General features: G+C 48.3%; 2 protein-coding genes and 1 long non-coding RNA gene across 10 annotated transcripts; 2 read left to right on the top strand and 1 right to left on the bottom strand.

Annotated features, from left to right (window-relative positions):
- The first annotated feature begins 15,054 nt into the window (after positions 1-15,054).
- NSMCE1 (NSE1 homolog, SMC5-SMC6 complex component) lies at positions 15,055-50,197 on the top strand. Of its 6 annotated transcripts, XM_027967144.2 has the most exons (9): positions 15,055-15,101; positions 21,901-22,047; positions 40,864-40,985; positions 42,002-42,079; positions 43,289-43,435; positions 48,183-48,299; positions 49,417-49,537; positions 49,722-49,797; positions 49,982-50,197. In XM_027967144.2, coding segments are annotated over exons 2-9 (798 nt in total). In that variant the 5' UTR covers positions 15,055-15,101; positions 21,901-21,911; the 3' UTR covers positions 49,983-50,197. The 6 variants fall into 6 exon arrangements, with proteins under 6 accessions (XP_027822945.1, XP_027822942.1, XP_060262195.1 ...); XM_027967141.2 differs by lacking the exon at positions 49,722-49,797; XM_060406212.1 differs by having other exon boundaries at positions 49,722-50,197.
- Positions 50,198-53,718: 3,521 nt separating this feature from the next.
- On the bottom strand, positions 53,719-75,174 carry KDM8 (lysine demethylase 8). Of its 3 annotated transcripts, none has more exons than XM_060406210.1 (9): positions 73,180-75,174; positions 71,943-73,095; positions 63,580-64,075; positions 62,219-62,385; positions 61,047-61,179; positions 59,066-59,110; positions 55,656-55,805; positions 54,771-54,863; positions 53,719-54,695 (listed from the first exon to the last, which is right to left on the bottom strand). In XM_060406210.1, the coding sequence occupies exons 3-9, from the start codon at positions 64,045-64,047 to the stop codon at positions 54,531-54,533; spliced, it is 1,221 nt and encodes a 406-aa protein (XP_060262193.1). In that variant the 5' UTR covers positions 64,048-64,075; positions 71,943-73,095; positions 73,180-75,174; the 3' UTR covers positions 53,719-54,530. The 3 variants fall into 3 exon arrangements, with proteins under 3 accessions (XP_060262193.1, XP_042095909.1, XP_004020903.1); XM_042239975.2 differs by having other exon boundaries at positions 75,068-75,174; XM_004020854.6 differs by lacking the exon at positions 71,943-73,095 and having other exon boundaries at positions 75,068-75,174.
- Positions 75,175-111,992: 36,818 nt separating this feature from the next.
- Positions 111,993-121,967, top strand: LOC132658555 (uncharacterized). Its single transcript, XR_009598365.1, has 2 exons — positions 111,993-113,240; positions 115,319-121,967. It is a non-coding gene; the product is annotated as an uncharacterized LOC132658555 (long non-coding RNA).
- Positions 121,968-136,602: the final 14,635 nt, after the last annotated feature.

Raw genomic sequence — 136,602 nt, 5'->3', positions numbered from 1 at the left:
TGGCTGAGTTCCTTTGCTGTCCATCAGAAACTACCACAACATTGTTAATTGGCTATACTCTAATACAAAATAAAAAGTTTTTTAAAAAAGGTAAAACCCCGATGTCTTCTTCACCAGAGTCATCACCTGACTTCAATGCCATTTGCCCAATGCTCAGTCACTTTCAGTTTTCACTTTCATGCATTGGAGAAGGAAATGGCAACCCACTCCAGTGTTCTTGCCTGGAGAATCCCAGGGACCGGGGAGCCTCGCGGGCTGCCATCTATGGGGTCGCACAGAGTCGGACACGACTGAAGCGACTTAGCAGCAGCAGCAGCAGCAGAATGTTGACAGTTCTGAGGAGGAGCAATGTCTTTAATACCTCTTTGACTTTGCCTAGATCTTTTTCCTCTCTTGTTCCTTGCTCAATCGTGTATGACTCTTTGTGACCCCATGGACTGTAGCCTACCAGGCTCCCCTGTCCATGGAATTTTCCAGGCGAGAGTACTAGAGTGGGTTGCCATTTCCTTCTCCAGAGGATCTTCCCACCCAGAGATCGAATCTGGGTCTCCTGCATTGCAGGCAGATGCTTTACCATCTGAGCCACCAGGGAAGCCCCTCTGTCCGCACCTAATGTTCGTCCTTCAGTACCCTGCTTCACCTGTGCTTCATCTGTGGAGATGTTCCTGGATCCCTTCTCCCATGGCAGAGACAGAGATTCCTTTTTTAACATTTCCATCTATCTGTGCATGTAGTTGTAAAGTCAGGCTGGCTCTCTCTTTGGAGGTACGACACAACACAGGAATTTGTTGTTCCACAATAAAATTAAGTCTGGTGCTAAGAGCTCATTCCCCAGAGCATAGTAAATCACTCTAAGCAGTTGCTGTAGACTCTTTCAACCTCCAGGCTGAGACAGAGGGTGGAGGCATGTTTGCAGTGCAGACAATTATGCAGAGCCCTCTGGGTACCACCGAAAGGCTGTTGTCCAATCCTGCCAGACCCTGGAAGGTGGGTATCCTTCCGGGTCCCTCCCAGCAGTGGGGCATGAGTGTCTGGCAGTGGCTGAGTGAAGCGTCCCCTCATAGCATCACATCGTTATGCCATCTGGGATCCTGTCACCTCCCTGGGTACCTTGAGTCTGCACAGCATTGTCAGATGATCCCCAAATGCCCTCATTTCCCTTTTTCCAGTTGGAGAACTGGCTGCTTCTGCTCATCTCCTCTAAGCTCTTCTTTCTCATCCTTTCCTCCCTGGGAGCTTTCACTGGAAACACAGGGTGGTCTTGCTTGCCTAGGGGAGGGGGCAAGGGATGCTGAGGCGAGACGGTTTCTTACTAACTCACACCCTATTATGCATCTATCAGCACCTACCTCACCACATTGCAATGATTTACTTTCTGGCTTGGATCGTCCTCTGAATTGTGTCTTCTGAGATCAAGAAACGTTTCACTGACCTTGGTCTCCAAAACCCCGAGAAGGGGCTTTCTAATGGTGAAGCCAAGGCAAATTTTTGAAACCTCTCCTAGCCTCTCTAAAATGAGACTGGTCTCATAGTAGTTTGGTTGGGATGAACCAAGGTAAAATATATTAATTCCTTAGAAGAGTGCCTGTCTCATACCAGAAACTTAATTAATATTCGTTACTATTACTTGTTTGTCTCATTATTGTTATTTGTTGTGGATGTTTGGCTGCCTACCCAACAGTCATTCTCAGCTCCTTTTTTTTTTCTGCTCTAGAAACTGAAAATGCAAAGTACTCACTTTCCCAGCCTTGCTTGCAGCCGGGATATGAAAATGTACCCCAATTTTGAACAACAGGACTTGAATAAAAGTATGCAAGTGGCTTCTGGGAAAGATTTTCCTCTCTGATAAAAAGACAGAAAGGTAGAGACCGTGGACACTATTAAAGAGAGAGAGGTGATGCTTGGAGCTGTGGCAGCCATGCTGTGACAATGAGGGCAGAGATAAAATCAAAAGTCAACATGCTGAAATTGTCAGAGCAGAAAGATGCAAGGGTCAGGGAGCTTTATGACACTGTTGAATAGCTGCCCCAATCTAGAAACTCCCTGTCTTAGAACACTGTTAAGGTAGATTTGAGATGTCCCTTTTATGAGGGTTACTTTGAGTTGAGGGTTCTGGTATTAGCAGCTGAAAGTATTCCGTTGAATGCGTGCATGCTAAGTTGTTTCAGTCGTATCCAACTCTTTGCAACCCTATGGACTGTAGTCTGCAAGGCTCCTCTGTCCATGGGGTTCTCCAGGTGAGAATACTGGAGGGGATTGCCGTGCTCTCCTCCAAGGGGATCTTCCCAATCCAGGGATTGAGCCTACATCTCTTGTGCCTCCTGCATTGGCAGGCGGGTTTTTTACCCCTAGTGCCACCTGGAAAGCCATTCCATTGAATCCGTTATTATAGAAATTTATGCTCAGTTACTGTTGAAAGAAAGTGGCAGTATCAGGCTGGAAATCTTGGGCTCCTGGGGCCCTGGTCAGGGCTTTCACTGAGCATCACTCTCCAGCCCCCACTCCCTCGGCCAGACTCATATTAACACAAGAGCTGGCTGCCAATGGAGGTCATAGATAGGTAATGTTTCTTGTTCCACGAATACACGTGTTGGCCTCATAGGCAGTTCTGCAGTGTACCCATCAGAGAACAGGTGAATGCACGGCCAGAGAAAACACACAAGGCAGGGAGGAATCCCGTATGAGTGAACAATCCAACCCCCTCGGGCTTAGTTTGCCCTCCATCTGATCACACAGCCCTGTTTGTTTAATCCGAGGCGTTCCGTAATCGGAATGGCAACACGGGGGTCAGCCTGCCGGGGGCTGGCAAAGAAACCCATGCCTATCCTCACCTTGTTTCGGTGGTATTTCTAACTTAGTTTTGCCATGCTATTCATTCTCTTGTATCAGAGACTCTGTCTTTCTGTTGCTGAGAAAAGGGGGAGGGGGAGCCAGGGGTTATGCTTCTTTTGTTTCTGGTTAATTTTGTGGCTAGAAAAAATTTCGTGGGAAAGACAAATGCACAACGTACCTTTACCACAACAACTACCGGTCCCATGGTGTTGCAGGATGTTACAGGAATAACTGGTGGGCGCCTGGTACAGGCTCGCCGAGCACTTACACTGGGTGCGGGGGGCCCCACGGGTCAAAAACTAGCGACAATGGGAAGAGGGATGGGATAATGCATTTTAAGAGTGTGATTGATCTCCTGTTGCTAAGAAATATCGTTTCTTTCCCCCTAGCACTTTCTTGAGCTGCTGTGTTCTTGCCTTATGTTACCACATTTCTATGTGACCGTATTTCATCTCCACACTTGTAGAACTTTCTAGAGTCAACAGCGGTAGCTTCAACACAAAGGCCTTTCCCACCCCAGGCCCTACCCAGTCTCCTTCACCTCTGCAACCTCCCATTCTTCCTCAAATGTTCTCCTGCATGGATTTACAAGATTCCACACTATTGGTGTTTACTCGCTAAGTCATGTCGGACTCTTTGTGACCCCTGCTGACTGCAGCCCCGCCAGGCTCCTCTGTCCAGGGGATTTCCTAGGCAAGAATACTGGAGTGGGGGTTGCCATTTCCTCCTCCAGGAGATCTTCCCAAGCCAGGGATTGAACCTAGGTCTCTAGCATTGGAAGCCCACAAGATTCCATACAGAGACTCTGACCATCTTTTCCTCTTTTCATCCTGCCCTCAAAATGGGATCATTCACCACATCCTCTTCTTTTCCTTCCAGCACTCTCCTTGTTGTTCAGCTCGTTTACAAACTTACATTTCCCTTATTGGACAGATGTCTGTTATCAAAACTTCGAGGACACAAAAGGATGTAAAGTCAGTTAATGTTTTTTCCTTGGATCTACTCCCCTGCACTCCATCCGCCCAATCCCTCTTACCAGAAGACACCTCTATGAGTGCTCAGATGTGCCTTCTTTTGGAGTTTGTACAGACATAATTTGATAGTGTGGTTTTGACTATAATTGCAGTCTCTACATCTAGCCCTGCCTGTCCTCCCAAGTTGTAATGTTTCACGACCTACTCTTTGTATACATTTCCCCCTCATTGTCTCTTAAACTCCAATTGCCGAAGGCCAAGCTCATCATCTTTCTCAAACTCGACTTCTCCTTCTGTATTCTCAGCCTCAGTTCATGGTGTCACCATTCAATGAAGCAAGCTGGAAACCATGTCGCCATCTTTGACTTCCGCCTGTCTGTCTCTCTCTTTCCCCTGCTCTCTCATGAAAGACAGCCATGAGCCACCACGGTCTGCCCACTCCACTCCTCGATTCGTTTTCACAGTTGCCCTACTTCCTTCTCCCTGCTGCTTCTGCCCTAGTCCAAGCCCTAGCTCCCTGTCAGCAGAACTAAAGCAACACACTGCTTTCTGCTGCTGCTGGCAGCTCCTGTATTTAGCCTCCCCACCACCGTTGGATGCTTGCTCCCCTCCCACTTCATTTAGGCTGCGATGGCTCATACCCAGAGAGTGAATCATGGTTCACTGAAGCCAGAAACAGCAGTTCTAATCCTCTTGGACAGATTTCACTATCTTAGGCTCCTTTGCACCAAGAGGGTAGTGATGTGATTCAGTTTTGGTGAATAAAACATACAGGGGAGATCTGGAAAGAGGCTCATGAAAAGGAAAACCTCTCTTCCCTCATCCCCACCAGTACTATCATTTTCATTTATATTTTATTATTTTATTTATTGATTAATTTTTGGCCCTACCACATAGCTTGTGGGATCTTAGTTCCTCGATCAGTGACTGAACCCAGACACACACCAGTGAAAGCGTGGAGTCCTAACCACTGGACCACCAGGGAATTCCCTCATTTATATTTTAGAAGTTTAAACTCTGGGGACTTCCCTGCAGGTCCAGTGGTTAAGATGCCGCACTTCCACTGCAGGGGGCCCAGGTTTGACCCCTGGTTGGGGAACTAAGATCTTGCAGGCTGCTTGATCAAAAAATAGGGGGAAAAAAGGAAAAACAAGTGTCAAATCTTTTGGCTGACATTTGGTGCCTAGACAACCTAGCTCTCTAATTACCTTTCTTGCAACATTACCCACTTCTCACTTCTCACCACATACCTCCTACTGGAGGCTGGGAGTAAGAAGCCCAAGAGTAAGTATATCCTCCATGGTACCTGGTTTCCAAAGATGGCCCCCAGTGGAGCCCATCTCCCATGATCCACAAGCCACAGTCTTGTGCAGCTCCTTCCCACTCTGAATCTGCACAGGTCTTGTCAAAAACTTTAGCTCTTCGATTGCAGAGGGCCTGATGCTGTCACTCTGGGTCAGGACGATGCACCAGATTCCACTTAGGGCCTCCTCAGGAGCCCTAAGCCATCAGATAAGCCATCTAACCACCAGGAGACCACCACACGCAAGGAAGTGTAAGTGAACCCCAGGAGAGGCCACAAGGAGAAATGAGAATCTTGGCCAGGACAGAAGACCAAGGCCCCCAACTCGTGATGGAGGTTGAGCCATTACCACCAGCCTCCACTCCCTTGTGTCCCCTGAGCTGATACCCAGTGGAGCAAAGACAAACTGGGAGTGCTGGGGTGAAAAGATGCCTGAAAACCATTTCTTCTGGTCAAACTCAACTAGTCTCCTCTTTCTTACAGGTGGTGTTCTTCCTCTGCATCACACACTTTGCCTAGATTAGGCTTCCTCCTCATCACACTTATCCCATCCTCGTGGCTCAGCTTGAATGTCACCTCTTCTATAAATTCTCAATAATGTCAATCCTGAACACTTGGGTATTTGGATCAGCTCTGGAGCAGGTGTGTGTTTTTGCCCACCTGCCTTCACCCTCCCTTTCCATTGTAACAGCGGACCGATTTTGTTTGGATGGATGATTTCTCCTTCTTTTGGGTGGAACTGTCAATCACGTCGTCCACTTACCTCTGTCTTGGGTGGGACATAAAACCTGACTGGGCCAATCAGCTGCTCTCTCCTTCCGGTACAAATCCTGAGATGGGTGACAAGCAACTGCAAAGGAATGGCAGCTTGACCGCATCCTCACTGCTCCTGCCAGCAGGGTCCCCCAAGCTGCTGTCATGCCCGTTCAGCGCAAGACGTGATTCTTCAGCTCTTTCTCTGAGTCTCTGAACCCACCTGTAGCAGAGACAGGGAGATCACCAGTGATTCCATTTTCCCCTTTCAATTTCCAGTCCCCTGCAGTTAGGGCAGACCATGTGACTAGTTCTTACCGATGACAATGGAGTAGAAATGACACGTGTCACTTTCAGGCTGAGGCAGTGAAAAAACCCCTGTGCAAATCTCCAGTCTCTAGAGATCCTGGCTTGGTCACCAAGGGGGCTACACGTTTCCGGTGATGTGGCTATAAATGATTGTGGAGCCTCCGTTCTTCTGGGTCCCCAGTCGGTGAAAAGCAGAATTTCTGCTGACCCACAAGGACTGTAGCATGACCTAGAAATTATGATTAGGGGGATGTTTGTTACAGCACCATAGCTTATCCTATCCTGAATAATATACACCCAATATCCTTTCAATAATTTTTTTGCTTAAATTCCCAGAGTCAGTTTATTACACCTAAAATATCTTAACTGATAAACTCTACAGTACTTGGCAGTTTCTTCTCTGATTACCCTTATTAATGTGCATCTGGGCTTCCCAGGTGGCTTAACAGTAAAGATTCCTCCTGCCACTGCAGGAGCTTCAGGGGTCAAGGGTTCGATGCCTGGATTGGGAAGATCCCCTGCAGGAGGAAATGGCAACCCACTCCAGTATTCTTGCCTGGAAAATTCCATGGACAGAAGAGCCTGGTGAGATGCAGTCTATGAGGTCAGAAAGAGTCAGACATGACTCAGCACACATGCATGAATGTGGATCTATCTTGTCTTTTTAATCAGCTATCTTTATATATAAGCAGCTGGGCTAAGGACTACTAAGATTTAATTTTTGCATCCTACCACATTGCTGTACATTTATAAGACTCTCAATAATTATTTGTTAGGATGAAGTCAAAAGTTGAATGAAAATGAAAAGTTTGATGAGTCAACTAGATATGTTCTTTTCAATCTTGGTTTCCATATCTATTTTCACATGAGTTTTAATTAAGAGATTTAAAAATATGATTATATCTCTATTTTTATAATAATAGTGGCAATATACACAGATGTATTTTTCAATCATATTATGATTGTCATAATTTCAAAACATTTGTTAAATGCCAAAGAATAAAATACTTTTGAAATACCAGAACAAAATTTATATTCACTAAGCTCTTAATTCATGACAGATACTATATGTTGATTACTTTGCTTTTCATCTTCCCACCCCACCTCACCCCAACTCTGATGTTTAATATTATTTTGTAGACCAAGAGAGAAGCAGCAATTTGGAGCTCCGTGTCTATCGTTCCCAAAGGAATTGATAATTTTCAAATCAGAGGGGAAAAAAGTGCCCTCGGAAGCTGCCCAACTCAAGAATAAGAAACATGGAGAAGGAATTCTCCACTTTTCTTTATTTTAAAAGAAATACATGTAAGTGAAAATGATTTACAGCCTGCTCGCAATGAGAAAGAGAAAGGATAGAGAGAGAAACTTCTTTTATTTGAATAAGCTTTAAGAGCATGGGCCGTGGGATACATGAATAAATTTAAGCTGTGTTGTTTTAACTCAGTCCTGCTGAAACTTGACCTGCTTGTGATTCACTTGGGGATCCTGTTAATATGCAGATTCTGCTCCAATAGTTCAGGGGAGGGCCTCAGACGCATCCTGAGATGTCCCACAATCTCCCAAGTGATACTGATGCTGCTAGTCCGTGGATCACCCTTGGGAGAGTGAATGCAGAATGCTTCTGATGCGATGAGAGCAGTCATTGAAATTCAAGAGCTCTTAAAAGGCCAGCTTGAGATCACACTGAATTTGGAGTTTTCGTCAGCTTGCCCCGAATTCAAACTTTAATCAGTTTTCTTGTTAAGTCAGTTAGGAAATCACTATGACCTTGCATCTTATCTGAAATTCGCTCTTCTGGTAATTTCACTCTTTAGAAAAGAGGCGCACAGAGGCAGGTGAAACAGAGGTCTGAGAAGTGAAAGTAGCCGTAGCAAATTCTAAATGTGGCTGCTGCTGCTGCTGCTAAGTCGCTTCAGTTGTGTCCGACTCTGTGCGACCCCATAGACGGCAGCCCACCAGGCTCCCCCATCCCTGGGATTCTCCAGGCAAGAACGCTGGAGTGGGTTGCCATTTCCTTCTCCAATGCATGAAAGTAAAAAGTGAAAGTGAAGTTGCTCAGTCATGCCCGACTTCGTGACTCCATTGCAGCCTACCAGGCTCCTCCATCCATGGGATTTTCCAGGCAAGAGTACTGGAGTGGGATGCCATTGCCTTCTCCACTAAATGTGGCTACTTTACTAATATTTAGCTTTATTATTACTTTTTTTTGCCATTTTTCCAACAAAACTGACCATTGATTTTCTCAGATGAGGAGACATGAAACAAGGCAATTACAAGAAGAAACTAGGACTGCTGGTAGCTTGACAGAGGGAAGAAGATAGAAATACTATAAAAAGGTGATGCTACAATTAAAAACTTGGGATATTTTATGCAAAAGCAAAAAGGCCTAGAAGTAGTAATTGTCCTCGAAGCCTTCCCTGTACTCATCAAGAAAAATCATTGTTAGATTAAGACAGCAGATAAGTATTTTAGAATTATTGATATGGAATACAGAATAGAGAAATTAATTAATATTAATACAAAATATAGAAAAACCTTAAAAAATATCTGTGCTTAAAGGGATAATCCAGTTATATTGAAAATTCCCTTCTATGCAACAATTCTCGGATGACGCTGGATAAACATGGCTGTAACTATATCCCGATTTTTATAGTGTCTGTTCCATTATATCCAAAATCTTTATGATCACATAGAATCAATTTATTTTCAAAAATAATATTCTTCATGAATAGGAAACAAGATAGGCTTTTGGAAAAAAGTTGGAAAATATAATAAAGTGACAAGAAAAAGTTTATCTATAATCCCTCTATGCTTAGTTGCTCAGTTGTATCTGACTCTTTGTGACCCCATGGACTGTGGCCTGCCAGGTTCCTCTGTCCATGGGGATTCTCCAGATAAGAATCCTGGAGTGGGTTGCCATGCCCTCCTCATAATCCCTCTAATGGGGGATATCCATTGATAATATTTTAGTATATCTTGTTTTCCAGCTTTCTCTCTCTTACTCTCTTAAAATAATCTTCTTTATGGTTTTTCTCCTACCTCAAGTATTCTTTGAAAGCATGATTTTTAGGCTGTAAATAAATGTTCTGCAGAATTTTAATTGATGCCAGTCATTCTCCTTTTGAACTTTATGGAGACATTTAACTTGTTGCCATTTTCCTCTGATGGAATTAAGGCTATGATACACTTTGTACATTAACTTTTGTGTGTGTCTCTGATTGTGTTCTCAGATAGATTTCCAGAAGTGGACTTATGAGGTCAAAGAGCATGGTATGTCTAGACTGGTGATGAGTACAGCCAAGATGCCCTTTACAAAGACTGAACAGCCTACTCTGCCTCCAGCAGTGCGCAGCGTTCCCAATCCATTGTCGGAGTCCTCCTCAGACTCTAAACAGGGATTGTTTTAAAAGTTGACCCGTGGGGGGGGAAAAAGGGAATTCCCTGGTGATCTGGCGCTTTGGAAGGACTCTGGGCTTCCACTGCAGGGGGCAAGGGTTCAATCCCTGGTCGGGGAACTAAGATCCCGCTTGCTGTAGTACGGGCAAAAGTAAAATATAATAAAAGTTGACTTTGGGGCCTATCTCCATCCTTATAAGATAAGGTATGAGTAGAGAGGGGACTTTGCCTTTTTGCCCCACCAACTCATACCCATGACCTCCACTGCATCAAACTTCAAATGTAATGAATTCCCAAATTATGTGAATAACAGATGCTAAGGAGGACTGTCACGAAAAAATGAAAAGGCTTTGAAAAGAGTTTCTAGTCTCCATTGATTGCTATATATTTTTAAAAATAAAAATATGGTTTTTGTTCTTTTTCTTATTTTCACTCTTCCTATGAGAAATTCAAAGAAAGTACAGAAAAATGAAAGAGAAAAAAACTGACAGTCATCCATTTTCCCACAATCCAGCTTTAACCACTGTTAATGTTTTGGCATATTTATCTTCTTTTTTAAAGTTAATGTTTGGAATATTGTACAAACAATACATGCATATATGGTTTTATCATTTTAAGGTTAGCATATTATAGATCTACTTTAAGATTTCTTTATTTTCTACCCCATCCTAAACCCCCTTCCACCTTCCTAAAGGCCCTCTAGGTTCAGGTTTGTGAGAATATTTCCAATCCTTCAAAAGAAAATATTTTTGCATGCGCAAATGTATCTCTTGGAAATATAAACTATTCCCATCATGCGTTTTGCCAATTTTGCACCAATGGTAATTCTGCTGCATTATTTTTGTATCTTGCTTTTTTTTTTAAACCCCACTCCATTCTATGCTTCTGAGATTCATCCACGGAAATACTTGTGAGTTAACCCATCCCTTTTAATGTTACACGATTGCCTATTGTACCTGAATATTTTGCATTTTCATTTCCCTATTAAAGATATTTTCATTTTTTTCCTCTGTTGCTAACACTGTGGCAGCAACCCTCTTCAAGAGCACAAGGGAGTTTTTCTCCACTTAATTTCCTGGAAGTGGAGTTGCTAGATGAGCTTTTTCAATTTCAGTAACACCAAATTGCTCTCCAGAGCAGCTGTAATGTTTACAACCTCACCATATACATACTGGAATGTCAGTCTCCTCACACCCTTGGCAACATTTTGTCATTCTTATGGGGGGAAATCGGTATCTCTTTGCTTTTATTTCCAAGTAATGGTAAGGTTGAATATCTTTCTACACACTCTGCAGCCATTTGAATTTCCTCTTTGGGAAGATACACTGCAAGACTGTTTGCATCCATATTCGTAATATACATGGAACTGACATTTTCTTTAATTCTGCTGTTCTCATTTTGGTATCAAGATTAGACTAGCCTCATGGAATGTGTTGGATGGACTACTGTTCACATTCCCCTGTAGTTTGCATTGTACAGCTCTGTTTTGTTTTTTGCTTTTCACAATTTTTTGTGTGTGTATGTGTCATTCCGGTAAAATTACCTCGATCTAGGCATTTTGGCAGTTGGAGTCAATCTTCTATCTTACTTTTTCAGTTGCATGGATGATTGTCGGTTTACTTTTATTCTTTTTGGACCAAGTTTTGTAATTTGTATTTTTGTCAAAAATTACCCCTTTTATCTAGGTTTTCAAATTGACATAAAGCTGTTCATTGTATACTCTAATGTTTTCTAACATTTTCACTCTATCTGGTGCATCCCCTTTGCCATTTATAATACTGCCTACATGTGTGATTTCTTGATCAGTTTTACAAGGAGATTGTCTTTTGTCTTTAACAGAACACAAGTTTTTGGTTTCTATAGTCAATTTCATTTCCTTTTTTCATTTTACTCTTCTTTCTTTGCTTTTTAAAAATTTCTTTCCTTTTATTGCCTCTTCAGGTTTTATTTTTCTACCTCTTAAATGGAACACTTAAATTTTGTTTTCTTGCTTTGTAATAAGTACCCTTAAGACTATAAATACCCCTCTAATTGTTCTAGGTAGATCTCACAAGTTTTATGTCAGGCTTTTATTGTCATTTATTTCTAAATACTTTTAAATTTCTGTATTGGTTTTCTTTTCATGTGTATTTTTCTGTTTCCAAATGTATGTTTTTTTTCTTTTAAAGATGTCTTATAAAATCTTACAGTAAAAATGATATATAATAAGAAATGAAACAAACAAGCTTAAGAAATAAAACTCAAATGTACGCTGATGATTTTCAATTTTATTTTATGTGAGTAATAGATGCACATGATAAAAACCAAATCATTTTGTCTTCCTGGCTCCCTCCTCAGAAGTAACTGCAGTTACTATTTAAGGTATATTCTGTGAATCAAATGGGTTTCTTTTTGGCTCTCTTTTTGTTGTTGATTTTTAATTTTACTTCATTGTGGTTTGTGAATACAGTCTGTAGATTCTTTGGAATTTACTGAGGCTTCCTTTGCGGCCACTGTGTTTGAAAAGGACAGATGTGCAACGTTCTTTGTCTAAAATACAAACCTGACCTCATCACTTCCTCTCTGATAGCTTCTATGGTCCTCAGGTTAAAGACCTACTGCCCCAGCCTATGATTTTGCCCCCAGCTTCCTCGTTAGCCAAACCTTGAGTCATGTTCTTTTGGTCCAACACATTTACGGACATGGGACTCATAACCTCTGAAGCTCATCTTTCAAAAAGATGCTTGTCTTGTAGCAGACAGTCCAAAGTCTGGCACTGCAAAGGCTTATTGAGCCAACTAGAAAATGGACTGTCTTCTGAGGGTGGAGTCACACTTAGACAGGAAGGTCACCCAGTGAGAGGTGGTCACTCCCTATCAACTCTAATCCTTACTCTCTGCTTGCTTCTCCTGAACCAGCCTGCCTCATGAGACCTCTGGTTATGGCACTCTCCATGTCAATTTCTCAGCCCTTTCCCTCTTCCCTGCCTCTGCCTGCCCACCACCGTGGATCACTTCACAGGCCCTCCCACCAATGCCCTCCAGTTCCTTTGCCTTCTACAGTCAGTTGCGTAGGCCCAACCAAGATCCACCCCAGGATGAATCCATGCCGAGCTTCTGTTCTGAGGCTCCTGACATGGGGATGGGAGATTGCGGGAAGGACCAGTCCTCTCCACACATTTATCGTTTCAACCTTAGCTGAAACCTCACTTCTGCATTCTCTTCAGCAAACCATTTGACTCCATTTAAGTCCCCTCGCATTTCCCCAGCTTCTTTACTCAGCAGAATGACAGTTTGCTAATTTTTGGAGAAAATAGAAAACATCAGGGGTGAGCCTTTGTCAAGTCATTTCACCTCCTTTCTTCCTGTTTCAGAGTGTCTCTCTTCCTGTCTAGGGTAAAAGTAATCCTTTCTGTGTCCTTGACCCCATCCTCTCCTGTCTCCCCTGTTTTTGTTCTATTTTATTCCCTCTGCTCCTGCATCTCCTCTTCCTAAACCATCTTTCCTAAAAGTAGTCAGCAACCCCCACTTCAGCTTCCATGCATCCACTTCTCTTGGAGGCCAACAAGCTTCCTCCCCTCTCTATGGGCTCTTATTGGCCCTCTGACTTTAAATTAGTGTCACGTCTTTCCTGATCTCTCCAGAATGCTGATGATACTGACTATGCCCTACTTCTCAAAACTCTCTCCTACCTATTTGCCCCGCCACCATTGTCTTTTTCTTCTCTTTCTACCTCCTTTCTTGGCCCTTTGATCTTGAAACATCCCCAGCGTTTTCTACTCCTGGTCCTCAGTTTTTATTTCTCCACACACCAGGAAGCACACGCTTCATTACAAACGGGTGTAGTCTCTACCAAGCTCTGCACAAACACTGCCGTGGGAAAGTGCAGGCTGATTGTCATCACATTGCCCCACTTTTCAAGAGCTGTCAGATACCTCAGAGTTTTAACTGAAATGCTTCTACTTTAAATATGGATGATGAGCTGAAACTTTGCCAAAAACTTTGCAGAGTAAATAAAGCTTAGATGTTCTCATGAGGGTTGTTCTTTTCTTATTCGACTGCCCCTAAGGCAATTTATAAGGTATGCTTTATTAGTAATGAAAATTCACATTTACTGAGGGTTTACTCTGTGCCAGACACTCTTGTAAGTGGTTTGCATTATTAACTCATTCAGTCTTCACAACAACCCTATCAACAAAGTGCTATTATTATCCTGCTTTATAGAAGGAGCAAACTGAGGTGGAGAGCAAAGTACCCAGGTACTTTGCCCTGGGTCTCAAGAGGTTTTAAGCAGGTTTCAAATCCAGATGGCCCAGCTCTGGAGCTCAAGCTTTTAACCACTATACTTTACTGCTTTCCTCCCCTTGTAGATGAGGGAACTGAAGTCCAGAGAAACTGAGAAGTTGTCCAAGATCACAGGAGTGGAAACCCCTCAAGAAGTGACTTGAAGCTATCATCACAGGGATAGACACTTGTACTTTCTACTGGTCTGTCATTAGTTACCTGTTGCCCCTACTAGACTGCACGGCTAGCACTGAGACCAGGGACAGGAATACAAATATTTGTAAATATGAGTGTCCAGGAGATGCAAAACAGTCCTTTCACCTCTGTTAATAACGTCATTTACTTCTCACAACAATCCCCAGGTAAGACAGTAGTTAACATTTAATCACTTCCGTGCGTCATTATCGGAGAAGGCAATGGCACCCCACTCCAGTACTCTTGCCTGGGAAATCCCATGGGCGGAGGAGCCTGGTAGGCTGCAGTCCATGGGGTCGCGAAGAGTCGGACACGACTGAGCGACTTCACTTTCACTTTCATGCACTGGAGAGGGAAATGGCAACCCACTCCAGTGTTCCTGCCTGGAGAATTCCAGGGACTGGGGTGCCTGGTGGGCTGCCGTCTATGGGGTCGCACAGAGTCGGACACGACTGAAGTGACTTAGGAGTAGCAGTGCGCCATTATCGCTTTTAAACCTCACAAACACAGTTTCATTGGTACTATTATTATCCCCATTTGACAGAATAAGAAACTGAGGCTCAGTGCAGCTCAGTGACTTGCACAAGATTCGGCAACCAGTACGTGGCAAAGCCAGGATTCTAGTTTAGGCTATTTGACAACAGAGGCCTCGTTCTTGACCATGGGGCAAACACTATCTGTTCTAAAGATGGGAAACTGCCCCAGGACAGAGCATTAAGCTGTGCCCGTGGAATCGAACCTACTACGTAGGGCACACAGCACTCTTTTCCTTCCTCTTCTTGGGCCGCGGGGTGCCACTGTGAGGTGGAAGGCGGAGGACGAGAAGAGGAAGCCCTTTCCCATAAGGTACAGAGAGTCGCTTGGGATGCTCTAACTCCGGACCTAATTGACAGATCCCGCGGCACCATGGCAACAGCGCGGGCTGCAGAACGGAAGTGCGTCACCCTATGGGAGGGCTAGATCTGCGATGGCAACCAATGGGAGCTCCACATCCGCGTTCGCCCCGCCTAGAAGGAGGGGCCGAACCCTCCTTTCTGCCTTCGTCGTCGTCTGTGTGGACTGCGCTTGGGCGCTGTGGTGGGTAATCTGGGCGTCCCGGCGGGAGGCTGAAGGGAAAAGAAAACGGCCGCCTCGAAAGGCGAGGGGCGGGCAGCAGGTGCGGTCAGGCCCCGGGGTCGGTCCCGTGGTGTGGCACAGTGTGTCGCCGGGGTCCGGGGGCCTGGGGCTTCTCAGTTCCTGGTGGGGAAACTGAGGCCCCGAGAGGGGCAGGCTGGAAGCTAGGCCCTTACACGGAGACAGACGTTTTAAAGTCGTAATATTAGGTGAGGAAATACTTTAAATCAGAATATTAGTTGTAAAAGCGAAATACAAAATTGACTAATCTGAATAAGTACGGCCTTCCACTGACCATGCTTTCGGTGTTGACAGCCTCTGCTTCCCTACTATTTTGGGTACAGAACTTATTACCTTGTACAAGTGCGCAGCTCCTTATTTCAGAGCCCTGAGGCTACATGTGTTCAGAATGCCGAATTTCTCGAGTTTTCCAAAGGTAATGTACATGCATTGTAGGTCCTGTCATATCTTCAGCAGGGTCTTGAGCAGTGTCTTGTAATCAGATACTTTTTTCACAGCTAAATATATGCGTATGTACACATATATATAGGGGGTAAGCAACAACCCTAAATAACCTCACCTTAGGTTAGATCAGGTTTTCAAACTTAAAAGAGTTGGTTTTGAGAGTGTGTTCGATTTGAGAATTGCAGAGAAGGGACCTGGATGATAATTTTATTGTTCACTCATATTTCTTGAATATTTGAACCGAGGGTGTCAGAATTCCTAACTGCTTTTGTATGGTCACTCCCTGTCTCCATTACTAATTCTGTTGCCTTCTACCCTCTCAGCCTCAGGTTCCTCATCTGTAAAATAGGATCATGCTTTCTTCATAAGATTCTGACAAGGATGAAATGAGACTGCACGTGAAGCGTTTATACTGTGTCTGGCACTTGGCACAGATGGTTATGTTTGAGATTTTCTTATTCCACAAACTTTTCTATTTATAAATTACTTGGGTAGGTAATACATATCCATGGTTAACCCCTGCCCCCTTCATAGAGGCAACTGACTTCAATGCACAAACAAGCCTTTTTTTTTATTAAGATAGTAACACACAACTATAAGTTTGAAGAACAAAAGTACAATGACCATCCACCACCTAGTTAAGAAATAGAACATTATCATTTTCTCAAAGCCTACATTGAATTCTTTTCTTCCCTCCCGGAAGATAACCACTGCCCTGAATATTGTGTTATCATTCCCTTGTTCTTCTTTGTAGTTTTTAGTATTATCTCATTAATGCAATGCACGGATTTGCTAGTTTTTAGATTCTATATAAATGGGATCCAGATATATATTTTGTGAGTTGATTCTTACACATAATGTTACGTCTAAGAGATGCATCCATATTGCCATGAGTAGCTCTACTTCATTGCTGCTTTGAATTCCATGGTATGTTTATAAATGCCTTTATGTAGATATTCTTGAGTTGAAACTGTTGCCAGATTTTTGCTATTACAGCATGCTACTTTTACTTTAGGAAGTTTATAAACGTACTTCCTGAGGTAAATGTGAAAATTTCTGTAAGGCATATACCTAAGAGTGGTTTTGTGGGGATATCAGATTTGCTAATGTTATCAAATAAACATCTGAAGTAATTAGAAGGGCTTATACTCTACCAGCAGTTGATGCAAGTTTCAGCCTCAACCATTTTTAAGAATGTATGCCTGTCTGGTGATGGATAAGACATTAGTCACTGTGGTTTAACACTTATTTGCCTGGTGCGAGATTGAACGTTTCTTATCTTAATTTATTAATCACTTGTGCATTGTCTTCATAAAATTCTCCATGTTCGTTCTTCCAGTTGTCTTCCTCTTACTGGTTTGTAGGAGTTTTTTTTTTTTTTTTAATCTCATTATGGATCTTTTGTGGTTTAAATGTGTTTCAAGTATCTTCTAGTTTGAGCTTGTCTTCTGTTTCTGACTCCCGTGCTTTCTGTTTTTGGTGAGCAAAGTTCTTAATTTTAACAAAGTCGATTTATCAGTGTATTGTATGGTTTGTTTTTTTCATATCTTTTAAAGAAGTCCTTTCCTACCTTTGGGTCCTAAAGACAAACTCCTGTGTTGTCTAAAACTTTTATAATGTTCCTTTCTTATGATCTTAACCCTCAAGAATTGATTTTTGTGGATACTGTGAAATAAGTGTCTAATTTTATTTTTATTTTGTTCATGTATGTATAATGGGCTGTCCTGGCACCTTTCATTGAAAAGTGCTTTTCCCTGAAGTTCCATTTCTGCAGCATGCCAAGTATCCATATATATACCCTTTTCTATTCCTTAGTTGTCTGTTCTATTCCATTGGCCTTGTTTGTCCATTTCTGTACTATTACCACAACTTTATTATTATTATCACACTGTATTCATTACTCTAGCTGTATATTAAGTCTTGGGACCTGGTATGACAAGTCCTCCAGGAATGTCTTTGCTGTTTTGTGTTTACATTTTCCATATACATTTTAGAATCATCTTGTCAAATCACACACAATCATGCCCACCAAGCCTGTTAGGATTTTGATTGGAATTGTTTTGATTCAGTTACATTGGATCACTTTGAATTTTAAAGTAACTGCTTTTAACTTTTCATCCTTAAGTGTTCTGTGTGCTGTGGTTTTTGTAGATGTCATTTAGTAAAGGAAGTTTCCTTTTATGCCAAGTCTGTTAAAAGAGTTTCTATATGAATGAATGTTGAATTTTATCAGCTATTATTTTCTGCATCTATTAGGATGATTGTGTGCTTTTTCTTCTTTATTCTACTAATATGATTGTTGATATTGTTCAGTTGCTAGGTCATGTCCAGCTCTTTTGCGACCCCATGAACTGCCAGGCTCCTCTCTCTATGGGATTTCCCAGGCAGGCGTACTGGAGTGGGTTGCCATTTCCTTTTCTGGGGGATCTTCCTAATCCAGGTCGCTCACATTGATTTTGTCCCCTGACCCCTCCAGCTTTATTGAGATATTATTGACAGATGCCATTTGATTGACTTTCAGTGTTAAACCCTTGCTTGATCACAACCTATCATTCTTTTTGCGTTGCTGGATTCGGTTTGTTAATTTTTTTGTTTAGGCCTACTGCATCTGTGCTCATGAAAAATATTGAACTTTTCATGTTACTTTCTTTTGACGTCTTTGGTAGGTTTCCGTGCCCAACTTATGTTGGCCTTATCAGATGCTTTGGGGACAGCTTGCTCTTTTTCCGGCTCTGTGATAGTTTGTGTAACATTTGAAATTATTTGTTTCTAGAATACTTGGTAGAACTTCTTGATAAATCCATTGGGACCTGAAGTTTTCTTTGTGGGAAGATAAATTTCCCATAAAATGTCTATAATGGTTATAAAATTGTTTATGTTTTAAAATAATCTTTAGTTTTGAATGAGTTCCTATGACTGTATACACATTTAAAATTCAGGTTATTTTAATTTGTCTATAATATCTTTTTAAAACGTTTGTGTCTGCATTTGGTTTCCCTTTTTCATTCCAAATGTTATTTATTTATAAATTTTATCTCTCTTCTTGAAAAATCTTGTCAGAGATTTGTCACTTAATTATTTTTTTCAAAGAATTAATTTTAGTTCTGTTGACCTTTTCAGATATGTACTTATTTTCTATTTCATTAATTTCTGGTCTTTGGTTTTTTCGTTCTTTAACTTTCTTTGTATTTAATTTGCTGTTATTATTTTTATAGCTTCTTGATATGGGTGTCTAACTCACTAATTTTCATGCCCTCCCTCCTCAAGTATATATAAAAATTTAAGGCTATTAATTTCTTTCTTCTGTTTTAGTTTCCTTCTGCTGGTTTCTGTGTGTAATGTTTTGTTATTTTCAGTTCAAAATATTTTCTAATTTCCATTAATAATTCCTCTTTAATAATGGCTTATTTAGGAGTATGTTTCTTAAATTCTAAACAACTTTTCTAGTTTTCGTTTCTGGTTTCCACCTGTATTGCACTGCTGTCAGAGAACATACTCTGAATGAGACCAGTCCTTTACAGTTTGCTGAGACTTGCTTTCTGGCCCATATGTGGCAGTTTGCAAAATTATTCTGAGTATGCTTAAAGATTCTGTATTCTGTTGCTGTTGGGTGCAGTGTTTTATGCATGTCCATTGGATTAAGCTTTTTGCTGCATTTTACAAGTCTTTTCTATAAACTTACAGATTCTTTTTATTCATTTTATCAGTGATTGAGAGGGCTATGTTAAAATCTTCCACTATAGTTATGGATTTACGTGTTTATTTTTGTAGGTCTGATTATTTCTGCCTTAACTGTTTGGAGGCTCTGTTACTAGGTGCTTAAACATTTAAAATTGTTAGAGCTTCTTTGGAACTGAACCTTTGTATCATTTTACGGGGACCATCTTTATCTCTAGTAATAATTTCTGCCCTAAAGTCTATTTTGTGTCGTATTAATATTGGTTAGTTGGCAGAGTGTGTATTTTCCTATCCTTTTACTGTAAATTTTTTGGCATTCTTATGTTTTAGAAGTAACTTGTATGTCATATAGCTAGGTTTTATTCATTATTCAATTTGGCAAGTTTTTGATCTAACAGCCTGGCTGCATCATCTATTTAAAGACCCTTAATTTGGAGAACCTGAGTTTCCATAGTCTCTAGGATAAAAGTCCACAGAATATTCTGTTCTTGTCCCTGGAACAACCACTGACAATTAAGGGTGTACTCAGTACTAAAACGGACTTCCCAGGTGGCTCAGTGGTAAAGAATCCACCTGTCAGTGCAGGAGACGTGAGTTCGATCCCTGGTTGGAAAGATCCCCTGGAGTAGGAAATGGTAACCCACTCTAGTATTTTGCCTGGGAGATCTCGTGGACAGAGGAGCCTGACGTGCTACTGTCCATGGGGTTGCAAAGAGTCAGACATGGCTGAGCAACTGAGCATGCACACACAGTACCTAAAAATAGAATGAATGAATGAGATATCCTATCCTAGTGATAGGAAATACACTTGGCTGGACTTGAGCACTGGCTGGAGCTGAGTCAACCCCAGAGAAGAGAAGGGTCAGAGTCTGAAGATCAGGTCTGTGGTGTCTGAATATCTGCTTGGACTGTAACACCCGAACCAGTGATTCTGGAAGGAGGAGGACTGCAGGGAGGAAAAGGGTTGAGGAAGGAAAAGGTGGGTCCAGTTTAGGATTGGTTGAGATTGAGATGCTGGTGAGATATACTCGAGGGTAGCTAGCAGGCAGGCAGAGGGGCTGGTTGTGAGATAGTGTGTCTTCCTAGTTCTGAGGCTCAGCCAATGATGCCTTTAGAAAGAATAGTAACCTTTTTGCATATCTCCTGGTGCTAGTTCTTGACAAACCCTTGGTAGTCATATTTCATTTAAACTTCATCGTATGTGTTAAAGATAGTATTATCCCCATTTTATAGATGAAAAGACTGAGGTTAAGCATATTAGCTAAACCTGTGTTTATTCTGTGTTATATTTCTCTAAGGTAATAGTGACTTTCTGATGAGATCATGGCATCATGGGAAGTGGATGTTAAAACCTCAGGATTCCAAGCCCCTGTGCAGTCAGAACTTCCAGAAAAGACCTGGAGATCTGCATTTGTAATACACGAGTTGGGTGATTCTTAAGATCACGCGAGTCTGGCACGCACTGGTCTCGGAGCCCTTTGTCTAGTTCTAAACCCCAGGTCTTACCCCTGCACCGCACCACCTCTCTGTGGCAGGAGCAGGCCTTTAGATCAGACTTGTGCTTTTTTTAAAATCAAGGCTCCTTTTATCAGCTCTGATCTTTGTGGTTTGTGGAAAGATAGCGTTTTAGTAGAGAGCAAGGAGATTTTCAAAACACCCTGCAGTCCTAGCACAACAGTTGTTTTATCAGTGGTGTGGGAGAGGAGAGGGAAACCAGCTCTTATTGTTTCCTCTCATCTCTCTAAGCAGTGAATGTTATTCTAATTTTATAGTGAGAAAAGGGACCTCAGCTAAATTTATCCCAAACCATAGACCTGGTGGGAGGTTGAGCCAACTTTCAGACTCAGAATTGTCTACTAGTAAAAATAGCTAACTTTTTTTTTTTTTTTAAACAAGCATTTAGACTGTTACCCCCAGGCTCCTATATGTATTTTTTTTAATTGAGGTATAGTTGTTACACAATATTTTAAGTTTCAGGGGTACAACAGAGTGATTCACAATTTTTAAAGGTTATACTCCATTTATAGTTGTCACAGGCTGTTATGTTCTTTGTTCGTTTTTCCTCATAGTAATTCTAAGGAGGATGTTTTTGTCCTTTTCACTTAACAGATCAGAAACTGAAGCGCGTAGAGGGTCCATTTCCCTATTTCACGCACCCGTGTGGTGGAGCAACCTGTGAAACCTGGCGTTCTGGCTGCTTCCAGAGTCTGTTATTTTCACCAGTTGTTGTTTAGTTGCTAAGTTGTGTCCGACTCTTTTGTGACCCTATAGACGGTAGCCTGTGAGGCTCCTCTGTCCATGGGATTTCCCAGGCAAAAACACTGGAGGTGGGTTCCATTTCCTCCTCCAGGGGATCTTCCCAATCCAGGGATTGAACCCACGTCTCCTGCATTGGCAGGCAGGTTCTTTACCACTGAGTCACCAGGGAAGCTCAAGCTTCTTACCTCTGCACAGTGCTGATGTGCCTTGTCCCTGACTTGTGTCCTTTTCATTTTTGTACTAATCAGCATGATGAACTTGATTCTAGAAACTGTCACAAACTTGTAGACTGGAACACAGCATGGAGCATCGCTTCTGGTGTGCTCGGACGTGACTGGATTTCCTTTGCTTCCTTTTTTAGTTCCTCCATCCATGCAGGGCAACACGAGGAGAACGGGCATCATGACGGATGTCCACCGGCGATTTCTGCAGCTGCTGATGACTCACGGTGTGCTGGAAGAGTGCGACGTCAAGCGCTTGCAGAAGCACTGCTATAAGGTCCATGACTGTGAGTACCCTGCCCTGCCCCCAGGCTGCTCTGCGGCCGTACGATCGGGGGCTAGTGATGCTGGGCTGATGCCGCGCACCCAGTCCACCGATGCTTCCGACCTGGGCATTCAGGTCTGTCACTGTCTCACACCAGCCCATCTTGCTTATCTTCAACTCTTGATTTTTTTTAAAAAGTAAATGTGACGCTTAGCCCAGTGGCTAAGAATCTGGACTCTGATGGCTGGATAGTTATGGTTCACACTAAAGCTCTAGCGCCTTCTCTAGTCCGAGTTTCTTCACTTCTAAAATGAGGATTTTTATTTGTACTTGGCACCTGGGGTGGCTCAAAGGCTTAAGAGACATGATACGAGCTAAACACCTGGCATGGAAGGTGCTCCCTTGGCTATTGACGTAAGAGGGCAGCTTCGCACAGCAGTGAAGGGCACAGCCTTAGACTTGGCCCAGCTGGTAAAGCTCATCCCTGCCTTGTGCCAGCTGTGGGCATTGGGAGCGTCGTCTTAGTGGGTTATTGGGAGAAGCGAAGATAACACACGTGGAGCACTTAGAGACAGGACCTGGTTTCAGTAACTGGAGGGCTCAGGAGAAGCAAGAGGATCCATTTGGACAGATCAGTGAAATCCACATCCGTAGATCTTACTCAGCGGAATGTCAGTGTGGGTAGATCTCATTGAGTGAAAAAGTTGGTAAATTATACTTATTGTACAATGTCATTGTGCTAAATATTTTGTAAAACGTAACAATCTTTACTGTTCATGAATACATACGTCTGCGTGTAGAAATCTAAAAGTGGACTCAAAGGATGTGGGGTACGCTGTGCGGTGCTTGTCTTTGGGGAGAGGAGGAGGGGGATCATTTTGTCATTAGAAATCAATGGACACCTCATTGTCTATTTTGTTCTTTGAAAAAGAAAAAGACTTGAAGTAAATGTGACATTATTAGGATAGTGTAGTCGTTGTCTTGATTAACAGGAATAAGTGTTTCTTTATTGTATGTTTTTGTCTTTCTGTAGTTTTGTGAGTTTTTTTGGCTGTATCAGACCTTAGTTGCGGCATGAAGGCGCTTCCTTGTGTCATGCAGGATCTTTCATTGCGATGCGCGGACTCTAGTTATGGTGTGTGAACTCAGTAGTTGCAACATTCAGGCATAGTTGCAACATTCAGGCGTAGTTGCTTTGCGGCTTGTGGGATCTTAGTTCTGTGAACACGGATTGAACCCATGCCCCCTCCTCCATTCCTGCATTGCAAGGCAGATTCTTAACCACTGGACCACGAGGGAAGGCCCTCTTTTGGTATTTTTAATTTTCAAAAGAAGTAGTGAGCTAAGCCAAGAGGGCTGGGGTAAGGTATGAGTGGGGCACTGGGGACACTGGTCAAGGGACCTGAGACCAGCTGCCTCATTAGAGAACTGGAGTCTGTGATGTGACGGAGGCAGAAGCCAGGTCCCCAGGAGCTGAGCGGGGAAGAGCAGTAAGGGGAGACGGCAAGTACAGAGCAGTGTCCTTCCTGATGTGCAGGAGGAGGCGGACAGAAGAGGGTGGCGTTTAGAGAGGAGGCAGGTTTGAAGTGGCTGGCCCGCTGATGTGTTCATGGGAAATTCTGAGAGCTGGATGGTGCATGGCAACAAGTCAAAAGCTTGGCGGGGCCCTCAATAAGGAATCCCTTTAAACTCCCCTCGATCCTTTGTGTCCAGACTTAATTGACATATGAACCTTGGGAAACTTTGGACAAGAACATATGCTCTGTGGGAAGAGAACGTGTTCTTGTGGTGTGTAGGTTTACAGGTTATGAAGAGCCCATAATTGTACTCCATAGTCATGGGCTGGCTTGTTTGTTTGTTTTTGTTTTTTAACTCTGTGGACATTGCAGACCTTCTGGAAGGATTTGAAGCAAGACAGTGACATAGTTATTGCTGTGCTTGAGACTTTCCTCCTGGTGAAAATATATCTGCTCTGATTGCCTGTACTGTGGTGGGTCGGGGTCTTTGGTGAGAGCCTCAACCCTCTCCAATATTCTTGCCTGGAAAATCCCATGGGCAGGGGAGCCTGGCCAGCTGCAGTCCACGGGGTTGCAAAGAGATGACTGAGTGACTCATACTTTCACTTTTCGCTTTTCCTTTATAGAAATGGAATATTACACCTGTCAAGCTGCCTTCTCTTGCTCTTTAAAAAATACAGCAGGACTTTAACCCTGGCCATCAGTGTCCTCCAGCGATAGGCAGAGTCATGTTTTTCTTAATCTTACTTACATGACAGTTCCTTCTCTCTTTTAGTTTCTTACCTAAGCTCTGGCCTTGAGCTTTATTGTTGATGGGGAAGTTTCAGAGCTGACTGTAAGGAGCTGTATGATGCCTCAGTACTAAGAATGAAAGTGTTTTTGCCTTTATCTGACCTTTAAAGTTGTCATGACCTAATTTAGGAAAGTCCTGTAAAATGTGTCTAGGAATTGATTTATTCCTCACATCTCATGTACCGTTTCTGTTCATCAAGATCTGGTTATGGCTAGGATAGTCAGGATAGAACTATAGATGTTTTCTCCCATCCTTCATTAAAAAAAAGGAGAGTGAGAGAGAAAAGCTTGTTTTTAAGTGTCAGTGTTATTTGAGAGATTAATATCCCCAAGGGATGATAAAAAGAAATCATCTAAAATTAAGTAAAAGCTTAGAAGACTAAGATTATTAATCTCCTATCGTTTGAAGAGATTCCTAGGAAATTCCCCATTTGCCAATGAGAAAAGTGCTCAGGGCCTCAGAGAAGATGAAGCAACGAAGCTGTTGAAACTGCAAGTTCTTCTCCTTGCTGTTGCCCGCAGCGTTCGTCCCTTTTATCAAAATGCTTCCTAATTTGGGCTCCCCTGTTACTGTCATTGCGGGAAGACCAATTCCCCACATCTCTTGGCTAGGAAAGAATTTTTTTTTTTGACATCCTGGTATGAAGCCTTGGCCTTTCTTCCTGGCACTGGAGCACCTTCGATTTTGGCCCAGGGCTTGTGTGCAAGCATGTGGCCATCCGGCAGCACTTCCTGAGACTCCCTGGTGGGCCGGGCCTCTGGGCAAGGGCTGATGACACAGAGATAAACTTTACTCTGGGTTTTGTGAGTCATGTACACACAATCAGACAAGTCCAGTGTAAGCCCCCTTGATTGGCGTGGGTACAGGAGGCCTGTGGAGTGCGGGTGAAGACGTGTGCTGGAGGATTTCCCCTTTTGACCAGGTTAGAGCAACAGGGACTCTTTACTTTCCTGACTGAAACAATTGAAAAATGGACAAAATCTTGCAACCCTGAACTTTAGTCAGTGAAGGACAGTGATCTCTTGAGAGGTGAGCAATGAGGGTTTTTTCCATCTTGACACCAAATATTCATTGTTGTTCCGCCCCCCCCCCCCCAACACTACCTTCCCAGTTCTCTACATACCACCCAGGTGTCCAAGAACTCACTTCAGTTCTGACACTATGTATCTGGAGTTAGGTGTCAGATCCCACCAGTGAGGGAGGGGCTTAGTCCTGTGAGATTGCACCTACTTCCTGTGCCAGTTGCAAGTCCTGGGCCACCCATTCTTCTGACTGACTGACTGTCAATCAAGGGTTCCTATGACACCCTCCTCAGGTTCAATACCTTGGTGGAATGGGTTAAAACTTAAAAAAACACGTTACTTGCCTTTGCTGGTTTATTATTTGTCTGACTGTTTGTATCCCCAGGAACTGTAGCCCACTAGGCTCCTCTGTCCATGGGATTCTGCAGACAAGAATACTGGAGTGGGTTGCCATTTCCTTCTCCAGGGGATCTTCCCAGTCTAGAGATTGAACCCACATCTCCTGTGTCTCCTGCGCTGCAGGTGGATTCTTTACCCACTGCACCATTGGGGAAGCTTTCTAAGTTTATTGTAAAGGATACAACTCAAGAATAGTTGTGCAGATAAGACGCAAAGCCAGGCTCTGGCAGGCGGGGGTGGTTTAGAACCTCCACGCCCTCTCTGGGTGCTCCACCCTCCTAGGGCCTTGATGTGTTCATCTCAGAGAAGCTCTCCAGATCTCAACATTTAGGGATTTTTTAGTGCAGTTTTAATCACATAGGTGTGATTGATCAAATCATTGGCTGATGGTGATTAGCTCAATTTCTGCTCCCCAGATTTGTGGGATGAGGCTGAAAGTTCCAAGCATCAAATCAAGGCTTATTCTTTCTGCAAGCGGCCCTCATCCTGAAGTTAGTTAGGGACCTGCCAAGAGTCATCTCATCAGAACAGAAGACCTGCCTGTCACCTTGTCACTCGGGAAATTCCAAGTGTTTTAGGAACTGTGTACCAGGAACCAGGGACAGTGACCAAGGATCTTCTTACACCACAGGGAAGAGGGGGGTGAGCACGACAGTTGCCTCCACTCACTGCCGTGAGAGCGTCTTCAGGCCATGGCGCGGGGGGAGCCAGGCAGAGCCAGACAGACTCTCTGAGCTGAGGAGATGGAGCTGAGAGTTCAGGAGACGAAAGCAGCTAGGGTTTGCAGGACAGGGTCCTGGAGAAGAGAGGTGCACAGAGAGAAGAGCAGAAATCTGTAGAGTACCTCTCCACTCCTGTCAAGGGTTGAGCTGGGAACTGATCAGCAAGGGAACTCCCTGAAGCTAAGAAACACTTGAGAAAAAGCATTAGGGAAGCAGTGTGGGATTTTCACATGGGGCTGGGAATAGTGCCTGTTCCAGGCCCAGATGGCTTCCCTGGTAAATTCTATCAGACATTCAGGGAAGAAGTAATACCAGTTCTACCTTAGCTCCTCCAGAAACTTGAAGAGAACACTTCCCAAGTCATTCTATAAGAGTTGCATTATTCTAATACTAAAACCAGACAGATACTGCAAGGAGAGAAAACTAAAGACCAAGATCCCTCCTGAATGTAGATGCTAAAATTCTTTTTATCTATTAATTTTTGGCCATACTGGGTCTTTGTTGCTGTATGTGGGCTTTTGCTACTTGTGGTCCATGGGTTTCTCGTTGCCATGGCTTCTCTTGTTGTGGAGCATGGGCACGTGGGCTTCAGTAGTTGTGGTGCGTGGGCTCAGTAGTTGTGGCTTAGTTGCCCTGAGGCTTGTGGGATCTTAGTTCCCAGACCAGGGATCGAACCCATGTCCCCTGACTTGGCAGGCGGATTCTTAACTAGACCACCAGGGAAATCCCTGTAGGTGTTAAAATTCTAAACACAATTTTTGCCAGTTTCATTCAGCAATATATAAAAAGGATGATATAAAATGACCAAGTAGGGTTTACCCCAAGAATGCAAGGGGTAAGCATTTGGAAATCAGTCAGTGTAGTAATTCACCATATTAGCAAACTATAAAAGCAAAACCGTAAGATCATCTCAGTAGGTGCAGAAGAAGCATTTGACAAAATCCAGTTATCTACCCTGGCATGATGAAGAGGAGTCTCTTACAGAAAACCAATGAGATCCTCCTGAGCAGGGTGTAAGCAAGATAAACAGGATCTCAGGGCTTAGAGCAGGAGAGAGGAATCAACAACTATCTGCACAGAGTTGAAAAATCTCAAGTCTATTCTGATTTAAAAAAAAAACCCTCAACAAATAAATAGGAAAGGAAGGGAACTTCCTTAACCCAATAAAGGGGATCTGTGTAAAACTACAGCTAATATACTTAATTGTAAGAGACTGAATACTTTCCCCTTGATTTCAGGAGCAAGACAGGAATGTCTGTTCTCATCATTTCTGTTCATCATTGTACTAGAGGTTCTAGCCAGTGCACTCAGGCAAGGAAAAATAAAATAAAGGCATCCACATTGGAAAGGAAGAAGTAAAATTGTCTATTCACAGACGTGCTCATCTGTGTATTACAAAATCAGATGGAGTCTTTGAAAAAGCTACCAGAACTGATAAGTGGCTCTACTAAAGTTGCAGGTTGCAAGATCAGTATACAAAAAATCATTTGCATTTTTTCTGTGTTAGCAGTGAATCATCAGAAACTGAAAAAAATTTTAAAAGCACCACATTTATATAGCATCAAACTATGAAATACTTAGGAATAAATCTGACAAAAGTTTGTAAGGAGCCCTGTAAACTGGAAATCCCAGAATACTGCTGAGAAAAATTTAAAAAGAGCTAAATAAATGGAGAGACACACCATGTTCATGGGCTGGAAAACTCAGTATTGCTAAGATACCAGTTTTCCTCAAAATGACATGTGTTAATAAATTCAACTCAATATCACTCAGATTGAAATGATTTGGTGGCATTTCAGGGGGCTTCAGGGAACTCTGATCCTTGATGTCGCAGCACAGAAAGAATCCAGTGAGAGGCAAAGTGATAGGTAAGAAGTGATTTATGAGAATAGGATGCTTGTGAGGCTTACAGATGGGCCAGCAAGAGGGTGGCATGTGCCAAGAACTTAGTGGGCTACAGTTTTATAATCACAGGAGAAGTGGGAAGGAGTTGAAAGACCACCTTCTTCCTCATTCTTGAGTAGATATCATGCTTCCCTTATCAGCTCCTCCAGGTTGGGCAGGGGAGTTTTTCTTGTTGCTACATGGTCAAGCTGGGACTTGTCATGGCACAGTGGAGATGAGCAAAAAGGTAGTAACATATGCTAAAATTGTAAGTCATTTCAGGTTTTAGTATACTGTCACTTTTTTCTTAGACTTTTATTTTTGGTGCAAGCAGAAGGGTGCTTAGGAGTCATTAGCTCACTGGGCAGGATGCGGGTCTCGCGCCCCCACTGTTGTAGTCTCATTGCTGTAGGGTGTGTCTCATTGCTCCTGCTCCATGGTTTTGTTGCTAAGCAAGCCTTCTTGGTTTTGTGGTTAAGCAAACCTGCTTTCTTGAGTGATCGTTAACTTTCGGGGGTCTCCCATACTCTTTGCTTTACTTACAGTCCCCTGAAAAGTGAAAGTCACTCAGTCATGTCCGAATCTAGCCTGGTAGACTGTAGCCTACCAGGCTCCTCTGTCCATCAAATTCTCGAGGCAGTAATACTGGAGTGGGTGGTAGCTGTTCCCTTCTCCAGGAGATCTTACCTGGATGGAACCCAGGTCTCCCACATTGCAGGCGGACTCTTTACTGTCTGAGCCACCAGGGAAGCCCTACAGTCCCTGAGCGGGATTAACTGTTTAATTACCTACTTTCCCCTTCACTCTGTCCCTATCAGAATTCCAGCAGGGTCTTTTTTGTTGTTGTTTTGTAGAAATTGAAAAGCTGATTCCAAAGTTCACATGGAAATCCAAAGAACCAGAAAGAGCAAAAACTGTTTTGAAGAAGACAGTCAAACTTAGAGGATTAATGCTGATTAATTATCTGGTTAATTAGGTTAATTAGGTCAATTAAGATGACCTGATTTTAAGACATTATATAACTAGACAGTGTGGTATTGGCATAAAGAAAGATCTACAGGTCAGTGGAATAGAAAAGAGCTGATTTTTGACAGACATGCAAAGGCAACTCAGGGAAAATAGTCTTTTCAAAAAACAATGCTGAAATAATTAGATATCCGTATTAAAAAAATACCTGAGCCAACTTTGCACCATATATAAATGTTAAGATGAATCACATACCTAAACATAAAACCTAAAACTATCACACTTCTAGAAGAAAATAAAGGAAGAAACCTTCATGACCTTGGATTAGGCAAAGATTTCTTGGATATGATCCATAAGAGAACGAATTGTTGATTGCACTTCAAAATTTTAAAATTCTGCTCTTTGAAATATACTTACTGCTTAGAGAATGAAAAGACAAGCCAAATACCGAGAGAAAATATTTGTATATCACATATCTGATAAAAGGTTTGTATCCAGAATATATAGAGGACTCTCAAAACTCAACAATTAGAAAACATACAACCCAGTTAAAAAAGGGACAAAAGACTTGAACAGACACTTCACCAAAGAAGTTCTGTGGATGGCAGACGAGCACATGAAAAGATGCTTATCCTTTCATTAGACCTTAGGGAAATGCAAACTAAGACCACAGTGAGGGACCACCAAATGCCTATCAGAATATATGTGGTTTACAAGACTGTGTATCGCGTGCTGGCAAGACAGCGGAAGAGCTGGAGCACTCACTTCCTCTTGGGTATCAGATGCTATAGCCATCTTGAAAAAGAGTGCGGCAGTTTCATGACAGCTATTTCTCTCTCATGTATTTGTTTTTAGGCTCGAGAAATGAAGATATGTGTCCACACAAAGGCTCATGCCTAAGTCTTCAGCGTAGGTTTACTTGTAATGGCCCCAAAATGAAAAAAACTAATTGTCCCATCGACAGGTGAACTGGTAGATGGACTGTGGTATTATCCATCTGATGGTGGGTGCTACTTAGCATTTAAAAGGGACCAACCATTGCTATGTGCTACATTATGAATGAATCTCAACATGGTCATGCCCAGTGGGGAAGCCAAGCAAAGGAGAGTATATATTGTATGAATCCATATAGACACAGTTCTGGACAGCGCATGCTTAGCCGTAGTGAGAGAAAGGAGTTCAGCGGTCTCCTGGGGATATGGCACAGGGGAGGGTAGTGAGCAGTGGGAGAGGGACTGCACACAGACACGAGGAGACTTTTCAGTGGTGATGGGTATGCTTAGTATCTTGATCGTCGTGGTTTCAAGGGTGTAACGTATCATAACTTACTAAATTGTGCCCTTTAAAATTGCAGGTGAATTATATCTGAACAAAGCTGTTTAAAAAAAATTCTGCATTTAAACCAGCTTTGCTCCTTGGTGGCTGTGGAACCTTGATGACGTCACTCAACCCCAGAGCTGTATGAGTGGAACGTATGGCATGTGATCTGTGGCCTGTCAGTGCCGTGTAGGGAAGTCAGCAGGTTTCCACAATGCAGCTCGTTCTCTCGGTCTCATAAGGCCCTGTGTCATCAGTGTGGGACTCAATGAAAATAGATGCAGCATTCAGGAGAAGTATTCTTTCTACTTACCTGGAGAGGCCCCCTCCTCAAAATGACTCCCAAGACAGTTGGTGTTCAGTTTCTGAAAAAGAAAACAGGCATGGAAACCTGAATTTTGAAGCCTTTGTAAGAGGCCCAGGAGCCCTTGGGAAGTAGGTATTTCTTCCTGATGATGTTATCAGGGAATGGTGTTGCCCCCCTTGGGGGATTGAGGGGGACCTGAACCTGAATCTGACTCTTGGATGGAATGTGTGTCATTGATCATGTGGCTTTAAGGGCAGAAGCAAAATGTTGCCAGGTCTGCAGTTTCATGGTAACAAGTCTCTCAAAGTTACTTGCCTTGTTAAACTCTGGGGGCTGGTCTTTCTGGTTTTGTGTGGTTGAACGTGTTGGGTTTTAGGGAATCATTGGGTGCAGCCTCCTTGTCTTACAGAGCAGGAAGTAGAAACCCCTGGAGTGTGAATTGCTGTGCGGCCTCTTCTCACACAGTGGCTCTGGGCTTCCCCCTCCACTGCCCCATGCTGCCTTCCACATTAGTGCCAGATTCACAGAGGGCCTGCCTTGCTTGAAGCTCCTAGCCTTGCTTTTTAAATTCGTTTTTTATTTTGAAGTAGTTCCAAACTCACAGGAGAGTTGTAAGAACTTCCCCTACCCTGAATCATCTGAGAGTAGGTTACCAGTTTGAAATTCTGTTGCCCCTACATTCTTTAGCGTGTGTTTCCTTCTAGCAAAGACATTCTACATAACCACAGGACGACCATTAAAACCCAAACATTAACATTGATCATCACTATCATCTGGTCCGTAGATCCCATTGGAGTTTCTCGAGTTGTCCCAACATTGTCTTTTTTAGCAAAGGAGCCACCCCAGTGTCACATGTTACATTTAGTTGTCATATACAGTTTGTCGAAAGGACAAATTAGGTAGAATGTCTAAAATCTTAGATTAAAAAATTGACACATTATTTCAGTGAGTAGAATAAGCAATAGGATGCTCAGGCAAAAAACTAGTGAACTGAAATGCATGTACCAAAAAACAGGTTAGGGCACACTGTCAGAGGAACCTTGGGAGTGGAGGGTATTTTCTGTGTTTGTCAAGCCTCTCCTCCTAGCTTTGTTTTCTCATGTGGGTTTACATGGCCATTTCTGCACTCAGGGCTCCGGCTCGTGGTGCGTGGCCTGTATTAGTGGCGAGGCAGTGATGCTGCCCACCTTTCCGCTGAGTGTTCCCTCCTGTGTCCGCAGTCACATTTAAACGCACCTTCTCTTTCCACGGAGGACTCAGCGATGATCAGATGCTGGCTCCAAATAAGTTTTCCTCCTGCTTTTAATGATCTCATTGCACATTCTCCTCCTTTTGCTGTGATAATAACCTTACTGATGTCAGCCGGCTTGCCATTCCAGTTAATCAGGGGGGATTACGCGTGTGCCCATAACTGAAAAGTGGCATAAAATTAGCATGAAAAGTAACATCTCCGACGGGACTTGATGAATTTTTGAACATATGGAATTTCACAGCAGGCAGCTGTGATGTGTGCTCAGGCTGGAGTGTCTGGGTTCTGGAAGTTCTGCAGCCAGGAGGGAATGAATGCTGTGGCTTTCACATCTCTGGCTCTTGAAAGACTGACCTTGTCCAAGTCTGTGGGGTGAGGTGGGGGCAGGGTGGGCACGGTCCCTCCCAGGCCAGCGTGGATCTGCTGAGCTGGGACCTCTGTGTGCTCCACGCTCTCCTAAGCGTGGGCCTCATTAGGTTCGGAATGTGTTTTGCGTTGCATCCCCCCCATGAAGGGCGGACTTGTGGGTGTGTGGGAGGACGGAGAGTCAGTTCTTCAGCAGGATCACCACACACGCCACTGGCAGGAACAAGGAAGCCTTTTCTTGAAGACGCAAGTTCAAATCGGGGACTCAGAAAAGTTTTTTGGTTTTTTGTTTTTTTCACTTTCTGTCTTTGCTTTCTGTTTTGTAAAGGAAATCTGATTTACTTCATGGAAAAGTTGTGAGGGTCACACAGGGAGCTTAGGCGATGTGCCTGGCTCAGAGTACTTCCTGCTCCTTGCGGCCCCTTCCTTCCTGTACGTCCCTCCCCATAGCGTCCACTCTCAGATCCTGGGGCTGGGGGTGGGGAAGTGAGCCCCAGAAGGTCCGTGATGTTGGTCCTTAGTGCGATGGAATTGCAATAGGAATTCGTAAGCTCAGTTTCTTTCTTTTTTTTCCTAAAATTATTTATTTTTGGCTGCGCTGGGTCCTCACTGCTGCATGGGCTTTCGCTAGTTGTGGCGGGTGGGGCTGCTCTTGGTTGCCGTGCACAGGCCTCTCACTGCGTTAGTCTCTCTTGTTGCAGAGCATGGACTCTAGGGCACGTGGCCTTCAGTGGTGGTGACACGTGGGCTCAGTAGTTCTCGGTTCCTGGGCGGTAGAGCGCAGGCTCAGTAGTTGCGGTGCATGGGCTTGGTTAGTCTGTGGCATGTGGGATCTCCCTGGACTAGGGATGGAACTCGTGTCTCCTGCATTGGCAGGCAGATTGTTTACCACTGAGCCACCAGGGAAGCCCTCTATAAGCTTATTTTCTGATACAGGGGTTTTCTTAGAAAATCCAGACAGTGTGGTCATCATTTCCTCGTAGAAGGAGATGACGAGTGCAGGTGCCGAGGGGGGTGTGAATGCCAGGGGAAGGCTAGCACAGCCGAGTGGAGAGCGAGCAGGCACACGGGAGTGTGGCTGGGAGTGGTGGGAGTCACGGGTGGCTTCCAGGTGGGTGGTTGTAGTGCCGGGATCTGGTCGCACCCTAGCTGCACGTGGAGGACGGGGCTAGGCAGTGGGGACTCAGAGGAGGGCTACAGTGAGCAGGATGGAAGTGGTCAGTCCTCTTCTGACAGCACCGCAGGCTTGCACGCCTTTCAGCCCCTTCCTAAGCCCTGCTGGGAACGGGCCGCTGAGCCAATTCCCACGTGTATGAGGTGTGGGCATAAGCAAAGACCACCCAGGTGAGAACAGGCGACGGCTGTTTACTCAGAGCTTGCTCTCTCAAGGCACTTGTGTTTTGGAGATCTGATGGCAGGCAGAGGGGTGGGGAAGCTCCATGGTGGGGGAGAGGAAAGGCCTCAGCGGGCCCAATTGGAGGCTGCGGCTCGGGAAGCTGGAGGCGGGCTAACTAGAGGCAGGACAGCCTGTGATGGGTTCGGGGGAACATTCCTGACTTTCTCTGGTTGGGCCCAAAGCAGAAATCAGGGAAGCTGTCAGTTATTAATCAAGACTTGGTCATTCTACAGAGGTTACTGGTGGCTTCCTGTGGGTGATAGGTTGGTTTCCTGGGCTGGTTGGTGCCAGTTGTGGATCAGTGCCCTGTTTTTATACGTGGTTATTGTCCGTTGTACGTTCAGTCTATCAGATGAATGTGTGTGACACAGTCAATTCCTCTGAGTTGTTTCCCCTGAGAAACCACAGTTGCTTCTCTGGTGGACCTGGGACACCGTGGCCTCTGCAGTCTCCCTCTGTCTTTATGGCAGGGTTCCAGCCCAAACCACATTTTGAAAACTGGTGCTGTCATTGGGATCTAGTTTGCAAGTGTAGTTTTTACCCTATAGTAATTCTAATTTTTAAAAACTGTTTTTTTAAAAACTTTTCTCACATGAGAAAAAACAATTTTTCTAATAAAAATCTAAAAATTGGGCACATGCCTGGAGCAGAAGAGCCCTGCCTCTCTCAACGGGACACTCGCTGTCCACTTCACCCTCTGTGCCCACTGCTAGCTTCCCGCCTGGTCTCCGTGGACATCTGGCTTGTCAGTCTCCACAGCTCTGCTCAGATGAGCTTGAGGGAGAAGCTCGGGGACGCAGCTGAGCTGCTCGGTCCAGCCGGGGTGGCAGCCCAGCCCTGCAGAGCCTTCATCAGCTCCTTGACTGCTTGGATGGTTGCGGGTGGGGGCTGCCACACATCTCAGTGATGGGTGGACTGCTTGTTTTCAGAGGGCGAGATGAAAATGAGATGCACATGAAGAGCATCCGCAGTGAAGTTCTGCTGAAAGTGGTTGGGTTTCCTGGGATGACTCACCGTGTAATCTGGACTCTGCCCCATCTCAGCACCATCATGATGGGAGTCCTGTTGCTTTGTTGCCAGAAGTGCTGAACAGTAGGCCTCGGCCAGGGGAATGGCTGATGAGTAGGCTTCCTGCACTCATATGGACAGTGGGCGTCTGTCCCTGTCGCCACTCCAGCAATGTTCTCATGGGTTTTATGGCACTTAATGCCTGTGGCCGAGATGCTGGAACTGTGCTGAGGGCTATCAGGTAAGGTTTATGCCCTGTCGTTTAGGTCCAAGAGTAGACTTCCTAACTGAAATGACCTCTTGATTTTGGGGAAAGAAAAAAAAAAAATGATGTCTATACCTGGAGACAAATCTCTCACCAATAGATTTTTTTAAAAGAGCCCATTATTAAAAGCCTGTTCCCTCTGCACCATCAGAGCCCTGAGCTAATCTCTGTTGTCACAGGACACTGTCATTTTTCCCTTGTTTCAGACTCCGGAGGGTTAATGGCACCAGGGTGTATTGTTGAGCATTGAAATATTTTTTAAACCTTTTATTATGGAAAAAGAGAGATAAGGAGAGAGAATAATACAGTGCAGCCTCATGTACTCATCACCCAGTTAAAACAATTCATGACTAATCTTATTTTATCTGTCCTCCTAATTGCTCACCCCCGTATCATTTTGACGTAGTTCTCAGACCTCATTGCATATTTGAGTAAGAATTTTTTCCTTTTTTTAAAAAATGAATGCTCAAGTCCTTTGGTCGCTGTGCCAGGCTGAAGGCCACATGTTTCTGGTCCAGACTTTGTCACCTGCCCTGTGATCTTGGTTAAGTCCTTAACCTCTCTGACCCTTGGTATTCTCTTGGCAGTCGTTTGTGGGGGCCTTTTATGAGATCCTGAGGGAATGAAACTGTCGCAGGTGCTTTACGGATGGAGAGAACTCTTGTCTAGTCTCTCTGCCCCATGAAAGGCTGTCCACCTTTCATGCCAGCTCTTCCCAGCCCTGTTCACTAGTTGCTCCACGGAAGTGACATTGTCAGCTCTCGTCTTCCCACTCACCCATCGCACTGTTGGTCAAGAGGACCATCTTCCCCAGGCAGTTAATACGAAAGCCCCAGGCCGGGACATGACCCCTCGCACATCTCTGCGGCCCAGTGTGCCTGCCTGCTGGCCCCACCCAGCCCCGGGGTCTGCTCCCCAGCCCGCTGTGCCCCAGCGCCCATGTCTGGCCCGGGCCTGGGCGGCCCTGTCCTCAGTGCGGCACTCAGGAGGACCACCCAGCTCGCCCCACCAGATGAGAGGGTTCCCATGGGGCAAGTTGGCCCATGCGTGGTTCAGTCCCCTGGGGTCTTATTTTTTGCTGTTATTTCCTTTGCCTAAAATAGTATTTCCTCTGCCTAAAAATGTCCTATCCGTGGCGTCTAGTTTGGAACAAAACTATTTGTTGCTCAGAAGTTAGGGCAGCAGACTTCCTGCTGCCCAAGCATGCAGTGAACCCTGGGCTCCCGTAGGCTTCTGGGAGCAGAGACTGATGAATAAGAAGTCTGTTGGGTAAATTAAAATTTGTTTTTAAAGAAAAAGAGATAATGTATGCAGTGATGGCCAGAAAAAAGTCTCTCAAAAGGAACTGAACCAGCCCCTACTCCTCAGAGAAGCGTCCCGTTAGTTCTCTGCTGCCCCAGCCTGTCCATTGCCCTGAGTCCCATTTTTTAATTGCCCCTACGGGGAGGCACTTCCTGCTACAGAAGGAGCAGTTCTGTTCTGTTCTGAGTCCTCTAGTTCAGTTCCTCCCGTAGTTGTGACCTGGCCGAAGGGTCTGGACCTCCTCTCTTGGCAGATGGATGAGGTGTTGGCCGGCCCGCCTCAGCGTGTATCCTTTGGGCATGGCCCTCTGGCGTCCTTCCCAGGGCCTGCCTGCACACTCACTGTCTCTCTGTATTGGCTGCGTCTCTCTTTGTGACTCTAAGGGCAAGTTCTAGAGGAATTAGATGTGACTTTGGTGGGGTCTGGGGTAAGGAATGTTCCCAGGGGACGCTTGCTCTGCTCCCCAGAGGCCCCGAGGGCTCTTCTTCGAGCCCATGCTTGACTTGGGCTTCATTTCCACTTGGAGGAGCTCGGGGCAAGTGCTTTAACTCTGGTATGTAAAGCTGATGATAGCAACTCACCTTACGGACTTAGTGTTCTTGCAGTGATGAAATGAGCCCTGCATTTACAGGCCTGTTGTTCCCAACCCAACAGGAGGACTTCACCACAGCCCACAAGGTGTGGGCACACACGCTGTGCATACAGGGAGAGAGCACAGGGCCGCCGGGGAGCTACAGACCCTTGCTTGGTCCAGCCATGCTGCCGAGCATGGGCATCCCACCTTGCTGACTGCCGGTCATTAGTGTGGAGGGACCCAGCCTCTGAGCCAGGGCTACCCACAGAAACCTGATACACTGATGCCTAAAGCCTGTCGTTTTTCCTTAGTTGATTCGGAATCTGAAGGGAAGAGTCATGTTATTTGTTAGTTTGCTAAAATCCCTGGAAGTGGTAGAACCAAGACTAGAAATAGTTGCTTCAGAATCACGTGATATGCTCGGTGTCTCATGCCCGGTATCATGACCTTGGACTCACGGGATACTGGGGCCAAATGGATCATTAGACACTCATGTATCCCAGACTTGCCAGCTGTAGCTTCTCTACTGTGGGCTCCAGGGAGAGGGGCCAGAGCAGTGAAAAGTAGCTGCTGTGAAGGCTTGATTTTGGGAAGCGCCGATCTGTGTTACCTTGATCGTTAATGGGCACGTCAGGGATCTTGGTAGCAAGCAAGAGTTCCCAATTCTGGCTACCTTAGAAAGAAACGTGTGGGAGGCTGTTGGGAAGGGAGCATGCAGGACTGGTAGAGGGCTCGTGGCCAGGCTGGGGAACGGGCACAGGGAGCCCACGGTTACCAGGCATGGGAAGCACAGCAGCACCTCACGGTCACAGCCTCTCTCGCTCAGACTGAGAGGGTGTTTGATAGGCTGCACATGGGTCCTGGGTCCACTGCTGGCTAACCTGGGACCTGACCGCCCCCTCCCCCCAGCTTCCTGCCCTCCGGTTCTCTGGTTGTGGGGTCTCTTCTCCCCGCAAAAGTCACACATATGACAGAAAAACTCCAGGAGTAGGGCAGCCAGCTCTGGTGCCTGGAACAAAGTATGAGAGGGGAGGATGTGCTTGAGGACTCTGGGAGGACAAGGCAGAGCCCAGGACCCTTGTCTAGTGGGCAGGGCAGCAAGGGGCGGTTCTGGGACGCCTGAGAGGCGGAGCAGGGGTGGTGGAGGAGAGAGGGTGAAGGGAAGGCTGGCTCTGAGGCCACCATGTGGCTTTCAGGGATCAGAGGAAGGGAGAGGTGGGCCTTGGGGGCCCCAGAGGGGCAGGGCGGGCCTGGGCTGGCCCTCCAGCTGCCTTGGTTGCCCCCAAGAAGTCCAGTTGGGGAGGGGGTGCTGCTGAACAGGAGGAAAGCTTATTCCCAGGTAATGACATGGTACAGCTTGTCTGTGGGAACCGCGTGCAGGTCAGCCGAGGTGAGGACTGTGGCTGAGCCCTGACGGACGCTCACACTCACGGAGGGCGGGGTGAGTGGAGCGCACAGGAGCCCCTGAGCAGGGGGTGGGCTGCTGCAAGAAGGACAGTGATAGGAAGTGGGTTTTTTTTTCCCCTTAGATGAAAATATTTTGAAAACATTCATGTTTCTGAAAAGTGAGGCTGGACAACGAACCAGAGGCGGTGGGCGAAGGGAAGCGCAGGGCAGCTATTAGCTCATCTTTGCAGACAGGCTTTCTGGAAAGTCCGAGGCAGCAGAAGGCTTTTGATCCGCCCCCAGAGTACATTTTTCTGAATGGCACCCAGGAGAGGCCTTTTCAGTGGAAAAAGTGAATTCTCACTTTCAGAGGAGGTGGGACTTGCCGCTGTGTCACTTGGGGTAGATGGGGTAGCTCCTGTCCATCAGCGGAAGGTGGGTCTTGGTGCCTGGGCCTCCTCTCCCCACAGCCGAGTTTTTCTGGGTGGAGGAGTCCACGGTGGAGGTGCTCTGCGTGGTGTGGGAGAGGAGGAGAGCACCAGAGCAGCTTTTGGAAAAAAGTGTCCTGTGAGTTGGCTTTCGTAACTAGTGAGAAGGAGGGCTCTTGCTCAGAGGCACAGAGGCAGGAAATGTGAGCGTGTCTCACTCCTCTGATCACAGTTTTACAGCATCTGTGGCCACATCATCACACTACTGTTACAATTTTGCCACGTCCATGTACCATGTTTATTAATATGATTTTTTTCTTCAGTTATTTTTTTTTAACTTAAGCAACTTAAACCAAGGAAGGTTAGACCCCGCTGTGATGTGCATCTTGGTATTTCTGTCCGGGCCTCCCGGGCCTCCTCAGCTGTGCCTGTGACACAGCTGCTGCCCTTACATTGGCCATGACCTCCACTGCCACCAGAGTGACCTTTTGTTTTTCTAGACTTTCGTAGTATTTAGCAATTCAAAGAGCTTACACATACCTCTCTCTGTAAGAAGCCAGATATCAAGTGCCCTGGGATGACCCCCGGCTCACCTTAGTTCCCTTCCTAGCGGTGGCCTTGGTCATCAGTGTGGTAGATAACCTTCCTGCCCTTTTTGCCTGCAGCATTTTGTTTTGTTTGTTTTATTATTGCTTTATTCATAAATGTTACATTGTCTGTTTCACTGCTTTTTTTTCCCCCTTAGAGTAATTATTTTTCTAAGGCACAAATTTTTTGAAATTTGTTATTGCAGTAAGTGAAAACAGTAATACATGCTCTGAGTTTAAAAGTCTCACAGGGACTTCCCTGGTGGTCCAGTGACTAAAACCCTGCGCTTCTGTTGCCAAGGGCACAGGTTTGATCCCTGGTTAGGGAACTGAGATCCCGCATGCAGTGAGATGAGACCAAAAAAAAAACAAAAACAAAAGAAATGTCTCTCAGTTCAGCAGGGTGATTCCAGGACACAAGGCTGACCATGTCCCTCCTGTGCTCCCAGATCTGAAAGGCTCCCATGGCCCCCAGGAGGATGGGCACACACCTCTGTACCCTCCGGCCCACGGGGCCCTGGGCCATCTGGCTCCCACTTTCCACTGCAGCCTCCGCAGCCCTCCCGGCCGTCCGTCCTTCCCCCGCCAGTCTGCTGTCCATCCTCCCCGCCCCTGCAGTGCTCCACGGGCTCTGTCCCAGGCTGGTGGACTGATGACCCTGGAGAAGGGTGCTGGCTTCCTTGTACATCTCTGGGCAGCACCTCCTGCCATCAGGGGCAGCAGGAGGCGGCTGGCACTCAGGTCAAGGGCTCCCAGTGAACCCTGGGCAAGTCTGCCCCCCTCTGCAGGCAGGATGGGTTCATAACTGTGTGAAAAGTGCTCAAATCAGGGCCTTCCCCGGGATGGGTGCTCGATGTGAGCAGCTGTTCCTGCCATGGGGTTGTTCTTCACTGTTGCAGCCCTGGGCCATTATACAGGGCCTGTGTGTCAGTGTTCAGTCCGGGCTTACGTGTTGACTGAAAGGAGGAGGGATAGAGGTGGACGTGATCCCTGCGTGAGGCGGGACAGAGGCTCTGTGGAGGAGTTGGGTTGTGATGCCCACTGCACCGTGGTGCTGGGTGGGGACGGTGACCAGGCAGCGGGGAACTAGGGGTGGGGTTGGGGGGGTGAGGAGGCCGGGGCTGCCACCCAAGACAGGAAGACCTCGGCGGGCTTTCCGCCTCACAGCGCCGTCTGTTTGAATGCTCCGGGAAGGAAGAAGCCGCAGGCATCGGCACTCACCCGGCAGGGCCGGGGCCTTCGCCCAGTTGTGGCTTTGCTGCTTCGTGTTCGGGTTGATGGCAGATTGAAACAAGCTACACTTTTGATGCAGCACCCTCCGCCTTTCTTCTTTCTCCTCTTTTTTTCCAGGTAATGCTACCATAGAGAAGCTGGAGGACTTCATCAACAACATTAACAGTGTCTTGGAATCCTTGTACATAGAGATAAAGAAAGGTGTCACTGAGGATGACGGGAGACCCATTTACGCGCTGGTGAGAGCAGACAGAGCCCCCTGGTGGGTGTCTGGGGAACTGCAGTGGAGACAGCCTCTGCCCTCCTTCCTGGGGTGTGGATGAAGGCGCACCCACCTCACCAGGGGCTTGGAGGGCGAAAGACACCAGGCCTGGCCACCTCTCTGACCCAGTCCCGTCTCTCCATGCTCGCTGCCAGCCCCCTGGTCTGTAGTGTCCTCTGCAGCCATCAGGGTTGGGGGTAATAGAACCTGGGCCTGGCTCTCAACACAGCACTTGCTTTGTTGCCCCACATGGAATGCCCCTTCCACCCTGAGACTGGGCAGCATGCCTTAGGTTTTATTTTGGTTGTTGCCAGGCATCTGCAAGTCACCCTAGATGAATGGAATATTAGGGATAAAGGGATAAAAATGCCTTTTCATTTAGAACAAGACATAGAAGCTTTGGAAAGAAAGAAACATGTGAGGTCACTAAGGATTGAGACCTTGTTGGGCCCTCCTGCTGTGTTCAGATTTTTTTTTTCCCTCCTGGCTAGGGAAGGATGTGAAATACAAGGCCCCATCTTTGGGTAGGGAATTGCTTTAGGCCTTCAGAGACCAGGCTCCTACCGCCAGGCCCACACAGAATGGGGCTCTAGCCCAGGGTTTCCCAAACCCTGTTGCTTGGAAGAAAGGGTTGTGGAAATCTTGGGTTAAGTCGGTAAATCAGTATTATTTACTGCCAGAGTTCTGAATGCCTTGTGCATTTGAAGCCCTGCTAGCATGCAGACAAGTTTCCCGAATTCTTCTGAGTTTGGAAGCTATCGCACAACCTTGGGAGTTCTGAAATCTCTGAAAATTAGACATATTGACTGAGCTAAAGATTTAAGCTTGTAAGACTGGTTCTAAATTTATCCCCATGGCCCACAGTGCCTGGACACAAAGTACTCCAGGACTGGTGAGGTGGGGAGGGAGAGGGGAGGAAGGAAGAGCCTGCAGGTGAATTAACTGTGACAAGTGAAGGGCACAGCCTGATTCTCACGCTAACTTATTTTTTAGGTGAATCTTGCAACGACTTCAATTTCCAAAATGGCATCAGATTTTGCCGAGAATGAGCTGGATCTCTTTAGAAAGGCTGTAAGTACAGCAACTCCCATTGCCCATCAGCCAGGCTTCTTACAGAAAACTTCCGTATTTCATCAGAAATGGAAACTTCAACCTTACTGGGTCCCCCTGCTGCCTGAGAAAGCCCTGGCAGGGGCATGTCACCGAGTGCCCCTCTCAGAATTCATAGCTGCCAGGTAATTGCTGGGGAGGTTGCCACGGCCGCCTGGGAAAGAAGAGCTGGTCTGGGTTTGACTCCAACTGGTTGAATAACAGTGGACCTCCTGGGTGTGGGATGCAGGTGAGCGGGTGTTGCTGCTCGAGTCCCAGGGTGCAACAGCATCCCCAGGGACCTTGCCAGAAAGGCTGAACCCTAGTCTCCACCCAGACTGCTGAATCTGAGCCTGAATTCTGAGAAGGTGCCCAGTGATCCGCCTACCCAATCATTTGAGGGGTGCTGCTCTGCCTGCCCGGCTTCAGAGCCGTTCACTCAGCCACCTTGCCACTCACCTGGGTGAGCACCTGGTTAGGACACTGGTTCTCAGCCCTGGGTGCCCCGCAGTAACTGAGGAGGTAAAAGTAATGCAGACATTCTGGCCTCCCTCCAGGTCTGTCGAGTCCAGGTCTCTGAGGTCTGAGTCCTAGAATCATTCCTTCCTAAGCCGCCTCTGGGGCTGATTAGCAGCCAGGATTGAGAATCAGATTCTAAGACAGTAAATACACGGCTCTGTGTGTGTGTGTGTGTGTGCATGTGTGTGCACACAAGCAGCCCATCTTCTTGGTTCCTCTGCTCTGCTGTGGGCAGAAGTTTTAAGGCAGCCTCCAGCAAGCTTCTCCCAGCCCCAGTCCACAGCAGCCCTGTGGCTCCCAGGTGTGTTCTCTCGCTGGGCCACCCTGGTGCCTTCCCTTCCCGGTTCCAGCCTGCCCATCTCTGCGTAGAAGAGGCGCTGCCCCATTTCCTTATTCATTCATTCCTCATCTTCTCCATCTTCAGGGAGGTGAAGTGATCCTTCCCGATTCAGGGGGCATTAAGGTCCTTCATTTGGAATGGTGTTACAGGAGCGACTTGGGTCAAAACATATCTGTGGCTTTTGGTGCATATTGTTAAGCTGTTTTCCTGGAGAGCCCCTCAGCTCTGCCTGCGATACGAGCAGTCTCGCCGCACCCCGCCAGAATCGGCATCACGGCCTGAGAGCTGCTCTCCCCAGTCTAATGGATGGGCGTGGCTCCCGTCTCTTCCAGTTGGAGCTGATTATCGACTCAGACACTGGCTTTGCGTCTTCCACAAATATTTTGAACCTGGTTGATCAGCTTAAAGGCAAGAAGATGAGGAAGAAGGAAGCTGAGCACGTGCTGCAGAAGTTCGTACAAAGCAAGTGGCTGATTGAGGTATTTCTCGCTGCAGGTCCAGCCTGGCTCACATTTTACCGCGAGTCTCACTGTGTCCTCCAGAATCGTATTGCATTTAATGGGTCTCTGTTGAGCTGAGCCTGTTCAGGTTCCTTTATCTCAGCACTTCCCGACCTCTTTGGCACCAGGGACTGATTTTGTGGAAGTCAGTTTTTCCACAGACTGAGGAGGGGGGATGGTTTGGGGATGATTCAAGCGCATTGCATTGCATTACATTCCCTTCTCCAGGGGATCGTCCCCACCCAGGGATCGAACCCGGGTCTCCTGCACTGCAGGTGGATTCTTTACCATCTAAGCCCTGGGGAAGGCCATTGCGCATTCTTTTGGTATTATTATTACGTCAGCTCCACATTCAGATTGTCAGGCTTTAGATCCTGGAGGTCAGGAGCCCCTGCTGTCTGCGTTGAGGCCCGCAGTGACCCTGCAAGGAGAACCCTGTTTACTCCAGTGACCTGGGTGGGAGCCCCAACTGTGCGGGCCCCGGACTCTGGTCCCCAGGCAGGTGGTGTAGTGCGGTCAGCAGGAGCATGGGGCTGCTGCCAGATTCCGCCGCAGGTGCCCCCCACGTTCCTCGTCTGTGAGAGGAGGAATAGCTCCACCTCCAGGTGAGTGAGGAGCAGGATGAGGGGTGGGAGTCAGGCCCCGGTGCTGGGCGCCCACAGGAGTCACTGTCCCCATCGTGATTATCACTGTCATGTACTCCAACGCCAGTGCTGTTGGGATTCTTTCACTTAGGTGGTGGCCCTCAAAGAGCAAAGAGCTTGTGTTGACAAGCTTTTGGAGAGGAGCTGTAGCAATCTGTGAAAGGTTTGAGTTTCTTGATGCCTTGTGTCTATTTCTGTTGGCTGGAACAGTCAGACGTTTCAGTTCTTTTTCCACAAATGCACCACTGTTTCCAAGAAACCCGAGCCAGACAGGCTCCGTGCCGCCTTGCGCGTCCTGCTCCTGCCCCTCTGGGCTGTGTCTGGGCAGGACTGCTCAGAGGGGCCCTCAACTTCCTCACTTGGTGGTCAGACCTGTGGCTGGAGGCCGCTGCTGTGGTGACATGATGCTCACTTCCTTTTTGGGGAGAGCTCAGCTCTGGAGTTGTGGCAGCCGTGCTCTGAGTTGTTGATCTTGGGGTGGGCTGCCCTGGCAGTCTGACCAGAAACATCCAGTTCCTGCGGTGCTTTCTGGGTGGGAGGAATTGTCTGGAGAGGCCACAGTGGTGAGGGCAGGAGTAGTGGGAGCCGCTAGTGGGGTCAGCGCCTCTGGGCAGCTCTGCACATCGTGTACTCGGGTGCTCAGCCCCTACGACCGCGGGGAGCCCTTCACTCTTTTCTGTAGCTGAACCCACTGCAGCTCCCTGATCTGGATGAAGTCCCCCACCCGGCAAGTGGCTGAGCCGTGTCCAGGCTCCAGCGAGCGTGACTGCAGGCCCCTATCAATTGCTTCGTCATAGTTTTTCTTCCTCTCTTGGGTGGATTTGGCAATACGGAATGTTCTCGGACACCTCAGGGGTCATAACTGGCTGCACTCTGTCCTCGGGCCAAGCTTTCTAAGGGCAGGGACTGTGACCTCATCTTTGTACCTCATCACTCCTGGAGGCGCTGCTTACTGAACTGCGGCTGGGCAGGTAGTTGAAGTTCCAGAGGAACAGAGTGTACCTCACACTCACCCCCCAGATGATACAAGAACTCCTCGTAGATTAGAAGGTACCAGCACTCATACAGTCCACGTTGGCATGAACACCTGTCATCTCCCCGGGGCTCACCCTCTGCCGCCCTGGCACAGCCTCTGTGCCCAGCTTTGGGCCCATGGGTGGCCGTGCGGGTCCAGCGTACTTAGATGCTGTCACAACACGATGCAGGGCTGGGTGCCCGACTTGATCAGGACTGGCGCTTTGCTGCCCGGAGCGGGGACGACTGGAGCAAAGAACGCCTCTGGGGGTCTGCTGGACTTGGCTTGGGCCCCAGCTCCCGTCCTCTCTGTTTCCTCCTCGGGGAACTGGAGGTGCTGGTGCTGCCTTCCTGAGGCCTGGCTCCAAAGCCCCGTGAGTCTTGAGGGAGCCCTCCTTGCTGACTGATCCCTTGGCCCTCATGTAGATGAAGGAACAGACCAGGGAGGGGCAGGGCGTGGTGGTGAGACACCTCAGGGTCCTCCTCTGGCCTGGCCGCTCCCTCTGGAGGTGGCTTCTCGCCTCTGAGCCCGGTTCCCACCTGGAAGACGAGGACCATGCTGGTTGGCCGGTGTTGGTTCTGCGGGAGGAGTGCTCCCCAGGCTGGTCAGCACGGCCGTGGCCGTGTGTTCTGAGTCACTCTGAAGGACCAGCTGAGGGGCCACGGGGTGAGTGCTGGCCGGTGCTCTGACCAGCCTTCCTGGAGCAGCACCTTGACCGGAGGGACCGTGTCTGAGTCTCCCCCTTGGCCTCTCAGAAATGGGGCTTTCCTCAGAAGCACTGTATTCATTATGATGGGACCCCCTTTCCCCCCAGCCAAGTACTGGGAGAGCCCTGCCCTGTGCAAGGCTCTGCCTTGGCACAGAGCTGCTGAGGCAGCTGTGCAGCCCCTCGGGGGCCCTGGGGTGGGGGTGGTCGGGATCAGTGGGTGAGGCTTTGAGACAGAGGCTGCCTCAGAGAAGTGTGGATGCTCGGAACCTGGGCATCTGCTGGCAGCTGCACGTTCGCACGGCCTAGGGACCAGTCCCCAGCACAGGGCCCCAGCTCAGGATGGTTGTCAGGCCTAGGAGGTTATTTGGGGTTGGATCTTCCTTGGAGATCGAGGGCAGTCCACCCCTCCTAGTGAGAGGACTGAGCGCCATCGTGAGTGATAAGCATGGGGCACTTCTAGGCAGCTAGTAGGCGTTCAGTAAACGTGACTCAAGCCTGACTCTGAACTTCAACTTGTTCACTCTAGCCTTGGCATTCCTCCTTGGGATCGATGCGAGGGCTGTTATATACTCTTCCCTTAGATGTTTATCATGACACGGCCTAGTGCTGGGCCACGCGTCAGGTGCTGGGGACACAGGGTGAGCAAAACCAGGCCTGGCTCACAGTCTGGGGAGAGAGCTGGAGGTCAGCCCACTCTCGCTGAAGTAGAGTCGCAGACAGAGAGGAAGCAGCGCTCACAGGGGACCTGCCCTCAGCGGAGGAAGTGGCACCCCGCAGCAGGCTGGGGAGGAGGCAGCTGGTTGGGGTGGGGACGACAGTCCAGGGCAGAGGGAGTGGCCTGCACCCGAGCGGGCGGGGTGGGCTCAGGAGCTGAGAGGGGCCGGGTGCTCTGGGGAGGGGCACAAGGTGAGCCTGGAGGTGGGCAGACAGGGGTTCGGTTCTTCAGCCCAAGAATGGTGGCGCCTCAGGGGCTGGGCCTCACAGAGGTCAGGTCTCCAAAGAGGGTCCCAGAGGGGCGAGCAGGGGAAGGGTAGATCAGGGTGGAGGCCGTGGAGACAGCCTCATTGTGGACTTGGGGCTTTTGAGAAGGTAGCGGCCACAGGGCCCAGGACAGCCTTGGGCCCCGCCCTCTCATGCCCAGCACCACGGGGCACAGAGCTCCTGTCCCCTTCCTGACTGGCCCGACTCTGCGGTGCAGGGCACCACTGCCTTGTGCTGGGCCTCCCTCCGTTGCGGGAGTCCTTGGGCTTTGTCCTGCCTGCTTGCCCTGCTCCCCACGGTCAGAGCTGTGGCTCTCTTAACTCTGTGCCCATGCCCATCTTCTCCTGGGTGGTCACCTGCCCGACACTGGAGGCCCAGGATGAATGTGCTTCCCTGGCCGGGTGGCACTGCACACACTGGATGGAGGCAGGAGTCATGGGGATGGGGTGTGGGGTGGGAGCAGCAGCCCCTCTTGTGTGATGTGAGGTGGAGAAGCAGGCGCAGGGGCACTGAACCAAACCCAGCGCCGCAGGCTCCGGGGGCGGCCCCTGCAAGGCTTGCCCCCCCACCCTGCTGTGTGCCTTTGCCCAGGACCCCCACTATAGCCTCAGGGCTACAACACGTGCTCAAGAAGTTCCATCCCAGTTCCTTAGTTGACTTGGATGCGTAAACGTCCATGAGCTTCTGTGACACTTGTCTCCAGTCAGGTCTCCATCCTGCCTCTTCCTTGTGAGTTGGCCATAGGGTTAGCCAAGTTTTTCCGTATTTCTGGCTTTCCCATGGTTTGGGGTTACACAGCGTGTGGACTGTGTGTATATGGGAACCAGAAGGCCTTACCACACCCCATGCCACTTGGTTTGGGGCCTCCCTGGACCACCTCCGGCATCATCTGTGAAGTGGTGTGGGCGGAAGTGATCTTGGATGGTCCAGGCAGAGGCTCCAGGCAGTGGTGCTAGGAGGCAGTGCAGTGCTGCTCCCTGGGGTCGGGGCGGGAGGCACTGGGGGAGGGAGAGGAAGGAGTAAGAGCCTGGCTCAGGGCTGTGGGGTTCACTCCGTGGGGTCACGGCTCCCTTTCCCGGCCTCTGTCCTCATCCAGGAGTGCTGGGGCAGCTCCAGGATTCCTGTCTGTGAAGGCACGAGGATGGTGCTAAGGAAATGTGGGGCAGTGGTCCTCGCCTTGCTTTTCTTTTAGGTCTCACCTAAGTTTTCCCCACTTTAGGCTGTACAAGGGGTCGGTGTGAATGCCTGCGGGGCAAGGGGTGTGCGGACCTTTGCCCCTTCCTGGCCTCGGGCCGTGGGAGCAGAGGTACCTCTTGGGCGGGAAGCAGGCTGGGTGTGCCAGTTCATAAAAGATGCCCCCACCTTGTGTCCCCGCAGAAGGAAGGGGAGTTCACCCTGCACGGCCGGGCCATCCTGGAGATGGACCAGTACATCCGGGAGACGTACCCTGATGCCGTGAAGGTCTGCAACATCTGCCGCAGCCTGCTCATCCAGGTGCCCGGGGCCGGGCGGGGCGCACTCTGCAGGGCTCACTCAGGGCCCAGGGCTCACTCAGGGCCCAGGGCTCACTCAGGGCCCAGGGCTCACTCAGGGCCCAGGCCTCTGACCACGGGCATCTCCTCAGAAGCATCTGACGACAAGTGCACGAAGGCCTGCTTCTCCCTGCTCCTTCTGCTCTGTCCCAGGCTCTTTTTATTTTTGCCCCCTGCCCTGCTGTGTGCCTTTGCCCAGGACCCCCACTGTCGCCCCAGGGCTACAACGCGTGCTCTCAGAAGTCTGTGTCTCCTATTATCGTGGCAGCAACGCGCCAACCATCTTTCTGTCTCAGCCACAGATTCCTGTCGTCTGTTGGCCTCTGAGTACATTGTACAGCTTCAGAGCAGAGCAGCTGGACCAGTGCTGGATGATTCTGCTTTTGCCTTTTTGCTTTAGACTTTTCTGATGCCTTTTTTAAGGCCTTCATTGAGTTTGTTACAGCGCTGCTTCTGTTTTTTTATGGTTCGGTTTTTCGGCAGTGAGGCAGGTAGGACGTCAGCTCCCTGACCAGGGATCGCGCCTGCACCCCCTGTGCTGGAAGGCACAGGAGGCCCAGGGAAGCCCCTGTGTTTCCTCCTTTTTCATTCTCTTTTTGCATTTATCAGTTGCACTGGGCTGGGCCTCTTGGCACATCCATCCTTGGGCACCTAGTGGTTATGTTTCTTGGGTTGGAATCCCAAGAGTGGAATTTCTAGAACAGAGTGTGCACACGGCTGTTTAAAGCTCTGCCCCACGCTGCTGAAGTGCCTTCTGAAAGCCGTGGTCGTCTTCATGCCCCCTCCAGGGCCCACTCATGCTCAGAGTCCAGGCTTGGGGGCGGCCTTGCTGCTCCAAGGTCCTGGCCGCCACCCACTCTGCCCTGCTCTGGCCTCTGGAGCCTTGAGCTTCTTCCCTTTGCACTCACTTGTCAGCTGCTTTACTAAAACCCACTGCACTGAAGACTCAGAGTTGTTCTCATTGTCCGTTTGGGGCCTGGAAGACAAAATTACCAAGCCAGTGGGATGTCTTCTTTGCAGTCCGCTGAAGGGTTATGAACACAGAGATGTGTTCTCAAGCCATCACTTTCTCATTTCAGGGTCAAAGCTGTGAGACGTGTGGAATCAGGATGCACTTACCTTGTGTGGCTAAGTACTTCCAGTCCAACTCGGAGCCGCACTGTCCCCACTGTAACGACTACTGGCCCCACGAGGTGCCAGGTCTGTGTCTCCCAGCCACTTGCTTTCCTCCTGGCCTGTGGCAGGGCTGTGTGTATGCCAGAGTGTGCGTGCCCAGCATTGAGGGGGCACCGGGGCGAGGGGCGGCAGGGCACCCCAACAAGGGCTCCATGTGTGTGCGGGCCCTGGGCCCCATGTACTGAAGTACCTTCTGTGGTCATTGGAGGCCGGCCTGCTTGCTGGTGTTGGTTCCGCAAGGTGCTCTGGAACCCAGCAGAAACCCTGAGACGCGAGAGGGTCTGGTATAGTAAACACGCTCCCCTGCAGCTGTCTCTGGAGGGGAGGTGAAAGTGCATCCCCAGACGGGCTCATCCTGCCTCCCTGGGGGGTGAACTGTTCCGTGGGACAGAGTCCTCGGCACAGGCTTATGGCTGGGGGCGCCCACCAGCCCCGCCACTCACAGTGCCTTCTGGCTTTTCTGTGCAGAAGTCTTCGACCCCGAGAAGGAGAGGGAGACCGGTATGTCCAGATCAAACAAAAGGTCCTTACGGTCCCGGCAGCACTAGCCAGGCCGCCGCCTTCGGGGGAGTGACCGCCTGCCCCATTTGGAAGAGAGGCATCAGTTTCACGGTTCGCGTGGATCACCTTTTTACCTTTTATGTTTGCTTGTTAACAGGTTTGGAATAAACTTGCTCAGCAGCTCCTGCGGCCTCATCTGGTGGCGCGCCCCTCTCTTGGCACTCACTGAGAGCTGGGGGCCTGGGCTCGGGTCTGGGCTGCGGCTGGCCGAGCGCCTCCTGCCCAGCATGGCCCGAGGCCACTTGCTCAGGACAGCGTTGCTTTCAGTCCCTAGCTCTGGTCACTGGTCCTACTCACACTGGCCAGCCCGACTTACTGGATGTGTGGGAGCCTTAGCCTTGGGCCCGCCCCATGCCCCACACTCTCCCTGGCCCGAGGTGCACCGGCCTGCACGGCACGAGGCTGCGGGAGGGGCTGTGGCTGTGTGTCATCTCTGGGCGCTCTGCCTCGCCTGCAGCTGCCCCAGGCCTGACCCAGGAAGTTGGCCTGGGTGCCACCTTCCCCTGGGTCTCCTGCATCACGCCTACCACCAAATCCTGTGCAGCCCACCTGCCAGATGGCCCTCAGCCCCACGGCCACCACCCAGGCTGGCCCAGCTCCCCTCCCCTCTGCACTGCTTCCAGATTCTCCCTCAGGGTCACCCTCCCATGGCCCCCGTTGCCCTGAGGCTGACGCCATGCAGGGGCCTGTGCGTTTCACTGTCCCCCCTCCCACTTTCCAGGGTGTGGCATTTCTCTGTTCCTGGATGAACTTTCCTGCTCCTCACCCTGCAGCCTGCACACACGGTCCCTCCGCCTGCCTGCTCTCTCCCCACATGTCCTGCCCTTGCCAACACCACCTATTCACCCTTTAGATCTTGGCGAGGTGGTCACCACCTCCATGCCCAGTCCCCCACCTCCCCGTACATTCTCGACCATCACTTGCCACACTACTTTAATTCCCTGACTCCCCTCCCTTCCAGCCCAGTATCAATCAGGACCCCTTCAGTCATGATACAAAACCCAACTCAGATTGGCCTCAGCACAGAAGGCTAGGGGGCCCTTCAAGAGGTTTGATGCAGTGGGCCCAGGGTGCCCACGCGTCTGCATCGCTGTCCCACCCTGTTATATGTTGGCCTCATGCTGGGGCTAAAACACGGTCTCAGCAAATCAGCCTCTTTCTTCATGGTAGCAAAATGGCCACCATACTTCCAGGACCCGCACACCCAGTCCCCACCGTCCGGAGGAAGAGGGCAGGTCTCATTTAGTGGCTCCCTCATCTCAGCAAGCATCCAGTCTGCATACTTGTGGAAGTGAGGTGGGAGAGTCCAGGGGGCACTGGTGACCTGGGTCTCCCCTCAGCCACAGGAAGGAGCCCCTCCTGAGCCACATGGCTGAGTGAGGAAAAAGTCGTTTCAGCAAATTGAATATGATGTTACGGGCAGAGAGGGAACGAGCAGTGGGCGCTGAAAGAGTGGGGTGTCTTCCACCCGTGCAGGGAGGGACATTGTGCCTGATTCACCTCTGTCGACGGGTGTGGAGTGTGACCCAGGTCCAGCCTGGGCCCTGAGGCCTGCTTCCCAGGCGGTGAAAGGTGTTCAGCTGGAGCCCATGTGAGCCAGGCTGGACCCTGGCCCAGCCTTCTGAGGGCAAATGCAAGCCTTCGTGAAGCCCTGTAGGAGCCCTGACTAGTGGGGGTGGGGGTGTGTGCCAGGCACGCCACAGAAACCACCCCCATCAGCTTACCCAGAAAAGGGATTTCTCACAAGGCTCTGAGGAAGGTCGCTGAAAGCACAGCAAGTCAGGAGAGCTGCTCCAGAAAAGACAGTCTTGGACTCGGGGGTTCTGGCTGGTAAGACCCCTTCCCTAGCCACAGTGGGCACCAAACAGCAGCTCCCACTATTCCATCCATCCTCTGCTGTGCCCTCAAGATGCAGGTATCCCCAGCTGCTGTACTCCTCAAGGCTGCACCCCTGGGGAGAGGGGGTTCTCCACAGTGCTGTTCCAGGCAAGGGGGCAGGAGGCTGGGGGCCTGGAGCAGAGCAGCATCCTGCGGCCTGCTGCCTGTCTGAGCAGGAGGCTGGGCGGTCGAGGAGGCAGGGTCGCACCCAGCCGGTGCAGAGGAGGCTCTGAGCACCTGCTGCTGGGCGCTGCCCTGCTGCCCTCTCCCCTGTGTGGCCACCAGTGTGAACTTCCTGGGTACCCCAACCCCCAGTTGGCAGGCCCTCAGGGCCCCTGTGACCCCTCCACCTGTCCCCCAGCACAGCCTGTCCTCCACTGCCCAGCGCTCCCACTGGTACCCTGACCGTGTCACCCCAGGGGTCACTGGACCAGGGACACTCACTGCTCATCTGCTCTCGAGCCTCCCCCTTCTGTTCTCACAGGGCAGCTCCAGCAGACCTTGTCCCTCCTGTCCTGGGACCATCCAGGCCCTGCTGACCCCACACGCCCTCTCCAGCACTGCGCGGGCCCCTTCCTCACTAAGGTGTTCCTGCCTCAGGGCCCCTGCCCCTGCTGGGGGGAGCACCTTCCTCAAGTCTGTCAGTTCCGGATTCCAGGTCCGTCAGGCTTCTACTCAGATGTCTACTGTGACAGCCCCATCTGACCAGGGACATCTGCTCAGGCGGCCAGGCTGCGGTATGTTCTAAAGAACATTCCCCTAGTCCCTAACTTCAGAACCAGAGCCCAGATGACCCGCTCCTCGTCCGTCATCCGCGGCTCAGAGCAGGCCTGGGCCGCCGTGGGAGCTGGAGCCGGGGAGGGGTGAGGGCTCCATGGGCAGCTCTGGAGCAACAGCTCGTCTGCGGCCTGGTGGCCAGGCTCCTCACTGGTGGTGAGCCTGTGGACACGGTGGCTCTCCTGTTTTACGCCTCACTACCTTCAGTGGTGTTATTTACTATAAATTCTTCATATGAAAAATCAGGTAAATAACTATTGACATTGCCAGGTAGGGGATAAACGACCTCATGAGCACCTGCTCAGAGCCCCCGGTTCCTTTCTAAATGGCTCTCGTTTCCCCGTCTATCAGGACAGGGCCCTGGCGCCAGCTTACTCAGAATCAGCCCCTCGACCTCCCTACAGCTTTGACCATCAGCCCCTCTTCTTCCTGGCCAAGAGGCAGCTTCCTCTAGGACCTATTCTTAAGGTCTCTCTGCTCAAAACTCTGAAGCCCCAAGACCCACATGGTGAGGTTCAAATTCCTTGGCCTGATTACAGAGGACATTAGGAGCTAGTTTTGGCTGCCCATCAATGCTTTCTATCCCTGCGTCTCCCAGTAACTGGAGGGGGGTTCAGGGGCAGGCTTGCGAGACGGGCCTCACCAATCAGAGCGGCCACCCTGGCATCCTGGCGTCGCCCCTGGGTGGGCCCAGGTCCCAGGCCCACTGGTCAGAACCCTCCCTGGGGTTTCTGAGCTGTGGGTCAAGGTGCAGGGATCTGGAGTTGACCTGCTGGGGCCATCTTCCCCAGGGGAGAAAGCTACCCACCTGCAAGAGAGGAGAGACAGAAACCAAGGCCAGACCAGCAGGCGTGCGTGGCAGGGAGGGAAGGAGGCCTGGTGGGTGGAGGCCTGGCCCCGAGCTTCCTCTGCAGCTCTTCCTGTAGGTCTGTGATACCCCCGTCCCCAGCATCCTCACCTGGTCCAAACTCAGAAGAAAACCAACCATGTTTTATACAAATGAAACAAATGTGTTTATGTGAAGTCTGAAGCCTGGGTCTCTCCTGACCTAAAACCCTCTTTGGAGAGTAGTGACCCCTGGGTAATGGAGACAGCAAGGCGCAGGAGGGGGGCCTACCAGATGTTCTCTTTTTTGACTGGAAACTGGTCGGGGGTGTGCAGAGTGGAAAATCCACCAAGCGAGCGGGGGTGAGCACTTCTCTGAAGGCAGGTTACACTTGGGTAACAAAGACAGAAACCACCCCAGACTCCTCACCACCCAGCAGAGGCCTGAGCTGAGCAAGACACTGAGGGTCCCCCCGCCCCGTGACCGGGCCACGGCCACTGTGCTCTAGAGCCCGCAGGCTGTGGCTGTCCTGACGGACCAGTCAACACGGAATGGTGTTAACAACCAGACTAATGATGCGGCCTGGTGACAGCAGCTGAGGTCTGCAGCACAGCTCCGCCCGTGCCCATCCCTGGAGCCTTCTGTGGCGAGGACCAGCGCTGCCCTGTGTTCCAGACGGAGACGTGCACAGCAGAGTTGCCTGCCCCAAACCACACAGGAGTTCAGCGATGGGCCCCTGGCCTGAATCCAGGCAGCCCAGCTCGGAGCCCAGGAGCTTCCATGTGGGTTGAGGACCTGGACTGTCCTCCTGGGGGCCTGCCTGCCTGCCTCCGCCACCCACAGCAGCCGGGCCACCCCTGGGCCTACGTGTCTCTGACGAAGGTGTCCTCAGGCAGTTGGTCCCTGGGCCGGGCACAGTGTGAAGGATGTGTGTGACCATGAGCACGTTCTGTGTGCCCGGCCCCCTGCTCTCAGCTACGACCACCAGAAGCTGACGGAGAAGCTCAGGTCCAGGGCCCTCACGTAATGCCAATGCTTCGCTGGGATGAAGAGGACCTCGCCCGGGGACAGGACGCAGGACAAGAAGGGGGCCTCAGCAAACCTGGGGAACTTCTCCAGGTCGGGATTCTCCACGTCAACCTGAGAAAGTGAAGGGAGTTACCTGTCTGGTCTCAAGAGACAGGGTGGGGGTCCCACCGGGGCCCCCAGGCCCACCTGGCTCGTGTTGTGAAGAAGGTGTGTGTCGTGGGGGTACAGCGCCTCCGACTCCTGCGGGGAGTACAACCGGATGTACTTCCTGCCCATCACCTGCAAGGAAGAGACCCTTCCATGAGCAGGTGCCCGCTGTCCCCGCGCACGCCCTCCCTGCCAGCCTGCCCCACTCCCAGCAGACGCGTTAGGTCGAGTGCATTTGCTGCTGTCCCAAACCATCAGAAGGCACTTGGCTGTGGCCACTGCTGTTGAAGTGCTTTGTGTGTGTTGGCTAATCCTCGCCATGACCCTCCAAGGTGGTTTATCATCCCCCCCAACAATGCAGGCACAGAGAGGCTGAGCTGCCCACGTTCACAAAGCTGAGAGGGGACAGCTGTGTTCACGCCAGGTGGTCGGGCTTCCAGCCTCTCTGTCGCATCCCGGGCGGGGAATGGGCCCTGGACTGGAAGGACACTCTGGCTTGTCAAACCTCTCTGCCTATGATGGAAGGTTTTATAACAGATGTCCCCGCTCCCTGCCACGCCCCTTCCCTTATAACACACGCAGGCTCCCCTGTCTGTGTCCCAGGAAAACCACCCACTGGCTGAGCAGCTTCCTTGTATTTGACCTGGCTCTGATGGATGGCAGGGGGGCGGCAGCCGTTGGGGCACTTGCCCCATGCTGAGATGGCACCCGGCCCTGTTCTGCCTGTGTGAGGCATCCAATGGGATCCCAGACGATACAGGAGTCTGGAAGCAGCCCCTCCCCTCCCTGAGGCCCGGTACTGAGTCTCTGGTTTCACTTTGGTCCATGCCCCTGTCTGTGGTTCATCTCCTTGGTGTTTAAACATGGATAATGTGTGGCTGGGCCAGAAGGAAGGGGAAGGCCAAGGTTCTGAGCGGCTCCAACCTGGGCTAGGAAGTTCTGCTGGGGATCCTGGTGGAGTGGGGAGACGGTGCCTTGTGGGCCGAACCAGGCATTGATGGTGATCTCCTCTTCCTCCCCGTCGCCCAGGCAGCAGTAATCGGGGATGCTGATGTCCTGCTTCAGCTCGGGGATCTGACAGAGCATATGAGGCGGGTTAAGGCCAGGCCTGTGCAACTCAGCAGCCTAGATGTCAACTGACTCTTAAGCAGAAGGCCAATACTGTCTTCTTGTGTAATATGACGCTAGCCACATTTTACTGCATAGGAATTTTAAATCAATTTTTAAAAGTAAATATATAATTACTAGGGAAGGGTTATAATTTTCAGATTTCTTTCCATGTCACATGCATTTTATCTTTATTTCCTTTTTTAAAAAACCTGACAACCCTACTTTGTCTTAAAAATAAACCAGCTTACCATTTTCTAAATCTATCACAACATTTTAGAAAGTCAAAGAAAAAAGATGAGACTAAGTATTTATTTATCAAATCTCTGGAGAGGAAGGTTTTTCCAAAATTTACTGATGGTAAAGCAATCACAATCAGTACATTTAAGGTAAATGAAAATAAGTATATTAATATAAAATAAGTGTATTCCAATAAAATGGAAAATATCTGAACTGTGGTAAATGAAGGTTAATGTAGAGCATTCATATAAAATAATAAGGATCCCAATATGTATAAGTTACACAAATAAGCAAAGGACAAAAATCAGATCATACATAAAAAGGCTTTCAGTCCCATCAGCAAAGAAATCCAAATTAAAAACTGTCATCATTTCCTACTAATCAAATTAGCAAAGACTGAAAAAGTGATAACACCCAGTGGTGCTGAGGATGTGGTAATGTGGGCAGCCCCATGCCAGGCTGCTGGTGGCATCAAGTGGTCATATGTGGAAGTCTTAAAGCTGTGCAGACCTTGACCCAGTTGGAAGTGAGCCTGTGCTGTGCCTTTGTGTGGAGGTGTCCTGGGGTGGGGGTGTCCTCCAGGAGGAGTGAAGTTGGGACTCCGGGGCAGGTGGGGGGCAGGCAGACAAGGTTGCACGAGGAGGTAGGTGGGCTCACCTGCCCCAGCATCATCAGTGAACATCTCTAATGAGATGATTCTCCCTCAGCTTATGGTGGGGTTGCATCCCAATAAGCCCATGGTAGTTTGAAAATATCAGAAGCTGAAAACAGAACATCATAGCTGAGCCTAGCCTGGCTTAAACGTGCTCAGAACACTTTCATTAGCCTACAGCTGGGCAAAAGCATCAAACACAAAGTCTATTTTATAATGGAGTGTTGACAGATATCACCCAATTTATTGGATCCCGTACTGAAAGTGAAAACCAGAATGTTATCCAGGTCCAGAGTGGCTGAAGTGTATCCAGTGCTTACTGGTGTGACTGTGTGATGGACTGCATTGAGGGACCGGGAGACTCAGCCCAGCATCACATAGTATGGTAAACATACCACTAAGTCCAGGAAAAGAGCACGGTTCAAAATCCAAACTACAGTTTCTACTGAATGCCTATCGCTTTGGTATGACCATAAAGTGGAATCATCATCATTTGGGGACTGTCTGTACTTTAAAACAGCAAGTACCCTCGTGCAGCCCTCTCATGTCTTCCTATCCCCCACACCCACCCTACTTTCCGACCAGACAGCATGCAGCTGGGGCTCCACGGCCAGGGCTGGCGCGGAATCCATCGCCCAGAGGGAGGGGCCGGAGCTGCCTCTACAGGTCTGGTCAGGAAGTGGTTTCAGCCAGTGTGAGTGGTTTCCTCTGAGACTCTGGTTCTTTCCAAACAAGGCCAATCTACCGTAGCCCTGCCGAACCCCAACTGACAAGACTGCCTGCCATACTGGCAAGTGCTCCGGGACTCTGGGAAATTAAACACAGAATCAAGTTTGGTCCCCCAGATGCTGCAAAGGGGACCCACTCTGCTAGTTTAATCAGGGATCTTCAGAGCGAGCTCTCCAGGCCTGAAGGGACGTCTGCAGGCGACTGGCCATTCCTTTAGCGCACACACCGCTAGGGAAGGCTGGAATGCTCTCCCTGCCGGGAGCTGGGGCTGTTTTGCTCGTAAAAAAGCTGCTGTGTCCACTGCTTTGGGTTGACGCAGAAGTTCATGACCTGAGGTGCCTTGTCCTGTGGGTGAGGGGGGTCCTCAAGCTACATGTAGGATCCCCAAGGCCTCTGAGAAGCACCTGCTTCTCCCCCGCCAGGCTCATCGTCACACCACACAGTTTCTGGCTGGGATTACACCAGACCCTGGCCCTGTGGGATGCTGGGAAGCTGACTGGTTCCTGATGACACCATCAGGATTCCTGAGAGGTGATTGGTTGGCCAGATGATGTAACTGGGGGCACGGGCCAAGGATTCAGAGACCGTAAGAGGAGAAACTGTCCCAGGTGGGGCTGAGACTTGAAGGCAGGCCTAGCACAAAATATTCTGAAACATGGGGTCACTGGGAGGAAAGTCAGTAAGAGGTTTTGGGGCAAAAGGTTTTGGGTGGGAGACCTTGAGCTTGGTGGAGAAGGCCCCAGAAGCCGTGCAGAAGCCAGCCAGACATCCCTTCTGTGCTGCATGGCGGCCCCAGGGCTCTGGTTGCTCAGACTGTCCCCATGGTAGTTGGAACAACAGAGGAGAAAACACACCTCTGGGGGCCTAAGACAAAAACGGCTTCAACGCCTTTGTCCATCTTAAAAACAATCATGTTTTTGCCTTCTCCCCAATGTGCTTCCTCGTATTCTAGTCAAATGGCAACTAGCTGCTCCAGGACAGGGAGCCAAGCTGAGGGCTGAGCCCTGGTACGACTGAGGCCAGGGGATGGGACAGGCCAGTCTCTTGAGATCACACAGCAGAGGCCTGATCAACTCAAATCCCCCTTTTCCTCATTTAGCAAGAGAGGATGGGGAAAGGACCCATGAGTCCTCACATGGGGAGGCCTAGGCAGGAGACCATAGCTCTCCTGGCCCCATCGCCGCCTCCCCGCTGTAACTTTGGACCTGCAGCTCCCAGAGGCTGGCAGAGTCCCAACTGGGGCTAGGGGTCAAGATCAGCATGAACTCACTTGTTCTGGGTCAGGTTGGAGCCTGCCACCCTCACCTGGCTCCCAGAACCAGTTCTGGGAGTTCTGACCACATTTGGGTTTCCCATTCCATCCCCTGGGGGCCACCCGGAGGTGGCCTCCTCTTCCCTCAACCCAGTCCCGGGGCCTGGCCTGCCCCCTGCTGCCTGCTGGTGAGAAGGGCATCAGGTGAGTGTGCCTCCCTACTCAGAGCAGGAGGCAGAACCAGGAGGAGGCAACTGAGGTTACTACCCCTTTCCTGCCCCCTGGGGCTAGTGCCCCAGAGGGAGGTGGGAGAAGGTGAGAGGGTGAAGGATGGAGGGGCGTGGTCTGACTCACCTGGTCAAAGAGCTGGTGCTGAGCAAGGTACCCGATGTCCTTCGGCTGCTCCACGGGAGAAAAACCAGAAGGGACACAGGAAGCCCTGTTAGTTGTGACAGAGAGGTCCCTGGAGCTGCCAGTTCAGCTGGCTCTCAGCATCCTGCCCATGGCAACCACCCAAGGGCCCTCCTCTTCATCCCCCTTGGACCCCCTCCTCTTGAGCCCAGGGCCAATGTCATCCCTTGCCAGCCAGCAGGAATGGGCTGATGGGGGCACTCAGGGTCTGGTACTGCCTGTGCTAAAGAGGTGGGCCTGAGTAAGTCACCCGGAGCCCCGGGGCTCACTTTCCATGAAATGTGAAGGGGCTGCGCACACATAAAGATTTTTTAAAATAAAAATGGAATCATACAATATGCATTACTTTGAAGTCTGCTTTTCAATTTAATGATACATCGTGACTATCTCTTCCAGTCGATACATGCATATGTGACTCATTCTTTTGATGGATGCATGTTTTAGAGATAATGCATCATTATCCATTCAACCGTCCCCCAGCTGGTAGACATTCACGTGGTTCTACCATGGTGTTTCAGTAAGCAGCTGAATGCACGCGAGTGTGCGTGCTGAGTCGCTTCAGTCATGTCCGACTCTTTGCGACCCCATGGGCTGTAGCCTGCCAGGCTCCTCTGTCCATGGGATTCTTGAGGCAAGAATACTGGAGTGGGATGCCATGCCCTTCTCCAGGGGATCTTCCCAACCCACGTCCTTTATGTCTCCTGCATTGACAGGCGGTTCTTTACCACTAGTGCCACCTGGGAAGCCCAAACAGCCGAATGCTCTGGTCCTTCTGTTTATATGCCTCCAAAAGTAGAACAGTGCGGTCAAGGAGCACATGCATTACACACATTTTAGATCTTAACAGCTTCTGCCAGGTTGTTTTCCCAACACTACATCATTTATGTCCTCACCAGCCGTTAATGGGAGCGCCCACTTTCCCACATCTCTGACCACACAGGAGATGATCATTTTGTGAAAAATTCTGCCAAGCAGAAGAAAGAAAAGATCAGTGCTTTTCAGACCGGGCTCCTGGATGCTGAGGGATTCTCTGAGTATGCCTGAAGGCTTCTGCAAGGGTCAGATGGGGGCAGGTTAGATACAACGCTGGGCACCCCTGACCCCAACAGCAGCCAGAGCGGCCAACAGGTATCAGGAAGAGGAAGACACCAAGGTCCTCCCTGTTAAGAAATGACAAAATGGAAGACAATCTGGCAGTTCCTCAAAAGGTTACACACAGCGTGGCCACCTGCTCCAGCAATCCCTCTCTGCATATAGACCTAAAAGTGGAATCACATGTCCACACAAAAATGTTCATAGCATTTCTCATACTAGCTGAAAAGTGGACACAACCCAAATGGCCATCCACTGAGGAATGGATAAACAAGACGTGGGCTATCCGTCAAAGGGATACTATTTGGCCATAAACAGGTACGTGCTGTGACAGAGATGATCCTTGAAAACATTATGCTAAATGAAGGAAGCCAGACACAGAAGGTCACATATTGTGTGATTCCAACTATGTGAAATATCCAGAAGTGGCAAATCCACAGAAACAGAAAGCAGATTCATGGCTGCCCGGGGATAGGTGGGGAGGAGATACAGGAAGTGACTACTCATGAGTGTGGGGTTTTTTAGGGTGATGAGAATGTTCTGGAATTACAAATCGGTGATGGTTGCACCATCTTGTAAATATACCAAAAAGCACTGAATTGCAACCCAAAAATAAATAATTAAAACCCTCCAAAAAACAAAAGGACCTGAAATGGGGACCCATACATCCTGCCTTCCTTGCACTGGCCAGCCTACTGACCACAGGCCCTTCAAGTATGGTTTCTTGACTCCTCCAAAACCTCCCCTGGTGACATATGGAAGTCATTCTGCCCACACATGTAATGTGTTCCCTCCCTCTGGAGTATTAGGGGGCCGGAGTCGAATAACACACCTCATTCCTGATGTACTTGCTGATGAACTCGTTGACCGTCATGAGCGTCTGGGACCACCCCTCGTCCGTGTACCTGGACCCGACCTCTACGGGGACAGTGCGGCAGCCAGCGACTTCCTGGATGTACTCTAGACTATTCGGAAGACGGGGTCAGCATTGCCATCGTTATGCTAAGACCTGCTGGGCGCCCTGCTAATCGTGCTTCACACTGGGCTCCTTTCATTGGCACAAAAGCTCACAAGGTGGAGGGAGACCCCACTTCACTGCAGAGGAGATGCAGGTGCAAAGAGGTGAGGTCACTTGCCCGCCTGGCACTGGGCAGCTGTTTGCAGATAAAACCGATGAATCTGGTTCTTGTTGGGCAGCTCTGTTTTCCAGCTGGCCTAGCCTCCTAACTTCTCTCTCGCATGCCTTGTCACAAGCAGAGAGACCTTATTTGGGCCAGTGGCGGACAGTACAGGGTGGTGAGGTGCCTGGTGAGTCCTCAGCTCTGGTGGCCGGGTGCCATGTCCAGCCCTGCCTGTCACCCACCAGGGGACCCATGGCAAGTTTCTTCACCTCTCTGAGCCCTTGTTCCTCATCTGTAAAATGCAGGTGACGACAGTGCCCATCCCATGTCAGGGAAAACGATTACTCCCACAAAGCCACCGCCAAGACTCAGGCTGGCTCTGTCACCTGGCTGAGACACGCCTCCTCGTTTCCAGGCCACCATCCAGCTGCCTGATCTGATGCCTCCACCATGAACCTGGGGAGGGACTCAAAGCAGCCATGAGGAGACAGCAAACCCAGGAGCCCGTGGAGAGGGGGTGGGGCTGTCTTGGGTTCTTATTTCTACTTTCAAGCCTCGGGGACCCCTGAGAAAGTTCACAGAATTCCTGAGATCCTGCAAAATGGCATAAATACACTTAACACTGGACTGCCATGATGTACTCATGAAAAACTGCTTAGGGCAAACAGACTGCAGCCGGTAAGGACCTTATAACCTCTGGCACTGCTTCAGAGGACGGTGCCTTCAATGTAGGTTTAACCCCTCAGCAGTCCGTCTCACTTAATTGGCAGTTAAGCATCTATGAGGCTGTATTCTCTTGGGGGACCATGGGAAGAGAAATTTGGGCATCTTTGGGGATCCTAATTTAGGAAGAGGAACACTACAGCCCTCAGCAGACACCCACCTCCACTTCTTCATGCACGGCCAGTGGTTGGCCACGCCTTCCAAAATCACAGGCCTCCCTGGAACCAAAAAGTGCTTCTTGAAATACTGGAGGGATGGACAGTGAAGCCGGGGCACTGTTCTTTCTGTCATCACATCTGGAATCGGCATGTGGTCATTCCTCGCTTTCTGTTCAGAAAAGCAAGATGGCAACAACCACAGAAAGGTCAGAATTTGAGGCATTTCACCAGGAATTTGCATCAATGCTAGGAGAGTGGAGATGTACTTAGTAACAATAGTAACAGTGAACCTTTATCAGTATTACTGTGGAGCTGGAGAAGACTCCTAAGAGTTCCCCTGGACTACAAGGAGATCAAACCAGTCCATCCTAAAGGATATCAACCCTGAATATCATTGGAAGGACTGATGCTGAAGCTGAAGCTCCAATACTCTGTCCACTTGATGGGAAGAGCTGACTCACTGGAAAAGACCCTGATGCTAGGAAAGACTGAAGGCAGGAGGAGAGGAGGGTAACAGAGGATGAGATGGTTTGATGGCATCAACCGACTCAATGGACATGAGTTTGAGCAAACTCTGGGAGATGGTGAAGGACAGGGAAGCCTGGCGTGCTGCAGTCCATGGAGTTGCAGTTTGGACACGACTGAGCGACTGGCCACCACCCCAAGGATCTGTGGGGTAAACACCAGCGAGGACACAAGTGTTAAGCACTCAGTTGTGTCCGACTCTTTGCAGCTCCACGACTAAAGCCTGCCAGACTCCTCTGTCCATGAAATTCTCCAGGCAAGAATACTGGAGTGGGGTGCCATTCCCGTCTCCAGGGGATCTTCCCAGCCCAGGGATCTAGCCCAGGTCTCCCACATTGCAGGCAGATTCTTTACCACTGGGTCACCAGGGAAGCCCGTGAGGACACAGGCAAGGATCTAAAGGGCAGGACCAATCAGTCACACAAGTTGTAGCATCTCAAACTCGGCCACAGAGACAGAGTCAGCCAGAAAAGTTGGTGACACTTCCACCCAGGGGCCAGGAAGAAGTTGAACGAGACAGGCTCCTGTTGGAAATAGGGCTTGGCCACACCAACCCTCTGAGTCCTTTTTCTCAGGAGCCACAAAGCTCCCACCCTCCCACTCTCCCCCAGGAGCATGGCTTTTGCACAAGCTGAAAAAAAAAAAAGAAAAGTTGAGGAAAGAGCTTGCTCTGTTTCCAAATTGATGCAGATGCCATTTTTCAACAGGGGTCAGAACACCAGGGGGCTTCCCCCCAGGGGAGAGCTGACCCCTGTCTTCTAGGAAAATAGGGCTGATGCATTTTTGTTGGGCGTGGCCACTGGCTGCCCCGACCCCGCCCCCCACCCCACCCCCATGCCTTTGTGCCCGGCAGCTCCTGGCTCGGGCCGGGGGCAGGCCTCTTTCCGGACAGCAGGTGCTTCTGGAGGACAGCAGCGACTTTGAGGAGGATGTCTCCGAGGATGGCCGCCCCCATCAGCAGGCCCATGTCGCAGGCTTTCAGGGCGGCGGCCACGGAGGCGGCGTCCCCGGGCGGCTCGCACAGACACACGGCTTTCAGGAGGCAGCCGAAGGCGTACACCCGCCGCCAGTCCTTGTCCACGTGCTGCCAGGGCCCCGTGTTGAGCTTCTCCCAGGAGTAGTCCAGGAGCACCTCGCAGGTCTGCAGACACTTGCGCCGCTGGCCCCCGTGGAAGAGCTCGGCGGCTTCCTGCAGCAGCATCACCACGCTGCCCTCCACCTTCTCTCCCAGTTCCAGCTTCAGCTCCTCTTTGGTGCGGGGCAGGAGGGCCTGGAGGGCCTCCCAGAGCGCGCTGGGCCCTGCCATCGGGCCAGGCAGCTCAGTCTAATGGGTGCTAGAGGGAAAAAACATATATATGAACAAACAAATATATACATATAGAAAAATATTTATGTATATAAAACAAGCCCATCTATATAGATATATAGATATATAGATGGGTTTCCCAGGTGGCGCTAGTGGTAAAGAACCCACCTGCCAATGCGGGAGATGTCAGAGACATGGGTTTGATCCCTGGGTTGGGAAGATCCCCTGGAGGAGGGCATGGCAACTCACTCCAGTATTCTTCCCTGGAGAATCCCATGGACAGAGGAACCTGGCAGGGTTGCAGGGTTGCAAAGAGCCAGACACGACTGAAGCGACTTAGCATGCACACACGGGGAAAAATAAGTTACAGCAAAACATGTTCTATGCCTATATACCTGTGGTTCTATATTTTCAAAAAATAAGCTTTCTTCAAAGCTAGGTCTGTGATGACATCCAGTGGCCAGAATGTCAACCACTGAGATTTTTCAAAAACCCAAATGAACTTTTTGGCCAACCCAATATATAAAAAGAATTTTCCTAGATAAAGAGATCTAGAGACCATACACAGACCTGGTCCCCTACAGGTTCCCAAGGCTTCCCTACTTGTCCCGTGTAATGTACATCTTATCTGCACTGATTCTTCAGCACTGGTCTTTTCCTGTGAGGGCAGGGTCCCCGTCTATTTGGGGTCACCACTGTATCTTCAGGGCCTGGCATAATACTAGGCACGCAGTGGTCACTAGACCCATGTTTGTTCAGAGAGGAACAACTGTCCTTGTCTGGAATGCCTCCAACACCCCTCCTCTCTGGCAAACTCCTATCCCACCTTTAAGGCCCAACTTAAATGATCCCCTATGTGAAGCCAGCCAAGATTCACTGACAGTGTTTTGGGTTTGAATGGCCCTTGAGTGTCTTGCAGTCAAGCTCATAGTGGGCACTAAATTCAGACTACTGAAGGAATGTTACCTTAACCGTCTCAGGAAGAAACCCGGAAATACATAAATCCTATACAAAAAGGTTTATCACAGTTGATGCCTTTAGTAATTTTAGCCTGGACATTATACACAGATGGCAGGCCGGTCTCCAGGAAAAACTACTAATAAGTGACTAGTATACTGCTCACACTTATGGTTATCTATTTGCACTACTATGTTGTAGGTGATGGCTTCCCAGGTGGCTCGGTGGTAGAGAATCTGCCTGCCAATGCAGGAGACACAAAGGATGCTGGTTCGATCCCTGGGCTGAGATCTCCTGGAGAAGGCAAGGGCACCCCACTCCACTATTCTTGCCTGGGAAATCCGAAGGACAGAAAAGCCTGGTGGGCTACAGTCCATGGGGTTGCAAAGAGTTGGATGCGACTGAGCACGCACACAGGTTGTAGGTGTTACACTAACAGCTGTCATATCCCTATCACATTTGAAACTAAGAAATAGGGACCGTCATGCTTTTGCAGAGACTGCTGGGTCAACAAACTTTACCTGTGAAGGGCTAGATTTCAAACAGTTTAGGCTTTGCCGGCCATACAGTCACTGTTGCTGCTGCTCTGTTACGGTAGCATGAAAGCAGCTTTACACAGCGTGTACACAAATGGGTATGGTGTGTCCCAATGAAACCTGATTTACAAAAACAAACTCTGGCTTAAAGTTCACCACAGTCCATTCCATCTTCTTCCTGGGCACACAGTTAGACCCCATTTCTCTGTCTCAGTTGCAGTTAGATGTGAGCATGACACCATGTTCCAGCTAATGCATGGAACGGGGCATGGAAGGGTCCAGGCCTGGTCCATAAACACTTCCTATACGAACCTCCACACTACCCCTACCCACTGACTGGAAGGGAAGGACTCTGAGGCCCCAGGGGATGGCAGAGCCACAAGACAGCCCCCTAACCAGGAATGTGCAGGCCGGAATGCTTCGTGTGCAAAAAATAAACGTGTGTTTCGCCACTGCAGTGTTGATGCTTGCTGTAACAGTTACCCTGCCCTGACACGACTGAGCGACTGAACTGAACTGAACTGAACTGACTGATCAGTAACTTCCTTCTGGTGCTGAGGAAAGAGAGGCAGAGAACACAGGGGGCATTTGTTGAGTATCGGTGGCTTGAAATCTTTTCTCTTTCTTAACAACACATCTCCACTTCCTTTTGAGAGATTCCTTCATGCCCCCTGAGTTCAGTGTGGTGGGATGTTGCCAAGGGGTGGGTATGTGACCCACGCTAGTCAATGAGTTGCCCCTTTTGGATGTAAACTTTAAGGAGATCAGCTAGACCAGAGGCAGCTGCCATTTCATTCTTCCTAGTGGCAGCTTCTGGACCAGACCGTTCTTGCTAGGGTCTCGTACTCACGGCCTACTAGTCCTAGGATGCAGAACCATTTTAGCTCTTGTCTTTTCCAAGTCCAGTTCTCCAGCTTTTTGTCTATTCCATGGGCTCCGAAAGCCTGCCAAGAAATTTCCTCTTGCTTATGTCAGCCAGGGTTGGTTTCTGAGGTTCATAATGAAAGAACCCTTCACACTCAGGAGCCACTGGTGGATGGTGAAGGCAAAAATGAAGACTTGCTTGTGATAAAGCCCCATCAGATGCTTCACTTCTTGTGAGGGAAGAAAGCCAGTCACCCTCTGGTGGAAGAGAGCCCAGTGATCCTTGCTTGCTACTATCAATCCCCCATCTAATCCCCCTTCTCTTGAGTATGGGCAGGACCTGTAATTTGAGTGGTAGGCAGAATAATGTCCCCCAAAGATGTCCACATCCTAAACCCCAGAACCTGTGAGGATGTTACCTAACATGGCAAAAGGGACTTTGCATATGTGACTAAGAATAAGGGATTACCCTGAGTTATCTGGCTGGGCCCAACCTAACACTGAAGTCCTTGACATGATCGTTCCTGGCCAAAGCAAGGGTCAGAGGGGAATGTGACTGCGAACTGTCAAAGAGATGCAGTGTTGCTCTGAAGATGGAGGGAGTCCCAAGCCAGGGAGCGCGGGCAGTCTCTAGATGGTGGAAAAGGCAAGGAAACAGATTCTCCCCTAGAGCCTTCAGAAGAGGATGAAGCCCTCCTGCGACCTTGATTTTGATTCCATGTTGCACTTTTGGCCTACAGAACTGTAAGCTAATAAATTCTTATTGTTTTAAGTCAACAAGTTTGCAATAATTAGTTACATCAACAATAGAGAACTATCAATACATGCCTGCAACCAACAGCTGTGTAGGTTTGGTGTGTGTTAAGTGTGTTGGTCTCTCGGTCATGTATGACTCTTTGTGACTCCATGGACTGTGGCCTGCCAGGCTCCTCTGTCCATAGAATTCTCCAAGAATACTGGAGTGGATAGCTGTTCCCTTCTCCAAGGGATCTTTCTAACCAAGGGATGGAATCCAAGTCTCCTGCATTGCAGGCAGATTCTTTACCATCTGAGCCATGTGAAGCTATTCTTTTTGGCCTAAGAGATGAGATGTCATTTCTGGAATCAGGTTCCATAAGACTGGAACATTCATCTTGCTGGCAGACTCTCTCTACTGCCTTCTTGGTTTGCATGCACTGATGAGCAAGTGGCCCTGCCGTAGGGGCCCGTATGACAAAGAACTCAGGGTGGCTTAGAACAACAGCAAACTAGGAACTGAGGGCCCTCCTGGAATCCAACAGCCCTCCAGGAACTGAATTTTCCCAACAACCACAGGTGCTTAGTGGAGTAGGAAATGGTAACCCACTCCAGTATTCGTGACTGGCGAATTCCATGGACAGAGGAGCCTGGCAGGCTACTATCCATGCATACAGGCTCCTCTGTCCATGGAATACGCCACAGATAATAAGGCAAAAGGAGAAGACAGCGGGAGAGGATGAGATGGTCGGACAGCATCACCAACTCAATGGACATGAACTTGGGGCAAACTCCGGGAGATAGTGAGGGACAGGGAGGCCTGGTGTGCTGCAGTCCATGCGGTCACAAAGAGTCAGACATGATTTAGTGACAGAACAACAGAAGATAGTAAGCACTTCTATGAGATTTCCTGGACACGTTGGGACTCTATCTATAACTCCGAGAGAACAGGAAGACAGACATGGCTCCCTTCGGCCCTAATGTGTGTGAAGAGGTCAGCAGTAGACAGAGAAGCAAACTTGTGTGCAGGATGCTAGAGATACGGCCCCTGAAGGTGTGCCAGGCAAGCCATTCCTATTTCCGGGCCCCATTCCAGCTCACTCCCCACCAGCTCAGGAATATTTGTATTCAGCAGGTAGAATCCATAAGAGTATGATATGAATTGCCTCATTCCCTCCCCCAAATGATGACCCTACAAAGCTGATAACGTACATGAAGTGTTTACTGTAAGCCAGGAATGCTCCAAGTACTTTATATACACTCAGCTCTTACAGAAACTCTGAGGAAAGTATTATCACCTCCATCTTACAGATAAGGAAGCTACAGCAGAGAAGTTAAACGACTTCCCGAAGCAATTCAGCTAGTTTAAGAGGTGGAGCAGAAATTTCAAACTCAGGCAGGACTTCCCTGGTGGTCCAGTGGTTAAGAATCCACCTGCCAGTGCAGGGGACACCAGTTCGATCCCTGGTCCGTGAAGATCCCCCATGCCTCGGGGCAACTAAGCCTGTACATCACAACTATGAACCTGTGCTCTAGAAACCATCCTCCGCAACAAGAGACGCCACCTGAATGAGAATCCCAAGCACTGCTTGGGATTAACCCAAGAGGGTAACCCCTGCTCTCTGCAGCTAGGGAAAGCCCGCACACAGCAAGGACAACTTAGCACAGCCAACATAAATAAATATTAAACAAAAAGAAAAACCCAAACCTCGGTCTAGTCCCCCAATCTGTGATCCTATAGGTGAGGGAACAGAGCCGCAAGACCACGAGCCAACACATGGTGAAGCCAGACAGCTGGGTTAATTCCATTTTTCTTTTTGGCCGCACCATGCCGCATGTGGGATCTTGGTTCCCAGGCCAGGGATTGACCCCATGGCCCCTGTGATGGAAGCACAGGATCCTAACCACTGGGCCGCCGGGGAATTCCCTAGGTTAACTCTGAAGAAAACTCTGAGGAATTATTATTATCCTCATTCTGCAGATGAGAAAATCCTATCACTTCCCAGAAGAGAAGGGCAAGCCCTTCCCACTTGTTACTGTGTTTGAGGGACCTCATCCTGGTCCTGTCCAAAAGTAAGAGCAGTCTATTATGGTTTCCCTAGCATCCCTGTCTAATTTTGCTCCTCACAATATTGGGAAGTGAACAGGGATGTATGTGGTCATTTCCCCTGAAACCCCATCCTCCTATTTCGCTGATGAGGAAACTAAAGTCCAGGAGAAAAAATGAAGTGACTCAACCAAAACACCACAGTCAATCAAGGGCACAGAGACAGGACTTAAAACTTCTGGTCAACCTCCATGCCCTTTTCCTCTGTGCCACGTCAATGCCCCAGGCTTTGTCTGTCTCTTGGGCCTTATCACGCAGCTTGCAGATCTTAGCTCCCCAGCTAAGACTGAACCGCGCTCCTACAGTGAAAGCGCCGAGTCTGAGCCTCTGGATCGCCAGGGAGTCTCCAATGCTGCCTGCTTTGTGTACATTATCTAACATATCCCTCGCAACTCTACAATGTGAGGTTTTACAGGTAAGTGAAGTGAGATTTGAGAAAATAAGCAATTTGTCCAAAACTTTATAGCAAGTGGCAGTGTGTACCCAGAACACGCTTTGTGTTCAGGCATAAGGACTGTGTCAGCTTTTGGAGCTCTGGGTCCCAGCTCAGGCCTTGGTTCACAGTGGTTATCCTTCCCAGCTGGCTTACTGCATGACAGGACTCAGACAGCCTGAGTGGTCTGCCCAAGCGTGCCAGGATGATTCCTGTCTCCAGCTCCTAGAAGATTCTTAAATACCTTGCGTTGGCCTCGTTAATAGCAACCTTAGAAAAGTTTCACAGTGCAGCCTTCCAGCGCGGGTGGTCTTATCCACCAGCCACATGCAGAAGAGCACGTGGACCCACCAACTGGGTGGCCTCAGGGCTCATCTCCCTGAGTGTCTCATGTAAGTCTTATAAAGCAATTTTTTTTCAAGTGGCAAAACATGAGTAATTTTAATTTTCTTCTTTCTTTTCTGCTTTCCATATTTAAAACATTTTTATTTGCTTTTGATTGAAGGATAATTGCTTTACAATATTGGGCTAGTTTCTATCATACAGCGAGGCTTCCCTGATAGCTCAGTTGGTAAAGAATCCACCAGCTATGCAGGAGACCCTGGTTCGATTCCTGGCTCGGGAAGATCCCCTGGAGAATGGATAGGCTACCCACTCCAGTATTCTGGCCTGGAGAATACCATGGACTCTATAGTCCATGGGGTTGCAAAGAGTCAGACAGGACTGAGCGCCTTTCACTGCCATACAGCAACATCAATCAGCCACAGGTATACATATGTCCCCTCCCTCTTGAACCCCCATCCCACCCCTCTAGGTTGTCACACAGCACTGGTCTGAGCTCCTTAAGCGGTATTTGAAAAATCTCATCTTGGGTGTGCAAAGACCTCAGAGGCCTCATATTCTGGCTTCTCACAAAGGTCTATAAAAAGGTCTCCCAGAAGACCACTTATTTGCCTTAATGGAAAAACGGCTTCTACTGGGCCTATGTACCAGCTCTGTAAATTGGTCTCTTGTGGCCTTATTAAATAGCCTCCTAGAGGGTTTCAAATGACCTACAAACTAGTTCCCTGGGATGCAGAATTTTAACCTTTGCAAACCGGCCTCCCCAGGTGATGTCGCAGAGCTCACAAAAGCCTGACAAAACCAGCCTTCAAGGTGCCCTTATGTGCTGCTTTGCAAAATGGCTTCCCAAGGTGGTCTTGCATTTGGTTTTCATAAATACAAATGAAAGGTGGCTGAATGGCTGCTTTGCCAACTGGTCGCGGGAGAGCCTCAGGTGGATGGCCATATGGACCACCCTTCTGAGAGGGAGGGCCTCAAGACGGTTGTGAAAAACAGCCTCCTCTTGGCCACATGAAACAGCCAGAGGAATTTACTTTGAATCCAGAGTTCCTCAGCAAATGTCTTACAACCAGGCCTTCAGGATCTTGTGCTGACACCGCACGACACAGCCTTTCAGAGTGGGGGCTTCAGGAGAGCCGAGTTCGTTTTCAAAATGGTTTTACAGGTTGCCTCTGTATGAGCCACTGAAATGGCCCTGCAGGTCTCATGACTGACCTTAAACACTAGCCTCCCAGAGAGCCTTACGAGGGCACCACGTGGCAGCCACAGTGAGGTGCCATGCTGGCCACCATCCGTGTGCGTGCGTATGTGTGCATCAAGTCGCTTCAGGCCTGTCCGACTCTTTGCGACCCCATGGACCATAGCCCTCCAGGCTCCTCTGTCCATGGGATTCTCCAGGCAACCCACAGTGTGGGTTGCCATGCCCTCCTCCAGGGGATCTTCCCGACCCAGCGATCATACAGGCATCTCTCACATCTCCTGCACTGGCAGGCAGGCTCTTTACCAGTAGCACCACTGGGAAGCTCATTCAGGCCTCACATCCAGGCTTTACAGATCAGGCTTCCAGCATTCCCCATTGGTCTGACAGTAAGGTTTCTTGACAACTGTTACCAAGCAATTTTCTGGAGAAAGGTATCAGCCTGAATAGCCTCATGGCCTGGCTTTGCTGATTTGCTTCCCAGAGTTCCTCACTGAATTTCCTTTTTAATAAAAGGTTGTAGTAAATGAAGGGGGCCTTCCAGAGGAGGGAATCAGGGTAAACTGTATGAACAATCTTTCAGAGTGGGACTGTGGACTGGCCTTTACACTGCCCATCTGCCCACCCCCCACACCTGACCAAGAGCTCCACATAAAAGGGACACGCGTGTTGCACAAACAGCCTCTGGTAATTAGCTATAGGTCGGTTAACCACAGAATTTACCATACAAACCAGGATGCCAGGCAGTGCTGAGTTGCTCAGTCATGTTCAACTCTTGTGACCTCATGGACTGTAGTCTACCAGGCTCCTCTGTTTGTGGAATGTCCCAGGCAAGAATACTGGAATGGGTTGCCATTTCCTACTCCAGGGGATCTTTCCGACCCAGAGGTCAAACCTAAGGCTCCCATGTCTCCTGCACGGGTAGGTGGTTTCTTCACCTGGGAAGCAGGATGCTATGTATATAACCCTTTTATTTATAAGCCTAAGCTTGGTAAAATATACATTTATTTTTCTCTTTCAAAATTGTTTATTTTCATCACTTTCTCTGTTCTTTACTGCTTGGGACTGTCATTTCTGCATGTAGGAATTTCACCTTACACAAGTCAAATACCAGAAGTTCTGAATACTGGAAGTAACTTTCAGGGACAAGTCATAAACTGGCATTATTCCAGGCAAATTGAGACCCACAGTCCCCCAAATCATCAGTTCAGTTCAGTTCAGTCTCTCAGTCGTGTCTGACTCTTTGCGATCCCATGGACTGCAGCATGCCAGGCCTCCCTGTCCATCACCAACTCCCAAACTAATGTCCACTGAGTCTGTGATGCTATCCAACCAGCTCATTCTCTGTCATCCCCTTCTCCTCCTGCCTTCAATCTTTCCCAGCATCAGGGTCTTTTCAAATGAGTCAGTTCTTTGCATCAGGTAGCCAAAGTATTGGAGTTTCAGCTTCAGCATCAGTCCTTCCAATGAATATTCAGGACTGATTTCCTCTAGGATGGACTGGTTGAATCTCCTTGCTGTCCAAGGGACTCTCAAGAGTCTTCTCCAACACCACGTTTCAAAAGCATCAATTTTTCAGCATTTATCTTTCTTTATAGTCCAACTCTCACATCCATACATGACTACTGAAAACACCATAGCTTTGACTAGATGGACCTTTGTTGGCAAAGTAATGTCTCTGCTTTTTAAGAAGCTGTCTAGGTTGGTCATAACTTTTCTTCCAAGCAGCAAGCGTCTTTTAACTTCATGGCTGCAGTCACCATCGGCAGTGATTTTGGAGCCCAAGAAAATGAAGTCTGTCACTGTTTCCACTGTTTCCCCATCTATTTGCCATGAAGTGATGTGACCAGATGCCATGATCTCAGTTTCCTGAATGCTGCCATACAAAAAAGCCCGAGTGAAAAAAACAAAACAAAACAAAACAAAAAACAAAAAAGCCCGAGTGGCCTTCTAAACTCACCTTAAAGTCAGTCTCCCTGGGATTAACTGGCATTGGCCTTAAAAGATGTCTTGTTGGTTACAGATGGCTGTTTTTCGAAAGCGGTGAGGGTAGAGGTGAACTGTCTTTTATAAAAGGTTGTATTAAATGAACGAACCTTCCAAAGAATGTTCCTGTGTCCTAGCTTTGTAAACTGACCTCCCAGAGCACCACCTGTCTGTACTGGCCTCTCCATGTAAGACAGCTTTCATGGGAAGGTCAGGTACTGGCTGCATAGAACTGCTCTTCTCAGTGGACTGACTTGACTTCTTACATAAAGGTCTGTTTGCTGGCATATGAAATAATCTTGAAAAGGTGGGGGTGGTGCTGGGGGGCTTGTTGGAAAAAGACTATATGAGCTAGCTTCTCACAGTGACTTTAGTCTTGGCTGTACAGGCCACTCTAAAGTGAACTTCAAAACAGCTTCTTGCTGGTCACATAAAACACCAAGGAGCCAAGTACAGGCTGTACACAACCAATGGCCTAACTCGGGTCCTGAGCTTCATGAATTCACATCCAGATGGAGTACATCATTGGAAAGTGGTGTCTGGCTGGCTGTTAGACAACAACCCAAGTGGGTTCCTGTCAGCTCTAACATAAAGCCTTCTGGAAGCCACTGCAGCCATCCCAGAATTCTCTTAAATTATCTTTAAGGCTCTGAAGTGCTTCTCGGAATATATCAGCTTCAATCTAGCTTTCTGGGAACAGGCTGCTCAGTTCTGTAAAGTGCAGAAAGGCTTGGGGTGGAGCCTGCTGGTGTGATCCCAACACCTGCCCTGACTTGCTCTAACCCTGCTAAGCACCACGACTTATCTTTGCTGGATTCCGAGGGCGCATAATGCGACATCTATGCTCAGAGTTAACCCCTGTTGAGTCAGCCACCCGCTTCCTCCAGGCGGCCACATGCACAGGCCCCATCGGGTCCTCCAGGACAGGTGGGCTGGACCGGCTCTATGTATCCCCACCATGCCTCTACCGGGAGATTTCACACCTTTTCCCTTCCCAGCACCTCTCCCGGGACTTTTATTTCCCTCGGTCTGCATTCGGGGCCCGATGGTTCAAGCCTGCTCAGTCTTCCTAGTTCCAGACCGACAACAAAGGTAACTGGCCAGGCAGAGATGGGCGGCATGCACCTGCCGGTACAAACACTGGGAAGCGCAGGGGCCTTCGAGTCGCATCAGTGAAAGTTGCTCAGTCGTGTCCGACTCTTTGCGACCCCATGGACTCTACAGTCCATGGAATTCTCCAGGCCAGAATACTGCAGTGGGGTACCTTTCCCTTCCGCTCCAACGGATCTTCCCAACCCAGGGACTGAAGCCAGGTCTCCCCCATTGCTGGCGAATTCTTTACCAGCTGAGCCACCAAGGGAAGCCCAAGAATACTGGAGTGGGTAGCCTATCCCTTCTCCAGGGGAATCTTCCCGACCTAGGAATCGAACCCGGGTCTCTCCTGCATTGTAGGCTGATTCTTTACCTGCTGAGCTACCGGGCAAGTGAGCTACGAACCAATCAGACACCAAAAACGGCGCAAGCGCACAACAGCCTGGTCGCACGCAAGCGCAAAAAGCAATACCTGGCATAAGGGGAGCACTACGCATGCGCGGAACCTAGGCCCTCTCCTCGGCGGCTTCGGAGAGTCGACCCGCTAAACTGCGTTCTCAGAGCGCATGCGCCGCCCTGGTTTTCCCCTCCCCAAGGCCTCGCTGAGTTTCGGGCTTTGAAGGGCTGCTTCGGGCTTTCCAAGGCGCACGCGCGAGACGGTCCCTGCCCGCTTTCCCTCTACATCCGACGCCTGCGCAGTCCTCCCCCTTAGTCCGGCCTCCGTTTCTAAGGAGCCAGAGCTGTTCACTCCTCTCGAGTTGCTCACCTACCTGGCTCAGATTTGGACGGTATCGACACGCCGGAGGCCGGCGACGACTTGTCCTTTGAAAACCGAACGCTCCGGCCCTCCGAGTAGTCAGAAGCTTGCCTGGGTATCGATCACTTGCAGCTCGATTGCCCACCAAGGCATGCCTAGCGAAGCGCCGAGTGATCGATGCCGTGGCCCCGCCCCGCCCGATTTTAAAGGCGGGAGGGTGGAGCTGTGGCCTAGGGTTGTTGGGCCTTTCCCTTGGTTTCTCCTCTGTGGAATGGGGACATGTGCGATTACCTCTGTAACGGTACCGTATACAAAGCAGTTTCTCACCCACATTTTGTCAGTCAGTCCTCTTTTTTCAGAGAGATGAATCAAGGTAAACCAGTCCATCCTAAAGGAAATCAATCCTCAATATTCATTAGAAGGACCGATGCTGAAGCTGAAGCTCCAGTACTTGGGCCACCTGATGCGAAGAACCGGCTCATTAGAAAAGACCCTGATGCTGGGAAAGATTGAAGGCAGGAGGAAAAGGGAGTGACAGAGGATGAGATGGTTGGATGGCATCACCGACTGGATGGACATGAGTTTGACCAAGCTCCGGGAGATGGTGAAGGACAGGGAATCCTGGTGTGCTGCAGTTCATGGTCTTGCAAAGAGTTGGGCACTACTGAGCAACTGAACAACAGCAGAATCAAGGTTCAGTGAAATAAAGTGGCCAAATATTTGTACTTTAGGAAAGTCGCAGATGCTGACTTTTCAAAGTTCACCCCCAAGTCCTGCATCCATGGCCTGTAGAAGTGAGGAGGACCAGGGTGTCAGTGTGGAGTGGCATGCAGGGGGTCAGAGCCTTCACTTCTGCCCCTGCTGCCTTGATGTTGGGTGGTGTGAGCATCACCCCAGGGCGTCTGGTTTTGATCATTCACCCTATGACCTTAAAGGACCAGGCCGTTGGAAGCGCTGAGAGTTTGGCTCATACTAGTTTTGGAGGCTAGGTAGAAATGGGAAGGAAACTCATTTGCTGGTGTTAACGAAAACTTTGTGACATTTTTTAAAGAAGGTATTGTTTAGTCGCTAAGTCGTGTCCAACCGTTTGCAACCCCATGGAATGGAGCCTGCGAAGCTCTTCTGTCCATGGGATCTTCCAGGCAAGAATACTGGCATGGGCTATCGTTTCTTTCTCCAGGGGATCTTCCTGACCCAGGGTTCAAACCCCGGTCTTCTGCATTGGCAGGTGAGTTTTTTTACCACTGAGCCACCTGGGAAGCCCTAAAGGCAGGCTTTATCTGTGGAAGACTGCTGCAGTGGAGCGTGGGGTGTGGGCACGCTATGTTGTGATAGGGTAGAGATGAAGTACAGCTCTGAACACAGGAAGGACAAGTGGAGATTGATAGCCAAGGAGCAAGGTCTGGCTCAGTGGACAGAAACTTGCTAAGAGGAAGTGTCATGGGTAAGGGGAATTCTAACTGAACCAAGTTCACAGAATTTTTGCTGATGGCAGGCCAGGGTGATAAGATATCAAGGGCGGAGGATAAGGATTGTGATCAGATATGAAGGGTCGGGGATTTTTGCTAAACTGACCCATCAGAATTCTTGGTGAAACTAGACTAAACAGATTAAAAACAGAGCCCAAGGGCATGGTCTAGTTACAAAGAGGACTCTTCAGAAGAGTCTGAGTAGAGTTAAGTTGAGGAGAGAGTCTTTGTCACTGGTTACTAGGGATGTGTCAGGCGTTGTCTGGGCCCCTTGGATTTCCCAAAATTACATAATTGTCTCCACAACCCTGTGTTGTTCAGTCGCTGAGTCATGTCCAACTCTCTGTGACCCCATGGACTGTAGCACCCGAGGCTTCCCTGTCCTTCATCATCTTCAAGAGCTTGCTCAAACTCGTGTCCATCGAATGATGCCATTCAACCATCTCATCCTCTGCTGTCCCCTTCTCCTCCTGTCTTCAATCTTACCCAGCATCAGAGTCTTTTCCAGTAAGTCGGCTCTTTGCATCATGTGGCCAAAGTATTGAAGCTTCAGCCTCGGCATCAGTCATTCCAATGAATATTCAGGATTGATTTCTTTTGGGATTGGTGGTGGTTTAGTTGCTAAGTTGTGTCCGACTCTTGGGACTCCATGGACTGTAGCCTGCCAGGTTCCTCTGTCCATGGGATTCTCCAGGCAAGAATACTGGAGTGGGTTGCCATTTCCTTCTTCAAGGGATCTTCCTGACCCAGGAATCGAACTCAGGTCTCCTGTATTGCAGGCAGATTCTTTACCAACTGAGCTACAAGGGAAGTCCTCCTTCAGGATTGACTGGTTTGATCTCCTTGCAGTCCAAGGAATTCTCAAGAGTCTTCACCAACACCGCAGTTCGAAAGCATAAATTTTTTGGAGCTCAGCCTTCTTATATGGTCCAACTCTCACATCCATATATAACTACTGGAAAAACCATAGCTTTGACTAGACAGACCTTTGTCAGCAAAGTAATGTCTCTGCTTTTTAATCACTGTCTAGGTCTGTCATAGCTTTTCTTCCAAGGACAAATGTCTTTTAATTTCATGTCTGGAGTCACCTGATCTGCAGTCATTTTGGAGTCCAAGAAAATAAAGTCTGTCACTGTTTCCATTGTTTCCCCGTCTATTTGCCATGAAATGATGGCACCAGGTGTCATGATCTTCATTTTTTTGAATGTTATGTTTTAAACCAGCTTTTCCCACAACCCTGTGCAGTCAAGATTATCATGTTGATCTCAGTAGCTTTAAGCAAAATTTCAGTTCCCCGGCCAGAGACTGAAGTCAGGCCTTGACAATGAGAGTGCTAAATCTAGCCCCTAGATCTCCAGGGCAGAGGCCAGTGACAAAGCCCTGGCTCGTAAGCTCTATTGAAATGCTTTTCCACATAGAGTAGTGAAGCAAGTAAGGTGTTTATTAGGAGGGAAAAGAGTGCTTGGGGATAGACACATGGGTGGACTCAGAGAAAGAGTCATGCCCTCACGGTAGGTTGAGTCATTCATATGGGGCATTTCTTCCGGATTCCCTTTGACCAATCATCTTGCTTTGTCTGGCTCTGAGTCCCTATTTGGTTACTCACGGTCCTTCCCTGCATGCACGTGTCTCTTAGCCAAGGTGGATTCCAGTAGAGGCTTGTGGGCTGGATGACAGCGCTCTCTTTTTGACCTCCAAGGGAGCGTTCTGAGCATATGTATAGTTGGGATGATCTCCTTGACTTTGAGAATGAGAAATACGTGGTCTCTGTCTTTTGACTGGGCGGGGCTCATCTCCTCTAACTCTTCATCTTGGAATATCTGTCCACTGGGACAAACTTCAGCTGCTCAGTCTGAGGCCCGTCTATCTCCTATAGATGGTCCTATAGTCCTATAGACTATAAATGTCTCATTTATAGTCCAGGATACTGAAGCTTGCTGAAGGCCACTTCAGCTAATCAGTGGATTTTGGCAACTGTGCTAGCACCTGAGAAAACACACTGAATCAACTTACCCGGCCCTTAGGGACCTCACAGTGAGAGTCATGGATATTTATTGAGCCTTTACTGTGCACTCAGTGCTTCTAAGTTACTTTAAAAATATTAAAATTGTAGAGAGCTATTTTAATTATCATCCCCAGTTGAGTGACGATAGGGTTCAATTGTACCCTATGCTCTTGGGAAACAGGATGAAAGAAAGTCCCCTTACCTTTTTTTTTTTGTTCTGGAAAACCACTTGCTGCAAAGAATCACCCTTCCTCTTATGACCTGGGGAAAACTCATGGATGGCTACTTTGTTTACCTATGACAAGGCCAGTCACAGACTCTCTGAATCCCTGTTCTTTGCCTCATAAGTGATTAGCTGAACTGCTTGTCTCCAGCAGTCAATCTGAACCAAATTTTCATGTGGACAAATGAAAACATTGCCCACCATCTCAGTAAACAACAAATGTTGCCCATCATCAAGCCACGGGCCGCTAGAACCACCCCTGTCAGTGAGCCCTGAGAATTCAGAATATAGAAAAACAGGATACTGGCCCTCCATAGTTAAGATGCATATCCCCAGGAAAATTTTCATGAGTTCACACTCTTGCATCTTCCCAAACATAGAAAAGCTCTAAAATTGTTAACTTGTGATATCTGATATTGTAATTAGCAATAATCTTTTGATGTTCCACTTCATGGGTTTTTGGTTGTTGCTTGTTTGTTTTGCAAAAACTCCTCTATATCTTGGCTTCTCCCTCACTACTATGGAACAGTTCCTATCTGAGAGGCTGTATCCTGAGCTATGCATGCATGCTTAGTTGTATCTGAATCTTTGAGACCCCCATGAACTGCAACCCACCAGGCTCCTCTGTCCGTGGAATTTTTCAGGCGAGAATACTGGAGTGGGTTGTCATTTCCTCCTCCAGGGGGTCTTCCCGACCCAAGAATTGAACCCATGTCTCCTACGGCTCCTGTGTTGGCAGGCAAAACGCTGGCCACTAAGCCACCTGGGAAGTCCCATCGTGGACTCTAGTCCTCAGTAATGTCTGAACAAAACATAACTCTCAGTGTTTAGGTTGTGAGGGTTTTTTTGGTTGACGCTTGTTAACTAAACTATGGTTAAATTCTCTCCTTCCCCCAAATCCCTTAATTTTGGCCCACTATCAGCCTAACCCCTTCTGAGAAGAGACTGGCCTCAGGACAAAATATTCCCTGACTTCCCTGGTGGCTCAGATGGTAGAGAATCTGCCTGCAATGCAGGAGATCCAGGTTCAATCCCTGGGTCAAGAAGAGCCTGCAACCGACTCCAGTATTTTTGCCTGGAAAATCCCATGGATGGAGGAGCCTGGTGGGCTACAGTCCATGGGGTCCCAAAGAGTTGGACTGAGTGACTTCACTTTCACTTTCACTGAGGCGCTTGCAGAACTATAGTCACAGCACTGTCTGATACAATAGCCCCCTGTCCCCTTTGCAATCCTCTTTTCAAATCAAAGCCTCCCCTTACTAAGTCTGATTTTACTTTTATTTGACAGTGGATGGGCAGAGACTATAGTAGTGGGGGCACTTGGTCTCTAGGAGCCCAGACAGACCCCACTGTAGGGGCCAGAAGAGATTTGAAACCAGGACCCCCTAACTCTAGAAGGGTACCCTGATTTTCTTCAACAATCAGGAAATAGATTCTGGTCTTTAACATTGAGTGGGAAGTGCTGCCAGTCAGGCAATGATAAATACCCCTTTTGCCAGCTTGTTTGTGTTTTCAAAACTGGCTGAGGTGAAGTAGGGGCACAGATGAAATGTTTTAGAAAAGAAAAGAACCACAGTCTTTCACTATGGGATTCCACTTCCTGCAGCCTCACCAATTCACCCCCACCCCACCTCCCCTCATTTCCCGCAGCCTTGGAATTGGCCATCAAGCTGACAGACCCATTTGAGTGCTTCAAGAAGCACTGAGCAATAAAAGTCATCATTTATGTCCCTGTTTGTGATTTCTCTCCATTTGATCGGCAGCCTGTAATTTTAATATACCCCAGTGTGCTGGGGATGTTTGTGGCTTAATTATCACATTTATTTAAAATATACACATGCAAACAAAACTCAAACTGGAAAGCAACACTTAGCCTGGCAACAGGAGAGACGCTTAATTTACTCCCATTGTTTAAAGATGGTGTGGAAACCTCCCATATACTTGCTCTTCCAATGGTTTGCTGTGTGACCTGGGGCTGGTCACTTGCCTGTTCTGTGCCTTCATTCCACTTTGGCATGTGACCTTCACTGCCTCAGCAAGGTGTTAGTAAACTGAAGATGATCTTAGAAGTCTAGGCAGGAAAACACATGGTGTGTTGTTAGCTGGACTCCACCGGGATGGAGGCAAGAAATCTCTGACGTCAAGTCAGACAGGCCGGAACACTTACTGGTTTTATGAGCCCTAGTGTTTTGCAGGAAATGGGTATGAGAACCTCCATACCCGTGACTACTACATGGTGAGTATTAATAAGACAATCATATGTCTCAAGCTATATCCCCTATTCCCTTGTTTGTCCCAGAATCCGTGTGTCCCAGCTTCACCTATTGGTCCAGGTTCCCCTTCCCCTTCCAGTTCCTTGTCTCTGGCAGGGCTGTGACTACTTTGACCAGTGGAATATGGCAGGAGTGATGCTATGGGAGTTCTGGGGCTGAGTCTTAGAAACTGATGACGCTTCTGCTTTGTTCGCTGGAAGTCTCAGAGCCCAGAGTGGCCATATAAGACGTCTGGCCACCCTGAAGCCCAGGTAGTGGGTGCTTCTGAATATTCTAGCCCTAGGCATGCAAGTCTTCCCAGCCGAACCCTGATTATGATGGAGTAGAGACAAGCTGCCTCTGCCATGCCATTTCCCACCCCATCAAATCTGCAAGCCTGGTATAATGGTTGAATGAATGAGCTTGAGATAGTTCAGAGTTAAATAAGGGGAAGGGGAGTAATTCAGACACCTTCCATGAGGAGGGTGGCTGTTCCAGGCAGAGTAAACAGGCTGTCTGGAGGGCGATGGGGCAGAAGAGATCATAGGGGTGATTTAGAGCAAAGACCCCCAAAGTGTGAGTGCTCCCACTGGTGATTAAGGACTGCCTGGGGAGACATTTTCTCTCGCGCTGGGGAACGCTGAATTGTCACTGTCACATTCATTCCATCAGGAATAGCCGCCCGGTCTGCACAGGTACAGGCAATAACATTTTGGTCACAAGTGCCACCTGCTCTGCAGCGATTACATGAAGACATTGTCTGCAAGAGGCATCCTGGCTTCAGGTGCTAAATGTGAAAATGCGCGTTTATCTTGGAATAGATCAAGAGGGGTAAGAAAATAGTACCAACACTAGGGGCTGGCAGAATATGGGAAAACTGGCAAAGGGAGTCGGAGAGTGGGAGCTGCTTGGGAAGGACTCTCGGTTTGTGGCTTGTGAGAGGGCCCGGGGAAAGGGGCCAGGGAGACGGCGGGATGGTGGCCCTTTCTGGCCTGGTTCTGCCAAGACCGAACCAGGTCTTGCTGGCTCTGGGCTCAGCGCGATTGCTGTTTTTCTTACATCTCCAGTGCTCACCTGTGATCTCGCTGTTCTGTCTTCCTTCCTCCAGGAATTTCAGTGCAGACTGAAAGAGGGGAGGGAAGAAGTGTGAGACTCTGGGCTGTCCTGAGAGGGGACAGCGTGGGCTCTGCTCCTCACAGAACATTCTAGTCCCTGCTGCTGAGGCATCTCTCTCAGCCTGGCTGCCTGTTTGCCCTGCTGTCCCCCAGCTGCAGGAGGTTTCTGAGAGCTGCCCTCAGCCTGGTGTAATGATGCCTCTGAGGATGAAGCAGAAGCAGGAGTCAGACAGGACGCCCTGTCCTCGCCTGTGTTCATCCCCATGTCCATTGGGAGAGGCAGTAAGGGGGCAAATATGGACAAAGAGCTTAATTGATTTTTCCCGGGGGAGGTGGGGCACGGGAAGAGCCATTTAACATCATCATCATGATTGTGACTACCTTTGTTTTCAACAGTGGAAATAGTTCCCATTTCTAGAGTGTTTAGGAGCCAGATGCTTTGTATACACATTGTTACCTTTTCTCTTTGCTTGTAGTTCTAGAGATGTTGATACTAAAACTCTTTTTATTTCATTTCATTTTGTTTACTTGTCACACCACACAGCTTGTGGGATGTTAGTTCCCTGACCAAGGATCCAGCCCACATATTCTGCAGTGAAATTGTGGAGCCCTAACCACTGGACCTCACACTCATCTCACACGCTAGTGAAGTAGCTCTCACAATTCTCCAAGCCAGGCTTCAGCAGTACGTGACCTGAGAACTCCCTGATGTTCAAGCTGGACTTAGAAAAGGCAGAGGAAACAGAGATCAAATTGCCAACATCCGCTGGATCATGGAAAAAGCAAGTGAGTTCCAGAAAACATCTATTTCTGCTTTATTGACTATGCCAAAGCCTTTGACTGTGTGGATCACAGTAAACTGGAAAATTCTGAAAGAAATGGAAATACCAGACCACCTGACCAGCCTCTTGAGAAACCTGTTTGCAGGTCAGGAAGCAACAGTTAGAACTGGACATGGAACAACAGACTGGTTTCAAATAGGAAAAGGAGGGCATCAAGGCTGTATATAGTCACCCTGTTCATCTAACTTACATGCAGAGTACATCATGAGAAACGCTGGGCTGGAAGAAGCACAAGCTGGAATCAAGATTGCTGGGAGAAATATCAATAACCTCAGATATGCAGATGACACCACCCTTATGGCAGAAAGTGAAGAGCAACTAAAAAGCCTTTTGATGAAAGTGAAAGAGGAGAGTGAAAAAATTGGCTTAAAGCTCAACATTCAGAAAACGAAGATCATGGTATCTGGTCTCATCACTTCATGGGATATAGAAGGGGAAACAGTGGAAACAGTGTCAGACTTTATTTTTGGGGGCTCCAAAATCACTGCAGATGGTGACTGCAGCCATGAAATTAAAAGACGCTTACTCCTTGGAAGGAAAGTTATGACCAGCCTAGATAGAATATTGAAAAGCAGAGACATTATTTTGCCAACAAAGTCGGTCTAGTCAAGGCTGTGGTTTTTCCAGTAGTCATGTATGGATGTGAGAGTTGGGCTGTGAAGAAAGCTGAGCGCCGAAGAATTGATGCTTTTGAACTTTGGTGTTGGAGAAGACTCTTGAGAGTCCCTTGGACTGAAAGGAGACCCAACCAGTCCATTCTAAAGGAGATCAGTCCTAAGTGTTCATTGGAAGGACTGATGCTGAAGCCACATCATGCGAAGAGTTGACTCATTGGAAAAGACTCTGATGCTGGGAGGGATTAGGGGCAGGAGAAGGGGACGACAGAGGATGAGATGGCTGGATGGCATCACTGACTTGATGGACTCGAGTCTGAGTGAACTCCGGGAGTTGGTGATGGACAGGGAGGCCTGGCGTGCTGTGATTCATTGGGTCGCAAAGATTTGGACACGACTGAGCAACTGAACTGAACTGAACTGAACCACTGGACCATCAGGGAAGTCCTTAGATGTCCATTATAAAGTGGAGAAAGGGAAACTTGAAGCAGTTACCTACCCAAGGTCATACAATTACTGGGGCACAGCTGTCCCCTAGTCCTCTAGTCCTGGTTGATTGCAAAAAATGCAGGAAGACACTTTAATTGCCCAGAGCCTCATGTTCCTTAAGGGAGCAGACCAAATCTTGAGTACCCCAGACCTTCAGAGGGCTTGCCTCTAGTGAAGGAGCTGGAGAAGTGTGGCGTGAAATTGATCAGTGATCCCCATCAGGGCAATTCCACAAATAACTGCCTGAGTGCTCTGATAAGCCAGGCACTGTTAGACTCTGGTGGGGGCAGCAAGGATGAAGCTACAAAGATGAAAAGGCATATTTTATGTCCTTGGCAACTTAGCATTAGTAGCAGGGAGAGTAAGAATAAGGACAAACTAGCACATATCATCCTTTTTGATTTATATTAGACATATTTTGATTATACATTGTAGAAATCTAGCTGAAACAGTCACATTTACTGAATCACATCACAGAGAATCTTAAGGATTTACGGCTTCAGGCAAGGCTGGATCTAGGCAGTCAGATGATATTGCAACGTCTCTTGGTCTCTCTTCTTTCTGCTAAATTGATTGGCCTTATTTCTAGGTAGACTCTCTTCCTATGGTGGCCGCTGGAAGCTACAAGTTTACAACTTGGGCTTAGAAACTCCAGGGGAATAAAGTGCGTCTTTCCAAAGAGTTGTAACAAAAGTCCTGAAGAGAACTCCCATTGGGTGTCCTGGATCCCCACGTATATGCCTGAACCAATCACTGTGTAAGCTGGCTGTGATACTGTGCTTGCTTGAGACTGGATATGCGTTCCCCCTTAACTGAGAGTCAGGATTGGGCAGTTCTGCTGTTGAAAATTGGGATGCTGTTACTGGAAGAAAGGAAGCAGATGCTGAGCAGGCAAAACCCATACATAACACAACCTCAGAGGCAGAAATGGCTTTGGTGTGCATTATCTGATACCCTCATTTTATAGATGGGAGAAACTTCAAATCCCATCTCTGCCACCTGACTGGCCCTAAGCAATCTCTTCACTCCCCCAAGCCTCAGTTTCCTTATCTTTAAACCAACTAGAACAATGACATCATAGAATTAACTGGAGGGACTTCACTGGCATTGGTTGTGATTCCCCACCATTGTCAGTGGTTAAGAATCTGCCTGCCAATGCAGAGGACATGGGTTCGATCCCTGGTCCAGGAACTAAGATCTTCCATGCCTTGGGGCAAATAAACCCATGTGCCACAACTACTGAGACCAAGTGTTGCAACTACTGAATCTCTAGAGCCCACGTTCCACAATGAGGGAAGCCACCATAGTGAGAAGCTCAAGCGCACAGCCAGAGAGTAGCCCCTGCTTGCAGCAGCCAGAGAAAGCTTGCCACAGCCACAAAGATTCAGCACAGCCATAAGTAAATAAATTGATTAAATAAATAAAAAGACTTTGAACTCCCACTGTGGGTGGCACAGGTTTGATTGCTGGTTGGGTGACTAACATTCTGCATTCTGTGTGGGGTAGCAATATATATATACATACATACACATACATACATATATATATATATGTATATATTTTAAAATATAGAGTTAATTGGAAGGATTACATGTGTGTGTGTGTCAGTCAATCAGTTGTGTCTGACTCTGGGACCCTATGGACTGTAGCCCGCCTGGCTCCTCTGTCCATAGGATTCTCAAGGCAAGAGTACTGGAGGGGGTTGCCATTTCCTTCTCCAGGGGATCTTCCCAACCCAGGGATGAGCCTGGGTCTTCTGCATTGCAGGCAGATTCTTTACCCTCTGAACCACCAGGGAAGTCTCTTAAATATATCTGTATAATATAATACATGTGTGTGTTGGTATATGTGTGTGTGTGTATATATATAGGGTTAATTGGAAGGATTAATCCACATGACTCTTGTAACACATTTAGAACAGCATAATATTGTGTGCTCAGTAAATGCTTGTTCTTTCTCCTCTTTGCTTACATCTCAGGATCTCTCAGAGTCATTTACCATCTTCTCTGTCTGAAACGCTGCATCCATCTCTTTGATCAAATCTGCTGTTTTTCTCACTTGTTCTTACTCTCCTAGAGCTCAGCTTCTTTCTCTGGAATGTGAGTTCTTCAAGAGCAGGGACCAGGTTTTGTGAATTGCTGTTTCCACTGCCCTGCACCTATCAAAGGTCAACACATATGTGTAAAAGAAATCAATCAATCAGTCATCAAAGTCAATTTTGCAGAACCGTGGTTCCATTTATCTAATGCTGCCCAACAAACCACCACAATAGGTAGTGACTTAGAACTTCTAACACTAATTTTGTGCCCCAGTCTACAATTTGAACTGGATATGGGTGGGGACAGCTTGCCTATGTTTCTATTTCGTGGCACCTGAGGCAGCTGGAAGGCTGCCCACCCACATATCTGGTCCCTGGGCTGGGAGAATTCAGGCAGCTGCTACACAGTCTACGCACCAGGATGGTGTCAGGGTGCTGGACTTCTACACGTCAATGCAGGGCACCCAAGTTGTATGCCCCACGTAAGAGTACCAGAAGGAAGCTTTGTCACTTAAAAAAATTCAAAGCAATTTTCAAATAGCTCTAGATTTAACAGAAAACTTGCCAAGGTAACATAGAGAGTTCCCGAATACTTGATGCCCAGTCTCTCCTATTCTCTTGGGTTAGTGTTGTTCACATATCACAGTTAACAAACCGATATCGATACAGTTCTGTAACTAAAGCTCATACTTTGCTGGGATCTCCTTTGTTGTTCAGTCACTCAGTCGTGTCTGACTCTTTGCAACCCCATGGGCTGCAGCATGCCAGGCTTCTCTGTCCTTCACTATCTCTCAGAGTTTGCTCAGTCTCATGTCCATTGAGTCGGTGATGCTTTCTAACTATCTCATCCTCTGTCGCCCCCTTCTCCTGCCCTCAATCTTTTTCAGCATCAGGGTCTTTTCCAATGAGTCAGCTCCAAACTATTGGAGCTTCAGCTTCAGCATCAGTCCTTCCAATGAATATTCAGGGTTGATTTCCTTTAAGGTTGACTGGTTTGATCTCCTTGCAGTCCAAGGGACTCCCAAGAGTCTTCTCCAACACCACAGTTTAAAAGCCTCAGTTCTTCAGTGCTCAGCCTTCTGGTCCAGCTCTCACATCCATACATGGCCACTGGAAAAACCAAAGCCTTGACTAGATGGACTTTTGTTGGCAAAGTAATGTCTCTGCTTTGTAGTCTCTGTCTAGTGTTATCATAGCTTTTCTTCCAAGGAGCAAGTCTCTTAATTTCATGGCTGCAGTTCACTGCCCACAGTGATTTTGAAGTCCAGAAAAATAGTCTGTCACTGTTTCCATTGTTTCCTCATCTATTTGCCATGAAAGTTTTTACCAAACATCCCCTTTCTGTCCTAGGGTTCCATCCAGGGTACCACAGGACATTTAGTCTCCTTTGGTGCCCTGGGCCTGTGATGGTGTTTCATACTTCCCTAGTTTCTGATGACTCTGACAATTTCGAGTCCCTCAACTGGGATCTCTTGGATGGTTTTTTTTTTTTTTTTTTTTTTTATCATGAATAGGCTGGGGTTATGGGTTTGGGGTGGTGGTGCAGAAAAGCACAATGGTGAATGTGGTTCCTATCACATCATACCAAGGGCACATACCGTCAGCATGACTGTTCACTGTTGATGTTAATCTTGATCAGGTGGCTGAGGTGGTGATTGTGAGTTTTTTCCACTGTAAAATCACTCCTGCCCCCCCCCCCCCCCCCGCTGCTTCATACTGTATTTCGAGGAAGGAAGTCACTCAGTATTCACAGCCCACGCTTCAGGAGTGGGGAGTCGGGCTCCATCTTCTTAAGGGTAGAGTATCTTACATAAATTATGTGAAACTCTTCTGCCTGGGGGATTTGTCTAGTCTCCCTCGTTTATTTATGTGTGCAACCATTGATTTATGTTAGCATTGGCTCAGGCTCAGTGTTGTGCTCAGGGTATGTTCTTTTTTTGTCGCTGGAATTCTTCTCGCTTTGGCCCCCACTGGGAGCCCTTTCAGGTTGACTCCTGTGTCCCTTTCACTCCTCCCATCATGTGTGTGTGTGTGTGTTCACTTCCTTACATTTTGGTTCTACAAGATGTTCCAACCTCATTGTGTTTATTACTTGATCTTGTCTAGAATCAGCCATTTCTCAAAGGAGCCCTGGTTCCTTTTTATTGAAGGATGGTATTAGAAACCAAGATTCGGGTGTTAGGTGTGCTCACTGTCACTGGGGTGTATCACTTTTTTAAGCATAGCTTCAGAAGTCATGGATTTCCCTTCTGCTGTAATCAGAATGAAGGGGAGAGACCGCAGATTCTCTGCCTGTTGGTTGGAGGTCTGTTATTATCGTATGGTAAAAGCTTATGAGTTGGGATATACTTGGCCATCATTTTTGGAAAATATCTGTCACATTAGCAATACTGCTACGCAACCAAGGATTCTTATTTTATTCAAAATGTCTTTCACTCCTGTCTGGTTTCTATTTTGCCTCAAAGAAACTCTTTCCATGGTGTGGTTTTTCTTGATGATGGTTTTAGTGGATAGAGGGACGTACATTAAATAACATTAAAGCCACATTGTGAGATAATCATTGCCTTCTCCATGCTCTCTTAGTCCTTCTCCTGGGGTCAAGGAGGAGGTCTCAGTTTGGTGCTACAAATGTCTTTAACACATTTCTAACACCTGTTCATTTCTTTTCTTTTCTAATGTTCTGGTTCAGAGCATTCTTACAGCACAATCTTCTAGGTAGAATTTAATCATATCTATTTATTTTACTTTGGCTGTTACTCTTTGGAACAGAGATATTCACTGCTTATCAGCATGCACTCTCATCTCCGCCCCCCCCCCCAACCCATATCCCAGTTCCCTGCGCTTTGACAGGGCCATGTGACTATCCGTGGCCAATGGGCTGTGTGTAGAAATTTAAAAGCCTGTGAGCAACCCTCCCGTTCTCTCTGGCTGTTCTAAGATGATATTGCTCTTCTCTGCCCAAGACTCACTGACCGAGTGAAGCAGGTCTTCTGCCAACCCACTCTGAAAATGAAACAAGCGTTATGTGAAACCTTTGACCTCTGGGGATCAAGTCTTTTTGCTGCATCACTTCAGTTCAGTTCAGTTCAGTTCATTCGCTCAGTCATGTCCAACTCTTTGCGACCCCATGAATTGCAGCACACTAGGCCTCCCTGTCCATCACCAACTCCCGGAGTTCACTCAGACTCACGTCCATCGAGTCAGTGATGCCATCCAGCCATCTCATCCTCTGTCATCCCCTTCTCCTCCTGACCCCAATCCCTCCCAGCATCAGAGTCTTTTCCAATGAGTCACCTCTTCGCATGAGGTGGCCAAAGTACTGGAGTTTCAGCTTTAGGATCGTTCCTTCCAAAGAACACCCAGGACTGATCTCCTTCAGAATGGACTGGTTGGATCTCCTTGCAGTCCAAGGGACTCTCAAGAGTCTTCAGTCAACAGCATCAATTCTTTGGCACTCAGCTTTCTTCACAGTCCAACTCTCACATCCATACATGACCACTGGAAAAACCATAGCCTTGACTAGATGGACTTTTGTTGGCAAAGTAATGTCTCTGCTTTTCAATATGCTATCTAGGTTGGTCATAACTTTCCTTCTTTAATACACCTTAAATAGAATGTTACTGGGTTTTCATTTGTAAAATGATGCAAAATTTACCAAAATAAAAAGTGAATTAGTTCAAAGAAAAATAAGTGACTCACTTGCTACATGATACTCAGATACAGTGGAAATCTTCAGGGCAAGGACTTAAATGAGTAGCATTTGGGGAAATACTGCTGTCATGTTCTCATCTTGATCTCTGCATGGGAACTCTGGCCTTTATCAGGATTGGCCAGAAAAATAAATCTCTGTTAATTCCCATTTGTTCCTTGTATGTCCAATGGCTTAAGCAACAATCACTAGAATCTCTTCATTAAAGCTGATTAGTCAGAGATTACATGAAAAGATTTGAATTTTCTATTTGGTTTTAGAGACAAATAGCTTGCTGATAGTGTTCCCCAGACACTAATCAAGGGTATAAACCTGGTGAGAGGGAGCTTTTCAACTCTTTCTGTTCCTGGGGTGCTCTTTAAAGGCAGAAACAAATGCAAACTGACTCAGAATGAGAGACCACCCAAACACCGCGTCCCCAGAGGGGAAGGATGGAGCCCGTTCCAACTCAGCACCACCAGCAGCCGGCCACGTGCAGATTAGAGAGTAATTGGGTCTTGGCACGGTGATTTGCATGTTGGAAACTCCTAAAATATTCATGTACTTGACTGCGTCTCTTCCAATTAGATGTAATAAATGCAGATTTGGGTGGCCATATGTTTTATTTTGATGTAACTGTTTTAACCTTTATGGTGTGTGTGTGCGTGTGCGTTTCTCTAGGGCTGACTTGCTTTGAGATAAGCTGGTATTTTAAGATGCAGTGTGATTCGTTTATTAGAGACTCCTTGGGATTGCAAGAACAGGCAGTGTTAGCTAGCCTGTTCAAACTAGAAAGCTTGAATCTTTCTGCTGTTATTTATTCCCCTACTCCTCCCTCTATCCCTTCCTTCCTCCCTTCCTCCCTTTGATTAATCTTGCTAAACCTCAGTTTCCTCATCTGTAAAACAGGGATCATAAAAATACCTATGAGAATTTTTCCATCGAGTCAGTCCTTCCCATCAGGTGGCCAAAGTACTGGAGCTTCAGCTTCAGAATCAGTCCTTCCAATGAATATTCAGGGTTGATTTCCTTTAGGATTGATGGCTTGATCTCCTTACTGACTCATTGGGAAAGACCCTGATGCTGGGAAAGATTGAGGGCAGGAGGAGAAAGGGGAGCCAGGATGAGATGGTTGGATGGCATCAACAACTCAATGGACATGAGTTTGAGCAAACTCTGGGAGACAGTGAAGGACAAGGAAGCCTGCCACGCTGCAGTCCTTGGGGCTGCGGAGTCTGATAAGACTGAGCAACTGAACAGCAATGGGAATTTTTATGAGGAATAGAAAAGTATCTTTTCTGCAGATGAGGCATTTAGTACAGTGTTTGGCACATATAAAGTGTCCATTAATGTGAGCCATTGTTACTATTATTATTGGCTCTGTGTCTTTTAGCAAATTACTTAATCTTTCCAAACCTCAGTTTCTCCATCTGAAAACTGGGCTCATGACATTCATTACACCAGATTGTTGTGATGTCTGAAGGAAACAATTGAATATTATTTTTATTATGTGCTCAGTGAGTGAGTGAATAAGTGATTTCTGTATTTGCCAGGGTAGGATCCCTACAGGAAGAAACTAACCCAACATTCTGGCCAGACACATTAAGTTTATTTCTCCCTCTCACCACATCCCAGTGTCGACACACAAGGAGGCTCTGCTCCATACAGTCATTCAAGGACCTGCCCTCCTTCCAGTTAAGGCTCCAGCCTCTGCAGGGCTCTCAAAGTCTTCTCCCTTCTGTCTGAGGATGGGAAAGATGGTGGTGGATTTCACGTGGGAGATTTTTATGGGCCATGTCTGACAGCAGTCATTTCTGTTCTGGGTTCCAGGGGCCTCTCAGGGCAAAGTTGGCCACAAGGAAGGGTGGGAGATAGTCTAACTGTGTGTTCAGGACAGCAAAGGGGATGATACTTCATCCTGGACTGAGATTCCTGGAAACCACCAAGTGAGGACCACCAGTTGCATGTGAGACTCACAGAGCAGTAACAAATGATCTGACTTGATGTCACAACAGGTTGAAGAGGCAGGAGAAGGCTGGGAGGAGGGGAAAACAGAGATGCTCATTCAGAACAGCACTGGGGTCCTGGGGCTCTGCTACGGCTCTGAGTCTCGTGTGTTGGAGCTGCAAAGTGGGTTCATACCCCCTCGTCCCTCCTTCCGTCCTTGGTCTTTTCCTCCTTGGGAACCCATTATCGCCATTGTTTTTCTGATTTCATTAAAAATGTCACCAAGACACATGCTCTGCAGTCTGCCACTTCAATCCTAAGTGGGGCATTTTTGCTAGATGGATCGATTTTTTAAATGACAGCATCTGTTTGCTTGTACACATTTATTTATAATTCTTCCCTTGGCAATTAGAACGGGGGAATCGGTGAGCGGTAACCAGCTGTTTGAATTAGCGGGAAGGCAGGCAGTGATTTGATCTGTGAAGGAGTACCAAAGCCCTGTCCAGAAGCAATAAAAACCGACCAGATGCCCCCAAATCCAGCATCCTGGGGAGGGACTGGTAAATCACATATACTGCTGGCCCCAGAAATGACAGCTGGGCTAGAAAAGCCCGTGAGAAGAGGGGGCTATGTCTGGCCCTCCCTAGGACTCTAGGCGGTTAATGGGTATGTGAGGGAGGGCAGCAGAGTAGCCAAGGGGAGTGGACCTCGATGAGTTGGACCCTCTGCTTACTCCCCATTTCACTCGGGGGGTACCCAGAGTCCTTACCGTGGTCCACAGGGCCCTGCTAATGTGGTCCTCCTGCTTGCCTCACTCTGTCTGTTCCAGCCAGCCCAGCTCCTTCCTGCTTCTAGAACATTCCAGATGCTCCCGGTCCTCAGGGCCTCTGAGGCTCTGGCTTCCTCTGCCTGGAGTGCTCCTCCTCCACCTCCAGTCTCCAGGGGTCACTGTTCTCACAGCCGTGCTCGACATCCCTTCTCAGAACCTACTAGTTAACATTACAGCTCTGTCCTTCCTCTCCTCTCTCTGCTGGTTTGTCTTTCTCCCTAATACTCACAGCCTTCTTAACATGAAATGTGTTTTAAAAAAAATTTATTTTAATTTATCTGGCTGCCTCAGGTCTTAGCAGTTGCCGCAGGTGGGCTCTTCGTTGTGGCATGCAGGCTCAGTTGACCTGTGGTATGTGGGATCTTAGTTCCCCGACCAGGAATTGAACCTGCATCCCCTGCACTGGAAAGCTGATTCTTAACCATCAGACCACCAGGCAAATCCCCATGATGTGCATTTTAAATAAATTTCTTCTTCTTCTTCTTCTTTTTTTTTTTTTTGCTGCACTGGCACAGCTCAGGATCCTCCCTGACCAGGGACTGAATTTGTGCCCCCTGCAGCGGAAGCACAGATTCTGTCACTGGACTGCTAGGGAAGTCCTCAATGATTACTTCCGGTCTGCTCTGTAGACTGCAGCTCCTGACTGCAGGAACTGGCCTGCCTTGTTCCCTGCTGAACTGTGCTTGGCGTATAGTAGGTGCTCAGGAAATATTTTCGGCTCACTTTAAAGATTTTCATTTTGGGGGGACCCATTGCTCTTTTTGGGTTTCCCCAGTGGCTCAGCAGTAAAGAATCTGCCTGCAATGTGGGATACGCAGGTTCTATCCCTGGGTCTGAATTGAGTTCTATGCAGAGAGCTGAGTAGGAAACAAAGGGAAGGAGGGTGTCACAGATTGAGAGAAAATTTGTAAAAAGGCCCAGAAGAGAGGCTTCCCTCGTAGCTCAGTCAGTAAAGAATCGGGCTGGAATGCAGGAAGCCGGGGTTTGATCCCTGGGTCAGGAAGATCCCCTGGAGAAGGAAATGGCAACCCGCTCCAGTGTTCTTGCCTGGAGGATACCATGGACAGAGGAGCCCGGCGGGCCACAGCCCACGGGATCGCAGAGTCCGACGCTACTGGGCACGCAGCACTCACGCAGCCTTCGTACTTGCTGGAAAGCCTTCCCTCTGGTTAGTTTCACACCCACGACTCCTTTATCCTTCAGGTTTCACCTCAAATGTCATCTCTCAGGAGGAGAGGCCTGCCCTGACTATCTCATCTCAACCAGTAACCCAGTCCACCCCCCTGCCCCACGGGGAGGAATGGCCTCCATCCCAGTCCTGTCCTGGCCCCGGGGACTTCAGTCCTCTCCGCTCCGTCCCCTCCCCCACGTCCTCCCCTTCGCTTTTGTACGCAGAGCGGCATCCTATCTTGATATACGACTTTATCTTTTCTGTTTCTCCTGCTTCCAGATCCCCCATTTTCCCTCCTCATCAGGGCAGGCAGCTGTTGCCTCAGGGGAGAGATACAGCAGAAGGGGAGAAGGAAATAATCCATAAGTCTTTCTCGGCTTTTTTTTGTTTTTTGTTTCTCTTTCAGGAGAATTTAGAGCGTTCTCCGTTGAAGAGGCTGCAAGGGATTTGAGGCACCGCGGAACTGTCTTGGATATCGGTCGGGAGAACAATCCCCTCCCCAGGATGCAGAGAGGCTTCCCGTGACTGGGGCAGGGGAGGGGTGATGAAGGGAGCTGGGGCCTGAGCTGAACTCTACTTCCGGGCACCTCCCCCACCAGGTCTCAGCCAGAAGGCCGCCTGTAAGGCGGGAGACCCCAGCTCAGCCTCCCCTCTGGTCGAATCCTGCCCACAGAGATGCTAGGTTTGGCCCAAGAATTGTCTTAACTTTTTTCCATTTATTTTGGTCCACATTTAAGAGATTGGATATTTCCCAGTTCTCAGTGGCTCAGGGTGAATCTGCCTGCAAAGCAGCAGACCTGGGTTCAATCCCAGGGTGGGAAAGATCCCCCGAAGGGAGTGGCAACCCCTTCCAGTATGCTTGCCTGGAGAATCCCATGGACAGAGGAGCTTGGTGGGCTACAGTCCATGGGGTGGCAGAGTCAGACAGTACTGAGCGACGACTAATGCTTGAAAATTCCGCTTTGGATTTGCAGTTTCACATGAAAAAGAGATCGTGAAACCCTGGGCCTGTGCTCACCCCTCCGCAACCCGCGGGCCTGAACTTGCTACTTCTAGAGAAGCCTCACCTGCATCACAGCCAGTCCACCTGGCTTCTGTCTCTGACTAGCCTGGCCCCTGTGGGCATCTCACGTCTTGACCTTGGGATGATGGGGCCAGACACAGCTTCAGTGAAGTGTCTGGGGTCCCCAGGGTGTTCTGAAAGTGACAGAGAACTTCTACTTCTGAAGTGGTCATGTGGATGGAAGGCTAGAAGTCTCAGTGGTAACCATGTGGATGGTGACCCACACCCTGCTGAAACTGATAGAGACAATGAACCCTGTGTGGAACCCAAGAGCCGAGCCCCAGCCCCAGGAAGGAATGGGAAAGTCAAGTAGACTGAACTTGACTCTTATGCTGGCACAGCTAAACGAAGGGCAAGAGTCGGAGATTCAGTGAGTTACTGAAAAATTCAAAAAATGGATATATTTCCTGAGAAACCCCGTCTGTGACTGAGCTGCAGGGCTACTACTACCCTCCTTCAGGGTCCAGCTTGGCCCCCCTTCCATGACACCGACTTTCAATCAGAATGGACCGATTCTTTTATTTATTTGTGGCTGCACTGGTCTTCGTCACTGCATGCAGGCTTTCTCTAGTTGTGGCGAGAGGGGGCTACCCTCTCTTGCAGTGCGCGGTGGCTTTTCTTGTTGAGGAGCTCGGGCGCTAGGTACGTGGGCTTCAGTAGATGCAGCCCCAGGCTCAGTAGTTGTGGACCGTGGGCTCTAGGTATTCAGGCTCAGTAGTCAGGGTACACAGGCTTCATTGCTCCATAGCATGTGGGATCTTCCCAGACCAGAGATGGAACTCATGTCCCCTGCACTGGCAAGCAGATTCTTAAACACTGGCCCACTAGGGGAGTCCTTGGACCAATGCTTACCTCCTCCTTACTTAAGGAGTGAAGCAGTCCAGCATCTCTAAGTGGGAGAAAGCCTTTAGGGCTGGGCTGGAGTTGATCTTGAGACTCTTTTAGGGAGTTATCAGGCTAGCTGGGCTGGAGGGTTCAGAGAAGGAGAGGCCTGACCCATTTCATGCATCTCAGCGGAGGAGCCCCGCGGAAAAGCCACGAGGGCCTGCTTCTGGCCTTGGATTTTTCTCTCCCCCATCAGCTCTGCTGAGACTGGCAGGTGCTGAAATTTACGAATTGCCCCAGCCTGTACTTCCATGCAGAACAGCAAAGCGTCATAATTTCTGGGCTGTGACCAAGTGGAACAACTTTCCGCCAGCTAAGGTGACACGTGGCAGCTGGCATTTGAACAAGCCGCTTCGCAGGAGCAGCGAGAGACAAGTAAGTGCCACCTCGGGGCTATTACTCTCAGAGAGAGAGGAAGAGCTACAAGCTCATGATTTTGGTTATTCAATTGGTGTTCCCCTTGAGGTGAAGGGAGAGATAGGTTATTTATTTAACAGGGCACTTACTGTGTGTCGGGCATAGCATCCTTTATGTACTGTTTTGCATAGTGCTTTGCAAATGTCAAGTCAATTAAATCCGCACTGCAACCCTATGAGGTTAGAACTACTACTATCCTCGTTTTACATATAGGGAAACAGAGGCACAAAACACAGTATTGTGTTGGTTTTTGCCAAACATCAACATGAATCAGCCATAGTCAGGGTTTTTTTGGCAGTAAGCTCTTAAACAGGCTTCCCAGGTGGCACTAGCGGTAAAGGACCCACCCGCCAATGCAGGAGACCTCCCTGGGTCGGGACGATCCCCTGGAGGAAGGCACAGCAATCCACTTGAGTGTTCTTGCCTGGAGAATCCTATGGACAGAGGATACAGAGACTGGCTGGCTACAGTCCATGGGGTTGCAAAGAGTTGGACACGACTGAAGCGACTTAGCACTCCTGCACGCTGTTAAATACAGGTGTGGAGCACCCTCAGCAGTGAGTGGCCCCGTCAAACTCCTGCCCTGGGAACCACACCCAGCAGCTCAGCATCAAGCCGCCATTGCTCTGAACTGTGTCTGTGAGCATCTGTGCTTTGCCTTGTTTTATTTTGTGCATCCGTGAACAAGATGTGTCCTGAGGTAATTGCTTCTTTGCTTTGTACCACTTCAGGTTACGAAAGGTTTCCTAGAACACTCTTACTTTCAGATTGTTGGGGAATCCTGTACAAGACGTGGCTCTCCACAGGAAGAATGGTCTGGGCAGAGGACATAGCAAGTGCAAAGGCCCTGAGGTAGGAATAGGCTTGGCTTGCTGAAGGAGTGGCAAATGCTTGGGCAATAGCAGGCAACGAGCAAGAGATGAATATGAGACATGGCTCTCGTGATGAGAATCTGGATAACATTTTAAGAACAACAGGCAGAAACTGGGGGATGTTGAGTAGAGAAGTAATGGGATTTGAACTGCATTAAGCAATAGTGGTTCTGGCTGCTGTATGGAGACAGGACAGAGAGGGGTCCAAGGGAAGCCGGGAAGCCCGTTAGGAGGCCATTCACCACCCCAGCCCAGGCAGAGGTGAAGATGGCATGGACTAGGGTGGAAGCAATGGAGTTGGAGTGAAGAGGGTGAATTCAGGAAATGTTTTAGGCACAGAGAGATGGTACCTGCCATGGTTAAGAAGTGGAGTTGCAGGGTAAGGATGGTCCCCCCACCCCTACTGTTGGTAGGACCAGGGCAAGAGCACCAATGGGGATCCCTATATGTGTCTAATATTTAGAGGTCGAGCCAACACCATTATGAAATGAAACACCCTCTGCTGTCCAGGCCTGGGAGACAGCTGTTCGTAGGCCTCGGGAAGCCAGGTTTACATTAGGATTTCTGTGACTTCTTGGGGGTTCTGTGCCAGTAGAATGTGGGCCTAAGTGATGCTGTTAATTCTGTGGCGGCCACGGGAGATGGGGGCAGTGTTCTCCAAAGTGTGGGATCCTCTCTCGCCTGGATTGAGGAGCTGTAGCAGGTGAGGGCAAGGGAGACATCAGGGAATGATGCTTGGGGTATTTATACAACATTTTTTGGGCTGTGTGGGGTCTTCATTGCTGTGCATGAGCTTTCTCTAGTTGCGGCGAATGGGGGCTACTCTCTAGCTGGCGCAGGCTGCTCACTGCGGTGGCTTCTCTTGTTGCGGAGCGTGGGCTCCAGGGCATGGACCCTAGTTGTGGTGCCTGGGCTTCGTTGCCCTGTGGCATGTGGGCAACGCTGAACCTGTGTCTGCTGCATTGGCACGTAGATTCTTAACCACTGGCCCATCAGGGAAGTCCACGCCTCGGTTTTTGGCTCGAGCAAATTTTAGTCCAAATTCATCCTCCATTGTGGAGGATTTTTACTTATACTCTCCTCACTGAAGGCTGACTTCCTTACTTTTTCCTCTTCTCCCTCGAGACTGCTTCTGGAAGTGTCAGGCCTTTGCCACTGACTGGGTGACCTCAGCCAGTTTCTAGCCCTGTTTGAGCCTCAGTATACTCAGCTGTATATTGGGACCACTGATACCTTCTAACTACCTACCCGGCAGTTAGTGAGAGGGTGCATGTAAAGTGTGTGTGGCAGAGACAGCTGTATGTCCACCAAAATCCCTTTCCTTTTTCTTCTGGGCAGATAGCCTATGTTTCCCAGTCCCATTTGCTGTTGAATGTGGCCATGTGACTATGTTCTGGCCAGTGGAATGTGGGCCTAAGTGATGCTGTTAATGCCAAGCCAGACCTATTATACTCCCCCCGCCACCGTAAGATCCTTCTTATTCTCCCTGTCTCTTAGCTGAATGTGAAGCCCCAGTGGAAGGCTCTGATAACTTAGAATAGGGTTGGCGGAACTTACCTGGTGGTTCAGTGACTAAGACTGGACTCCCAATGCAGGGGGCAGGGGTTTGATCCCTGGTCAGGGAACTGACCCCGCATGCTTCAACTAAAGAACCCACACGCCACGGTGAAGACCCAGCACGGCCAAACAGATAAAAATAAATATTAAAAAAGAAAGAAAGCCTGTGTGCTAAGTCACTTCAATCATGTTGCTTTGTGACCATATGGACTGTATCCTGGCAGGCTTCTCTGTCCATGGGATTGTCTAGGCAAGAATATTGGAGTAGATTGCCATGCCCTCCTCCAGGGGATCTTCTTGATCCAGGGATCGAACCCGGGTATCTTATGTCTCCTGCATTGGCAGGCAGGTTCTTTACCATTAGCACCACCTGGGGGTTGGCAAATAATGCCCTGCAGTTCCGTCTAGTTAAGGCTGTGGTTTTTCCAATAGTCACATATGGATGTGAGAGTTGGACTGTGAAGAAAGCTGAGCACTGAAGAACTGATTTGAACTGTGGTGTTGGAGAAGACTCTTGAGAGTCCCTTGGACTGCAAGGAGATCCAACCAGTCCATTCTAAAGGAGATCAGCCCTGGGATTTCTTTGGAAGGAATGATGCTAAAGCTGAAACTTTGGCCACCTCATGCAAAGAGTTGACTCATTGGGAAAGACTCTGATGCTGGGAGGGATTGGGGGCAGGAGGAGAAGGGGATGACCGAGGATGAGATGGCTGGATGGCATCACCGACTCGATGGATGTGAGTTTGAGTGAACTCCGGAAGTTGGTGATGGACAGGGAAGCCAGGCGTGCTGCAATTCATGGGGTCACAAAGAATCGAACACGACTGAGCGACTGAACTGAACTGAGTTAGAAATCATGTGTTGCCTGTTTTTGTAAATAAAATTTTATTTGGACACAGCCATGTCCATTCACTTATAGATCATCTATCATCTATTACCGTGTATTTGTGCTCTAATGCCAGAGTTAAGTAATTGTGACAGAGTCTCTATTACCCCCAAAACCAAAACTATTTGCTATCTGCGCCTTGATAGAAATGTTTGCCAGCCCTGGCCCTAGGAGATAGCAGAGCTGCAAGACAGGAGGAGCTTGGACCCCTGAGTAACCGCGTAGAAGGCCGCATGCCTGCCCTGAGTTGCCACGTTGGACTGATTCACCGCGAGCAAGAAGTTACTTTTTCCTGGGGGCGGTTTGCTACAGCATCTGGAATTACTTATCCTAACTAGTGCAATGCCTGGCACACAGAAAGCAAACAACAAATGACTGTCTTCCTCTTACTAGCTATCGTGTTACAGCTCTCCGCACACTATTGCGTTTGGAATAGATCAGAGGCATGAACTGGGCTTCCTTTCACCTCTGAGCCTTTGCACAAGTAATTCCTAACCCTTCTGCCAAGAACATTCTTTCCCCCTCGCTTCACCACATGGTCGCCTACAAATCTTTCAGGCCCTGAGGTAACCGCACCACTGCTTCTAGGCTACCTTGCCTTCCTCCTGTGCACCCCTGCCCCCAAACAAAACAAAATAAAACAAAACTCGGGCTGGTGCTTCTTTTACGTGCTCCTAAATAACCTTAGAGAAACAGGATAGCAGCGTGGTTATGAGCTGAACGCGGGTTCAGTTGTTGGGCTTCAGATCCTGACTTTCTACTTAAAGCCATTAAGAATCTGGCCAAGTGGCTCAGCCTGTTTGTGTCTCGATTTCCTTATCTATAAAGTGGGAATATTATGATCGATCTCATCACGTTGCTGTGGGAATTAAGTGAATTACAGTGCTTTGAAAAACATTTGCTATCTGGCCAGGGCTGAGTGCATGCTAAATCATGTTATTACACCCTTCTCATTGCTGTTCCTGCCCTGGCACATTCCTCTTGTGATAACGGTTTCCCACGGGCCTGTGAGATACTTAGCAGATTCTTTTTATTTTTTAACTGTTGCCTTTTATTTTTCGGACATGTACAAACTACTTTTTGTTTATTTGGTTTTGGCTGTGTTGGGTCTTTGTTGCTTTGTGTGGGCTTGTGGAGAGCAGGGGCCACTCTGTTGCCGGGCACCGGCCTCTCTCATTGCAGTGGGTTCTCTTGCTGCGTGCGGAGCACAGGCTGTAGGTGCACGGGCTCAGGAGTTGCAGCTTACTGGCTGGAGGGCGTGTGGGCCTCAGGAGTTGCAGCACAGCTGCTCATTAGTTCTGTGGCGGGCCCTGGAGCGTACAGGCTGCAGTAGCCATGGTGCGTGGGCTCAGTTGCTCTGCGGCATGTGGAATCTTCCCAGACCAGAGATCAAATCTGTGTTCCCTGCATTGGCAGGTGCATTCTTATCCATTGTGCTACCAGGGAAGTCTGCTGAGCCGACTCCTGATCCATTAAGACTGGATGAAGGAGGGAAATATTGGTTGGTGCCCAGTCCTCTGAGATTTGGGGCTCTTTAGGCAAAACTGCTCCAGGCAGTGCCTGGGAGAGGGTGAGGGACTAAAGTGAAGCTGTGTGGCTGAGCACAGACAGCATCTGATCAGAGGAGATGGGCCGTAAACAAGGGAACACAGCCGTTTCCGTTAAGTCTCTTTGTTGCAGACCACAGAAGCCACTCCAGCAGTCTTAAGCTGAAGAGGAATAACAAATGAAGGGGTCGATCACAGCATTTCCAGAGGGCTACTGTCAGGTTTGGAGGCTATGCAGACAGGAGGAACAGCTAAATTACAGCACCAGGTGCTCTGATGGAGACTCGATCCCTGCCATCCCCAGCCAGAGGCAACCCAGTCTTACAGGGTTCCCACTCTGACCTCTGCATTGCTGCTCGGAAAGCAGGTTGCCTCTCCCGTGGGTTCCCATGGACAGATGGCGCCAGACAGCATGCAGAGCCCGGGAGAGAGCGCCTCTTGTTGCCAGTCCCCCTGCTCCATAGAATCTGGGGGACCTGAGCCTTTGTTGAAGTCCCTTCTATTTGTCTAACAGCAGTGGCGGCCAATAATACTAATAACTAACATTATTGAATCACATGTTTTAAGGCGTTGTCTCCCAGCGTCTTCACAACAATCATGGGAGATAGATGCTGTCATGAGCTTCATTTTACATATGAAGGGACCAAGGCTCAGAGAGGTTCAATAACTTATTTAAGGTCACACAGCACCATCAGGGCTTCCGTTGTGGCTCAGCTGGTACAGAATCCACCTGCAATTTGGGAGACCTGGGTTCGATCCCCAGGTTGGGAAGATCCCCTGGAGAAGGGAAAGGCTACCCATTCCAGTCGGCTTGGAGAATGCTGGCCTGGAGAATGAGATGGACTGTATAGTCTGTGGGGTCACAAAGAGTCCATGGGGCTGTAAAGAGTAGGACATAACTGCTGCTGAAGCTGAAACTCCAATACTTTGGCCACCTGATTCAAACTGATTCGTTTGAAAAGACCCAGATGCTAGGAATGATTGAAGGTGGGAGGAGAAGGGGATGGCAGAGGATGGGATGGTTGGATGGCATCACTGATTCAATGGACATGAGTTTGAGTAAGCTCTGGGAGTTGGTGATGGATAGGGAAGTCTGGCGTGCTGCAGTCCATGGGGTTGCAAAGAGTCAGACACGATTGACTAACTGAACTGAACTGAACAACACAAACAAGGATTCAAAGCCGGGAGAACTCCAGAGCCCAGATTCTTGACTGCCAAATCATCTTGCCGTATTTACTCTCCTGGAGCCGACTTCATGATTTAGACAATGGAAGGAGGGAGGGCATCTATGTTTTTATGAAACCTGGTCCAGGCCAGTTTTCCCTCTAGGAAGGGATCTCCTTCTAGGTGGCTCAGTGGTAAAGAACCTGCCTGCCAGTTCAGGAGATGTAAAAGACACGGGTTCTATCCCTGGGTTGGGAAGATTCCCTGGAGAAGGGCATGGTGACCCACGCCAGTATTCTTGCCTGAAGAATCCCATGGACAGAGGAGCCTGGCGGGCCACAGCCCACAGGGTCACAAAGAGTCAGACACGACTGAATCGACTTAGCACACATGACATGTTGAGGCTGTGCTTTCCGGTGGAAGTGGTGGTATTGGGAGAGGTCCCTCGCCTGGAGGACGATGAGCTTTTTGACCTCCAGTGACCGAGGGGGATGAAACAAAGGCCCTGTCAACAGGGCTGATGACATCAGTGCCCCAAGATTCTTTCCCCTTCTCCATCCTCCTTTATCTTCCTTCACTTACTTACCATCGACACAGCCTTCATCACCATCATCATCATCCTTCTATAAATATCCCTGTTCACCATGCTCCACCCTCTCACCGCCAGCCGCCTGTCCTTGTTACATTAGGATTGTGTTATATCATGACCATCACCCATGGCACTGCCACCATCACCAACCACTGCCACTATCACCAAGCCATCAGTGGTGCCACATCTGCCATCAGCGTGACACCCTCGTCACCACTGCCGTCACTGTCGTCAACCCCAGCAGCGCTGCCCGTCACCATCCTTACACTGTGAGCCTGTGCACCATCACCACTCCCCACAAGCCACCACTGGCACTACCGCTTGACTTTCCCCGTCACCACATCACCAGCACCACCGGCATCTCCACCACCAGAGCTTTCACCGCGACCATCACTCCGGTTTTCATCACCACCGATACAATTCATGACAAGTCACAGATACTTTATGAGTCTCCCCTGTAGTTGAAGCACCTTGTGTTAAATGCCAAGGTGTAAACATGACTAAGAAGGGGACGGTGATTCCTGTGCAAATCAGTATCAACATCAGTTATTAGTGGAACCTCATGAATGCCGTATTACACACCCTCTCTGACTAAACAGTTACTTTGATAAGAATGTGCTGTGTGTGCTAAGTCAGCTCCATTCACCATGCTCCACCCTCTCACCACCAGCCCCCTGTCCAACTCTTTGCAACTCTATGAGCCGTAGCCCTCCAGGCTCCTTGGTCCATGCGGATTCTCCAAGCAAGAATACTAGAGTGGGTTGCCATGCCCTGCTCCAGGAGATCTTCCCAACCCAGGGACGGAACCCGGGTCTCCTGCACTACACACAGATTCTTTATCATCTGAGCCACCAGGGAAGCCCTACTTTGAACGGAACTGAATCTTATAAAATTTGTGTGTTCACCCAATACCAGAGCCCATCCTGGAACCCAGCTCCCACTTCCCCTCCTGGTGTCCCCTAGCCCAGTCCCACCCACGATTTCTTGCTGGCTTTGCTTGGGAGTCACCAGAAAGGACCCTTGCCCCCTCCACCCTTTTCCAGGCCTCTTCGTGCTCGTCTGACTGATATAATGCTGAACTTTACTGCTTCTCACCCTCAATATGGTGATATAATTATTACCACGTGTTATATGGGTTTTATAAGCCTGAATTAAATGTCACTTGGCTGACAGCAGAAGATGGGAGAGACCTGGTTCCCGTCACCAGGGTTATGAGAGGCCTCTGGAAGGCTGTGGTCTTTTGGAGACTGTGTGGGGATTCCGGGGAAAATGATCTTTCCTCTGAACAGGCTCTGGGGAGGAAAGGGGCACCTGGGGGCCTTAATTTGGCCCCCAAAGAGCAGTTGGGAGGAGGCAGATTTCAGTCCATTTCAAGAATCTGTGGTTGACGGGTTGGATATGTTTCATGGGCTCTTCTTGCCCATCTGAACCCACACTCACCCCGTCACTCCGCCTGCATGGAGCTCTGATGTTACTTCTTAGCTGTGTGATTGTGGGCAACTCACTTGATTTTTTTTGAGCTTCAGTTTCCCCAACTGTAAAATTGGGATAATGACATCTCTTCTACTTGTAGTGAAGGTTACATGGATCACCCACCTAAATCCAACACAAAGAATTGCTCCAGGACGTCCCTGGTGGTCCAGTGGTTAAGAATCCACCTTGCAGTGCAGGGGATGCAGGTTCGATCCCTAGTCAGGGAACTAAGATCCCACATACCTTGGAGCAACTAAGCCTACAGTGCAGCTATGCAGCCTTCACGCCCTGGAGCCTGCAAGCAGTGACTAAGACCCAATGCGGCCAAATAAATAAATAAAAAGAAAAACAATGATAGGATGAGACAATGGTAAATAATGTGAATGTAATTCTAAATCAACAAAAAAGAAAAACTGAAGTTTGAAAAATTCTCCCTTCAGTTCAGTTCAGTTCAGTTCAGTTCAGTCGCTCAGTCGTGTCTGACTCTTTGCGACCCCATGAATCGCAGCATGTGCAAAAGCTTTGCATCTTTAATTAAAAAAAAGAAAAAGAATTGGTCCATAGTCATGGTTGTGGCATTGACACTTATGCTACTAATTTTAGCAGTAGCTCGTAGATTTAGGTGATGACTCAATTACCTTGTGGCCATTCTAAACACCTTCGGTGAACTCAGAATGTTCATTTCCAATGTTTCTGTGACTCTCACAGCCAGGCATGTGGTTTCCTTGAAGAGGGCTTGGAAGAGGCAGTGTGGAGATTTGGGGCTGATTCCTGGTTCTGCTGTTTACTAGCTATGTGACCTTGGACAAGTCCTTTAACCTCTCTGTGACTTAGAAGTTGTAAAATGGGGATAATCCAAGTATCAGGTCAAAGAGCTATGGGGTTGATGAACTACTCAAGCGTTTGGCACAAGATCAGTGCGTGATTAGCGTTTTTCTTTACTTCTATCATTGCTAATTAATCACTCAACCAAACAAATGTGTCAGTGGTTCCTATGAATTTTAAGTGGATCTGGGCCTGTTGAAATGTGCTGGGAATGGTGGGGGTGTAGGTTCCCCCGTCTGTGTTTATGTGAAGACTGAGACAACCTGAAGAGCAAAGCTCAGGGGAGCAGCAAGGGGCAGGGCTGGACTAGGGCAAGGCAAAGACACCCCATTTAAGGAGATGCTCACTCCCAGGTGCCAGCCCTCCACGTCCAGGAGCCTGAGAGTAGGCACCTCCTTAAGCTTCGCATCCCGAGCACTACACTTGTCTCACCCCTCCTGACCCTGGTAGGAAGCCAGACTGGTTCAGCTGCTCCAGTGGTCAGAGCGAGGTCGGGATGCTGAGCCCAGAGTCTCATCATCAGACTTTGCAGCAGGCACTGACAAAGTGGAGAGACAGAGACTACTACAGTGATGTAGTGGGCATCTGTGATTTCTTTTGAACACCTTTGGGAGACTGTCTTTCTTTGTAGCCCTTCCTCCTCAAGATAGAAGCCAGGGGGTGCGGTCTGGCAGCCCTCATTGCCGCTTGGGTGTGGACCATGCTTTCGACAGCAGGAGGTCCTGGCAGCAGTGCCATGGGTCCAGCCCCCACAGTGTAAGTGGTCACTGCAGGGTCTCAGCTGTGATTATCTTTGCAGTGACCCCTGGGGAATCTTCCTGGCTTTATGGGCTTCAAGCTCGATTCTCTAATTCTTCTGGAGACTCAGCGAACATTGTCTGGTGAATGCCTTTATTTCCTCAACTGACTTGAGCCGGTTGCAGGTACCCAAGGGCCCTGGCCAGCGTGGATGATACAGAGGCCTCGTGGAAGTCACGGGGAAGGAGAGGCCTGGACCTGGGAAGAGGACAAACATCCATGTGATTTTTTCTTGTGCTTGTTATCTCTGTTTCTGCCTGGCCCTGAGCGTGGGTGAGGTTTCTCAGATTTTTGCCTCTTGAGGGGCCATGGTTGCAAATTCTGCTCCTCACAGACAGGGACCCCATGTCTCTCGGTCTCAGCATCCAGTTCTCATGAGAAGTTCATTTGGCTCAGCGTGGGTCAGCTGCCCAGGCCCGGTCCCTTCGCTGTGTCCAGGGAGCTGGGTGATGCTCTTGCTGGACTCCCTCCCTTTGGCAGCCCTTGGGAAGGAGGATTTGTTGGGAGCTGTACTCATATCCCCAAGGATCTAAATGTAGTCTAGAAAGTTTCTGTGGCTGGAGCCAAAGAGGCCACTCAGACTTCTTGGCAGCCCTTACCCTATGGGGGTTGGCGATCACTCAAAACAGAAAGAGCTCTTTCATTCTGGAACACACTGGCCCCAAGGGACTCTGACCTGAGGCTGCTGTAACAGTGAATTAAAAAAAAAAATCCATGTTCCTCCTCTGCTTTCTCCCCTGCCCCACAGGGTACACAGCAGTGATACCTGGAGGACTGGGGTGATGGGAATGTTGATGCCTGGCGCGGAAGCACATACTCCTGGTGGGCGCAGATCTGTTGGGTTGGCCAAAAAGTTCTTTCATGTTTTCCATCACATTTACAGAGAAACCCAAATGAGCTTTTTGGCCAACCCAATATATGTGAGTATTATGTGGCTACCTTTTAAGGGCTTCCCAGGTGGTAAAGTGGTAAAGAATCTGCCTGCCAACGCAGGAGATGAAAGAGACACGAGTTCAATCCCTGGGTCGGAAAGATCCCGTGGAGGAGGGAACAGCAACCCACTCCAGTATTTTTTTTTTTCACTCCAGTATTCTTGCCTAGAGAATCCCATGGACAGAGGAGCCTGGTGGGCTACAGTCCGTGGGGTCACAAAGAGTTGAACACGACCTTTGAGCAACTGAGCTACCAGTGAGTGAGCGTACGTGCACCTGAGTACTTTTGAGTGATCCCGTAAATGCTGCTGATGGGGAGACAGGACTCTGGAGGCCAAAAATTCTTGTCAAAGCAGGTAAATCGGAGTCACTGCTATTAATCAGGCAAGTGGGCCTGGGGACCCCCAGGTTAAATGGTCATTAACTCCATACCCGCCACATGCCAGGCACAGAAGGGAGATGCCCACCCTCCCAGGCACCAGCCCCCTCCCCGCCCCTCACCCCGCCCCGGCCCCCCCCGTGTGGCGGTTTCTCTTTATATGTAGAAATATATGCAGAATTCAGAGTGAGAGGAGTGAGGGCCTTTGGGCTGGTTTTACAGAAACAAAGTGAGATGTAACGTTTCATAGAATCTAGACTTTCCCAGGGAGAAAGTACCACAGTCTTATGAAGAAGAGGCTTAACTCGCAGGAGCTCAAAACACATCCGCATGGAGATGGGCCGTCCTTCTATGAATTCATACGGGTGTGATGAGAGGCTCCCACCCCTCTTCCTTCCCGCTGGGGTCCTACCTGTTGGAACCTGCGAGTCTGGTGATATCTCCTCACAGCAGCTCGGAGTCTTGTCTTCGGTCCTGTTCTCTGCCCCCGGGCCCTCTCTTCCATCTCTGGGTCTCCAGGTCAATAGCCGCCTTCTCCCGCCTCTGAATGTTACAGTATGCAGAGCCTTTTCCCCTGCCTTTGTTCAACTGGAACGTTCCCAGCATTCTCCCAGACTCCTCCTCAAGCTTCCTTTCTGCACGAGACACTCTGGATTGCCTTCTCAATATCCACTCCCCCTTCTGATAACGGAACTCATATATATATATTTATATTTATAGGGTGCTCACCAAACGCCTTCCTGACGTCCCTTGTGGTAGGAGGGTCCTGTGACATAGGCATTGCCCACCTCTCCAGGGTTGACCACAGAAGCATGATCACGATCTCAGTGACCTCCCCACGCAGACCTGTAGTTGAGATGCAAGTGTTTGGCCAGGGTCTGGGATCCCTCCACCCCAGTATCCTGCCCCTCAACCGACAGATGGAATCAGACAATCTGCTTTCAGCTGTGGCCTCTGCACAGCATAGTTGTTGGGTGACCTTGACCTGAGCCTCAGTTTCCTCATCTTGAGCTGGGGACGGTCATAATGCTGGCTCCTCAGCCTTTTGGGAAGACTGGTCCAGTGTGTAGACTCTATGAAAATGATACACTGGCATTACAGGATGGGCACGCAGTAGGCGCTTAACAGATTAGGACTGAGTGGATGAGAGGGCAGGTCTCAGCAGGGTGACTGGTCAGGAAATCTTAGCTAAACAGCTGAATGTACACCCAAGCTGACTGCAGGCTACAGGCTCCTGTGGGAGACATCGGGAGGGTGAGAGGGGGGAAGAAATGGTTAAGTGTGGGGTCCCCTCCCCACATCAGAGCAGATTGGTTCTCATCAGATTTATGCGAGGGACTCATTCCTGAAGCCATGCATTATTCAAGGCTAAATTTCCCAGAGGGATAAACGTAAAGCAAGATCTGCATGATTTCAAAATCGGAGCATACGGTGAGTCTGTATTAATATTTTTAAATCGCCCGATTTCCAAGTCACATGATGCAAATTTGCATAAAATGGGACACTCGGTTTTGGAGTTCCAGACAAGATTTGGTGGGCAAAAAGTTTTCTGAGGGTTAAAACAGTTGAGACCCTACTACTGGGTTCCCAGATGTGCGGTGGGGGGCTCTAATTGGAGGTGAGGCTGATCACAGTCATTTGATATTAAAAGCTGTTAAAGTACCGACGTCAAGGAATGATTAACTTTAACAGAATTAGAGCTGATTCAAAGTTATTCCTAGGGAACGGTGTGAATTATTGAAAAATTAATTGGTGTCTTTTCCCCCCCTTTTCCCTCTGTTGCTCTAGGCTCATCAGAAAGCAATGAAAGGGATCTTTCTTCCCTTTCCCAGGGCCTGCTGCAAAATCGGAGGCTCCACACCCTCAAGAGTAGCTGTGCAGGATGAAGAGGGCTGGCTGAAAGCACAGATTCCCGAGCACCCCCCTCCCACCCCCAGTTCTGGGGTGGGCCCGGGACTCTGCATTTTAAACAGGCGCTTAGGAAACTCTGATGTCGTTGGTTAGAATGCTGGGTTATTGAGGCTCCCTGTAGGGAAATTTAGCTGGCTCCTCTGGGAGGCAGAGAGTTTCCCAGGTGGCTCAGTCGTAAAGAATCCGCCTGCCAATATAGGAAAGGTGGGGTTGATCCTGGGTGAGGAAGATCCCCTGGAGAAGGAAATGGCAACTCACTATTGTATTCTTGCCTGGAGAATTCCATGGACAGAGGAGCCTGGCAGGCTACAGTCCATGAGATCACAAGGAGTCGGATACAACTGAGCGACTGAGCATGCAGGTCTGGGCGGCAGAGGTGCAAGGGGCTGGTGTTTGGAGGGGCAAGAGATATCTTTTGGCCTCTGGGACTGGGTGAGGAGATGCTGAAGTTCTGGAGGTAATGGTGAGATAGGTGAGGCCTCCTTGCAAAGGGCCCTCCAAGTGGTACGTCCTCAGTGGCGTGGGCCCACTAGGGCTTTGGGAGCTGGACTCTATCCTGCAGTCTTGGGAATATGATCCATGGGGCCCCAAACAGCCCTGCATCAGTGAAGAGGACCATTGAAGAGCATCTGTCACCCATCCCAAAGGGCAGCTGTTGAGAGAGGCATTGAGCACGATGGTGACAATGTCAGTAGCAAACATTTATCAATCGTTCCCTAGGGCCAGGCATTGGATTGGTCTCCTATTAAATACACTAAGTCATAGGTCTTGTTTATTACTCCTGTTTGCAAATGAGGACACTGAGGCACAGAGGGGTTTAGCAACTTGCCCAAGGTCACACAGCCAGTGAAAAGGAGAGCTGGGGTTTAAATACAGACAGTAGGCTGTAGAGTCTTTGCTTGGCCCCTGTGATCTACAGCCACAGGCAGTAACTGTGAGGGTGATGATTACAGGAGCTGAAAAGAGGATCATTCCTAATTATGTTGGACCAAACCTTAGAATCATCCTATGATCTGCAGAAAGGAGGAGGCTCCAGAAATCCACTACAATTGAGTTTATTAATGGGGATATGACTTGATTTAGAAATCTAAAGAAATGAGACATATCTTTACTTCGGGAGTTTTAGAAGTGGCCCCAATAAGAATGTCACATTCACTTGCTTGCCTTTTTGATATGCCTTCTTTCATAAGTTTTTGAATTGTTGCTGTATTGTGTTTACATCATTCAAAAAGCAAAGTAATATAAGGATATATTTACAAAACAGCATCACTCTTTTCCTTACCTCTGTTCATTGTATTTTTTTCTCTTTCTCTCCTCAGATGGCCACGTTTATTACTTTTGTGCAACTTTTCCTGACAGTTCTTTATGCAAATACAATCAAGCGTGTGTGTGTGTGTGTGTGTGTGAGTGTGTGTGTGTGTATTTCCCTCCTTTACTACACCAAAGGTATCAAACTGTATGTACTGTTTTATATCTTGCTTTTTTCCCCCACTTACCAGTATATTCTGGACCTCCGTCAACAGAGGAAGCTTTCTAACTATTCTACTATTATTACTGTATATATGTTTCTATAGCTGCATAGTGGGCTGTGCTGGAATCAGTAGAACTGCTTGTCAAACTGTCAGAAATTGTGTGAGCTGGCTGACACCATGATGGTAGCTTGAAATTGGCCTTGGAGGAAGTTTTTGTTCCACAGAAGCGGGCAAGCTCTACCAATCAGGGCTTCCCCTCTCAGAGGGCTGGATGCCATGAACATGTAAGGTACTCCACTAATTGTAGGGCTATACTAAAATTTAGTATAGTATAATAGCTAACTAGACTCCTACAGATGGATACTTGGGTTGCGTCAAATATTTCTTAAAAGGTAAATAGTGCTTCAGTGAATCCCTGCTCTCTGTCCGGAGAGGGAAAGAGTGGGGGTATAGCAAAAGACATAGGGGTGGAAACTTCATATAAGCCTGCATCCTTTCCACTCATGAGGTCTTGGACCAACTGCATCAGAGTGTCCAGGAGGAGCTGGTTATAAATGCTGATTCTCAGGCCTCTCCCCAGAACTCCCGAGTCAGGGTCTGCAATTTCACAAGAAGCCCAGGGAGTCCATAGGTGCCCAAGTGTTTGTGAAGCTTCCCTGGACAATCTTTTTTATGCCACAGCCTAAGCTGGGAGGTTGTGGGGGCCTACGGGAGTCTCATTCACCTAAAGATCCTTTTAGAAGCTTCATCCTAAAAGGAAGAAGCATCAGCTGCTCTTTTTTTAAGGTCTTATATCACTCAGGTGAGGAGAGACCATCTTAGGGCACAGTAGTGGAAAGAGGAGGCCATTGCCCCCTGCTTCAGTAGAACTCTGATCCATGTGACCCAGCAGGCCATCCCAGGGTGAACGTCCTTCAGAAGCCAGAGGAGACCTTGAGTTCCCCTTTACCAGGCCAGCCCTGGGACCAGTACTTTCAAGAGGAAGAACTGAGAGAAGATGGAGAAGGAAGTGTGTGTGTGTGTGTGTGTGTGTGTGTGTGTGTGTGAGATGGGCTTGGTCTGAAACCTTCATGGGAGAGGAAAGGGGAACCTTGAGAGCCCCCTTGTGGCCAACTCAGGTAGTGAGTGAACCTGGGTGCCCAGGCTGAATGGCATAATAGGTAAAGGAAGAGGGAAAAATCGCAGGGTAGCAGGGGTGCTCTAGAGGTGGATTGCCTACACACTCACACACACACACATGCACACACGCGCACGCGCACACACACACGCACGCAAACACCCGCACGCACACACACGCACACACACGCACACACAGACACACACACACACGCGCGCGCGCACACACACAGACACACACACGCAAACACACACAAACACGCGCGCGCGCACACACACACGCATGCACACACACGCGCACACACACACGCGCGCATGCACACACACACACACACACACACGCTCACTTTAGCCAAGGCTGCGCAGGGCAGTTTCCAGAGCAGGAGCACCTTCTCTTGATTTCTCACCCTCTCCCCTGTTTCCCTCCGTGGGACCAGCTCCTGTGTCCCTCTCCTCTAAGGGCAGAGGGGACAGCAGAGTTCTTGCTGTGATGCAGACCTTCCATGCCTGGACTAGAGGCCAGGGAGAAATCCCCCAGCCACCTGAAAAGTATACGTGAAAGCTGCTCAATCGTGTCCGACTCTTTGTGACCCCATGGACTATACAGTTCATGGAATTCTCCAGGTCAGAATACTGGCGTGGGCAGCTGTTCCCTTCTCCAGGGGGATCTTCCCAACCCAGGGATCGAACCCAGGTCTCCCGCATTGCAGGCAGATTCTTTACTGTCTGAGGCACTGGAGGAGCCCAACCTCTTGGGCAGCCCATTAAAGGACAGTTTACACTTTCAGGCTCTGGCTTTGGAGCCAGGTTCCCTGGCAGTGAGTCCGTGGCCTGACCAGGGGGCAGAGCCAGGACCCAGGCTGCCCTGAGCAGTGTGTCTGCCTCCCCTGGCCCAGAATGCAGGTGTCCTCTCTGCAGTCATAGTGTCTCCTATGTACCGAGAGCTTAGTCAGCCCCCGGAACTGCCCTTGCTTGATCTTATTTACTTCTCATAACAAACCTATTTGATGTGTGTGTTAAATACTGATCAAATGAATGGATTAGCCCTTTGCATTGGATCTTATTATTCCCCTGGCAGCTCTCTGATGTCACTTGCTACCACTGTCTTGCTCACTCCGCTCCAGACACACTAACCTCCTTCCTGCCTCAGGACCTTTGCAATTCTCCTCCCTCTGCCTGGATGTTCATCAGCTGATATCCACGTGGCTAGCTCCCTGCCCTCCTTCAGGCTTTACTCCAATTGGCCCCTCTCAGTAGGACCTTCCCCAAACACCTTATTTAAAACTACAACGCCCACTCCCTCCCTCCTCTTCCTTATTTTCCCCAAACTCGAATTGCCTTCTCTCAGTCTGTGCATATTGCTTCCTGCTTATTTTCATTGTTTGTCTGGCCTGCTAGGATCTATGTTCCTTCAAGCAGGGATTTCTTTTCTTTCTTTCATTTTAAATATTTATTAATTTATTTGGCTGTGCTGGGTCTTAATTGTGACATGTGGGATCTAGTTCCCTGACCAGGGATCGAACCTGGACCCATCTTCGATTCAGTGGCTGGGGCCCTGTGAATTAGACCCACAGAAGCCAGATTCACAAGAGGAACGCAAACAGAAGTTAGTTAACATGTAAGTTCAGCATACATACAGGAGAGTACACAGTGTTATGTAACTCAAAGGGGTGGTTAGAGCTTGGGCTTCCATAGCATCTTTTAAATTAAAAAAAATTTTTTATTTCTCTATTTTTATTTATTTCTTTATTTTTGGCTGTGCTGTGTCTTTGTTGCTGTGTGCATGGTGGTCGTTTAGTCGCTAAGTCGTGTCTGACTCTTGCAAACCCATGGACTGTAGCCCGCCAGGCTCCTCTGTCCATGGGGTTTTCCAGGCAAGAATACTGGAGTGCATTGCCATTTCCTTCTCCAGGGGATCTTCCTAACCCCAGGGGTTGAACTCCGGGTCTCCTGCACTGCAGGCAGATTTTTTTTTTTTTTTCACCAACTGAGCTACCAGGGAATTCCCTTGCTGTGCATGGACCAGAGATCAAGCCCATGTCCCCTGCATTTGCAGGCAGTTTCTTAACCACTAAACCATAGAGAAGCCCTTACATAGCGTCTTAATGAAGGCACAGGATAGTGCTAGAGAAGTGACATGAAAAGGAAACGGACTTTGAGTATCCAGGATGGCAAATAGTGGGAAGGTAACTATTTGGGGAAACTAATGGAAGATGGAAATCAACCCTGAATACTCCTTAGAAGGACTGATGCTGAAGCTGAAGCTCCAATACTTTGGCCACCTTATGCAGAGAGTTGACTCACTGGAAAAAAACCCTGATGCTGGAAAAGATAGAGGGCAGGAGGAGAAGGGGACAACAGAGGACAAGATGGTTGGGTGGCATCACTGACTTGATGGACATGAGTCTGAGCAAGCTCCGGGAGATGGTGAAGGGCAGGGGTGCCTGGGGTCACACAGAGTCGGACACGACTGACTGAACAACAAAAATGGCAGATGAGAGCTAGTCAGTAGGTTTGTTGTGTGGCCTCCTCTGGTGCCATTTCCATGCTGATGAGAGTCTAGGCTTGTCTCTGATGAACCTCTGTCCATTCTTGCAGAGAAGAGGGACACCTCTACAAATACATGTCTTGCCTTTAGACAAATGGGGGATGATGGAGAGCTTTTATTGTATCCCCCCCTTTTTTTTTCAATTGCCTTTAGCTCAAAAGAATCCTCAGGCCAAAGAGGTATATTTTGGGCTGGTATATTCTGCAGCCTCTTAGAGCCAAAGGGTTTTATAGCCGGATTTTGCACCTTGCATACAAGCAAATTCAAAGAGGCTTCAGCCATACTGCCAGGTAATGGTGGCTCAGGCAGCTGCAGGTAATGGGAAGATGCTTTGGGATGGAGACCTGCCTTGTGCATTATCTTTGCTGTTAGTTTGTTTCAAGGGACAGCCGGTCCCTTATAGATGATGTGCTCACCTGTGTGTGGGCGTGTGTTTGTGGTAGCCAGTTTGTGGGGATCTCTGCATATACAGTCCCCTCTCTGAGAACCCCTTCCCACACAGACCCTGCGGGCTGTACAGCAGAACCCTGAGAGTGAGTTCAGGACTTTGTCCACACCAGGGCAATTTTGTGGTTAATCGTGACAGTGTGTCCATTAGCCGACATAATCAGGGAGTGAGTTAACTTCTGCTTTTCTGGCTGTATTTTAAAGGCATTATTTAAATGCTCTTTTTTTTTTTTTTTGAGTCTCTGCACTCTTCAGAAATTAAATTTAGGCTGTGATTTTATTACCCTTTTTATTTAATTTATACTAACGGTTGCATTCAAGCTGTGAACCAGCTGTTGACTTTGAAAAAACATTGTTCAATTTGAAGGGAGCATTTTAAAACTTAATGTTATGGCTGTAAGTAATCACTTCAGCAATTACACTCCCTTGCACTGTGCGTCACACGGGGCACCGGCGGGATTTGGAAGAATGCTCAGGTGGGCAGAGGGGTGGCTGGGACAAGAGGCTGGGGTGCAGACTTCGGGGAGGGGCAGGGGAAGGTGGGAGGATGGTCCCCAGGGACCTGGTGACCTCACAAGCCCGTTTCTCCTCCCCAGGGCTAGCAGGAGGCCTGGGCTCTGGACAGGAGAGTTTCCTGGAGCTCAGACCCAGCCGAGCACCTGGACCTGCTCAGCTTCTCACTCCTGCTGGTTTCTCCACAGCCACTTCATCCCATCGGACAGCTGTGGGTGCTCTGCCCCCTGCTACTTGCCATGGACTGAGGAATATAAGAGTTTCTGACGTCAGACAGAATTCAGGGGCTCAACCTGGACATAACCTTTTTGTGAGTTCCGTTCTGCCTTTCTATTTACTCATCTACTTTGTTTATTTAATCGCTGTGTGAGGTGGCAACAAAAATTCTTCCATTATCCAGCCCCTTGGCGATGCATTTCATCCACTAGGAAGTGAACTCTACTCCAGATCGCAGATTTGAGCTTGGTTAGGGGATGGCTTTTGGCCAATGGGATGCTGGCAAACACAGTGCCGGCTATTAGTTCGCTCCACGTGGAGAAGCCTGGGCGGACCTGCTGGATGAGCAGAGATGAGGCGAAACTCAGTTGAGCAGCCCGGCTGATGTGAACCAGCCCGCTAACTCGTGCGTGAACCCTCTTCAGACCATCCACCTCCAGTGAGCCTGCCCAGCAACTCTGCTGAATCCACGAGCTAAATGCAGTGACTGTTTTTAAACTTTTCATTTTATATTGGTGTATAGCCGATTAACAGTATTGTGATAGTTTCAGGCTCACAGCACAGTGATTCAGCCATACGTAACCGTGTATCCATTTTTCTCCAGACTCCCCTCCCATCCAGGCTGCCACATGATACTGAGAAAAGTTCCCTATGCTATATAGTAGGAACTTGTTGGTTAGCCAGTGTGTACATGAAGTGATTGTTATTTCAAGCCACTGCAGCTAGCGGTAGTTTCTATGCACTGAAAGTAAACTGAAACAATCACTCAAGGAGTATTTCGTGGGTGCCTAATCTTGGTCCGGCGTTGCACTGAGCGGTGGGGATGTATAGCCTGGTGGTGGGCATGAGATCTGGCCAATCAGAACACTCTGTTGCCCGGATCAGTTTCCTATTGGCCAGTCACCTCTTGCCTTGGGTGGGCCATCCCTCTTTCTTGCCCTGTCCTGCTCTGCAGACTGCAAGGTCTCGGCACCCCAGATCCAGCCCCAAAGCCTCTCCTTAACATCACCCTCAGATGGGCAGTGAGCAGTCAGTAAAGCTTAGTGGTTGAGGGCGTCAGACTAACCGGGGGTTCAGATCCTAACTTCTCTGTTTATCATCATTCACTACCAATGGGAGGGGATTCCCAGGTGGCGCTAGTGGTAAAGAACCCGCCTGCCAATGCAGGAGATGTAAGACACGCAGGTTCGATCCCTGGGTCGGGAAGATCCCCTGCAGGAGGGCATGGCTGCCCACTCCAGTATTCTTGCCTGGAGAATCCCACAAACAGAGGAGCCTGGCAGGATACAGCCCATAGAGTCGCATAGAGTCGGACATGACTGAAGCGACTTAACATGCACACAGGCACCACCGTGAGCTGGATGATAGAGTCAGACTCTCTGGATTCCAGACCTTAGGTCACAGACACAACCTCACAGAGCCCCAGTGCTCTGTCTGCCAAATAGGGAGTGATACTCTCCCTTTCATAGGGCTGCTCTGAGGATCCAAAGAGGTGGAATCTGCCGTGTAATAAACACTCGCTGCAGGAGAGATAGGACCTTCACTCTCTAAGTCTCAGTTTCTCCATCTTCGAAATGGGTAGACATCAAGCTACCTATGGCTAACCTGGGGATGGTGTAAGGATGAGAAATGATTCGTGCATTTCAAGGACTTACCATTGGGGCTCACACAGGGAATGTGCCCAATAAAAGACAAACATCATTTTTTTTTTTTTGCTGTTAGTTATTACCAACCAAGCAAAGGGGATTAGTGGAGAAAGCTGTAGGCTGAGACTGGAAATGTCAGGTAGACTGTCCTCTGACTTTCCAGGATATATGTCTTCACTGCAATGACAGGGTGGCCATGCTGACTTACCATGGATGTGGTTTATAATCGTTTCTTCTCCGGAGGATGTCAGAATGGCAAGTGGTTTTAAATCATGTGCTTCCTCTGATTGATTGGGGCTTCCCTGGTGGCTCAGAGGTTAAAGCGTCTGCTTGCAGTACAGGAGACCTGGGTTCGATCCCTGGGTCGGGAAGATCCCCTGGAGAAGGAAATGGCAACCCACTCCAGTGTTCTTGCCCGGAGAATCCCATGGATGGAGGAGCCTGGTGGGCTACAGTCCACGGGGTCGCAAAGAGTTGGACAGGACTGAGTGACTTCGCTTTCATTTTCTGATTGATTAGTAATGTCTGTCTGGAACCATCAGTGGCCATCTCACCACAACCACGTTTATTGGGAGGAAGTGTCACGATTGACTAGTGATGTCACCAATGTATCATGTGAGGTGGGAGGATGGAGTGTATTTGCCCACCTCAACTGGTGGTCTCTTGGGGTCTCTTGGGGGTACTAAGATCCAGTCAGTGTGTGAATTTCTGACCTGACACAGCTGTGTATCAGCATTCATGTTGTGGGTGCTTAAGAGTGGTGTTCAGGGTGGGGAATGGATATTACTCATCTTCATATTCTCAGGACCTAGTGAGGAAGAAGGAGCTGAAGGTTCTGGAGGAAGGACCATAGGCTCTGTGGTCAGAGAAACATGGAGTCCCATCCCAAAGCTGCTATTTCCCAGCTGTGTGTCTGTGCAGCGGTAATCACCAATGCTGTTTGCCAAATAGTCTGGAGCACCCATTTGGGGGGAACTAAACAGGATGGTTATAGGATCATGTGACTAACTCTGATCAGTGAGTGGGTTGTGAGCAGAAGTGACACCCTTCAGAAACATCTCTTTCCTTCTTCCGTGATGACCCACACAAATGTTACAGATGTGTTGATCTGACAACCCAGACCTCAGAGAGAAGGCTGGGCTGTCTGGGAAGCAGATTCTGAAAAGTATATAACCCGCATGAAGTTTCGAAGTGATGCTGTCAGGGCCCATGCTCATGGGTGAGAGAAATAAAGTAAGGTTGGGCAAATGGAGAATTTGGACTCTGCAAAGAGCTCTGAAGCTGGGGTATTCTTTCAGACATGTCCCACATTGGGGCAATGGTCTGAGCTTTCATACCTCATGTCAGTCGCTCACTGGATGTAAATTACCCTTAGGAAGGGGATGCAGTCTTGGAGGAGATGGAGCTCCTCAGCTGAGAGCCGTTCCTGGAGAGGAATGACAGCTGCAGGTGGAAGGCAGGGCTCCCAGCAGCTGGAGAATAACAGCGATGCACTGGAGCTGGCTTCTATCAGCCCACGAGAACCGATTATTAAATGCTCAGGAATTTGGTGAGCCGGTTATTAAATATAGTCCTCACTGAAAATTAAATTACATAAGTGTATAGTTAGATACTTTTTATTAGAAACAAAGGTAATAAGTACTCAAAACACATCGCTTGAGGAAGTAATTGCTTTGCTACATTTTATTTTCCCGAAGCTGTTGAGCTGATTTACATCTTCGGACGGCGGAAACACTACACGCTGTCCTGTCACGCAACTCCAGCTCTGCATTCAGTGACCTCAGCAGCTTGAAATCCATCCCACCGAAACTGGCAAATGCTACCAGTCAGGGTGTTGTCTTTTGTTTGGCTGACTGTCTAGACTTGAGAAAGTGATAAGAAAAAATAGCAGACTAAGTGTTATGGGTAGCTGTTCCATTGTGAATAGTAAAAAATATGTCAAATCATTGTTGAATTGCTACTGTTGGTAGGTTGTGGATGTATGAGTTCAGTAAAAACCAATAACAGCATTCTGTGAGAATTATTGGGCTATATGGAATTTGCAATAAAGAATATTACGTATTTTATCATTTTATATAAACTGTATACTATACAGTCTTGATATCAGCAAAATAACAAGTATGTGTATCTATGTATTTTTTTTCTCCCAGAGAACTGTTACTGCACATGTACCAGGACATTACTGAGGACTAGGCCCTTCATCCTCTGTCTTGGGGATGAAGCAGAGTGTCCGTAAAAGGTGACATGGAGTGGAGTCACTGCCATTCCTTGCTGGACACGTAGCTTGAGCAGGAGCCAGCTTTCTGCTCGCTAGTGTTTCATGACACTGGGATGTGGGGGACTGTTCGTTACCACAGCAAGACCTAGTCTCCACTGACTGATGCACTTGGGTAAAGACACTTAATCCTCTGGGCTGTAGTCTAGTTTCTTTGCAGTAATACCTCCTTGTAGGATTTCAGAGAGAACCCAACGTGATGTCTGTATTACCTTTGGCATCCAGTAGGGCACTCCCAATAATGCTTTTTATTGATAGTAGTGTCTTAATAAATGATGATTTATCTGATTTAAAATGCTGTTGTGACTTCCCTGGTTAAGAATCTGCCTGCCAGTACAGGGTACGTGGGTTTGATCTTCGGTCCGGGAAGATCCCACATGCTGTGAAACAACTACTGAGCCAGTGTTCTATAGAGTCTACAGGTGACAACTGCTGAAGCCTGCATGCTCTAGAGCCCATGCTCCACAACAAGAGAAGCTGCTGCCGTGAGAAGCCGGCACACCCCAGCTAGAGAGGAGCCCCAACTCGCCACAGCTAGAGAAAGGCTGAGCGCAGCAACGAAGACCCAGCACAGCCAAACACGAATATACGATTAAAAAAATATTAAAATGCCCTTGAGCCAATTCATACGAGTCAACGTTGTATAATTGAGGCAAGGGCACAACTCTCGGTTTTTCTGCCTCCCTTGGTATCTTGTCTCCATCCTCTCAGCTGCTCTTTTACTATATTTGTGTAGGGGACAGAACCAAAGGCCACCAGTCCCAGCTGGGAAGGGCAGTCCTTCAACGGCCCTGGAGGGTTAACTGTCCAGTTACTGTAGCCACAGCTGCTTTGTCTCCAGGTCTCCTGAGAAGAGTAAAATGCTACCCAAGATACAGCGGCAGAGGAGGGCTGGCCATAAAGGTTAATGCCCCGAAGTAGCCTGGTGGCAGAGGCAGTCGGTAGAAACAGCACCTTTAATACCAAATAAAAATGGATGGACTGATCATCACAAAGCTGGACCATGCCCCACACAGGATCCAGCAGCTGAGCCCAGGGATGGGGTGGAGCATAGGCCCCTCAGGACCAGAACCTCTGGGGCAGCCTGGCTCCCTGGGTAATTCTGTGGTCCAGCCAGGACTGAGGATTTATGGTTCTGATGCCGGCTCTACACTGAGCAATTCTTGAATACCAGTGGGGTGTCCTGCAGTTCAGTTTGGTCCTCACACTATCTACCTGGAGGTAGACTCAGTCCTACAACACCACCCCAACCACAGATACCAGTCAAAATCCAAGTTGTCACCTGTGCTTCTGAATGACTGGGCACAAGTCAGAGTTTCCCAAGATCCCCTCCTTAGGTTTCAAAGATTTGCTGGAGCTCTCTCTGAACTCGGAGAAACATTCTATTTAATAGATTGCTGGCTTATTGTAAAAGGGTGTAATTCAACAACAGCCTGGTGGAAAAGATGCTCAAGGCAAGGCATAGGAAAGCAAGTGAGGCTTCCAGGCTCTCCCTAAACACACCTCTCTCCCCAAATCTCCACGTGTTTACCAACCAGGGAGCTCTCTGATTCCAGGTCTTCAGGTATTTATGGAGGCTTCACTACATAAGCACGATTGATTACATCAGTGACAATTGGAGACTGATTCAATTTCCAGCACCTTTCCCTTCTTGGAAGGTCAGGGGGTGGGATTTGAGAAATGGATTATTTCCTGCCTTGTCAGTAAATAAGGATGTCACAGTCATCAGCAATTGCAGCCCTCCAATGTGAGCCAGTGAACCCTTGCTGGGAGCCAGCATGAGGAACTCTGTCCATGGCAAAGGTCATGAGGAAGGAGGCTTTGGCATACCCAAAGGCGGGATCGAGCCTCAGGAAACCCCCTGTTCCCGAGCATCTACCCCCAAAACCAGAGTCTGCCCACTTTACTGTTTTATGCTCTCACCTACACCTCTGACTTTATGGGGGGCTCTCTCCCATCACCTCTCTCGGAGAAGGAGTTAACCTACAGCTCCAGTTAATAAAAATTCCTGGGTGTGACAAGAGTGTTTCGACTTACGAACTCCTCTGAAGGTTACCTATCCTGCCTGTACTGGTTAGTCTAGCCACATGTGATTGTTTACAGCCTCCCAACCATGAGAGGCACGAGATGTTTTAGACTTACTAAAGGCAGATTCTTTTAGGAAGTTAGAAATTATTAGTATAGTGGGTTGATTAGGAATTATATTGGTGAAGGGTTTTTCATTTGTTGGGCCAATATTTGCTGCTAAGTCTCCATATTCCCCACCCTTATAATGAATATAACTAGCATATAGAAGAAATAAGTATTAACCCTTAAGATTAATTATGTTAACCTTAGGCTAAGTAAATTCCTTTTTTAATTGTAACCCACTTCACCTTCACCCTATAGGAATGCAATTTTATTTGGTACCTTCGGAGGGTGGTGCCTGGTTTAAGAAAATCACCCCTGGAAAATAAGTTTTTTGGTTGACTGACTGTTATCAGAAAGAAAGGATCATAAAATATCAGCAGGCCTCATGGCCAGAAGATGATGTAAAGCCCCTAAGACCTTTTTTGTATACATTTATATGAAGCACCTGATTTTGATAAAGGTCAGGACTGCTGACCCCCGTGTGACTTTAAAATTTCCATTTGTCTCTATGTGTAACAAAAGGTATATAAGCAAACCTGAAAATAAAGAAAACGGATCAGTTTCTGGGAAGACTGATTCCCCCGTGTCGTTCTTTCTTGTTCTCCGTTTATCTGGCTGAATTCCCATCTGGAGCGTGGGTGCTCACCAAGCCTGCTAATTTTGCCCTGGCTATTAAGTTCCACGCGAGAGGGAGCCCAAGGTGGGGCACCCTCCGATATTCAAGTGGGTGCCAGTGGCCTACATAGGTGGCGCAAGCTTCTTGTCTCAAAGCTTTATTGGTATCCCACGTAAATCAAGTTATTCAGCCTCTTTTTCTCCACTAATTTTCCTACTACACTATTTCTTTCTAATCTCCCTCTATATCTTTAATTAAGCAATTAATTCCTAGGACGCTGACTCCATCCCTGCTTCGAATTACCCTGGATCCACCGGGGCTGTACCCCGGCAAACCCTGAGGGCACAGAGAATGGAGAAGAATATTCCTGCTCTAATAGCCACCAGCCTGCAGCCACTCCCTAAGGTGAGCCCCCAGGGAGCTCAGGATGTGAGAAACACAGGGTACTGGCTCCAGATAGGAACATGCATATGAGAGGACTGATTTCAGAGGGCGCAGACCCTTGCATCTTTCCATGCATAGGAAAGTGTTAAATTCCTTAACTTGAGATATCTGGTTGTCTTTGCTGCTAAGTCACTTCAGTCATGTCCGACTCTGTGTGACCCCATGGACGGCAGTCCACCAGGCTCCCCCGTCCCGGGGATTCTCCAGGCAAGAACACTGGAGTGGGTTGCCGTTTCCTTCTCCAATGCATGAAAGTGAAAAGTGAAAGTGAAGTCGCTCAGTCGTGTCCGACTGTTCGCGACCCCATGGACTGCAGCCTACCAGGCCATCCATGGGATTTTCCAGGCAAGAGGACTGGAGTGGGGTGCCATTGCCTTCTCCACTGGTTGTCTTTAACTAACAGTAAATCTTTTGATGTTCAGACTACCTGTGCTTCGGTGCAAAGCTTCTATATAATCAGGCTTCTCCCCTTCCGTGCCTCCTTGGAGCAGTTCTCTTAGGGTTACTTAAGATGCTGCCTTCCAGGCTTGAAGTCCTAAAAATTCCCACCAAATAAGACATAACTCTCAACTTTTAGGTTGTGAATACTTTTTTGAAGTCGACAGATTGAATGGTCTAACCCTCCAATCGTGTGGCTGGTTCCCCTTAAAAGTACTTTCCAAAAGTAATCTCATTAACATAAACTCAGATGCGATCAAAAGGGGTTTGTTATAATTATCAGGACACCTTTATTGCTCTTATCACCCAGGAAATTCCAAGGGTTTTAGGAGCTCTGTGCTAGGAACAGGGACAAAAGCCAAATATACATATTTCTTATTATAAATCATAATCACAATATCTCAGGACTCCTAATCAGTTTAGATGGTACAAGGATGGCCTTTGAATTGCACTGAATTGTTCAACAGGAATAACATGTGTCTCAGAGGTGATTGTGAGGATTAAATGGGATGCATTTAATAACTTATTAAAGGCCCTTCAGAAGGGGACTCATTAAATAAATTGTGGTTATCCATAGCTGTTTAGAATTATGAGACAGATTTGCACATATTGTAATGGCATAGTCTCCAATAAATATTAAGGGGGGAAAGCAAGATGGGGAGAGTCTTGATGGCGTGTCTCTATCTGGAAGGGAGAGGAGAAGCCTAGGGAGGTATTCATGTCCTCTTGTGTATTCGCGACCCTCCCTAGAAGGGATACCCCTGACACTGTTCCAGCGGTCGCTTGTGGGGATTGAAAATGAGGACGGGTGACTGGATTAGATGGGGAAATTACCTTTTGAATCTGCGCCCTCTGATACTGCTTCAGTTGTTCTGTGCTCAGAAATGCCCGACTCTTTGTGACCCCATGGACAGTAGCCCACCAGGCTCCTCCATCCATGGCATTTCCCAGGCAAGAATACTGGAGTGGGTTGCCATTTCTATTCTTCCCGACCCAGGGATCAAACCCTCATCTCCTAAGTCTGGTTACCATTTGTATCTCTTACTTATCCCTTTATTTGTGAATAGCAGAAAAAAAAAAAAAAAAAACATGGGAGATTTGGATACCAAACCAGTTTCTTTTCCCACCTACAATTTAATTTTTCTATTTTTGGCTTGCTGGGTCTTCGTTGCTGTCCGCTGGCTTTCTCTAGTTGTGGTGAGCGGGGTCTACCCTCTAGTACCCTCAGGCATGGCTGACCCCACTTCCTCATCAGGAAAACCTGAGTAATGGCATCACTTGCAGGGCTGTGAGTGAAAACATACATCAGAGCATCTGGCCGCCCATAGGTGTAGACAAGTCCTCCTCGCATCTGGATGTGGGCGGGTCCTAGCAGGAGAGGGCGTGTCCCCAAGGTGCCGACTCGCTGGGACTTCCATGCAGACACGCACAGTATGTTTCTTCTCCAGACATCCTGACCCAGGCAGATGTCTGGGTGAGGTGGGCACTGGTGGGGTTGGAGAAAAGAAGACTGAACTCGTGGAGGCTGCAGGAAGAGCAACCTTTGCTGAGGACTGTCTGTACCAGGGTGGGCGCTGGGGACCTGGATGAGTTCTTGGATAATTGAAACCCTCGTGAGCCCTTTGTGGCATCAAATGCCTAGAGAGACAGCCAGGTGGATCTTGGAGGCTTAAAAGACTGAGACACTGGACAATCCCGTTGGGTGCTGGAGATCACTGCAATTCAACTCAATCTGGTCTGTCCGTCTTCCTTTGCCCCCACCCCTTTTTTTTCCTGGCTACAAATTCCGGGCCAGTTTCCTTTGGGTATGCAGTCAGGGTCTTGAGGACTTCATGAAAATCCTATAAGAATTTAGGGAGACACACAGAGAGCCCTAGAAGAGTCAATGTGACTTGGAGCTAGTCTTGGCCTTTTCCTGGACTCAGTGGTCAGAGTGGACCAATGCTACCTGGTTTTCTCCCGCTGGTTTCCTCAAGCTCTGTGACCTTCAGGCTCCTTCAAGATTCATGGGTGTGAATAATTTTCCAAATAGGGAAACCAACATCCAAATGTATCTCCTCCTTAATTGTGCAGACCTGACTGGGAAGAGCTCAGAGCGGAACCTCACTTAAGATGGACCCTATAGTTTTACTTTTTCTGAGGTTTCTGGAATGGGAGACAAGTTCAGTAAAGTCCACCTCACCCCCCACCTGCTAGCAGTGGCAGATAGAGTAAAACCTCAGCCTCACCCAGCAGGAACCATCTCATTTGCATGCATGAGAAACAATTTTTGTGAATTTAATTAATCACAGTTTACATGCTAATAACCCTTGAAATATTTTTATGGGTAAATAATGGATATTCCCTGCTGTGGAGGGAATCCGTTGGTTCCAGGGCTCACTTTTAATTTGTTTATCGTTGAGTGAGTAGAGCGGGAGAGTGATAGCTACCTTTGTGATGGGGGAAAGAGAGCTGTGATTTTTGTTTCATGGATGAGGCCAGGAGAAGGTAGCCTCTTCCCCAGTAGGTGCCTGGTGTCGATGGGGAAGCTGAGGGGTCAATGGTCATATATAACCTCTTGACTGTGATTCTACTATAGTCCTCATCGTCATCACTGCTGCCACGACCACGACCACTGCAGCCTTGGTCTCCTCTTTAACCAGTTTTATCCCCATCAGCACCACCAGCACCACCACCATCAGCATTATTGTCACCACCATCTTCACCATTATCACTACCCAGGCCAGTTTTATCAATACCACACCATCAGCTTCCCTGGTGGCTCAGGGGGTAAAGCGTCTGCCCACAACCTGTGGGAGACCCAGGTTCAATCCCTGGGTTGGGAAGATCCCCTGGAGGAGGAAATGGGAACCTAGTCTGGTACTCTTGCCTGGAAAATCCCATGGATGGAGGAGCCTAGTAGGCTACAGTCTATGAGGTAGCAAAGAGTCGGACACGACTGAGCGACTTCACTTTCACTTTTCACACCATCAACACTGTCACAGCACCGCCTCCATCATCTCCGTTGTCACTATCATCATCACCATCCCCACCATTATCACCACCACCGTCACCTGCATCAGCCCCATTATCATCACCACCCAGGCCAGTTTTATCAATACCACACCGTCAGCTCTGTCACATCACCACCTCCATCATCTCCATCCTCACTCTCGGCATGCCCGTCGCCACCCCGTCGCCACCCCATCACCACCGCAGCCTGCAACACGACAGGCAGCAGCAGCGTCATTACTGGCACAAGCGCAGCAGCCCAACCTTCATGACCTTTCTGCAGCCGGGGGATGTGATTCCCTCTCATCCTTGGATACGGCTTCTCCCTCTTTCCCTCTCCACACATCCTCACCCTTCTACATCTAATCAGTCATTAATCTGCATATCTTTTCAGGTGAAGTCCTCATCTTCCCTTATATTTTCTCAGTCTGAGTCTTCGTAATTTCTCAGCTGGTCTCCTGCAAAACTGGCCTCCCTGTTTCTCTCCAACACAGTGCTAGGGCATCTTTCTAATCTGGGAATTTGACTGCTGTGATTAAAACTTTTTCTTATTGCCTCATAGTCATCGGTGATATTCCAAATCGACTACTGATTTATATAAAAACAATATAAATTGCTTTTATGGAAGACATTCCATGGGCTCCACATCGACTTAAAATTTTTTATGTGACTTAGTTATTTACAAACAAAACTAAGTTTGATCTCATTCCCCAAATGCTATCTTCACTGAATCTAAAATGCACTGAAGTGGGATGAATTGGGAGATTGGTTTTGACATATACGCACTATTGATAATATGTATAAGGTGGATAACTAATGAGAACCTACTGTATAGCTCAGGGAACTCTACTCTGGCTCTGTGGGTGACCTAAATGGGAAGGAAATCCAAAAGATAGGGGATATATGTATGCGTATAGCCGATCCACTTTGCTGTACAGTAGGAATGAATACAACATTGTAAAGCAACTATACTCTGATGTATTTACTATATGTATACTATACTCCAAAAATTAATTTAAAAAGTAAAATGCACGAAGACACGTTACTACTTTTTGTAGCAGTAAGAGGGAAAAATGCTGTCAATTGTAATTGTAAGAGGCTCTAAATTTTGAGATGCATCCCAATTTTATAGTTGTTTTAGAATCAATGACAAAGTTCACAAATGGCTGTAAGACTAAAGAAAATGAGAAGCTAAGTGCAAATGAAAGTGATAAATTTCAATTAGTATATTTACTTAATAAAACAGGTGATATCGTTTTGGTGAAACTAAACTGCCACTTACTAAGATGAATTGCTGTCCTAGCCAAGGTTCTTTTGAGTTCAGCTGCCTTTATTGTTTGGAGTGGAGACTCAATTCTCCTACCCTTTCTCTCTGAGAACCTTTAATTGTCATGGCAAGCCATCCATTGGCTTTTATCTGTTACAAACACATCATTTCTGTATCTGGTCTATTTATGTTCCTTTCCCTTAGTCTTGGGACAGTTAAAACATTGTAACTAGACCTCAAAGTGATCATAGACAAAAATATCACCTGTTCATTGACATCCCATGCTGGTTGCCAAGGAGATGATCAGAACCTGCTAGTGTTCGGTGAACACACCAACATTTTACAGGTTCTTGCTGGGCACTCATAAATCCCTAAGTGTGAATCAGCCAGCTCTCAGGGACTCTTTAATGAAAGCTTTAGACACCGGTCCTCAAGATTAAAATTCCAGTTTCTAGCAGGTTCTGGCACTGCCTTGTTCCTGGGCCCTGTTCCATTCTTTGCTGTAGCCTTCACTAGCTCCTTGCCATTCCTGGACTCCACACACTCTCTTATATCCTTGCATCTTTGCTTATGCTGTTCCCATCGTCTGGAATGCTTTTCTTCCCCTGTCCACATGGGAAACTGCTCCACGCTCTTGGCATCCCCGTCAGCAGCTCAGTGAAGACTTACTTCACGTCTCCAGGGGAATCGAGTCCCTCCACAACCACAGCGTCGATTGTGCATCATCTTACACTTGTTCATTTACACGCTCAAGAGTGGTGACTTTATCTTGGCAATGGTTAGTACAGGTTAGGAGTTGACTCTGTTTAACAAAGAGCTTGCCTTTTTCCTTTATGACAAAATCTCTGTATGTTTGCACCCAGATGCCCCCTCCTCTTTCTCCTCCTCCTCTGCCACTTTGCCATTCCCCATTCTCCTCCTCTCCTCTTAATTCCTTCCTCTCCTTTCGCTTCCACATCCCCCTCTTCTCTCTTCTTCCTGGTTCTCCGCCAATCTTCACTGGCTCTGATTGTCTGTGTCTGTCTCTTTACCTTAGAATCACCTGGCATCACACTGTTAGCCTGGACATCTCTCCTCTTGGATGCACCCAGCTAGCAGAGCTGGGGGGTTCTTTAGTGGGCCCAGGGTTGTGCACAGACTTGGCTTCTTGGGAAGCAAGGGCATCCCAGTGATGTCTTGGGAGTTGGGGTGGAGACGAGGCTGTGCCAGCCCTGGTGAGTGAGGAGTTCTGTTCCTGGAGAATTTCTAGGTTTCTTCGTGTGCTGAATCTCACCAGAGGCCCAATCTGGTAAAGTAATGCAGGGAAAGGTACCTCACTTCTCTGAGTCTCCACTTTCCATTCCTAAAACGGAATAATATAAATAATATAATGGTCTCACTGGACTGTGGGGAAGATGAAATGGGCTAATGGGGGGAAGTGCTGGGCACAGGGCCAGGCAATATAAGTGTCTGATAAACACAAGTTTCCTGGCTCCTTTTGCCCCCTCCCTTCAAAAACAGAAAGACTTCTGTTAGTGAAAGCACTAGAGTGGAAAGTAAGAAGTCCAGATTTAGTCCATGATGTGACTTTGGGCATCTCTGCTCATCTTTCTGAACCCCTGATGGACAGGGAAGCCTGGCGTGCTGCAGTCCATGGGGTCGCGAAGAGGCAGACACGACTGAGTGACTGAACTGAACTCAATATAAGGATGAATAGCAATAAGGCGACTTACCTCACAGAATGTCTGAAAGGATGAAAGAAAATGAGGTAGTATTGAGTGAAAGATGACCATGGAACCTGGACAGCAATGACAATAATAGCCTTTACTATGTGCCAGGAAGGACCCCCTTGGGGGCTCAACGATAAAGAATCTGCCTGCCAAGCAGGAGATGAGGGTTTGATCCCTGCATCAGGAAGATCCTGTTGAGAAGGAAATGGCAACCCACTCCGGTATTCTTGTCTGGGAAATCCCATGGACAGAGGAGCCTGGTGGGGCTACAGTCCATGGGGTCACAAGAGTCAGACACAGCTGAACAACGAAACAGCAACAAACGTACCAGGAATGGTCACTTAGATTTAGTCTCTTATCTATTTCTTGTGTCATCAGCAAGAGCTTTCCACCTCCGTGGGGGCATACATAACTGCTTGGATCTTTCTGATCAATTATTTCAACACTCACCTGCTTTACTGGTAGGTCATTTACCACTGTCCTGTTAAGGTTCTTTCCTGGTGCTCACCTCTCCCTTGCATGCTCTCTGAACCTCAAAGAATTTCTTAGTTCACAAGGGAATTTGTCTTCCTTCAGTTCATTCATAGCAAGAGCAGGAGTCTGGTTGGCCCACTGCTGCAGCTGCTTTTTCTTATCAAAGGGGTCGCTGTTGAAGCGAAATTCTGCACAGTCTTGGGGATGCTTTGTTCTGTGGTTACCATGGGTTTAGTTTCTGGGTATCTGACTCCTTCAATGCTGTGCTTGGCTGAGAATTACACATATTTGGCCCCACGGTTACAGCTCTATGGTCAACTTAGTTGCCTCACATTATACAGTCACTCTTTGGGTAAAAGATGGACCCACAGTCACTGGTTTGGAGTCAGTTCATAACCATTATATCCTGCTCCCCCTCTGACCTAATTATTAGACAACTGGCGGTTATTTGAAGAAGAGCCAACTCATCGGAAAAGACCCTGATGTTGGGAAAGGTTGAGGGAAAAAGGAGAAGGGGGCAACAGAGGATGAGGAAGCTGGATGGCATCACCAACCCATGGCCATGAGTTTGAGCAAACTCCTGGAGGTACTAAAGGATAGGAAAGCCCGGTGTGCTATAGTCCATGGGGTCGCAAAGAGGTGGACACAACTTAGCAGCTGAACAATAACAACAACAAGCAATTGTTTGGCTCATTCAAGCCTCAAAGCTCTTGTTACATCTGGAAGGTAATCCACTTTCAGGGCAACTTGTTTTGTACCTGTCCTTACGCTGCAGGCTATGCTCAGTGATCACAAAAGGCCATCTGTTCCAGTCATGCTGTCTGTAATTGACAGCTTCTTTAAGTAAAGCTGGGGCTTCTCTTGGGGCTCAGCTGGTAAGGAATGTCCCTGCAGTGCGGGAGACCTGGGTTTGATCCCTGGGTTGGGAAGATCCCCTGGAGAAGGGAAAGGCTACACACTCCAGTATTCTGGCCAGGAGAATTCCATGGACTGTATAGCCCATGGGGTTGAAAGAGTTGGACATGACTGAACGACTTTCACTCACTTAAGTAAAATTGAGGGAGGAAACCAGAGGTATGATGTTCTTCAGGATGGTCCTGTTATCCTCCTGACAGTGAAGCGTAGATTACCCTCTTCAATGCTCACATATCTCTAAACATGGTCCAGAGATGATGTAGGAAGAGCTCAGGGATTAAAAACAGACAGAAATCACTCATATCTGTGGTAGAAACCAGCTGCCTTTGCCTGTCCGGAGTCCCACTGCTTTTTCAACTCTCCGAGGATCCCAATTTCCCTTTCAGGAGCCACCCTTCCCTCCCCACTCTCAGCCCAAGTGGTTTGGGCAAGACTGGTCCTTCCTCTGTTCTCAAGGGGCAGGACTCTGACCCAGGCCTGGCCAGTCACAGCACTGAAACTCCCTAGCTACCGTGACAGGTTCCAGGATCAGCAGGTGACCCAGGGACGACCAGTGAAAGCATGACCTGAGATTTTCGCTAGAACCGTGGGAAGAGAAGCCCGCTCTGCTGAGAAAGCTAGGCTGAAAGGATGTAAGCATGAAGCTGTTGGGATACTATCTTGGCCTGTGGCTGGAGAAAGCCTGACTGAAAATGAAGTAACTCTGCAGGGAACAGAGGCAAAAGAGGAAATGAAGAGATCCTTGAAGACTTGGAGGGCCTAGATCCAGCTGCAGCTGCAGCTAACCCTTGGTTTTGTTCACTCGCTCAGTCATGTCCGACTCTGCGCACCAGGCTTCCCTGTCCTTCAGCACTTCCTGGAGTTTGCTCAGAGTCGTGTCCATTGAATCGGTGATGCCATCCGACCAGCTCATCCTCTGTCATCCCCTTCTCCTTCATACTGATGTCCTTTCATGAGCCAGAACATACCCATTTTCTAATTCGGTCCGTTTGAGCTGGCCTGAGTTTTGGTCACTTCTCAGGGTATAGTTTACTAATTTATCTCCTGAGAACCGGTGTAAGAGTGTTCTCGTTAGAGAAAGATATTACCCAAAAAGACAGACAGGCAGATAGACGATTTCTCATAATTAGAAATGTCTTTCCACCTCTTTACAGAACGGAGCTACCCTGTCCCTCCTTGCTGGATGCTTTGTTTGTGCCTGATGCATCCAAGGCAGGGCGCCAGTTCCAGACAGGCTGCAAATATGACAAAACGTCTGGGGAAAACGGCATTGTTCCCAATTTATGCTTTTGCTTCCCCTCCTGTCTCCGGCCTTTTCGCTTTTATCTAAGGCTGTGTTCAATGTTGTAATTACTTTTTAAATTGGTAACGTCTGTGTCTTGGGCACGTGGCTTCCCTCCATTGCCGGGCCTGACACTGTAAACGAACCCTGGCACTTTGGCTGGGAGGCGGCTGCTGAAATATTGCCCTAAATAAATAAAAGGCAAATTAGATATTGGAAAATAACTTTAAATTACATTTGAATTCTTCGGGAATTACATCTTATATCTGCATTTGGGGCAAATGAATTCACCATGAATAATACGTCTGGAATGAGTGCCCAGGGCAGATAGCGGTGCGGGGCGCTGGGAGGAGGGAGAAGAGGATTCAGTCTTTCTGAGAATAGAGAGGCTTAAAACAGACGGGACTGCTTAAGGGATGGTCATGGCAATGGGTGTGTGAGTGTGTGTGTACATGCTAAGTCGCTTCAGTCATGTTCGACTCTTGGAGATCCTATGGACTGTAACTCACCAGGTTCCTCTGTCCATGGGATTCTCCAGGCAAGAATACTGGAGTGGGTTGCCATTTCCTTCTCCAAGGAAACTTCCCAACCCAGGGATCAAAAATATTCTTATGTCTCCTGCATTGGCAGGCAGATTATTTACCACTAGTGCCCCCCCCCGGAAGCCCGTATGTGTGTCTACATCCTAGGGACCTTGGAGATGCTCGTTGGATCTTCCAGAGAGAATGACGCTCCTCCAAAAGAAAGTTACCAGGTTGATTGTTGTTGTTTAGTCATTAAGTCTTTTCATACTGTTCATGGGGGTTCTCAAGGCAAGAATGCTGAAGTGGTTTGCCATTTCCTTCTCTAGTGGACCATGTTTCGTCTCCACCAAGACCCGTCCATCTGGGGTGGCCCTACACAGCATGGCTCATAGTTTCATTGCGTTAGACAAGGTTGTGATCCGTGTGACCAGTTTGGTTAGTTTTCTGTGACTGTGGCTTCATTTTGTCTGCTCTCTGATAGATGAGAATAAGAGGCTTGTGGAAACTTCCTGAGGGGAGGGACTGAATGTGGGGAAAACTGGGTGGGCAAGTTCAGTTCAGTTCAGTTCAGGTGCTCAGTCGTGTCCGACTCTTTGCAACCCCGTGAACTGCAGCATACCAGGCCTCCCTGTCCATCAGCAACTCCCGGAGTTTACTCAAACTCATGTTCATTGAGTTGGTGATGCCATCCAATCATCTCATCCTCTGTCATCCCCTTCTCCTCCTGCCTTCACTCTTTCCCAGCATCAGGGTCATTTTAAATGAGTCAGCTCTTCGCATCAGGTGGCCAAAGTATTGGAGTTTCAGCTTCAACATCAGTCCTTCCAATGAATATTCAGGACTGATTTCCTTTAGGATGGACTGATTGGATCTCCTTGCAGTCCAAGGGACTCTTGAGAGTCTTCTCCAACACCACAGTTCAAAAGCATCAATTCTTCGGTGCTAGCTTTCTTTATAGTCCAACTCTCACATCCATACATGACTACTGGAAAAACCACAGCCTTGACTAGATAGACCTTTGCTGGCAAAGTAATGTCTTTGCTTTTTAATATGCTATCTAGGTTGGTCATAACTTTCCAGCCAAGGAGTAAGCGTCTTTTAATTTCATGGCTGCAGGCACCATCTGCAGTGATTTTGGAGCCCAAGAAAATAAAATCTGACACTGTTTCCCCATCTATTTCCCATGAAGTGATGGGACCAGATGCCATGATCTCAGTTTTCTGAATGTTGAGCTTTAAGCCAACTTTTTCACTCTCCTCTTTCACTTTCATCAAGGGGCTCTTTAGTTCTTCACTTTCTGCCATAAGGGTGGTGTCATCTGCATATCTGAGGTGATTGATATTTCTCCCAGCAATCTTGATTCCAGCTTGTGCTTCTTCCAGCCCAGAGTTTCTCATGATGTACTCTGCATAGAAGTTAAATAAGCAGGGTGAAAATATACAGCCTTGACGTACTCCTTTTCCTATTTGGAACCAGTCTGCTGTTCCATGTCCAGTTCTAACTGTTGCTTCCTGACCTGCATACAGGTTTCTCAAGAGGCGGGTCAGGTGGTCTGGTATTCCCATCTCTTTCAGAATTTTCCACAGTTTATTGTGATCCACACAGTCAAGGGCTTTGATATAGTCAATAAAGCAGAAATAGATGTTTTTCTGGAACTCTCTTGCTTTTTCCATGATCCAGCAGATGTTGGCAATTTGATCTCTGGTTCCTCTGCCTTGTCTAAGTCCAGCTTGAACATCTGGAAGTTCATGGTTCATGTATTGCTGAAGCCTGGTTTGGAGAATTTTGAGCATTACTTTACTAGCATGTGAGATGAGTGCAATTGTGCGGTAGTTTGAGCATTCTTTGGCATTGGCTTTCTTTGGGATTGGAATGAAAACTGACCTTTTCCAGTCCTGTGGCCACTGCTGAGTTTTCCAAATTTGCTGGCATATTGAGGGCAGCACTTTCATAGCATCATCTTTCAGGATTTGGAATACCTCAACTGGAATTCCATCAACCTCCACGAGCTTTGTTCATAGTGATGCTTTCTAAGGCCCACTTCACTTCACATTCCAGGATGTCTGGGTCTAGGTGAGTGATCACATCGTCATGATTATCTGGGTCATGAAGATCTTTTTTGTACAGTTCTTCTGTGTATTCTTGCCACCTCTTCTTAATATCTTTTACTTCTGTTAGGTCCATACCATTTTTGTCCTTTATCGAGCCCATCTTTGCATGAAATATTCCCTTGGTATCTCTAATTTTCTCGAAGAGATCTCTAGTCTTTCCCATTCTGTTGTTTTCCTCTATTTCTATGCATTGATCGCTGAGGAAGGCTTTCTTATCTCTCCTTGTTATTCTTTGGAACTCTGCATTCAGATGCTTATATCTTTCATTTTCTGCTTTGCTTTTTGCTTCTCTTCTTTTCACAGCTATTTCTAAGGCCTCCTCAGACAGCCATTTTGCTTTTTGCATTTCTTTTTCTTGGGAATGGTCTTGATCACTGTTCCCTGTACAATGTCACAAATCTCCGTCTATAGTTCATCAGGCACTCTGACTATCAGATCTAGTCCCTTAAATCTATTTCTCACTTCTATTGTATAATTGTAAGGGATTTGATTTAGGTCATACCTGAATGGTCTCACTACGAACAAAGCTAGTGGAGGTTGATGGAATTCCAGTTGAGCTATTTCAAATCCTGAAAGATGATGCTGTGAAAGTGCTGCCCTCAATATGCCACCAAATCTGGAAAACTCAGCAGTGGCCACAGGACTGGAAAAGGTCAGTTTTCATTCCAATCCTAAAGAAAGCCAATGCCAAAGAATGCTCAAACTACCGCACAATTGCACTCATCTCACATGCTAGTAAAGTAATGCTCAAAATTCTCCAAGCCAGGCTTCAGCAATACATGAACCGTGAACTTCCTGATGTTCAATCTGGTTTTAGAAAAGGCAGAGGAACCAGAGATCAAATTGCCAACATCTGCTGGATCATGGAAAAAGCAAGAGAGTTCCAGAAAAACATTTCTGCTTTATTGACTATATCAAAGCCTTTGACTGTGTGAATCACAATAAACTGTGGAAAATTCTGAAAGAGATGGGAATACCAGACCACCTGACCCGCCTCTTGAGAAACCTGTATGCAGGTCAGGAAGCAACAGTTAGAACTGGACATGGAACAAAAGACTGGTTCCAAATAGGAAAAGGAGTACGTCAAGACTGTATATTTTCACCCTGCTTATTTAACTTCTATGCAGAGTACATCATGAGAAACTCTGGGCTGGAAGAAGCACAAGCTGGAATCAAGATTGCTGGGAGAAATATCAATAACCTCAGATATGCAGATGACACCACCCTTATGGCAGAAAGTGAAGAGGAACTAAAAAGCCTCTTGATAAAAGTGAAAGAGGAGAGTGAAAAAGTTGGCTTAAAGCTCAACATTCAGAAAACTGAGATCATGGCATCTGGTCCCATCACTTCATGGGAAATAGATGGGGAAACAGTGTCAGACTTTATTTTCTTGGGCTCCAAAATCACTGCAGATGGTGACTGCAGCCATGAAATTAAAAGACGCTTGCTCCTTTCAAGAAAAGTTATGACCAACCTAGATAGCATATTGAAAAGCAGAGACATTACTTTGCTGACTAAGGTCAGTCTAGTCAAGGCTATGGTTTTTCCAGTGGTCATGTATGGATGTGAGAGTTGGACTGTGAAGAAGGCTGAGCGCCAAAGAACTGATGCTTTTGAACTGTGGTGTTGGAGAAGACTCTTGAGAGTCCCTTGGACTGCAAGGAGATCCAAACAGTCCATTCTGAAGGAGATGGGGATTTCTTTGGAAGGAATGATGCTAAAGCTGAAACTCCAGTACTTTGGCCACCTTATGCGAAGAGTTGACTCATTGGAAAAGACTCTGATGCTGGGAGGGATTGGGGGCAGGAGGAGAAGGGGACGACCGAGGATGAGATGGCTGGATGGCATCACTGACTCGATGGACGTGAGTCTGAGTGAACTCCGGGAGTTGGTGATGGACAGGGAGGCCTGGCATGCTGCGATTCACGGAGTTGCAAAGAGTCAGACACGACTGAATGACTGAACTGAACTGAACTGAATGATCTAGTGGTTTCCCCTACTTTCTTCAAGTATGAATTTGGCAATAAGGAGTTCATGATCTGGTCACAGTCAGCTCCTGGTCTTGTTTTTGCTGACTGTATACAGCTTCTTCATTGTTGGCTGCAAAGAATATAAACAATCTGATTTTGGTGTTGACCATCTGGTGATGTCCATGTGTAGAGTCTTCTCTTGTGTTGTTGGAAGAGGCTGTTTGCTATGATCAGTGCATTTTCTTGGCAAAACTCCATTAGTCTTTGCCCTGCTTCATCCCGCATTCCAAGGCCAAATTTGCCTGCTACTCCAGGTGTTTCTTGACTTCCTACTTTTGCATTCCAGTCCCCTATAATGAAAAGGACATCTTTTTGGGGTGTTAGTTCTAAAAGGTCTTGTAGGTCTTCATAGAACTGTTCAACTTCAGCTTCTTCAGCATTACTGGTCAGGGCATAGACTTGGA

Source organism: Ovis aries, chromosome 24, assembly GCF_016772045.2.
Source record: "Ovis aries strain OAR_USU_Benz2616 breed Rambouillet chromosome 24, ARS-UI_Ramb_v3.0, whole genome shotgun sequence".
In the NCBI taxonomy this organism is placed as follows: Eukaryota; Metazoa; Chordata; class Mammalia; order Artiodactyla; family Bovidae; genus Ovis; species Ovis aries.
This window is presented reverse-complemented; position numbering and strand designations above follow the sequence as displayed.

Excerpts from the sequence above, each read along its gene's own strand:
- NSMCE1 (XM_060406211.1), top strand. The coding sequence starts at position 21,912 with ATGCAGGGCAACACGAGGAGAACGGGCATCATGACGGATGTCCACCGG. Across the intron at positions 40,986-42,001 it reads GGAGACCCATTTACGCGCTG|GTGAATCTTGCAACGACTTC; the intron begins GTGAGAGCAGAC and ends CTTATTTTTTAG. Across the intron at positions 48,300-49,416 it reads GCCGCAGCCTGCTCATCCAG|GGTCAAAGCTGTGAGACGTG; the intron begins GTGCCCGGGGCC and ends TTCTCATTTCAG.
- KDM8 (XM_060406210.1), bottom strand. The coding sequence starts at position 64,047 with ATGGCAGGGCCCAGCGCGCTCTGGGAGGCCCTCCAGGCCCTCCTGCCC. Across the intron at positions 55,806-59,065 it reads AGCACCAGCTCTTTGACCAG|ATCCCCGAGCTGAAGCAGGA; the intron begins GTGAGTCAGACC and ends ATGCTCTGTCAG. Across the intron at positions 54,864-55,655 it reads AGCAGAACTTCCTAGCCCAG|GTGATGGGCAGGAAGTACAT; the intron begins GTTGGAGCCGCT and ends TCTTCCTTGCAG.